Source organism: Xiphophorus couchianus, chromosome 2 (assembly GCF_001444195.1).
Source record: "Xiphophorus couchianus chromosome 2, X_couchianus-1.0, whole genome shotgun sequence".
NCBI lineage: Eukaryota > Metazoa > Chordata > Actinopteri > Cyprinodontiformes > Poeciliidae > Xiphophorus > Xiphophorus couchianus.
The window spans coordinates 171,752-285,470 of NC_040229.1; the positions used below are offsets into that span (position 1 = coordinate 171,752).

The 113,719-nt window shown below is 38.1% G+C and overlaps 12 protein-coding genes across 22 annotated transcripts in view; 6 read left to right on the top strand and 6 right to left on the bottom strand.

Annotated features, from left to right (window-relative positions):
• Positions 1-49, bottom strand: part of mylpfb (myosin light chain, phosphorylatable, fast skeletal muscle b) — a 4,942-nt gene extending 4,893 nt beyond the window's left edge. The window contains exon 1 of the mRNA XM_028001124.1: positions 1-49. This exon is cut by the window's left edge and continues 84 nt beyond it. The gene's annotated coding sequence lies outside the window, so the exon portion shown is untranslated.
• Positions 50-3,579: 3,530 nt separating this feature from the next.
• On the bottom strand, positions 3,580-10,296 carry LOC114134028 (sesquipedalian-1-like). Of its 2 annotated transcripts, none has more exons than XM_028000244.1 (4): positions 10,036-10,152; positions 9,690-9,801; positions 5,851-6,154; positions 3,580-4,109 (listed from the first exon to the last, which is right to left on the bottom strand). In XM_028000244.1, the coding sequence occupies exons 2-4, from the start codon at positions 9,768-9,770 to the stop codon at positions 3,739-3,741; spliced, it is 756 nt and encodes a 251-aa protein (XP_027856045.1). In that variant the 5' UTR covers positions 9,771-9,801; positions 10,036-10,152; the 3' UTR covers positions 3,580-3,738. The 2 variants fall into 2 exon arrangements, with proteins under 2 accessions (XP_027856045.1, XP_027856035.1); XM_028000234.1 differs by lacking the exon at positions 10,036-10,152 and adding an exon at positions 10,159-10,296 and having other exon boundaries at positions 3,581-4,109.
• Positions 10,297-12,589: 2,293 nt separating this feature from the next.
• Positions 12,590-16,628, bottom strand: LOC114134014 (zinc finger and SCAN domain-containing protein 2-like). 3 transcript variants are annotated; one of them, XM_028000221.1, is made up of 3 exons: positions 16,540-16,628; positions 15,433-15,623; positions 12,590-14,193 (listed from the first exon to the last, which is right to left on the bottom strand). In XM_028000221.1, exons 2-3 carry the CDS (start codon positions 15,620-15,622, stop codon positions 13,391-13,393), a joined length of 993 nt encoding a protein of 330 aa, XP_027856022.1. In that variant the 5' UTR covers position 15,623; positions 16,540-16,628; the 3' UTR covers positions 12,590-13,390. The 3 variants fall into 3 exon arrangements, with proteins under 3 accessions (XP_027856022.1, XP_027856004.1, XP_027856013.1); XM_028000203.1 differs by having other exon boundaries at positions 16,520-16,624; XM_028000212.1 differs by having other exon boundaries at positions 16,380-16,620.
• A 9,867-nt stretch (positions 16,629-26,495) lies between these two features.
• Positions 26,496-31,110, bottom strand: LOC114152546 (uncharacterized). Of its 2 annotated transcripts, XR_003597143.1 has the most exons (3): positions 30,440-31,110; positions 27,861-27,970; positions 26,507-26,755 (listed from the first exon to the last, which is right to left on the bottom strand). XR_003597143.1 is itself a non-coding variant. In XM_028030470.1 (2 exons), exons 1-2 carry the CDS (start codon positions 28,259-28,261, stop codon positions 26,545-26,547), a joined length of 612 nt encoding a protein of 203 aa, XP_027886271.1. In that variant the 5' UTR covers positions 28,262-28,303; the 3' UTR covers positions 26,496-26,544. The 2 variants fall into 2 exon arrangements, 1 of the variants encoding a protein (XP_027886271.1); XM_028030470.1 differs by lacking the exon at positions 30,440-31,110 and having other exon boundaries at positions 26,496-26,755; positions 27,861-28,303.
• A 1,935-nt stretch (positions 31,111-33,045) lies between these two features.
• Positions 33,046-38,082, top strand: LOC114136788 (trifunctional purine biosynthetic protein adenosine-3-like). The gene is made up of 5 exons (XM_028005070.1): positions 33,046-33,664; positions 33,848-33,934; positions 33,999-34,140; positions 37,627-37,742; positions 37,815-38,082. Exons 1-5 carry the CDS (start codon positions 33,590-33,592, stop codon positions 38,004-38,006), a joined length of 612 nt encoding a protein of 203 aa, XP_027860871.1. The 5' UTR covers positions 33,046-33,589; the 3' UTR covers positions 38,007-38,082.
• Positions 37,899-39,039, bottom strand: LOC114136795 (methyltransferase N6AMT1-like). Its single transcript, XM_028005082.1, has 5 exons — positions 38,749-39,039; positions 38,503-38,586; positions 38,293-38,434; positions 38,106-38,224; positions 37,899-37,987 (listed from the first exon to the last, which is right to left on the bottom strand). Exons 1-4 carry the CDS (start codon positions 38,857-38,859, stop codon positions 38,109-38,111), a joined length of 453 nt encoding a protein of 150 aa, XP_027860883.1. The 5' UTR covers positions 38,860-39,039; the 3' UTR covers positions 37,899-37,987; positions 38,106-38,108.
• Positions 39,040-45,004: 5,965 nt separating this feature from the next.
• pkmyt1 (protein kinase, membrane associated tyrosine/threonine 1) lies at positions 45,005-52,874 on the bottom strand. Of its 2 annotated transcripts, none has more exons than XM_028037568.1 (8): positions 52,746-52,874; positions 50,167-50,583; positions 49,296-49,533; positions 48,936-49,215; positions 47,769-47,875; positions 47,519-47,691; positions 47,218-47,435; positions 45,005-46,576 (listed from the first exon to the last, which is right to left on the bottom strand). In XM_028037568.1, the coding sequence occupies exons 2-8, from the start codon at positions 50,539-50,541 to the stop codon at positions 46,234-46,236; spliced, it is 1,734 nt and encodes a 577-aa protein (XP_027893369.1). In that variant the 5' UTR covers positions 50,542-50,583; positions 52,746-52,874; the 3' UTR covers positions 45,005-46,233. The 2 variants fall into 2 exon arrangements, with proteins under 2 accessions (XP_027893369.1, XP_027893377.1); XM_028037576.1 differs by having other exon boundaries at positions 50,167-50,576; positions 52,746-52,854.
• Positions 52,860-57,554, top strand: LOC114156971 (elongin-B). The gene is made up of 4 exons (XM_028037638.1): positions 52,860-52,986; positions 54,612-54,746; positions 54,849-54,957; positions 56,637-57,554. Exons 1-4 carry the CDS (start codon positions 52,984-52,986, stop codon positions 56,747-56,749), a joined length of 360 nt encoding a protein of 119 aa, XP_027893439.1. The 5' UTR covers positions 52,860-52,983; the 3' UTR covers positions 56,750-57,554.
• A 1,557-nt stretch (positions 57,555-59,111) lies between these two features.
• Positions 59,112-77,495, top strand: LOC114156950 (transforming growth factor beta-1-induced transcript 1 protein). Of its 5 annotated transcripts, none has more exons than XM_028037622.1 (12): positions 59,112-59,127; positions 67,064-67,114; positions 67,748-67,896; positions 67,975-68,030; positions 68,302-68,435; positions 69,249-69,327; positions 70,941-71,025; positions 71,866-72,069; positions 72,831-73,004; positions 73,094-73,175; positions 74,522-74,670; positions 76,194-77,495. In XM_028037622.1, the coding sequence occupies exons 4-12, from the start codon at positions 67,990-67,992 to the stop codon at positions 76,458-76,460; spliced, it is 1,215 nt and encodes a 404-aa protein (XP_027893423.1). In that variant the 5' UTR covers positions 59,112-59,127; positions 67,064-67,114; positions 67,748-67,896; positions 67,975-67,989; the 3' UTR covers positions 76,461-77,495. The 5 variants fall into 5 exon arrangements, with proteins under 5 accessions (XP_027893423.1, XP_027893389.1, XP_027893399.1 ...); XM_028037588.1 differs by lacking the exon at positions 59,112-59,127 and adding an exon at positions 60,172-60,445; XM_028037606.1 differs by lacking the exons at positions 59,112-59,127; positions 67,064-67,114 and adding exons at positions 60,193-60,445; positions 64,037-64,180.
• Positions 77,496-78,198: 703 nt separating this feature from the next.
• patl2 (PAT1 homolog 2) lies at positions 78,199-89,555 on the top strand. 2 transcript variants are annotated; one of them, XM_028029644.1, is made up of 19 exons: positions 78,199-78,351; positions 78,450-78,603; positions 79,035-79,279; positions 79,367-79,429; positions 81,123-81,176; positions 81,260-81,421; positions 81,919-81,993; positions 83,218-83,366; positions 83,579-83,656; positions 83,726-83,849; positions 83,922-84,039; positions 84,989-85,095; positions 85,173-85,226; positions 86,373-86,515; positions 86,589-86,745; positions 87,741-87,881; positions 88,780-88,877; positions 88,968-89,108; positions 89,194-89,555. In XM_028029644.1, the coding sequence occupies exons 1-19, from the start codon at positions 78,328-78,330 to the stop codon at positions 89,225-89,227; spliced, it is 2,121 nt and encodes a 706-aa protein (XP_027885445.1). In that variant the 5' UTR covers positions 78,199-78,327; the 3' UTR covers positions 89,228-89,555. The 2 variants fall into 2 exon arrangements, with proteins under 2 accessions (XP_027885445.1, XP_027885454.1); XM_028029653.1 differs by having other exon boundaries at positions 83,582-83,656.
• Positions 89,556-92,444: 2,889 nt separating this feature from the next.
• LOC114161560 (glycine-rich cell wall structural protein 1.8-like) lies at positions 92,445-104,492 on the top strand. Its single transcript, XM_028044897.1, has 26 exons — positions 92,445-92,618; positions 93,717-93,790; positions 96,818-96,868; positions 96,978-97,031; positions 97,296-97,334; positions 98,253-98,276; positions 98,351-98,389; positions 98,464-98,508; positions 98,610-98,660; positions 99,115-99,159; positions 99,235-99,285; positions 99,826-99,876; positions 99,970-100,020; positions 100,152-100,202; positions 100,912-100,968; positions 101,047-101,100; positions 101,174-101,212; positions 101,336-101,413; positions 101,502-101,552; positions 101,639-101,665; positions 101,746-101,790; positions 102,512-102,553; positions 102,630-102,677; positions 102,767-102,805; positions 103,352-103,405; positions 104,095-104,492. The coding sequence occupies exons 2-26, from the start codon at positions 93,724-93,726 to the stop codon at positions 104,448-104,450; spliced, it is 1,509 nt and encodes a 502-aa protein (XP_027900698.1). The 5' UTR covers positions 92,445-92,618; positions 93,717-93,723; the 3' UTR covers positions 104,451-104,492.
• A 3,257-nt stretch (positions 104,493-107,749) lies between these two features.
• On the top strand, positions 107,750-112,395 carry LOC114151854 (spidroin-1-like). The gene is made up of 14 exons (XM_028029325.1): positions 107,750-107,777; positions 107,965-108,015; positions 108,185-108,220; positions 108,307-108,354; positions 108,620-108,724; positions 108,805-108,867; positions 108,936-108,992; positions 109,709-109,771; positions 109,843-109,914; positions 110,297-110,368; positions 110,972-111,037; positions 111,116-111,163; positions 111,965-112,003; positions 112,097-112,395. The coding sequence occupies exons 1-14, from the start codon at positions 107,750-107,752 to the stop codon at positions 112,393-112,395; spliced, it is 1,047 nt and encodes a 348-aa protein (XP_027885126.1).
• The last annotated feature ends 1,324 nt before the right edge of the window (positions 112,396-113,719 follow it).

The window sequence follows — 113,719 nt, forward strand, 5'->3', positions numbered from 1 at the left end:
CCCTTGGGGTCTTATATATTAACTTGACGGGGGCTAACTTTAGCTACATCATCAGGTTTGGCAGGGAAGCAGAGCTGAGGGAAGAGTAAGAGAAACAGGGGAGGAGTGAGAAGGCGGCTGGGCGGATCGGCTTACAGGCGGCTCCAAAATAGGCCAGAGAAGTCTTGGAATGAGGTGAATTCAATGCCAACAGACGGGGCTGACTTTGGTGTCGTCAGCGGACAAATGAGGCCAAATGGATGCAGAGCAACGACCGGGTTCATCTTTGTGTTTGTTGGTGGCGATGGAAGAAGAAGACAGACGTCCACCGGCTTTATTCGAATGACCCCCAAACAGATGGGGTCAACTGAAACTCTGCTTTCTATTAATTTATCCTCCAGCGACGTGCGGTTGGTGTAAACATATTTCCAAGTCAACACCTTGATAAGTGATAGGCCTGGGCCTCAACGACCCATCAGCGAACGCAGTTAGGATGTATAAACAGTAATGAAACCTGAAAACGGTTGGCGAGAGGAAGCTGGTCGGGTTCCAACGATGACACATGACGACCAGGCCTCACATGTGAAACACAAGCACGCCTTTACGCCTGAAGGAGACGCAGAAAAACGCTTTGTAAATAGAAATAATGGGTGATAAATGGGAGGAAAAGCTGGAATTTAAGTTAATGCAAAAATCCTCCAGAGTCCAACTGTTCACTGCAAAATCTTACCAAATATTTTTGGTCTAGTTTCTAGTGAAAAAATCTTACTACACTTAAAGTAAGACAAAACTGACTCATAAGTAACTTTTCAGCAAGAGATAGGAGCTTGTATTAGGATGATCTCCCTTTTAAGAATAAATTTTTCCCTTAAGTAAAATGTCTTCCAGTGTTAAATGCACTGCAAAAACAAACTCTTCCTACCAATCACTTTTATCTAGTTTCTGGAGCAAATATCTTATTACACTTAAAATAAGACAAAACTAACTTATAAATAACTTTCCACCAAGATATAGCAGCTTGTTTTATGTCAATAATTCCTTAATAATGATGGAAAAAGTGTTAAGTTCCACTGGCAGGTTATTTCACAATGAACTGGCCCTTTGCCGTTACCTAGCAACACCAGCCCGTTACCTAGCAACACCAGCAAAGCGCAGTTCGTTACCTAACAACCCAGTACTAGTTCCATTGGCTGATTATTTCACTTAGAACAAAACATTTTTTCCATATTTTAAGGGAAACAATCAACCAGAGGAACTAGAACTTTTTCTCAATATTAAGGAATTGTTGATTTAAAACAAACTTATATCTCACTGAAAAGTTACTCATAAATTAGTTTTGTTATCTATTTGGTACACTTGATAAATTACTTGGTAAGATTTTGTGGGGGGGGTTTAAGCATTTGGAAAGCAAAACATGAAGATTATTAACTAGTTTAGTGGTTTTCTGATCAGGGATGCACTAATTTAGGTTACTGCGGGGGTTTTAAGACAGGAGGAGCGTAACCCACCCACCTAACGCCATATATGAGCTCCATGGACTCCCATCAATCAGTCCACTATACAACCAAGGCATGTATTTGAAGTTGAGATGGCGCCTCTTCTCCCCTGCAGGTTGAATGTTTTTCACATGACATATGACCCAGGTCTCATCATAAGACAGGGCTTTATTTAAAATCTTTTTTTTTCTTTTTTTATCCTCCTCCAGATATTGTCTTGAAGGTGAAAGGAGAGGCAGAGGGAGCAGTCAAACACCATAAAAACAAGACAGCTGTACAGACTGAAATAGCAGCGCTGCCCCCCCATCACCACCACCACCATTCTCTTCTGCAGCCATTTTGACCCTGTACTAACATTTTGACACTCTTCACTGATTAGCTTGCTTTTTTAAACCCCACTCGTATTTAGCATCGTTTGTAATGTTAAACATTTATTGAAATATTTGGTGAAGAGTTGCCGGATCTAATCTAAAATGGAAACATAGCTAATCTATAACTTTTTGGAACAATTTTTAGAGCGTCTAAAAGTAGAACGGGAGTTATTAAATTCAGTTTCATTGGGTTGGAATATCACGACACACGTCACTTTAACGTTTATTACTAAATCCATCCATCCATCCATCCATCCATTTTCTGTTCACCCTTGTCCCTAATGGGGTCGGGAGGGTTGCTGGTGCCTATCTCCAGCTACGTTCCAGGCGAGAGGCGGGGTACACCCTGGACAGGTCGCCAGTCTGTCGCAGTATTACTAAATCACTGGAATAAATCATGGTTATGTGGTCATGTTTAGTTTATAATAAAAGCTGGTTGAATTAATTTTGTATAAAAGAAAACCGTTGAACTTACCTAGCATGCTGTTTGTAGCAACAGTGGATACTAAACATACCGCGCCATCATCCTCCTACTACTTCCTGTCCTCGTCTTCTTCGTGGTTTGCGCCACTGGTCACTTCCGGTTGCTGATCATGTGACTCGTGTGATGCGGAAAAAAGGTGTTTCCTTGTAGTTTTGCTAAATAAACCAGTTTTGATCATCCTAACGCCAAAACTTTATAGAAAAACGATTCCCCTCCCAAACTGGCGTGTTTCCATTAATCATGTTTATTTTTGAACTGTCAAATTACACGATTATATGGAAACGCAGCTAATAACGTGCACAATTTGGCCACTCTTGTAATGAGATTAGGTAGAATTAATTTTCAGCTGATTTCTGGCTTTTAACTGTAGCCCTCAACTATATTAAAACTGTTAAAATATCTGCCATTTCATATGACAATATTGTTATATTGTTTATTTGTGATACAGTGCCAGTTTGGATGTGGTTTTGGGATCGTTCTGCTGTTGAAAAAAAAAAAATTGTTAAAGTTTCCATCTGTGATCCAAACTCACTATTAAAAGAAAAAAGTGAGTCAAGATCTATTAGACTGAAACTGATACCTTGAAACTCGGCAGGAATTTGGATCTGCCAAATGTTTTTTAGTTTGTGTATTTCTACAGGAAGTGGGCGGTTTTCCACAAGTCGTCACGGAACGTTTTAATGGCTATGAGCCTGTGTGAATCGCAGTAAATCCAAGTCAACTCAAATTTGATTTAAAAATTAATACGGCATCCATGTTCACATTTATTCCTTAACCATAATTGTAATTTATAGATTACAGTGTCAAAATGTAACAAAGGCAAAACTTCATACTAATGATCAACAAAGTAAAAAGATGATAATTTATTGAACAATGTATGGGAGGAAAACATAAAAACAGAACAAAGGAAATACAGTACAGACCAAAAGTTTGGACACACCTTTTAATTCAATGAGTTTCCTTTATTTTCATGACTATTGACATTGTAGATTCACACTGAAGGCATCAAAACTATGAATAACACATGTGGAAATATGCACTAAACAAAAAAGTGTAAAACAACTGAAAATAGCCCTTATATTCTAGTTTCTTCAAAGTAGCAACCTTTTGCTGTGATTACTGCTTTGCACACACTCTGCATTTTCTTGATGAGCTTCAAGAGGTCGTCACCTGAAATGGTTTTCACTTCATAGGTCAACCTGCCCTGTCAGGTTAATAAGTGGGATTTATTGCCTTATAAATAGTCATGAAAATAAAGAAAACCCATTGAATTAGAAAGGTGTGTCCAAACTTTTGGTCTGTACTGTACATTAAACAAAACTTTTCCCATTTCCAATGAAATAAAAGGTTTGAAATGTTGCAAACATGATTTAACACGATGATTAAAAACCGAGAACTTAAAATTTCTTTATCCAAGATCTATCAGGCTTTCGTCCGGAGTTGGTTCATCGCCGCCTCTTCTTTTGGACCAATCAGCAATCAGCTTCTTCACCTCCTTTCCAAAGTCTTCATGCATTTTACTGAAATCTTCCTCTGGATCTAAAGACAAACCCAAGTGCTCCAACATCGGCAGGGCAGGCGTGCTGACAGGCGGCAGGTTCGAGTTCTTCTTAGACTGCAGTTTGGGCGATTTCTTGGAAAACACTCTGGCCACCAAAATGTTTGAAGGCTGAAGCGTTTGGTTGGAGACTCCTGCTTCCACAAAGTTCGCTGCTGACGTGTGGAAGTTCGGCATCGTGAACGGCCGGTGGAGTTGGCTGGAATGCGACAGCAACGTATCTACGAAAGAGGAGAAGGAAAAAAAGATGGACTGAAATATGACAGAAGTACAACGGAGCTCCAAAAAGTCCGATAGTTAAAACCATGAGTCAAAAATCTGCTTGTAGACTTAGACTTCAACTTAGACTGACTTTATTGTCATTTTGCATGCACAGGGTGTATACAGAACGAAATTTCGTTGCATACGGCTCAGGACAATGTTTTGAGCTTTCAATGTTATGAGGTTACTCCAGAATAAGATGAAATACAGTATAAAATATGAATATAAATATAAATATAGAATATAAAGTGCAGGAATGACAGTAAAATATAAGTTATTTAGCTCTGTACATGTGCAAGGTATAAAGTGGAGACCAGATTTTAAGTGCAGTCCAGTTAAGAGTTCAGCAGTCTGATGGCAAGTGGGAAAAAGCTGTTTCGGAACCTGGTGGACCTGCACCGGATGCTGCAGAACCTCTTTCCGGAGGGCAACAGGGAGAACAGTCCATGGTGGGGGTGTGAGGGGTCACTGACGATGTTTCGGCCTCGGGACACGCAGCGCTGGGATGAAATGTCCTGAATGGAGGGAAGGGGGGCCCCGATGATCCTTTCTGCTGTCCGCACCACTCTCCTCACGTTCTTCCAGTCGGAGGCGCTGCAGCTTCCACACCACACAGAGAGGCAGCTGGTCAGAATGCTCTCTATGGTGCTTCTGTAGAACGTCTTGAGGATGGGCGGGGGCAGGTGTGCTCTTCTCATCTTCCGCAGGAAATACAAACGTAGCCACAAGAACAACAATGGCTAAGGCAGAGTCGGCCCAACGCACATTAGGGCCGACTGCCTAGGGTCCCCACACCACCAGGGGGTCCCCAAGAGCATCAAGGTAGCATATATAGATATAAATACATAGATCAAATTATCAATCTTCGATATTTTATTTATCGGGCCAATACCAATATGTAAAAAAAAAAAAAGACCAATATCAACCGATACCAATGTTGGTGCCGATATATTGTGATATAATCTTTGAAAATGTTTTCTTGCATTATTATGCCATTATCATTATATTACTTGAAAATGTTCTCAAAACCACAATATTATTGGTTATCGCAATAATATTTAGGACAATTTATTATCCAGCAAAATTTATTAAAGACTTCATAATTAATTTATTTGTTACTTCTTTTTTATTCATGCATTTTGGATATTTAAAATATCTTCCAGGTCCAGTGTTAAATGTTCATTTGAAAAGTTGGGCAGATATCAATATTTCTGCTATGGCTGATAACCAATATTGACTGATATTATTTGCACTTCTCTACCCTGTTGACACATTTTAAAAAAACAAACAGCAACAAGATGGAAGTAAATATTGGATATTAATATTGGCCCAGTTTTATTCATCGGGATGATACGAATATGTTAAAAGAATAAAGACTAATATTGGCAGATACATCGTGCATCCCTAATTTAAAGTTTATTGATCTTTGAGAATGTTTCTTGCATTATCACTTTAGTAGTTGAAAATTGTCTAAAAACAACAGAATTATTGTATTTTGCAATAACATTTGGGGCAATTTATCGTCCAGCAGCATTTATCAGGAGTAGTCGGAACAATCGATAACTAAATGAATCAGTACTTGATTATACACCAAGTCTGTATAATCTGTACCACAGTGAGCCTGGAGCCAGACAGACGTAGAGGCTGTAATCGGTGACTCAGAGCCAGAACAAAGGTCGCCCTCTCTCCCTCATCTCTCACCTCTGTACTTGTTCTCCATGTCCGTCACCAGCAGGGCCAGGTAGCTGTGGCTGGCCGACAGCAGAGCCTTGATCCAGCTCTCCTGGCTCGCCTGGTCCTCCGCCGAAAACTTGTAGGTCCGGAGTCCCGGCTCGCTCCACACCAGAGAGAAGGCAAACTGCTCCTCGGACTCGCACAGCTGGACGGTGCAGCCCTCCAGAACAATGACTCCTATCACGTCCCTGTCCCCCGGGCGATCCTTGTAGAAGAGGAGGTTTCCCTTCAGAACGAACCAGCGCTTCTGATACGAAGTCTTTATCTCACCCTGTGACACATGGTGGTTTTACTGAGCAAATTACGCATCTCTCAATTACACAACTGCTTTGAAGCAATCTGTAGTCTGCAAAGAGGATACGTTGCACATGTTTTCTTAATTTTTATTGCCACATATTGTGTTGGTTTGTAATTACATGAGGTGTAGAATGGGGTTAAAATCAGGTCACAAAACAATGACTTTACATCAGGGTCATAATAGTTTTGGCTGGTATTTCTGGGTCCAGCATCAACTGAATTTAATCCAATTTAAACCTTCTAACTACTCAAATGTGAAGGTTTCAGTGATCTGTGGCATTCCCCAAGGTTCCCTATTTGGTCCATTGTTATTTTGGTTTAGCTCCCATTATTCAATCCAGGGCTTAATTTCTGTTTCCAACCTAACTCTGCGTTCACTTCAAAAAATCCCAGTTTTGTCCCGTTCAAATAAGAAATATTTAAATTAATCAAACTAGGGGCGTGCTGTGGCGGCGCAGGGGGTTAGCACGCCCCACGTCTGGAGGCCTTAGTCCTCGACGCGGACGTCGCGGGTTCGACTCCTGGTCCCGACAACTTTTGCCGCATGTCTTCCCCCCTCTCCTCACCCTCCTTCCTGTCTGCCTACTGTCAAAAAAATACGAGCCGCTAGCGCCGCAAAAACTCTTCGGAGAAAAAAAAAAAAAATCAAACTTGTGTGGCCATCTGCAAATCTAAATACGCATCGTCTACCATTGTAAACAAGACTAGACAAAGCTTTACTGAAGCGTTTATTAGCCATACGGAAGAGTTGTTGGACCAAAACACACAACTTTATATATTTCCTGTTTTGTATTAATTAAACTGGCTTCTTGTGAATTTTAAAAACTGAAGTTATTATCTATAGATCAAAACAGGAACGATGTAGAGTCAGCACACAGTCATTGTAGCTACAAACTACTGAAAAGGCCTCAAATCTGGGAGCAGTGATGGACCAGGACCTTCAGAGCCACATAAAGACAGTTACAAAGTCAGTCTTCTATCAGCTGAAGAACATTTCCAGGATTAAACTACAAATGTCCCAACAAGATCCTTAAAAACTCATCCATGGATTTATCTTTATTTGAAATGAATACAGTGCCTTCATAGGTCTAGTTCAAGTCTGCTCTGCATCCCCAGAATCAAAACCAAACATGGAGAAGCAGCATTCAGTTTATAGGCTCCTCTAATCTGGAACAAACTTCCAGAAAACTGCAACTGCTCCTGTTTGTACCAATTGTTTATTGATCAATGTGGTACAACTGATCAATAAATTGTTACAATGGGTAACCATTTAACTAGTTCTGGGGCTTTTACGGATTGTCCACGCCAAATAAATTTATAAATTTCTAATTTCAAAAATGCTTTACCATGGCGTCCTTTTTTTTTACCCCTCCAGGGGGTCTCTTTGTGGGCTCTAGTGTCCCTTATATGATAGTGGGCTGACAGGAAACGGGGAAGCCGAGGGGGCAAGACATGCGGCAAATGTCGTCGGGTCCGGGAGTCGAACCCGCGACGGCCGCGTCGAGGACTCAAGGCCTCCAAATACGGGTCGCGCTAACCACTACGCCACCACGGCACGCCCCGAGCGTGGCGTCCTTTTAACTTAACGGGGAGGGAATCAAAATATTTGCTAAGAGTTGCTTTTAATTAATAATAACTGGAACATTGACTAAGTCCAGACTTCATTCCAGTATTTTATGATGATTTTTTATCAAATTAATGATGGAATTGGAGGAAATGTGTTTGTTGCTTTCTTGTGGTTTTGTATTCACATCATAGAAGCCAATTGTTATGTTAAGTACATTCATTTGTTTTGTTTGTTGAAATGTGTTGTACAAATAATCTTTACTTTGGATTTTTCTTGTTAATGCTCCCATATTTAGCCATGAAAAGTTTGACTCCTGCAGGATTGTCACATGTTCTGACTAAACTATCAGCTTCCCTCCTTTTCATTATGAGTCATTTCAAACTTATGAGTCATTTCTCACGTAAAACTGAGAACTGGAGATTGAATTCAGCTCGAGGCCCGAAGGCGATAGAACAATGTGTCTTCAGAGACGCATTTATCTCTGTTTTGAAAAACGGAGTTTAACCCATTTAGTCTAGAAAATGCAGAGTATACTGTAGCATCACTGTTTGTGTATTTTTAGGACTTTTATGTTTAAAATTACAAACTGAGAGTCAATCCAAAATACTCTTGACTTTTACAGATACTAATAATTTTACATCGTTGCTGGAGACGAGTTGTATCTAGTTACTGTTAGCTTAACTACTCTGTAAATTTCCTTGTTTCCAAAGTAAATAGAGGCTGAAAAGTTTGTCTACAAAATTTAACAAATTGGTTGCCTGCTTTGTTTATTTGGAATAAAAATGTGAAGAAAAAAAATCCAGTTGCCTGATTAAAGAATATATCAAATATTAAAATGTAAATAAGATGGAAGAGTGGAAATATTAAACATAATAATTTCATAGAAAGTTACATAAATAAGATTTCCTAATAATGTTCTGTAGTCTGCAATAGAAAACATCCTCTAAAAAATGTATTTGTGAAGTGAATACATTTACATTTTAATGTCTTTAAAAAGGTCTGGTTTAAAAAAAGACACAGAAAATGTACAATGCATAAATCTCATAATGTTTTATTTTGGGTTAATGTTTAATGGGGAATGCAACATAAAACGTTTTTTATGTTTTTGAAGTTGGTTCCTACTTCAAGCTTGACCGGTCAAATAAATCCACCTGTTAAAATTTATTAATAATTTACAGATCAAAGGGATCAAATACGAAGTTGAAACATTGGTCAAAATGGGATTTGAAGACACTCGCTGCGTTTCCATTAACCAGAGAATTGAAATTACAAAAACAAATCGTCTTAGTGGAAACATGCCAAATTAAAAAAACAAACAAACAAAAGATTTTTCGATTAAAAAAAAAGGTTTTTGCTCTAGGATAAGGTGGTTTTTCAGCGGCATAAACACGTTATTTCACGTGTTTAGTCACGTGACAAATTACTACTGCCGAAAACGACAAAGAGCAGGAAGGTGGCGCTTCTAGTTTCACAGCTCTTATAAGATAAGATAAGATAAATCTTTATTGTCATTGTCACAAGGACAATGAAATTTAAAAGGTGCCATCAGTCAGTGTATATGCTTAAAAACAAAAAATAACTGTCTCACAATTCACACATAAAGTAAGAATTAACAAATAACTGGGGAAAAAAAAGTTATGTTGAATTCATATTTGTTCTGTAAAATCGCAGATTACAGTTCCCCCCAAATATTTGAATCATAGCATCATGGCTAACTTATGAATACATCTCATTTTGACGGTCGCTGCCATTATTTTTTATGACTTATGGCACGAACAAATTTACTCATGTGTGATTTTAAATTTAACAGAAAAACCACAACTGCGAAATTGTATTTTTTGACATCAGTATTAGAAGTATTTTTGCAACGTGTCACATCTATAAACCGTGAAAACATATGCAACGGGTTTTATTTTGAAAAACTTCAAACGTTGGCCTTTACCTTTTTGGACAGGTATCCCTCTTTGTCCACAGGTGAGTTGCAAGATTCAAAGTAGTTGACAACCTTTTCATCAATCTTCATTTCAACATTGCAGGGTGTTCAGAACATAAACCTGCAGCACACAAACACAGTTTGAGCCACTTCCGCGTCTAACTGATCCGAGAACTAATTATGACCATGACTGTTACAAACTGACTCAGTTCAAAAGAACTGGATTTTTCCCCCCTTGTTTCACAAAAGAGTTAATCCCTCCTACTGTCTTTATTATTTTCAAAGGAGGACCGTTTGTTTTCTGTAACGATAAATATTTTTCATTTGTTAGCGGCGCTCATTGCGCCACTTAAACCTGCCCAGCTGTTTCATTTAAAGCGACAGCGTCGAATAAAAACAAAAACTGACTCAGACGAAACTTTTGAAGAAATTGGGAAGCGAGAAAACGTTTCCATCAGCATGGGTATCGGTTACTCACCTTTCCGTAAAGCGTGTTGCAGTTTCCTCCCTTGGGTGTGTGTGTGTGTGTGTGAGAGAGAGAGAGAGAGTGTGTGTAAAGCAGCTGCTTCCTGGTCCGGCTCCACGTCAACTCACTTCAGCAAATAAAGCTTTCAATATAAAAAAAATATGCGTGCAAATAATATAATCTTACAGGTTTAAGATAACACATTCCTTTCTATTTTAATCATTTTACTAATTTCCAATGCATGTTTTCCTGTCATTAGAAATAAATTTAATGTTTGGTTTCGTGTTGCGTAATCATGCGGTTTGTATTGCAGAGCGACGCGCTTCTGTTTCAAAATCTACTTTCGAAACCTTCAAAATAAAGTGTTGCAAACTGCCTTTCATGTGAATTTAAAATGAATTTCATCCATTAAAGTAAAATAAATCAATACATGTCAAGACATATGGAGTGCTGTTCGTAAAGTCACAAAGTAAAAAACAAAAATAAAACAAAAGCAATAATTAGTTTATTTAGCCTGTCATAAAGGGAAAAATGTGGGTGTGTTTATTTTTCTGTTATATTTTCACAGTGTTATTACTATATTCATTAATGTCAAATTAAAATAAAATATTTAACTTAAAGTATTTAACTTTCAAATTAAATATTTAGTTAAGAAGCTAAATATTTAGTTTGAAACTAAATGTTCAAGTCTGAACTAAATGGCTTTCAAACTAAATAGTATTTAACTATTTAGCTCCAAATTAAATATTAATTTAGTAAATATTTAGATTCAAGTTAAATATTTTTGCTATTTTTCTCCACATTAAATGTTTATTTTGCTAAATAAATATTTGGCTCCAAATTATTTTGCCAACTAAATATTTTCCAAACTATACATTTAATTTTTTCTAACTTTTCTTGCTTGCTAAATATTTAACTAAATATTTATTTTTCAAACAGAATATTTAGCTAGCAAGCTAAATATTCTGTTTGGAAGATAAATATTTTATTTGGAAATTAAATGTGTAGTTTGGAAAATAAATAGTTTAAAACTAAAATTTCAGTCAGCAAAATAAATATTTAATTTGGAGCCAAATATTTAGTGATTAAAAATATTTTAAAATTCAGATTCTGCTCTCTGATGGAATGACACCCTGGGTGCAGAGATAGAGAACAAAAAGTAACTCAGTAATTATTTGTAACCATCTTTATTGGTTAATTGAAATTAAATCAAGACATCTAGTTGTGTAATGTTTGCACTTAAAACTTGTATATTACTCTCAGATTACCAACCACTGATAAAACTGGTTAAACTATGTGAGAAAAAAGCATTGGCTACTTCAACAAGTTTGTAATAAATGATAAGGCGGTTAAAGATTTAACTGGCTAAAAATAATTAACTCAGACATTTTTTGTGTTCCAAAGATAAATGTTTGAACCGTTTAGGCTGCAGGACGATGGAGTCAACCAGTAACAGGCGCCGCTGCATGTCTTATAGTTACAGAGAAGAAGCTACAGAAAAATATTTTCCACCATGTAAACAATTATCAGCTTAAATATGGTGATTGGTGAAGCAGATTTACTGGATATGAATTCAGGTCACAACAGTTTAAATGTGATGATGAACTGAGAATAACTTTTCCTTTATCATGCACTAATCTGGAGTCCATCACCATTAAAACTCTTTGGGTCAAACTGTGTTCACTACAGGGCTGTTTTAGCAACAGATTAATCTACTGATTGTCACATTGTGCAGATTTTTCATTTAAAGACTAAAAATTGTTTTATGTAATATTAGAAATAGATTTTAAAAATGCAAATAAACAATCCAATAAATTTTAAAATCAGAAAATAAATATTTTATTGCTTAAAATACAATGTTTTTAGGCAAACATTGGTCATTTGCAGCAAAGGATGCATCTAAAAGAAAAATGAAAAGCCCATTTTGCTTTATTAACAATACAGTGTAAGTTTAATCTGTTGCTTGTGTTTTTCGATTAACTGATTAATAACCAGATAGCAGAAGGTTGTTAATAGATGTTTTCCCAGAATTTGAATTGGCTCAAGCTTAAACTATGCGACTTGAGAGAATCTGAGTGGAGCATGTTTCTTTTTTTCCATCTTACATGCAAAACGTATCATTTTTGTTCAGTTTTGTCTTATTTACTGCTATGAATGTTATTTCTTCAGCAAATTACCTTTTTTTTCGTTCAGTGCGTATACTCAGAAAACTTAATTAAAAAAAGACTAAATTGGGCAGGGACAGTGCGACCCATATTTGGAGGCCTTGAGTCCTCGACGCGGCCGTCGCGGGTTTGACTCCTGGACCCGACGACATTTGCCGCATGTCTTCCCTCCTCTCCTTCCTCGTTTCCTGTCAGCCCACTGTCATATAAGGGACACTAGAGCCCACAAAGAGACCCCCTGGAGGGGTTAAAAAAAAGAAAAAAAAAGACTAAATTAGTTGACGATTATTTCCATAATTGATTAATCACGATTAAACCGATTAATCATCTCAGACATGCAGCAATTCCTACACAAAGCATCATCATAGCTGTGTATATGTGAAAAGGGAAGGCATTTGATAGACTGAGTAGCAAGATGGTGGGACATTTTGTTTCAAAGAACGCTAAAGCTACGTTCACACAGCAGGTCTTGGCGTTAATTCTTTTTTTTCCTGAAATCCAATTTTTACTTTTTTGTGTGTTGTCCTTCAAACTACTGATTAAACTCGACTGTAATCAGACTTTTGTAGGATTGATTGGGTTTTTTCCCCCCAGACACAGTTCATGAAAACGTTTCGTCATTCTAATGTGTTGAACCCATAGCTCTTCTATGAAATCGCCAACCACCATTTCCCCAAAACACCGCAGACGTAGCCATTTACGCTTCTTATCACGCCAATGCCTGAAAAAGATGCCGACATCTCCTCTGATTGGCCAATCAACGATGAGTGCTAGAGCTATGGCTGAATTATAAATATATGTCATGTTTACATTTGTCGCTGCCATGATTTTTAACAAGCAGATGTCCAAATTAGTTCCACATATGGAAATGGCACAGATAGAATATTTTTTGGGTGAAAAGATCTGAATTGGCCGTTCTGACTGCAGTGAAAAAGCTGGATGTAGGTCGGATATGGATATATGGTAAAAAGAAATAAAATTTTGGTCGCATTTGCCTGCTGTGGGAACGTGGCCAAACAAATCTTGATCAAATATGTTAAAACCTATAAGATGAGATGCAGAAAGTGTGCAGAGTCCGTCTACTGCAGCTCTGTCCACGCTCGCTGCAGCTGCAGAGTTTCTCCAATGTGAATCCGTTGGTGTCTCTTCAAGTTCTCTCCTCTGCTGAAGCTCTTCCCACACTGGCTGCAGTAGTAAGGTTTCTCCCCCGTGTGGACCCTCTTGTGTTTCTTCAGGTCTCCCGCCTGGCTGAAGCGCCTCCCACACTGTACGCAGCCGTACGGTTTCTCCCCTGTGTGACACCGCTGGTGGATCCTCAGGTTGGCCACCCTGCTGAACGTTTTCCCGCACACGACACAGAGGTGGAGGCCGCTTCTGCCGACATGATCCAAACGGATTTTTCTACCGTTGACCGTGGCAGCCCTGTTGCCGTTGACGACACCCTGCCTCCCATCGGGGGCGAGATTTGAATCGACGAAGATGAGTCCGTTTTGTTCTGCGCCGGCTTGCGGACCGGGGTCTTTTGTAGAGGTGCAGCTCAAGTCCACACATCCAGCCGGCTGCTGCTGCTCCGTTTCTGTTTTGATGGCAGGAAGCTGGATCCCGCCAGTATAAGAGTCGTACACTTTGGACGACGCAGCGTCCGAATCCCCGGTTGCACAGCGCGACGCCTGGACTTCCTCACTTGTTGCTCTGCAGCGCTCAGCTCCTGACTCGTGATCGACGTGTTGCTCCTGCTTCACGCAGAGTTCAGTGGCGTTGATTAGCGTTGGCTCTGTGGAAGTTACATCTGGTTGATGATTCTGAAAGAAGCTCAAATCCTGGTTTCGCTCGTCCACATGATCCGTTTTCTCAAGAAACGGCTGAGTCGAAGAGAGAACAGCTGCAAATGTAGATAAAAATAAAAGATTCTTATCCATCATGAATGAGGAAACTTAAGATGCCTGAACAACAACCAGAACCTCCAAGAAGTTGCGATCTCAACTATTCATGCAAATTCACTCATTTGCTAATTTTGTGTGGACTTGCAATCTTCACCAGTCACTGCAACTTTACCACACTGTAAAAAAGACTCAGTCTAGTTTTATTGTTGCTTTTCTCAGTTACCAACTTTAACAGTCAAGTTCAAGACACTTAAAAACTATTGCTACAGCAATCTCTCTTTAACCATTGTATTCAATTAAAAATGATTCGAGAAATTTTAAATTTAATAACATTTACATTACATGTAATTTTTTTTTCTTTTTGCATTTTTATAACTTTTTAACTCAGTTCTAAGTTAAGTCATCTCTGTAGTGTTCGTTTTACTTTAAAATGCTTATTCTTGTGAGTTATGTTATTCAGTCTAAATTAGTTTTATGAGCATTATTTGACTCCACTCAGGAAAAGTTTCAAAATTCACATTAAAATTTTACAAATTTCCACTAAAAAACAAGCCTAATTTCTAACTTCTGAAAATTTAGGCCTTCTAATTTTTCTGAAGGAAAATAATTGGAAAATACAAGAAAATTGTATCAACTCATAACTGGAAAGAAAAAATCTGACAAACCACCTTCATATTTTCTGCATTTCCTTCTTTCCTGACCAAACTTTAAATACTAACCGTTAAAATCCTGTTTCTTTGTGGGAAGACAATTAGACTTGACACAATTAATTGTGATTAATCAATTATTGAAGTAATCGTCAACAAACTGAGTAACCAAAGCATCGCTAACTGGAGCATAGAGATTAAAAAAGACCAAACTGAACAAAAATATTAAAATTTTGCATTTAATTTAAAAAAAAAACAACCCTTAAAAGTAATGCTATGCTATTTTACTTTCGACATTAAATATGTATTAGTTTATTTGCATATTTTAATGCTTATCTAATAGTTTCAAAGAATGCTAAAGAGGTTAGAATGTGCCAGATTTTTTATCTGATTAATCAAACAATTGTCAAAATAACCGGTTACTAAATAAATCGTTAGTTGCAGCCTTAGCAGCAGTTTACCAAAAATAAAGGTTTAAAAAATGTGCAACTTTGACAGCAACTTTTTGAAATAGGTGCCGCAAAATCAGCAATTTTAGGCAGAAACTATTGCATAAAACGTGCTGGGGGGACTGAACGACATCTAACTCACCTGTGTTTTCTTTGGTTAGTCTGACCTGCAGCTCCTGCAGTTGTCTTTTCAGACTTTCGTTTTCTCTCTGTGTTCTGAAGGTTCTTTGTTGGTACTCGCACACCGTCTCTTTCACCAGCTCCAGAACCTCCTGCACAGCTTCAGTCAGCAGTTTGGCCACACGGGCATTCAGACGTTCCAGCTTAGACATCCTAAAAACATAAAACAGATTAAGATTAGAGAAAGTATGATCAAACGAATGAACTATTCAATTCTGGCTGCATTAATTCAACTTGTTGAGTAAAAAATCTTTAGCAACAGTTATGCTCAATTATGCTTGATTGACTGTTTATCATTCAGAAACTAGTTTTACAGCAGTTTAAAATCCAACACGAAATAAAGTGATAAATTATTTGTACTTCAATATAATTACATTTGACAAAAATATCAACCAGTTTCACTGCATCAACTTCACGAATGTCGTGGTGATGACGACTTGCTGAAGTTTAAACAAAGCATCAGAATGGGGAAGAAAAGGCATTTAAGTTACTTTTAAAAAGCAACTAAACCCGCAAATCGGCATCTCCAAGGAAAAACGGTATTAAAATACCCCATTTTTAATCAAATCAATGTAGAGTCTTGGCTATTACTGATCAAATCTTTATCTAAATTTCCAACATCAAACAATAATAACGTTAAATTCCAATGATCAAAATCAAACTATGTCCAAGCTTGATGTTCCCAATTTGATTTCTAAGCTTTATAGCGATCAATTTGACACTAAATATACATTAACACTTAAATATCGACGTTTAACTGATACAGTACATATTTTCTGTATTATTAATTTAAACTAAGCTAAAATTATAAATACTTCTGTACTAAAACATGGTACATTTGCGTCACTTTCCAGTCTGAATCTGTTACAAACAGCAGCTGTGCGTCTGGTCCTGCTTAACGTCACTGACCTGGGCAGCTAGCATTAGCAACATTAGCTCCGCTCCGTCATGATTTCCTTTAACAGGCCGAAGATCGAAAGATGCAGAAACATGGCGACATTTCATCTGGTTCAGGTCACACCCACGTGTACATATTAAATATTACATACCAAAACATGACCATACTAACCTAGAAACACCTCAGAGTCCAGAAAGCGCACCGGACGTTACGTCAAATCTCGGTTTCCTTTCAGAATAAAAGCTTTCCGCCCCATTCCGAAACTTGAATTTTCAAAATACAGCGTGGCCAACGGTTTTTAGCAGACTTTTTTTTTTTAGCAACAAATACACGAATATAAAATAAACATGTCAGTAAAATCACCAAAACCCACTAAAAAAGGAGAAGGCAGATTAGGGTAAATGCTTCTAAAATTAGTAAAGTAAAAGTGAAGAAAAGTTACTGTAGCCTACTTAATTTTTCCAAGTCTCTGTACTTTATTCATAGTATTTATCTTTGACGTTTTACTTTTACTACTTGTATTTTAAGATAAAAATCTGCATTTCCTACTCCTTACTTTGATGATGACAAAAAATAATGACGTGGAGAGTCAGGACAAATCAGGGGGTGAAAAAATTGTTAATAGTGATAGAAAGTCATCATTCAGTTTGATGCAACCAAAGCAGAAAAACAACATGGATAAACATTTTAGCCCAGTGTCCAACGTGTGGCGCGTGGGCCATTTGTGGCCCTTGAACTGATTCTGTGCGGCCCCAACTGCAATCATAAAAATGACACAAACTTGACTTGTTGATGCAGATGAACACTTTTAATTTGAAATTTTCTCACAATGGAATATGTAAAGTACAACACAAAGTGTTTTTATATCCTAGCTTTAACAAAACCATGTTTATTCAGAGACTTTTACTGAAATGTTGCAACCAAATCAGCTTTTTTCAGCTTCTAAGAACCACAAATCTGGAACAAACTTCCAGAAAAAGCCGAAACAATGACTTCAATCTAGGCTAAAAACTCACCCATTCATAGTTGGCTTTGAACTATTAAAAATTAAACTAATAATGGCAGTACAGTGAACCCTCGTTTTTCACGGGGGTTGCGTTCCAAAAAGAACCTGTGATGGGCGAAATCCGTGAAGTAGTTACCTTTATTTTTTACAATTATTATAAAGCATGATTAAATACACTACATTGAAACCAAACAAAACCTGTTTTCAGGACCAAGCTTTTTTTTAACAAATAGAACGCTTTCTTACAAATAACTACAGTAAAATTATCATTTTAATCATCAATACGAAGTACAGTAGGACAAATTGTGATCCGCGCATTTCACTGTGTTAAGGTTAGGCGCTGTAATGCTTGGGTTGTGTTTAAGGGAGGAGAGGAGGCGGCAGATTCGTCAGGACGGTCAAAAACTCACAACCACTCTGGTACTGGGAATTCCCCAGTGTCGTCCTTTAATAAATACTCTCTTCACCAACCTTACAAAGCCCAGATGAACAGCTGCTTTATTATCAGACATGAAAATTGAGCAGCGTCCAAACAACCCGTAACATTACTAAAAAGTTAGCATGGCAGATAACAGTTTTTCCTGAAACTGTAAGTTGTTCCTCCTCCATTAATACACTAAGCAGTGTACAGGAGCTTGATTGACAGCACTTTGACCCTCCTTCTGGTTCTGATTGGCTGTTTTTGACCAGCTCATGCACACTTTGTGACCATTCCTTCAGATGGCAATAGCAGCACTGGAAGGAGCTGAAGCAGATCGATTTTTTCACTCTTTATCTGTTTCACTCTAAACTATCCTCTTCATGAGATTGCTTTGGGAAAATAGAGTGTCTTCAGTCAGAGGCTTCTTGTTGTGCCTATTACCATATTTGGCCGTAGTCAGGCGCTGTAACAGCCGTAATTGTGTAGTGTCTCTTTAAGATACTCTAGCATTGCCAATGATGTCAGAAGTATGCGCCACGGCTTCTCTGTAGAGAGCGTGGGAGAAACGTGCTAGACGGACATGTTAGCTGCCTAACTAGCTTTAGCATTCCTGGCAGACTCTATCTATCAGGAATAAGCCGTGGTATATACAAGAGTGTATTAGAACTAAAAAGGAGTAAATTTCCATTAAAAAGCTAAAAAGAAAAATTAACTTAATCTCAAAAATTTTGTAGAAAAAACTTTAACATTTCTGAGTTTCAAAAGTCTAGAACAAATTAGAAAAACTCTGAAATTTTCAGATTAACCTAAAGAAAATTCTTTAAAAAACCCCAAAAACAACAGCAAAAAAAACTTTGACAATTTCTGGGTTTGAAATGTCTAAAACGGGTCACCGACCTTTTTCAGACTGGGAGCTACTTCACGGGTCCAGAGTAACACGAAGGGCTACTTATTGATACAGACATAAATGTTCTTGGCTCAGCCTTTATAACAATAATATATGTACTGTATGTATATATGATTACATGCTGCCTGATCATATTAATGTTAGGGACTACTCACAGTAGTTATCAGTAATAATTTACCATGGCAGATATGGTTAATTGCTATATTGTGATCAGAAGTTCTTGGTTCAGAGTTTTAAGTTTGATTCTCATTTGGAGATTTTCTGTGTGATGATAAATTTCCCACCAGTGACTGAGAGTTTGGATTGGTGCTGCAGCTGCACGGCTGGACGAACTGAGTACCTTGAGATTTTCCTTTGAATAAAAAAAAGAAAAGAATAGTTCTTGTTTTATTATCTAACCCTCTTTACTATTAACAAAATTGTGGAGGAAAAAAGATATTGTACACACAGCTGAGTAGAGTCTGTGGGGGTGAGGTGGGGCACAAAGCCTAAATCTGATTGGTCAGTTTGCTTTTGTTTATTTCACGGGTTGGCGTTTTTCTGTAAGCTAAACATGAGAGTTTGAACCTCCCGTAGTTCTAAGATCCCGCCTGAGCTTCTTACAGTGTGCGGTTCTGGCAGGTTGCCGGTTTATTTGCTTTTTTGAGGTTTCGCCAACTGAATAACTGACGGGTCACCCGCTGGCCGACACCAGCAGATGCGCTGGGGGAAACCCTGGATATGTGTATAAACATCAAGGACTCCTGGATTTCTGGGCTTCTCACCCCGCCTCTAAGGGAGCCCAGAGACCCTGCGGAGAAAACCCCTCCAGGATAACAAGGCAGTTCCCAGGAAGGGCACTCTCCAGTACCCCCTCCAAGGACTGGGTAAACAGTCAGAACCCGACCCAAACCCGTAGGTAGAGGGAGAGGCTGTCCTCTTGTTCACCCCAGCGTACAGGCACCAAGGCGGGAGGCAACAAGTCAGCCCACTCCTGCCCAGCGCCTCTCACAAGGGGCAACTCCAGGGTGGGAGAACATCCAACCCGAAGAGTTTTTGCGGCGCTAGTGGCTCGTATTTTTCTGACAGCAGGCAGACAGGAAGGAGGGCGAGAAGAGGGGGCAAAGGTCGTCGAACCCGCGACGTCCGTTTCGAGGACTAAGGCCTCCAAACGTGGTGCGTGCTAACCCCCTGCGCCACCACAGCACGCCCCGAGTCCGACTACTTCTAGCCGGAACCCATCGGCTCTTTTCGGGCTGAGTCCGGCCGGGCTCTGTGGGTTAAAGCCCGGCCACCAGGGGCTCCCCAACGTGCCCCACCCCCAGGCCTGGCTCCAGGGTGGGACCTCATGTACAGGCGAGCAGAACCACTGTTTCCAATGGTCGTTTTCATCATAAGGGATCTTTGGGCTGCACTTGGTCTAGTTCCTCACCTTGGACCTGTCTGCATTGGGCGGCCCAACCAGAGGCATGAAGCCCCGACAGCATGACTCCTAGGATCACTGGGACACTCAAACCCCCCCACCACGATAAGGTGGCAGCCCATGGAGGGGACGTGTAAATGTGTGTGTGTGTGTGCGTGTGCGTGTGCATGTGTGTGTGTGTGTGTGTGTGTGTGTGTGTGGGTGTGCGTGTGTGTGTGTGTAAATATGAAGTAACCTGTTACTTATGTAAGACAGAGAGAAAATGAGAGAGAGGAAGAAAGTTGTTTTTTAAGATGAGGAAACAAACTCAATGTTGTGGGAAGCAAATTCTGACCTTTGGTCCAGTTGTGAGGTGAAATGTATCTTTGTAGTTTTAAAAAAAAAGATTTTCAGGCTCTAATAAAGTTTTTTAGGCCGTTATTTAACAGGCTGAACAGGAAACTGGGAGGAGAGAGAAGGAAATGACATGCAGCAGATTCTGCAGGACTGGGAATTAAACCAAGGTTGACAAACAAAACCTAGAAGTAACGTCCTAAACAAAACATAATTTACAGTTTTACTGTAAATCTGGTTAAAAAAATAACTGAATTATTCATTTTTTAGCCCCTTTTCCTTCTCTTTTATACAAGCAGACAGAACATAAGCTCAACAACACAAAAGCTTCATATTTATTACAAAATATTTATCTAAGAATCGATTTCTTCCTGTAGTGGAAATTATTTCTGATTAAGTTCTCTGTTTTCATGCTTTCATGGATTGTTCTTCTTTTTACCTTTTCTACAGTTTTTCATGTTAAATTGCACTTTTTGTTAAGTTTCTAATATTATCTTGAATCTGTATTTCTAAATAAAGACTAACTGAAAGATCACACAGCAACTTTTATTTTTGATAAAACCTGTTTTTTTCTCATAACAAACAAACCAGATAAAACAAGTTTGGGCTTCTTCAGGGTCCGGAGTATTAAATTATGATTACAATTATCATCTATTACTATGTACAGATTAAACTCTAATCTTAATTTAACATCCTGGAACCTGAAGAATCCAAACCTGTTAAATCAGCTTTTTTATGTTTGGTATAAAAAGAAAAACAGGATTTATCAAAGAAAAACAGGTGAATGGACTGAACTTGTGTCGTGCCTTGCTGGTCATGTTGACCACTCAAAGCGCTTCACACTACAGTCACACCGACATGCAGGTCGGAGAGCAACTTGCCTCTAAGTGCCCCGCCCCGGGGCAGCTCAACATGTGGCTGAGGAAGCTGGAATCGAACTTACAACCTTCTGGTCACAAGACGACCACTCTACCCGCTGAGCCACAGTCGCCCTAAAAAAGCCACTGCATGATCCTTTTGCTAATCTTCTTTAAAATACAGATTTAAACAGTTTAAAAGCTACAATTCAGTGCAATTTAATATAAAAAGTGTGTAGAAAATGTAAACTAAAGGACAAACCATAAAAGCACAAATACAGTGAAAATAAACAGAAATCATTACTATTAAAAGAAGATATTTTAATTCTTAAATCAATTCGTTGCTATGAAAATTGAGCCCAGTGTTGCTGCGACGCTAAAACAGCGAAGGGAAAAGGGCTAACCTACGGCTAATTCAATTAGTTTTAAAGTTTAACAATAAAGCTGCACATGTGTTTGGGGTTTCTTCAAATCTTTGGGGGCAATTTGCAGTGACCAACTGACCTGACCGACATGTTTTAGGAGATGTGGGGGGAACCGGAGCACCCGGAGAAAACCCACGCAAACACGGGGAGACCATGCAAACTCCACACAGATGGTCTCTGTGAAGACGCAGCGCTAACCGCTGCACCACCGTGCTGCCCACGTTTTTTCCAATTGGGTTGGGAAGGGATCTATTTTCTAGTTTGCCAATGGGGGGAAAACCTTTATAAATTTGGTCTTGACGGAGCGTGGCATGGCGCCCCGTTCACAGAGGCTACAACCTCCATGCGTTTGATTCCAGTCCTCGGTTCGTCTCCTGCACGTCTTTCTCCTTCTCTAAATATCAAAATCAAAAACTTTAGACACGTTCTTGTTGGTCTTCACTCGTTTGTTTCTGTTTTGGCTTCTTCCATCCCAGAGTGTTTCGTACTTTCTTCCAAAATGAATTTTTAGACTTTTTCTTTTTACCATCTGGATTGTCCAAATCCTGCAGGATGGTTTCTCCAGCGACCTCGGTGTCTTCTGAGGATTCTGGATCTGTGGAAGAACCTGGTAGAGGTTCTCCTGAGAGATCCTCCTCTGAAGAAACCTCTTGATTTAATACTTTAACTTGGTTCTGTGAGTGTTCTTCCTTCTCTTGGGAAACTGTGATGGGTTGTTGTTGGAAACCTTCTTCCTCGGCTCTCAGAGTTTCGGCCAGCAGCAGATCGTCTCTCGCTCTTTGTAAATCATTTTTCACACAAATGAGCTCCTCCTGGTGTTTTTCTACTTGGTGTTTAAATGCAGTTACTTCGGTTTCAAACCGACTGTTTAGCTCCATGTACAAACCGCTAACATTCTCCAGCTCAGCCTTGGCACTCCTTTCCTTGTCTTGCAGGATTTTCTTCTCCGTTGTTGTGGTTTTTTGGAGGATGGCATATTCAGCTCTCAGCTTCTCTAGAAGCTTCTTATCCTCCTCTGTTTGCTCCAGGTGAGCTTTTCTCTCCTGCTCTACCTGATGCCGGTATGTCTCGATTTCTCCTGCCATTTTGTGGAGGAGCTCCTCCTTCTCAGCTCTCATATGGTCTAGAAGCTTCTTGTTCTCCTCTGTTTGCTCCAGGTGAGCTTTTCTCTCCTGCTCTACCTGCTGCTTGTATGTCTCAACCTCCTGCTGTAAATCCATAATGTCTCTTTCAAACCTACGTTTCAGCTCCTCATGCGAAATGTGAACCTGATCCAGTTCGTTCAGCATCTGCTTCTCTCTCTTTTGAAGAATAGTGATTTCTCCTGACATTTTTAGGAGGAGCTCCTCCTTCTCAGCTCTCATATGGTCTAGAAGCTTCTTGTCCTCCTCTGTTTTCTCCAGGTGAGCTTTTCTCTCCTGCTCTACCTGCTGCTGGTATGTCTCGATTTCTCCTGACATTTTCTGGAGGAGCTCCTCCTTTTCAGCTCTCAGCTTGTTGATGAGCTGCAGATTCTCGTTGTCTCTTTCTATGTTGGCCTCTTTCTCATGTCTCACTTCCTCCTGATATCTATGCACGTCTTGCTGTAATCCATAAACATCCCTTTCGTATCTACAATTGAGCTCATTGTATGAACATTTGAGCTGAGTTAATTCCTCCTGCAAAAGTTTCTCACTGCCTTGCAGGAACGTGATTGTTTGGGACATTTCTTGAAACATTTTATCCTTTTCAGCTCTCAAGTTCTCCAGCAGCCGTTGTTCCTCACTGAGCCTCGCTTCATCATACGTTTGTGTCTCGGCCTCCTGCCTCAGCAGAGCATCATCTGCTTCATCCTGGGAACGCAGCTCCTCGTATGAAGTCTGCAGTTGTTTCAGTTCTTCTTGGAGGGCCAGACGTTTCTTTCTCTCAGCCTGTATGTCAGCTACAAATGCCTCCCGGCTGAGGAGGTGGGCCACCTTTAACTCCTCACAGTCTTGTTGCAAGTTCTTCTTCTTCATGTACTTCACATCGTTGTGAGCCTTGGAAGCAATGACCGCAGCGTTAAGGACTGCTGGATCGCTGAACTTCTCTAGTCTCTCAAGTTCCCTTTTTGCCTCCTTGGCCTGGTTGATAAACGTTTCTTTGAGAGCTTTCTGCTTTTTTAACTGGAGTTTCGTCTCTTCCAGCTCAGGCTCCAGGTGGGCCAGTTTCTGGTTGTCTTCAACCCTCCCGGCTCTCTCCATTTCCAGGGCGTAGCTGAGTTCTTGGATTTCCCCATGAAAGATTCTCGGGTGTGCAGGAGCGAAGCTGCCTTGGGGGTTTTGCTGGCCTCCCGTTCTCGCCTGGGGCATTTTGTTCATTTTGTTGCAGTATTGCTGAAATAAGTGAAACATTTCTCCTCAATACAATCACTAAAGTTGTCGATTGGTAAACTACCTAAAAGAGCTTTGCGCACGTCTGAACTGGTCAGTGATATTGCAAGCAATGAAAAATATGCAGAATTGTGTTGCATACAATTCTGCAGTTGATGACATCACAGACTGCATCGCCAGTGACATCACAGTCTTCCTTTGCTGGCGGTGTGACATCATTCCACCACCAAATATCTCACTATTTATTGTTGTTTACATTCAAAATAGTCCAGGATTCACTCGTTTTTATCCCAAATATCAGGGCATCAAACTCATTTCCATTTTGGGCCAAAACCTGAATGTTCATACAGGGCCTGTTGCACCAGATCGTACTGATAAAAACCAATTCAGTTGTTAAAATATCAATAAATAGGTATTTCAGCATCAATAATTCTTAAAATAACAAAATATTGAACATCTTTTCACACTAATCAGTCCGTCCAGGATTGCTTTTGTGGTTTTCTGCAATCATCACAGATTTTGTGGCGCTAATTTAGAAATATCTGTAAGGAATTTTTACGATATTTGAGCTAATGGTCACTCACCCAAGCTAGGCAGAGAGAGGGGAGCCCCTCACGCAACCCCAAGTAGAGGGAGAGACCCCAGGGTCTCTCTCTCTCTCTCTCTCCAGGCACGAGGCTTGAACCCGGGGCAACTGGGCCACATGCACAGTCTCAAACCACTGTGCCACCAGAGCACCCAACAAATGAGTCGCTCAAACGTATACAAATACTACAGCATTTTTCACATAAGATCTAAAAGGCATGACCTGGTCTCGAACCCATGGTGCATGTGTCCAAGGCACAGACGCTATCCGTTGTGCCGACCGAGCGACTGAAAACTGATCGGTTCAAATTTGTACAACTACCGCTAAGCAGACTTTGCTTACAAAATTATTATAACGGGTCACAAGCTGGACTCGAACACAGGATTCATGTGTCCAAAGCGCAAACGCTATCCGTTGTGCCGACCGAGCGACTGAAAACTGATCGATTCGAACTTGTACAAGTACCGCTAAGCCCATTTTGCTTACAATATAATGATAACGGGTAACGAGCCGGACTCGAACAAAGGACTCATGTGTCCAAAGCGCAAACGCTATCCGTTGTGCCGACCGAGCGACTGAAAACTGATCGATTCGAACTTGTACAAGTACCGCTAAGCCCATTTTGCTTACAATATAATGATAACGGGTAACGAGCCGGACTCGAACAAAGGATTCATGTGTCCAAAGCGCAAACGCTATCCGTTGTGCCGACCGAGCGACTGAAAACTGATCGATTCGAACTTGTACAAGTACCGCTAAGCCCATTTTGCTTACAATATAATGATAACGGGTAACGAGCCGGACTCGAACAAAGGATTCATGTGTCCAAAGCGCAAACGCTATCCGTTGTGCCGACCGAGCGACTGAAAACTGATCGATTCGAACTTGTACAAGTACCGCTAAGCCCATTTTGCTTACAATATAATGATAACGGGTAACGAGCCGGACTCGAACAAAGGACTCATGTGTCCAAAGCGCAAACGCTATCCGTTGTGCCGACCGAGCGACTGAAAACTGATCGATTCGAACTTGTACAAGTACCGCTAAGCCCATTTTGCTTACAAAATAATGATAACGGGTAACGAGCCGGACTCGAACAAAGGACTCATGTGTCCAAAGCGCAAACGCTATCCGTTGTGCCGACCGAGCGACTGAAAACTGATCGATTCGAACTTGTACAAGTACCGCTAAGCCCATTTTGCTTACAATATAATGATAACGGGTAACGAGCCGGACTCGAACAAAGGACTCATGTGTCCAAAGCGCAAACGCTATCCGTTGTGCCGACCGAGCGACTGAAAACTGATCGATTCGAACTTGTACAAGTACCGCTAAGCCCATTTTGCTTACAAAATAATGATAGCGGGTAACGAGCCGGACTCGAACAAAGGACTCATGTGTCCAAAGCGCAAACGCTATCCGTTGTGCCGACCGAGCGACTGAAAACTGATCGATTCGAACTTGTACAAGTACCGCTGAGCGGATTTTGCTTACAAAATTATGATAACGGGTCACGAGCTATCCGTTGTGCCGACCAAGCGACTGACAACTAATGCCTTCAAACTTCTACAAATACCACTACATAGGTTTGGCTTTTCATCTTTTAAATTGTGTTAGTGATATCAAAATTACTTGTGTAAAGTAATGTTAGAGAATTGTTAATGTAGAGTGCTTCCTTTTCTAGCAGACTGTTGTGTGTCCCCTGCACAGGAACTACCAGGTGTGAATGAGAAGCTGTACATTGTTGTCCTTGTCAAATAAACAAACATATGAAATATGACTGAAATGTGTCTTTGTTGACCTGTCATTTTCAATTTGGATCTGTAGTTAGGTGTAAAGCACATGTTTTTATGCTAAAGTTACACAAGACTTTATCTCAAAATACTTACTATTTTGGGCCCGTGCAGCGACCGGTCTTCTGGCCCGAATGGGCTTCGGCACAGGCTGCAAGTCTCCTTCGGTGATATACTGGAAATCGTCTGCGGTTGCGGTGCCGAGTTTCTCCGAAACGTCCTCTAAAGCGGCCAAAACTTCCTGTGAAAGACCAGGAAGCGCTGCTCGAATGGCATCGTGGATGTCCTTTTGTGTATCCGTCGTATCTGTTGAAATACAGAAAACTAAAAAAAGGTTGATCTCTGAACCGTTAATATCAAGCCTTTACGCTGCCAAAACACTGTGCTTTAATGGTACAAACCGATTCCCATCTTTTATGTAAGATGATAATGGCCACGTGTCAATCGGTTTACTAATGCGCCTGCATTCTAATCTTCTTCTTTCATCCTTTACAAAGTACATGTGGTAGCGTGGAAGAAATTCTCCACGATACACTCTCATCAGAACATGAAGTGCAGATTCATCCTTCACCAATGTAAGGATGAGTTCAACAAACTCCAGCGACTCATCATTCCTACTGACTACTAATTGGCCCTTCTTGTACGTTATTCCATTATACTGCACGTCTGTGGGAGTCATTGTATCCTCACTGTAAAGTTCTAAATAAAATGGTGAGCCATCTTTTATTTGCAAGGTTGGGAGAGTCACTGTTCCAGCAGAAAGAAAGGCCTGTAACATTTGATGTCTCTCTGAAAGAGTCAAACACAGATGTTTGAAGTTTTTCAGTTGTCTGGCACATCTTTTGAAGTAACTATGTTTGCTCTCGAACCGCATGGTCCGGAGCCCGATGAGTGGACCGCATTTCGGAATTGGCCCTGGATAGTGCTGTAAATAATGATGTTTAGGTCTCGCTGCGTTATCTGGAAACAATACCTTCCTGGTTTCCAAATATTCCCGGATGAGAACATTCAAATATGCAACCTGAGGATTGGAAATTTGCTGAGCACAAATCAGGTCAACAATATCCTTAAGCTGCAATGTTAATATCATCTTGTGAATCCTGCACCTTATCACCAATTAACAGAGGCAACAGTCTCAAGAAATTCCAGTTTTGTACTGCTTGTCCACTGAGTTTCAGTGCTTTTGGAGTGACGGCACAAGGTTTGGAACAAGCATCTGTTGCTTTGTATTTGAATTGTCTGATGCGCCTGTTCAAAATTGTGTATGTCAGCCATTTCTTTTTGGACAATCGTGTATTTGAGATAAAGGGCGACATCGTATGAGAGGACACCCTCGAAGATGTCACGGCCAAGACAAGGGGGCGTGCCTGGTGAACAAACATTAAAGTTCTCTAAAGTATTAAACACTGACCTGAACTTAGTCCCCTGTACTTCTGTCACATCCTCTCTTTCCAGCTGTTTAGTGGCAGATCGATACGTTTCCGGAGTCCGCTCTGGTCCGATGATAGCTGGATTTTCACTCTGAAATTCAGACCGAGTAATCAGACAATATCTGCAGAAGTACTGAGATGTACTGACATTTTCCGTAAAACCCCCGATGCGGCGAGAGCCCGGGTTGTCTCCGGCAATGCGATACGGTGCTCCTTTCGCGACTGATTCATCTGCCATAGTTATCCCATTCTCCTCTAGTATTTTCAAGTCAGTCAACAGTTCTGAAAAAACTCTGGAATGGCCAAATTCCTTGAAATCCTTCTCTCTACACAACAAGACCGACTGCATATGATCGGTATTTGATCGGACATGGGGTGGCATATGGAGTAGAGAAAAGTAAACGGCAAAGATCTTGTGCTTTTTTTTTGCAGATCCCAATGGGTTCACAACTTCAAATGCATCTTGATAGAGAACCAGCTTGAGAGATTTTTGGTTTTCTTGAAACAATACGTTGGACGTAAAGACCTTACCGTCGTCACGGTCGGAGAGAACGTCGGCTTTTGAAACGCCGTGAGCCATCGTTAGGCCCTGCCGATATTTGGAATCTAACATGCCTTTTAACTAGGCCTGTCCCGATAAACGATAAATCAATTAATCGTACGATAAATTAAAACTATCCACGTCATTTCAATTATCGGCATTATCCTTTTTCTCTTTCTGTTGATGACACCGAATGAAAAAAGGCTCAACTCCGGTGCTCTCCACTGACCCTCCTTTCTCATTTCCTCAGTGTAAAGCCCAGCGCACACGACACGATCTTAGAGCTGTCTGCCGATTGTCGGCCCATTTTCAAAACCTGACAGACCACACATTAGCCGACAGAAATCCTAGGTATAACGGTTCGATCGGGTTCGTTCCTGCCGTGTGGTGTCCAACAATGGGCACAAAATAATGGCTACAAGTCCAATGAACTAATTTTAAAACCAGGCATTAATCAATGCTTTACTGCAATCTACCTGCAATGCATGTGGCTAGTGTCAGCGTAAAGTCCTGACTGAATGAAAATCATTAGGAATTAGAAAGAGAGACATACAGAGACTGAACCGCCTCATCTGCAGAGCTGGCTCCGTGGTCGGTGTGAGCCTGGAGTCTGTGGAGACGGTGGTGGAACAGAGGACACTGTCTAAACTCAGTCTAATTTTGGAGAACACCAGTCATCCTCTGTACACTGTTTTCTCCAACCAGAGGAGCTCCTTCAGTGACAGGTTCCTCTCACTGGGTTGTTCAACCGAGAGGATTAAAAACTCCTTTGTCCCACGGGCCATTAGGCTTTACAATGCTGCTATTTGTGGGGGAGGAGGGAGACGGGGTAGCTTTTAACATATTTAAGCACTTTTACTAGACTTCTTTTAGTGGGAATGTATTTATTTATTATATTCTTCTATCTTGTATGGTTGTCTCCAGATGTACGATTTTAATGTTGTGTGGATGTGAATTAATGTGTGAGCAACAGATAACCTTAATTTCCCTATGGGATTAATAAAGTTTAACCTAACCTAACCTGTTTACGTCACGTTAACGAAGAACAGCTGAAAAGTTACCGGGTTTATCAACTGCGGTAGCAATTTCGCTCCAACTCCTCCTCTTGTCAGTTCGATATCCTTTGCACGTTGAATAAACATTAATGTTGTTTCCACATATCATCTCCGATGTCCGCTGGACTTCGGGTTGCGCCGTGTCAGCTGTTTGGGATTCCCAGACGTAATTTCCCCTCAGAAAGCACGAGGAGAATCCGCGCTTTCTGATTGGCTGCCTGTCACATTCAACAGGCTGCGTTAAGATCCCAGTCGGGAAAAACCCCTGATTTGGATCGGAGCGGCAACGACGATCTACCGTAACACACCACACAATCTTAGAAAGACCAACGTTTCAAGATTGTTGTATGGGGAAAAATAGGAGCAAAAAATAGCACTTGCAGCACTCTGAGTATCTTCATTACTTGTTTCACAAATCACATTTTCCAAATAATTTGTATGTTTCCTGGAGATGTGAGAGGTAAAGGAAGATTTCACACGAAACACAGAGGCGCACCCTTTCACAGGGCAAGTTACTTGGCGCCCCTCCACTATTATGCTCCTTCAAGTGAACAACCAAAGCTTTTATCCCTTCACACTGCCATTTACAAAGTGGAACTGTGCATTTTAATTTCGTTAAACTTGTGTCCAGAGCAACTCTTGGCATGCTATTATGATGACGATAGAAGTGAACACACTTGAACATACGCCTCGGTTCGTTGCGATGCAGTTTGCGATGGAGAACAAAGGCTTTAACAGATTTAACTGTTTCTGCACACAGGTTGCATGAATACATCTTAAATATATTACTTCGATGGATAGCTTACAGCGATGGCGATACAAAACGGATGTAAGCAATAGCTTTGTGGAGAGGCTAACTTTCCACAACTTCTTTTTCTCCTCGTTTCCCCTGAAATGTCTTTTCAACCAACCGAATGCAACTCAAACTATTTGTTTTCTGAAATGTTCCGCAATATTTCCTTACCTGAGAACGAGAGCCGATCAGACGGAGAAGGTTGGATGATGAAGTCTCTGCACAATCTGAGCGGAATAGCTGGACAAAAACGCCAACCACCGAGTGCGACGGGTCCTCAAATGCAGCGCGCTGATCGGTCCGCTCAAATCCACCGCTTCCAAAGTTCCGCCAGAACTCAAGTTCGCCTGTCCGCGCGGACCAGGTGCAGTGGCCCCATTAATTAAGACTGACTACAGGCTGCCTGCCAGGTCTACAGGCAGGAAACTTGACTTACATGACTTTTGCTAAACCGAATAAATTATATTACAATATAGACTACAAATATCTCTAAAACATTTTCTGTGACTGAGTACAGATTATTTTAATTTATTTGTTAATGAAAAAAATCCAATATTGGCAACAAGATAATTTACAGTACAGAACATTTCGTGGAAAGATATTTAATTTCCATAATTCCATTCAAAAAGTCAAACTTTAATAGATTCCAGATTCAGGACCCACAACTTAAGACGATTGCAAGTATTTGTTTATTTTTACATAATTTAGGCTATCAGGAGAATTAAATGCAAAGGTTACAGCGCTACTACAATTTTTGTTTTCATTTCCACAACAGTATGCATATTGAACAGTTTTGAACTGTATACTTTAGATTAATTATAAATGTAAAAATTACGATATACACTGCTAGAAAAATTATAGTTTATTTTTGTAATTGCCACAGCAGTATGCATATTGAACAGTTTTGAACTGTATACTTTATAATTATTGAATACAAAAACTACGGTATACATTGCTAGAAAAATTACGGTATGTTTCTGTAATTGTCACAACAATTTGCATTTTTAACAGCTACTAACTATATTAAAGATGAGTGCAAAAACTACAGTATGTATTACTAGAAAAATTACAGCATATTACTGTTAAAAGTATTACAAGACTTTTTTTAACAGCAGGGCAATGTAAATTTTCTGATAACCCCCCCCCCCCCCCCCCCCAGTAAAAATGACATTTTTTCCTAATTATCTTATTTACGGTAATTACTTGTTAAAGAAACAGTCTAAAACTGATTTCCAATTTATGGTTTTAAATTTTTATGGTTTACTTTATTTAACTGTAAAATTTACGGATATTTTTGACAGTGTAGGAAGAAAGCAATGTTCATAGTATGGTTTTATTTTCGTCTGAAATAACACTTTGTCTTTTCTAGCTGTCATGGTAACTCAAAGCGGAAAAAAAGAGCCGCATTTGCGCATGCGGTTGTGACGTCAGCGCGGCAGGTGCAAAGAGCCCACTGTAATAAACAAAGATGATTTTCTTTTTGTTCCTCTACCGCCCTCTTGTGGTCGCAGCTGATAATGATCCATCTAGCACGCAAATGCTAAGATGACGTTCGGCGTCCAAACAACAATGAGAAGACTCATGGATGAAAAAGCCAAATTTCAGCACAAATTTTAAACATTATTCAATACACAACTTGTTGTTTCTATATTCTGTTTCACATCTTTCAGAAAGTAACCGATAATAATAACTAAATGTCTATAATACTTGTGGTTTTCTTTACATAAGTTCTAAACAAATCAAATCATAAAAACGCTGATGACCGCTGACCGCTTCTGTACTCAGAAGCTGAGTTGATGCTTCCGAGTACGATTCGCATATTTAAAAGCGAATCGTGTCCAATTTCCAGCACCGGGCTCACTTATAGAAGTGAGGATTTTTCTGTTCTAATTTGAAAATGAAATGAGAAAAGAACTGGGAACAAAAACAAGATAAGAAAAAAAAACACAGAAGGTGCAACAAACCTTCAGCAGCCTCATCTTGTTTATGTCAGCTAATGACGTCATCATTTACAATAACAAATAGCCCATAAAAGCATCACTTGGACCCAGAGTCTACCTGACTTTTGTCAATTGAGTTGTTCTACATTAAATCCACAGTCCATTTCTTATTCTGTATACCATCTGAGGCCCGATTGTTATCCTGACCGTATGGGTCCGATTTGAAGTGATGTTATTTATTATTTAGCGTTTGGTGAAATATGCATTTTCATATCAGTCAGGTAATTATAAACCCTGTATTGTTAACTATTACATCATAAATATACCATATATGATGCAGTTTTTTCCTATTTCTCTCTTTAATGACACACTTCCACCCCTCCTAGATGAATTAGATGAATCGGTTCATTTCTACAGCAGGTAGAGATAAGAGAGAACCAGCAGGACACTGACCAGCCAATCGGATGTTCTCCTGACTGAGAAAGTGGGATAATATCTCATCTCTGCGGTAAGTTGGGTTTTTAAAGCTCTTCGTAGCCTCTTAAAACATCCTGATGAAAAATGAATCAAACCTACTTTAGACAACTGAGAATCAACAACCAGACAGTCAAGACATAATATGTTAGATATCACTGTTTTAAATTTGTTTTAAATTTAGGTGGGTTTCCTTTTTTTTAAAAGAAAAAAAGGAAAACTAGAAAGAAAATGTATTTATAATAAAGCAGATGTTGAGTTTTTCTAATAAATGAAACCTGGACTCTGAAAACACTGATATAAAGGTCTAATAAAAACACAAGATATTTATTAAGTTTTGTTGTTACAGGAGCAATGAAGAAATATTTTAGTAAACAATTATATGGTTTCATTTCAAAGGTTAAGTTTTAATGTTTTAAAACTTTCCTCTGACAACTCCTGATAGTTTTTTATGTTTTCTAAACTCTAAGTGTTTAGAAACGCTAACATGTTGTACATATGTGTAACTACTGTATGTAGTTGTAAATAATTGTCTCAGAGCTGAATCCTCTTTGGTTCTGATTGGTCCATTCAGAGAGAAACCAGCCGCTGAGCTGCAGTAGCGTCGAGGTCCAGTTCTCCCAGTGCAGTAGTTCAATCAGCCACTAGAGGGCGCCGGACGACTCCAGCTCCTCGTGGTTCTTCTTCAGCTGATTTTCTGCAGGTTTTCTGCTTTCTTGGGTTGATAAACAGGAAGTCTGAGGATGGCAGCTTCACCTTCATCGTCCTCCTTTTCCTCAGCTGCAGCATCAGTGATCCTAGAGGTCCAGTTCATCTCCTGCTGATGCTTCCAGTTCTTCTGGGTTTCTGCTGCTCAGCTTCTGATCTGCTTCACTGACAGCTTCAACTTTTCTGTCTGGACCAACAGATGATTGATTTGCTGCTGGAAACGGTGATGGTGCAGCAGATCCTGCAGGGGGCGCTCTGGGGCCTCAGTGTTCAGGTCGATTACAGTCACATCTCCCAGACTCCTGAAACTATTGGTTCCTTCCTGAAATGATTTCCTGCAATAAAATGTTGGCTGGCAATGACCTGAACACTGAGCAAAACCTGAAAAAGTTCAAATCTGACCTACAGTTTTACAGCTCAACTCATGACAATAAAGGTGTTTGTTGTCACCTGAAAGGGGGAGGAGCCTAAGGTGTTGGTGGTTTCAAACAGACCTGGAGCTCAGGGTCTGAAGAGAGCAGCGCTGGCCGGCATCCAGACCAGGGTAGGTTAGGATTCATCCTAATTAATGTGAAGTTTTACTCATCTCTGTTTTTGTCTTCCAACAGGTTGTGGATCACAAGCTGTATGGCAGCAGAGCTGAGTTTGATGCCACCATTGACCTTCTCCTTAAAGAGTTTGGAGTGGAACTGGTCTGCCTTGCTGGTTTCATGAGGATCCTGACTGGGATCTTTGTGAAAAAATGGCATGGTAAAAGTCTGTTCATGTGTAAAGTTTTATTGTGTTTAAAAATAAAATGTCTCCTCCATGGGCTGCCACCTTATCGTGGTGGAGGGGTTTGAGTGCCCCAATGAACCTAGGAGCTATGCTGTCTGGGGCTTCATGCCCCTGGTAGGGTCACCCAAGGCAGACAGGTCCTAGGTGAGGGACCAGACAAAGTGCAGCCTGAAGACCCCAATGATGAGTAAAAACATTGGACTTGGCGTTCCCTCGCCCGGACGCGGGTCACCGGGGCCCCACTCTGGAGCCAGGCCTGGAGGGGGGGCACGATGGCGAGCGTCTGGTGGCCGGGCTTTTACCCATGGAGCCCGGCCGGGCTCAGCCCGAAGAGGAAACATGGGCCCCCCCTCCCATGGGCCCACCACCCGTGGGAGGGGCCATAGGGGTCGGGTGCACTGTGTGATGGGTGGCGGCCAAGGGAGGGGACCCTGGCGGTCCGATCCTCGGTTGCAGAAACTGGCTCTTGGGACGTGGAATGTCACCTCTCTGGTGGGGAAGGAGCCGGAGCTAGTGCGTGAGGTCGAGAGGTTCCGGCTAGAAATAGTCGGTCTCACCTCGACGCATGGCTCTGGTTCTGGAACCAGTCTCCTTGACAGGGGCTGGACATACTTCCACTCTGGAGTTGCCCAGGGAGAGAGACGTCGGGCAGGAGTGGGCATACTTGTTGCTCCCCATCTCGGCGCCTGTACGTTGGGGTTCACCCCGGTGAACGAGAGGGTAGCATCCCTCCGCCTATGGGTGGGGGGACGGGTTCTGACTGTCGTTTGTGCTTACGGGCCGAACGACAGTTCAGATTACCCACCCTTTTTGGAGTCCTTAGAGGGGGTACTGGAGAGTGCTCCTCCTGGGGACTCCCTTGTTCTGCTGGGGGACTTCAACGCTCACGTGGGCAACGACAGTGAGACCTGGAGGGGCGTGGTTGGGAGGAACGGCCCGCCCGACCTGAACTCGAGCGGTGTTCTGTTGCTGGACTTCTGTGCTCGACATGGATTGTCCATAACGAACACCATGTTCAAGCATAAGGGTGTCCATATGTGCACTTGGCACCAGGACACCCTAGGCCGCAGTTCGATGATCGACTTTGTCATCGTTTCATCGGATCTGCGGCCGTATGTCTTGGACACTCGGGTGAAGAGAGGTGCGGAGCTGTCCACTGACCACTACCTGGTGGTGAGTTGGCTCCGGTGGTGGGGGCGAAAGCCGGTCAGACCTGGCAGGCCCAAACGTGTTGTGAGGGTCTGCTGGGAACGTCTGGCGGAATCCCCTGTGAGACGGAGCTTTAACTCCCATCTCCGGCAAAACTTCGAACACGTCCCGGGGGAGGTGGGGGACATGGAGTCTGAGTGGACCGTGTTCCGTGCCTCCATTGTCGAGGCGGCCGAATCGGAGCTGTGGCCGCAAGGTTGTCGGTGCCTGTCGCGGCGGCAACCCTCGAACCCGTTGGTGGACACCTTCGGTGAGGGATGCCGTCAGGCTGAAGAAGGAGTCCTATCGGGCCTTTTTGGCCTGTGGGACTCCGGAAGCAGCTGATGGGTACCGGCGGGCGAAGCGGCATGCGGCTCGGGCGGTTGCTGAGGCAAAAACTCGGGCGTGGGAGGAGTTTGGAGAGGCCATGGAGAAAGACTTCCGCACGGCTTCGAGGCGATTCTGGTCCGCCATCCGGCGTCTCAGGGGGGGGAAGCGGTGCAGCACCAACACTGTTTATAGTGGGGATGGTGTGCTGCTGACCTCTACTCGGGACGTTGTGGGTCCGGTGGGCAGAGTACTTCGAAGACCTCCTCAATCCCACCAACATGCCTTCCACTGAGGAAGCGGAGCCTGGGGACTCTGGGTTGGGCTCTCCAATCTCTGGGGGCGAGGTTCGCCGAGGTGGTTAAAAAGCTCCTCGGTGGCAAGGCCCCGGGGGTGGATGAGATCCGCCCGGAGTTCCTTAAGGCTCTGGATGTTGTAGGGTTGTGTTGGTTGACGCGACTCTGCAATATCGCATGGACATCGGGGGCAGTTCCCCTGGATTGGCAGACTGGGGTGGTGGTCCCCCTGTTCAAAAAGGGGGACCGGAGGGTGTGCTCCAATTATAGAGGGGTCACACTCTTAAGCCTCCCTGGCAAGGTCTATTCAGGGGTCCTGGAGAGGAGGGTCCGTCGGATAGTCGAACCTCGGATTCAGGAAGAGCAGTGTGGTTTTCGTCCTGGTCGTGGAACACCGGACCAGCTCTACACCCTCGGCAGGGTCCTGGAGGGTGCATGGGAGTTCGCCCAACCAGTCTACATGTGTTTTGTGGACTTGGAGAAGGCGTTCGACCGTGTCCCTCGGGGAGCCCTGTGGGGGGTTCTCCGGGAGTATGGGGTACCGGGCCCTTTGATACGGGCTGTCAGGTCCCTGTATGACCGGTGTCAGAGTCTGGTCCGCATTGCCGGCAGTAAGTCGGGCTCGTTTCCGGTGGGAGTTGGACTCCGCCAGGGCTGCCCTTTGTCACCGATTCTGTTCATCACTTTTATGGACAGAATTTCTAGGCGCAGCCAAGGTGTTGAGGGGATCCGATTTGGTGGCCTTAGGATCTCATCTCTGCTTTTCGCAGACGATGTGGTCCTTTTGGCTTCATCGGATCGTGATCTGCAGCTCTCGCTGGAGCGGTTCGCAGCCGAGTGTGAAGCGGCCGGGATGGGGATAAGTGCCTCCAAATCCGAGGCCATGGTCTTGAGCCGGAAAAGGGTAGAGTGCCTTCTCCGGGTCAGGGGGGGTGTCCTGCCCCAAGTGGAGGAGTTTAAGTATCTCGGGATCTTGTTCACGAATGGGGGAGGAAGGGAGCGGGAGATCGACAGGCGGATTGGCGCAGCGTCTGCTGTCAAGCGGGCGCTGTACCGGTCCGTCGTGGTGAAGAGAGAGCTGAGCCAAAAAACGAAGCTCTCGATTTACCGGTCGATCTACGTTCCCACCCTCATCTATGGTCATGAGCTTTGGGTCATGACCGAAAGAACGAGATCGCGGATACAAGCGGCCGAAATGGGTTTTCTCCGTAGGGTGGCTGGGCTCTCCCTTAGAGATAGGGTGAGAAGCTCAGTCATCCGGGAGGGACTCAGAGTAGAGCCGCTGCTCCTTCACATCGAGAGGAGCCAGTTGAGGTGGCTTGGGCATCTGGTCAGGATGCCTCCTGGACGCCTCCCTGGTGAGGTGTTCCGGGCACGTCCCACCGGGAGGAGGCCCCGGGGAAGACCCAGGACACGCTGGAGAGACTATGTCTCTCGGCTGGCCTGGGAACGCCTCGGGATTCCCCCGGAAGAGCTGGAAGAAGTGGCCGGGGAGAGGGAAGTCTGGGCCTCCCTTCTGAAGCTGCTACCCCCGCGACCCGACCTCGGATAAGCGGAGGAAGATGGATGGATGGATGGATGAAAAATAAAATGTATTTTTGTGCTGGTTTTTTCTTTTGTACCCAAGTAACTGTAACTTTAACTTTAGGGAGGCTCCTCAACATTCATCCCTCCCTGCTGCCTTCATTCAAAGGGGTCAATGCCCAGCAACAGGCTCTCCAGGCCAGAGTGCTGATAACTGGGTGCACCGTCCACTTTGTAGCTGTAAGTGTTGCGCTAACACATATAAAGCTCATCAAATAAATCCACACAATAAAAGTTCTTCTGTTCTTCTAGGAAGAGGTTGATGCAGGCGCCGTCGTGGTCCAGGAAGCCGTTCCGGTGTTGGTTGGAGACACAGAGGAAAGTCTGTCAGCCAGAATCAGGGAGGCTGAGCACAAAGCGTTCCCTAAAGCTCTGGAGCTGGTGGCCAGTGGAGCGGTGCAACTGGGACCAGATGGAAACATAGTCTGGAAGCAAAAGCGTTGAAATGTCTCTACTAATGCATGTCTGACTAATGATCAGAAACCATAGTTTACAATAAAGTACATCACTGTCAATTGTACTCCTTACATTTAGGACTCTTACCCGTCACCTCTGCTGGTTTCTATGGAAACGCAGGACCGACAACCTCTCCTTCCCAGCTCTGGTTGACAGGCGGGTCTCTCCTTCCAGCCCAAACTGGCTCATTAAACTGATAATCTCCTCTGTGGGGAAACAAAGCCTTTAGTTTCTCATTAGGATTAGTTTTTGCATCATAAGCTATTCTACTGACCTGGCTTGTTCTCGGCGATGGTGACGAGGTAAAACAGGCCTTTACTGGAGAGCAGCTGAGGAACCAGAGGGAGGAACCTGTCGGTGACCCGTCTGCCTCGCTCTCCTCCGGCCCACGCCGCCTCTACACCTCTGCTGCCCACCTGAACGGTTCGACAGGTCATTAGATACTCATCTAAGAATTTATCTATCTAGCTACATACATACATACCTCTTCTGATGGAGTGACCACATATGGAGGATTGAAGAGGACGACGTCCACCTTCCCACTAAGCCTTGGCAAAAGACTCTGCACCTGCAAAACAGAGATCATGTTACTATTTCAAACATTACTAATTGCTTCCTTGGACTTACAATGACACTGTGTAACTCTTTCCTTCATAATGCTTTGCTAAAGTCACACTTTCATTAAAAAACATATGCATAAACTTCTGGAACTTTTCTCCGTGATCTGTACCAGGTCTGTGATGACGGGCTGCAGGGCGACCCGGTTACAGCAGGCGGTTCTGGCTGTGCACTGAGCTGCAGCTGGATTCACGTCGGTGCAGCTGCAAGTCACAAATAACATTAGAAGAGAGCTGGTTTGACTTTACTGTCATCATGCAGCACTGCTTACTTTTTTAGTGAGTTTCTACATTGCACATCTTCAGTTTTTGTAATGACGTTCTTTTCTGAAGCAAACCATCATACTATGTCATTCTTTATCTGCATTAAGAACATGGCACTGTCTCTTCAATGATTCCTATCAAAGTAGGCTTCATTTCACAAAATAATCTCCATATTCTTAAAGAGCAGATTATGCTCTAACATACTTTAGTGTTACAAGATTAATACGTAGCTCTTCCTGAAACCTTTTCTGGTTATTCTTACTCTATTTGAGGAATTTCTTTTTATTTACTACATGTATTGATAACAGAGTGAAGTGAGGTGAAGGAAGCAGTAACTTTAACTCCATCTCTTTTACTCATTTGGAGTATAGAGGCCCACAGAAAGAGCTGAGACCACATTTGACTTTGAAACATACTTTAAGGTAGATCAATGACAAAATAATATATTTACACCATGGCCTAAACAACTCTATATACAGAATCCTGATGACTCTCAAGAGGGAGGAGTTTGTCTGCTATCCCCAGGCTTTGTGTTAATTGTTGCCTGCCACCATAGAGCTACTACTGACAGTGAGAGGGAAGCTGTGAGGTGACATGAAACATCTCTGGACCAAGTCTATTGAGTCTTAATGTGTGGTAAATTCACTACATATTTATGTATGTAAAAGACACACTCTACTGTGATGACACTACACTTTTATATAATAATAGATAAAAACACACATACATAGACTGCTCTAATCCTAAATACACAGAGAATCAGTTGTGTCATTCATAGTGAAAGTAGCGCTGTAGCTACATATATTAACATTAACTACCTACATTCATATTATTATGTTCTTCAGTATTTGCCAATAAACACCACTCATTATTTCACAAGCTGGACTCGAACACAGGATTCATGTGTCCAAAGCACAGACACTATCCATTGGGCCAACCAAGCAACTGAAGACTGATCGATTCAAACTTGTACAAGTACCACTAAGCACTCTTTGCTTACAAAATTATGATAACAGGTCACAAGGTGGACTCGAACACAGGATTCATGTGTGCAAAGCACAGACACTATCCATTGGGCCAAACAAGCAACTGAAAACTGATCGATTCAAACTTGTACAAGTACCACTAAGCAGATTTTGCTTACAAAATTATGATAACAGGTAACAAGCTGGACTCGAACACAGGATTCATGTGTCGATTCAAACTTGTACAAGTACCACTAAGCAGATTTTGCTTACAAAATTATGATAACAGGTAACAAGCTGGACTCAAACACAGGATTCATGTGTCGATTCAGACTTGTACAAGTGCCACTAAGCAGATTTTGCTTACAAAATTATGATAACAGGTCACAAGGTGGACTCGAATACAGGATTCATGTGTCCAAAGCACAGACAGTATCCATTAGGCCAACCAAGGAACTGAAAACTGATCGATTCGAACTTGTACAAGTACCACTAAGCAGCCTTTGCTTACAAAATTATTATAACAGGTCACGAGCTGGACTCGAACACAGGATTCATGTGTCCAAAGCACAGACACTATCCATTGTGCCAACCAAGCAACTGAAAACTGATCGATTCAAATTTGTACAACTACCACTAAGCAGACTTTGTTAACAAAATTATTATAACAGGTCACAAGCTGGACTCGAACACAGGATTCATGTGTCGATTCAAACTTGTACAAGTACCACTAAGCAGATTTTGCTTACAAAATTATGATAACAGGTCACGAGCTGGACTCGAACACAGGATTCATGTGTCCAAAGCACAGACACTATCCATTGTGCCAACCAAGAAACTGAAAATTGATCCATTCAAACTTGTACAAGTATACAGTAAGCAGATTTTGCTTACAAAAGGATGATAACAGGTCACAAGCTGGACTCGAATACAGGATTCATGTGTCCAAAGCACAGACAGTATCCATTAGGCCAACCAAGGAACTGAAAACTGATCGATTCGAACTTGTACAAGTACCACTAAGCAGACTTTGCTTACAAAATTATTATAACAGGTCACGAGCTGGACTCGAACACAGGATTCATGTGTCCAAAGCACAGACACTATCCATTGTGCCAACCAAGAAACTGAAAATTGATCCATTCAAACTTGTACAAGTATACAGTAAGCAGATTTTGCTTACAAAAGGATGATAACAGGTCACAAGCTGGACTCGAACACAGGATTCATGTGTCCAAAGCGCAGAAACTATCCATTGTGCCAACCAAGCAACTGAAAACTGATCGATTCAAACTTGTACAAGTACCACTAAGTAGATTTTGCTTACAAAATTATTATAACAGGTCACAAGCTGGAATCGAACACAGGATTCATGTGTCCAAAGCACAGTCACTATCCATTGTGCCAACCAAGCAACTGAAAACTGATCGATTCAAACTTGTACAAGTACCACTAAGCAGATTTTGCTTACAAAATTATGATAAAATGTCACAAGCTGGACTCGAACACAGGATTCATGTGTCCAAAGCACAGACACCATCCATTGTGCCAACCAAGCGACTGAAAACTGATCGATTCGAACTTGTACAAGTGCCACTAAGCGGATTTTGCTTACAAAATTATGATAGCAGGTAACAAGCTGGACTCGAACACAGGATTCATGGGTCGATTCAAACTTGTACAAGTACCACTAAGTAGATTTTGCTTACAAAATTATTATAACAGGTCACAAGCTGGAATCGAACACAGGATTCATGTGTCCAAAGCACAGTCACTGTCCATTGTGCCAACCAAGCAACTGAAAACTGATAGATTCAAACTTGTACAAGTACCACTAAGCAGACTTTGCTTACAAAATTATTGTAACAGGTCACGAGCTGGACTCGAACACAGGATTCATGTGTCCAAAGCACAGTCACTATCCATTGTGCCAACCAATCAACTGAAAACTGATAGATTCAAACTTGTACAAGTACCACTAAGCAGACTTTGCTTACAAAATTATTGTAACAGGTCACGAGCTGGACTCGAACACAGGATTCATGTGTCCAAAGCACAGACACTATCCATTGTGCCAACCAAGAAACTGAAAATTGATCCATTCAAACTTGTACAAGTACCACTAAGTAGATTTTGCTTACAAAATTATTATAACAGGTCACAAGCTGGAATCGAACACAGGATTCATGTGTCCAAAGCACAGTCACTATCCATTGTGCCAACCAAGCAACTGAAAACTGATCGATTCAAACTTGTACAAGTACCACTAAGCAGATTTTGCTTACAAAATTATGATAAAATGTCACAAGCTGGACTCGAACACAGGATTCATGTGTCCAAAGCACAGACACCATCCATTGTGCCAACCAAGCGACTGAAAAGTGATCGATTCGAACTTGTACAAGTGCCACTAAGCGGATTTTGCTTACAAAATTATGATAGCAGGTAACAAGCTGGACTCGAACACAGGATTCATGGGTCGATTCAAACTTGTACAAGTACCACTAAGTAGATTTTGCTTACAAAATTATTATAACAGGTCACGAGCTGGAATCGAACACAGGATTCATGTGTCCAAAGCACAGTCACTGTCCATTGTGCCAACCAAGCAACTGAAAACTGATCGATTCACACTTGTACAAGTACCACTAAGTAGATTTTGCTTACAAAATTATGATAAAATGTCACAAGCTGGACTCGAACACAGGATTCATGTGTCCAAAGCACAGAAACTATCCATTGTGCCAACCAATCAACTGAAAACTGATAGATTCAAACTTGTACAAGTACCACTAAGCAGACTTTGCTTACAAAATTATTATAACAGGTCACGAGCTGGACTCGAACACAGGATTCATGTGTCCAAAGCACAGACACTATCCATTGTGCCAACCAAGAAACTGAAAATTGATCCATTCAAACTTGTACAAGTATACAGTAAGCAGATTTTGCTTACAAAAGGATGATAACAGGTCACATGCTGGATTCGAACACAGGATTCATGTGTCCAAAGCACAGACACTATCCATTGTGCCAACCAAGCAACTGAAAACTGATCGATTCAAACTTGTACAAGTACCACTAAGTAGATTTTGCTTACAAAATTATTATAACAGGTCACAAGCTGGAATCGAACACAGGATTCATGTGTCCAAAGCACAGTCACTATCCATTGTGCCAACCAAGCAACTGAAAACTGATCGATTCAAACTTGTACAAGTACCACTAAGCAGATTTTGCTTACAAAATTATGATAAAATGTAACAAGCTGGACTCGAACACAGGATTCATGTGTCCAAAGCACAGACACCATCCATTGTGCCAACCAAGCGACTGAAAACTGATCGATTCGAACTTGTACAAGTGCCACTAAGCGGATTTTGCTTACAAAATTATGATAACAGGTAACAAGCTGGACTCGAACACAGGATTCATGGGTCGATTCAAACTTGTACAAGTACCACTAAGTAGATTTTGCTTACAAAATTATGATAACAGGTCACAAGCTGGAATCGAACACAGGATTCATGTGTCCAAAGCACAGTCACTGTCCATTGTGCCAACCAAGCAACTGAAAACTGATCGATTCACACTTGTACAAGTACCACTAAGTAGGTTTTGCTTACAAAATTATGATAAAATGTCACAAGCTGGACTCGAACACAGGATTCATGTGTCCAAAGCACAGACACCATCCATTGTGCCAACCAATCAACTGAAAACTGATAGATTCAAACTTGTACAAGTACCACTAAGTAGATTTTGCTTACAAAATTATGATAACAGGTCACAAGCTGGAATTGAACACAGGATTCATGTGTCCAAAGCACAGTCACTATCCATTGTGCCAACCAAGCAACTGAAAACTGATCGATTCAAATTGTACAAGTACCACTAAGCAGAATTTGCTTACAGAATTATGATAATATGTCACAAGCTGGACTCGAACACAGGATTCATGTGTCCAAAGCACAGACACTATCCATTGTGCCAACCAAGCAACTGAAAACTGATCGATTCAAATTTGTACAACTACCACTAAGCAGACTTTGTTAACAAAATTATGATAACAGGTAACAAGCTGGACTCGAACACAGGATTCATGTGTCGATTCAAACTTGTACAAGTACCACTAAGTAGATTTTGCTTACAAAATTATGATAACAGGTCACAAGCTGGAATCGAACACAGGATTCATGTGTCCAAAGCACAGACACTATCCATTTTGCCAACCAAGCAACTGAAAACTGATTGATACAAATTTGTACAACTACCACTAAGCAGACTTTGTTAACAAAATTATTATAAAATGTAACAAGCTGGGCTCGAACACAGGATTCATGTGTCCAAAGCACAGACACTATCCATTGTGCCAACCAAGCGACTGAAAACTGATCGATTCGAACTTGTACAAGTGCCACTAAGCGGATTTTGCTTACAAAATTATGATAACAGGTAACGAGCTGGACTCGAACAGGGTCACTCACTCAAGCTAGGCGGAGAGAGGGGAGCCCAGGGCCCCTCACTCAACTCTAAGTAGAGGGAGAGACCCCAGGGTCACTCACTCAAGCTAGGCGGAGAGAGGGGAGCCCAGGGCTCCCCTCTCTCCGCCTCTCCGATGTTAAATGTTTTCTTTTATTAATCACTCTATAGGTCATGGACTATAACTTGACATCAGGTGAGGCTGAGACAGAGGTCACCAAATGTTTATGGTCAATTTTGAGAAAAAGTTTTGATAAACTCAGAAAAAATGTGGGGATCTGTTGATTTTTGTGGTTATTTATTTATAACAACATGAAGAAAGTAAAAGATAAAAACTATAACTATTGATTTCTAAATCTTGTTGAAAGTTGGGTCGGACTGATTAAGCCTTGTTTTTATTATCAGGCTTAAGACTCAAAAATTGTAAATGAGCGATAGTTGTACTAGTATTGTTGTGTCTTGTTTGACACACATAGTTTAAGGTGAATGTTTAAGGAAGAAAACTTCATCCAGCAGTTAATATAATCATAATTTCCAGGCATCTAGCATTCAGTATATGGCTGCCATCTAGTGGTAATGATGTAAAACAGACTCATTCATTTAATTCTGTTGATTTCAGATTTAAACCACAAACAAAAACAAACCAGACAAGTCAAAGTTGATGTTTTCCGAAGCTTTATAGCCACAGCATGCACCACAAATTAAGTGTACTTTCTTGCAGACCATAAGCAAATTTACTCTGTAGCCCATCATGCAACCTGTAACTTATTTCAGTGTAAATCAAGCCATTTGGGGAAACTATCCGCACAAACACAAACGTTAAAAAAAAGTGCTGTAAGGTCTGATTACGCGTTCAAACCCTTTACTTGAAATCAAATACGCTCTAAAAGAACCCGCAAAAATGGCAGGAAAAAAGAAAAGTTCACAAAAACCCAACACTAAATAATGCGGCGCCCCCTAGTGGACACATTTCTAGTAAATTCTCTTTTTACTGGTTGTTTCATGTGGCAATATTGAAAACTGAAAGTATTTCTGCTGCAACATAAGGTTTTTCCATGTATGTTAATATGTTGTTAGTGAAATATCTTAAGTTGTCTATTTTCTTCTATACAAATGCATCACTAACTTCAGAGAAAAATGCAAAACAGATAAAACGTTCCCATCACGTCTGAGATAAAATCAGAACCTTTACATGAGAAGGAAAAAAAGTTCAAACTATTTGAAATATTTTTGAGTTATTTTCACAGCAATAAAGTAATCTGACTGCATCTTTTTTGTGTTGGCCGTCTGAATTGCTAAAGAAAAAAAAAGGCATTTTTTTCACGTCCAGCTCAACCTTACATAAACAAACATGAACATTAATACAGGGGTGTCCAAAGTGTGGCCCAGGGGCCAATTGTGGCCCTTGAAATGATTTTGTTCGGCCCCTAACCAATAAGTCAAGGATGGGAGAAACAATTGATAACCCCAAAAATTAGAAAATTCACTGTTTTTCTGGCAATAAGGCCTCAGTCTGAAGCTCTTTTTATGCTTCGTTCTCTAATGATAAACAGATTTGATAAAAATAAATGAGAAAAAAAGAAATTAATGTTTGAATTTTAATTTAATGAATTTTGTGGCTCGCCGTTAGTTCAAATTTGCAGGCGGTTTGGACTCGCCTGAACTAATAGATCAATTTCCAATCAGTTAAGAATGCATAAACAGCTTTTCATTGAGGAACTTTACAAGTATTTGCATTTTTAAATTGACATTTGTTTTCACAGTGACTGTGTACAAAAGAGAAATTGCTAATACATTGCAAGGGAACGAATAAAAACCCACTCTGTCCATTAGGGGGCGCCGTAAAATAAACTCTTTAGTTCCAAAGAGGCAAAAGAAAAAATGTCCTTAAGGCTGTCCCTCCAGAGTCGTTTCCTCAAACAGGCTGAGGAGGTTCTTTGGTTCAAAGTTGGGTCGAGGCGGCGGCGCCTCGTCCGCCTGGACCCGGCCGTGTCGGCGGCGCTCGGAGGACGAGGTGGACGGGGAGCCCGGGTGGCGCTCTGCGCGTATGGGGCTGACGTTGGGGGTGAGTTTGTGGCAGAAGGCGTTCAGGTGGGAGCTGGTTGGAGTCAGAGGCAGATTACTGGACGACCAGCCGCCCAGAACCGACTGAGTGGACCGGACCGGGCTGCGGACTGGAGAACCCGGTAGAGGAGTGGATGTGCTTTCCACTGACAGTCGGGATTTAATTCTGAGGGGAAAAGTGAAAACAAAAAAAAGAAGAGAGTAAGATAATTTATATTAGTTAAAAAAACTACTGTAAATATCTTCATGAACTTTAATAAAAAACAAAATGATGAAAAGATTATTCAACAGACAACTTCAGTGATTTCTGCATATTACTGTACTGCCATATGAATATATTCTGGTATTAATACAAAAATAAAATAATACGCATCATTCTGGTAATTTTACAACTTTACTCTCTTATTATTACGACTTTATTCTTGTATAATTTCAACTTCACGATAGCAAAGTTCCGATTTTATTTTCATTTTATTGCGACTGTGTTCCGACTTTATTCTTGTATGATTATGACTTTATTCTGGTAGCTTTACAATTTTTTTCTGGTATCTCTACAACTTTCTCGTATAATTACGATGTTTTTCCTCATACAATTCCGACATTAGTCTCATATCATTATGACTTTATTCTGGCATTATTACAACTTCATTATCATATTATTATGATTATTATTATTATATAAAAAGCACAAGGATACTAAAATTAAAGCAAATATTTCAAAACATCCTCGACCTGAAACCTACTAAAAACCATTAATTATGCTTAAAAGTAATTTTTGTGTACAAACATGTCAACATGATCCTGTACCTGCTGGAAAAGGTGGGGGAAAGTTCTGGGTCTGAGTGATGCAGAAAGACTCCGTCATCCTCTGGACTTCCCGGGTCGTTATGCAGGGAACTGAGGGACAGCGTCACGTCTCTGTCCCAGCTGTCCTTCGGCGGCGTACACGGCTCCGGCTTCGACCAACAAGGCAGAAACGGCAAGCGAACCGAGGAGAGAAGCTTGCAACCGAAGCTCACCACAAACTGTAGAGAAAACAACCAAACATTAAAAACCTTTGCGTTGATTAAATGTATTTATGATGCAGAATGCAGACTGGAACCAGTACTTGGCAGAAGGAGACCAGTGTCAGCATGGTCTCAGCCACCATCAGGTAAATCCGCCTTTTCCATCTGCGCTTCCTGACGCACGGCAGAGCGAGAAGCTGAGAGACGGTTGGTCTTTCACTCGGTTGTGGGGCCAGCATCATCCTCAGGACTGACTGAAGCTCAACAGACAGGCCTGGAAACACAGGCAGAAAAAAACTCCTTATTTTATCTGGATAGATTAATCGCTGGCAGACGGAGGGCGGATGTTACCGTTGGTGAACTCCGAGGGAAGGTGGCCCTGTCGGAGCTGCTGCCATCCTTCGCCGCCGTTTGGAACTTCAAGGTTACAGGCGAGCTCCAGAATAGAAACACCCAAACTAAGAGCATAAAAAAGAGTTTTTATTCAACTTAAACTATGAGTGTTTAAGGGCGACCCATTGTGAACAGGTTAGGATAGGTTTATGATCTATACAAAACATGTATATTACATTTTTTTCACAAAATCATTAAGTAATGAGAATTTAGTCTGATCCGTTTTGCCTATTTTGAGTTCCTTCAGAATTCGGGTTCTGTCACGTTAAATCCTAGTAAGCTGCTGTTGGCCACGCCCCCCAGCTCAAGGTTTACACTCAATTGTAGATAGAAAAAAAGGGGAGTAAATTTCTGCTGAGAAATCTCAAATTTTTTCTAAAAAAAAAAAGAAGAAAACTTTTGTGTTTGAAAAGTCAAAAATTTACTGGAAATTTTGAAATTAATGTTTTTTCTAGAAAAAAAATCAGAAATTTCCTAGAATGTTTTTTTTATCTTCTGAATTTCAAAAGTCACGTTTTTCTGAATTTCTAGCAAATTTTTGACTTTTCAAACACAGAAATCTGCAAATATTTTCTAGAAAAATTCTGAGATTAATCTTACAATTTCTGAGTGCCATGGCGAGAATTTACTTCTCTTCTTTCCTCCCATTTGCAATGGCCCTAATACGGCGTCAAACAAATGTGAAATATATAACTACACATCTTTGAAAAGCATTAGTAGATCCTCCTGCACAGCTAACGAGAATGCAGCAAGTAATAACTGGATGGTAAGTCAACAACTATAATAAAGAAGTGTGATTTCTATCACTAAACTGGACAGAGTAAATGTATTTTCAAATTATTGGCATCTATTGATGCTTTCATCAAACAAACGATGGAGAAAATATTAAAAGTATCTATCCTGACAACAAGAACAGTTTTGAGGGGCTTTAACATCGTTAATTGGAATTTATCACGACAACAAATCAAAACTTAGAAATCTATCACAATAAATGATAAACAATACAATAATTGTTTGTTTTTTTGAGTTGTTATTTAGAACCAAATAGAAGCATAAAAAAATTGCTAAATATGAGATTTGCATAATAGGTTCCCTTTAATGTTCCCCATTTCTGCCCTGCTGTACCTAAAAACATCTGCTGCAGGTCCGTACTCCCCGCGCAGCAGCTCCGGCGCCATGTATCGCGGGTCTCCCTCCTGGACGTCCTCCTTCGTCTTCCTGTTTTTGGACTCGGCGCCGGTCTGGTTGACCTCCAACAGAAGCCCGAAGTCTCCCAGTTTGAGCCGCCCAGAATCTGTGATCAGGACGTTGGCGGGTTTGAGGTCCAAATGCACAAAACCATGAGAATGCAGGTGCTGCAGGGCAGAAAGGAGGTCGCACAGGTAGCCCCACGCCGCCGGCTCATCTGGATCAACCAGAAACAAAATGGCGGTCAGCAGGTGAAGAAACAATTCAGTTTCTGAATGAAGATGTTTTCAGGCTGACCTGGGCCAGGAGGCTTGTTCTCGGCGTGCAGCAGCAGGCTGGTGCTGCACAGCTCCGTCTGAATGTACAGACGGCCGCTCTCTTCCCACGCTGCCAAAAAATCCAGAACGTGAGGGTGAGGACAAATTCGCTCGTGATTCCTGGCTTCCTTAACGCTTCGCTGCCTCTCGCCGTTACCCCTGAAGCGCTGGGCGGAGCGCTTCACGGCGTACAGTCGCCCGTCTTTGTTGTTTTGCACCTGCAAAAATACAGAAAATGCTTAAAGGGGAAGTATTATGTGTTTTCCAGGCATGCAGTATCATTTTATAGCACAATGTTACCTTCAGTTGTTATAAAAATGCTGTAAATTTAAAAAATGACTTAGAAATTTTAACATCTTGAAATTGGGGCTCTGTCTCTTTAAGAAGCTCCTGCTCTTTCTGAAACTCCACCTTCAGCTCTGCCTTTTATTGTTGAGGATTTATACTCCAGTTAATTAGTCTATAATTAACTTAGTTGACAATTATTTCATTAATCAGATTAATCACAACTAATCGTTTCAGTCCTAATTTTTGGATTGACAGATTAACAACTGAATAATAAAGATGCTTAATATGTAATTATTCCACAGAATTTGAACTAGGTGAAGCTAAAATTGCCACTTGAGGGGATCTGGGTAGAAAATATTTTCTCTTAAATGCAAAATGTAAATATTTTTGTAGAGTTTTGGCTTAATTACTGCTCTAAGTGTGTTGTTCTATCAACCGATGACCCTTTTTTGGAGTCTGTTTACTCCAGTTAACAATTAATCAACTACTAACTTAGTCAATTCTTTCATTAATCACAATTAATCGTTTCGGTCTTAATGTTTACCAATTCTAATATTGCTCACCTTGTAGACCTCTCCAAAGGATCCTCTTCCAAGAAGACCCAAATTAGTGAAGCACTGACCAAAATAGGACGTATGCTTACTGGGATCATACACAGAGCTGGGAGGGGGAGATTTACTGAGTGAATCGGACAGCGGCGTCCACGGCGACTGATGCTGAGGGAACATCCTGCTCAGAGGCGGGCATCCTTTGGAGGGCGGCAGCGGAGGGAGAGAGTAGGAACCTCGAGGAGGGGAGGAGCAGGAGGCGTTGGATGTGGACGACGAGGAAAACGGGAATCTGCGCTTTTTGAGGGAGAAGGACTGCTCTGCGTGGGAGAGGTGCGCCGGGATGGGGAGGGGAGCCCTGGACGTCGTAGTTTCCACGGCAACTGACATGGCGGGAGGATTTCTTCAGTTCTGTTCAATCAAGGTGGCGGGCTGGAAAACAGAGTAACCAGAAGTTGTGCTGGAGTAAGAGTAGCACTACTTCAATATATTTTTACTCAAGCAAAAGTAAAAAGTATTCATCCAAGAAATTACTTGAGTAAAAAGGTATTTGGTGAAAAGTCTACTCAAGTACTGAGTAACTGATCAAAATATCAATCATTTCATATTTAAAAATTACATAATCAGACCGAACAAAATAGAAAGTTCAGTGAAGGTGTTGGTATTTTAGCATCAAAATGACAATACTTCATATAAGCAAGAAAAAATAACAAAATCAGGCAAAAGAACATTTTTCCAAATCAGTTTCCTTCAATAAAAAAAAAATTAAATTAAACTTTAACAAAAACTGCTGGTGTGTGTCTGTGTCTGGTGAATTTTTGGTTAAAACTTGTTTGTTTTTCATTAAGTGGGTAGAGAATCCAAAAATTTTACTCAAGTAAGAGTAGAAATACTTCATAATAAAATTATTCAAGTACAAGTAAAAAGTACAGCTCAGTAAAAATACCCTTAAAAGTACATTTGCTCCAGCAAATTTAACTAATTTCTACCCAACTCTGCTGGAAGATATAAAAACAAAACATTGAAAGGCTGGAAACAAATTTGAATCTGAGCCAATTAACTGAGAAGAAAAAGAGTCCAAACCCGAAGAATTTGTTACAAAGAGAAAAAGATTTGATGTTTTAAGACGTTTTGTTGCTTTAATTTGTCATTTCGACTCACGATGTTGCAATGACCTCATTTGTTGATTATAAAGTCTAACTTGCCTGAAGATCAGCAGCTAACAGGTTTAGCAGCCCAAAGGCCTCCTGTTTAATAGGGCAGCTAATTACGAAGAGGTGACCAAAGTGTGGCCCGTGGGCCATTTTCGGCCCCTGGACTGATTTTCTGTGGCCCGTGACTTTACTTCAAGAATAATGTGAGTTTGTAGACGGAAAAAATGTGTCGTAAGTTAAATGATATATGTCATACTTCTAAACCCTACACTAAGTAAAATTATTAAAGTAAACATTCAAGATCTAGAGATGCAGTGGTTAGTTAATTTATTACAGCTCACTAAATACAGCTGACGTTTTCAAACAAAGAGCGAATTAAATCCTTTTTTTTATTGCTCAGAATTGACTAAATTTTGTTAAATTTTTTCCCAGTTGATACAAAGAAATGTTGCTAAATTAAATTTATTAAGCAAACCTCCAAATTTATTTTAAGTTTTGGATCTGTAACAATTTACACATTCCTTTCCAACAAAATACATATTTAATTTCAAAATTCAAAGTTGATTATTCAATATTTGAGAGATCTTTAAAATCATCCAAATATTGATTTAATTTCATCTTTTTAACTCGGTTTATTAATTACAAAAAAGGCAACAAAACAAAGACTTAGAGCATTTTTTTTCTGATGATCTTAAATTAAGAACAAAAACATTAAAAAACACTTACAAAATTTCTAAATGTTGCAAACTGTCTTGTTTTGTTGAGTAAAACTCTTAAATTATTATGTTATGGAGAGTACTGGCTTTGTAATCAGATGTAATCAACTTGAGTTATCCAACTTATCTTGTTATTACTTAACTTTTTGCTAAATTTGTTGCTCAAAATTGAAAATAAAAGGTCAGACATCAAAGAAAACCAGAAAAACTAAGCAATGCATCTCTAGATCTGGAATGTCTACTTTATTAATTTGATTTAGCACAGAGTTTAAAAGTATGACATACATCAATTCATTTGCGAATTGATGTATTCGCAAATGCATCATGGTTTAGCATCGTGGTTTATGCTTCACCAACCATGGCCATCTTCGGCTTCTATAGTCTGGGAAATAGTTTATCTAAAAACGAGACAAGTCCATAAATAAAGCTAAAACTGAACTAAATCAACAAGTTTCAAATATACAAACACTGTAAAACTGTAGCAATTGCAATGAACTCACTGACTTCACTGAGAGTTAACAATGTTCTCGATTAAAATTTGCTCAATTGCCATAAACGTGGACAACTGTCAAAGCTGTAAAACGTGTAGCTAACAATAACAACGCAGGCGGAGCAGCTGCAGACTTAACGTCGCTAGCTAACTACCGCCCCGTCAAACCCCCTTTCCGCCCTCTGACACCTCTGGGTTTAGTAAACAACATTAAATTAGTCACATGACACCAACCATAATCCAGTTTTCCTGATTTCTTCCAGTAGAAAATAATTTGTTTGTTGGTATCTGCTTCCAGAGCTGAGCGTACAGTCCTCTTTCAGCTCATAATCACCTGCTCGCGCCAAATTCTGAACAGTTTACGCAGCGTTGCGTAGTGCGACGTAACTGCACGTACGTTGCGCAATATCCGCAAGCGTTGGTGCAGTACAGTCGGGGCTGGCGTAACTGGCTAGCTAGCTGATCCCTTGAAATGGTAACTTTGTTTAACGGTTATTTTTACGTGATTAGTCTTGAACTACCTTAACGGAATTAACACCACTTGTCTCACATGAAAGTGTTAATGTAATATAATGCTGTATTATCTTTGGTTTTGTTAGCCTGTTCAAGCTAAACTGGCTGTGTTAGCTTGGTTATCTTATCGCTAATGTGTGTAATGCTAACACGTTTGCTACAACATTAGGCTAACTACGGGCAGCCGAAAACTATTCTACTTTATCTGTCAAGTTTCCAACGTTGCTTTTTACGACCTGGCTTTATTTTAACGGCATACTCAAACTGGATACGTGCTAGCTTACAGCTAGGTGTGCGTTGAAAGAGCTAGGTATTATTCTTTGTCAATCAATGTTTTGTCCGCAGCCTTAACTGTATCCTTATGCCGATTTGTTGGGAAGACTTCTGTGTTAATTTCTTTGTACTATGAGTACATAACAAAACTAAATGTTAAATTGAAAACACCTGAAGTGAAAATCGAAAATAAAAATGCTATGCTATCCTGTGATGCAAAAACTATAGTTGGAATGTTATCTAAGTAATTTAGAATTGCTTGTTTTAACGAAGACACAGCTATCATTTACCGTTTGGTTTATTTTTGTGTCTGCTTTTACATTGTTTTTGATTACTAAGATGATCACCACTTTAAATTTGTATCTAATACAAAAGAATGTCCCAATATTTGACTTATTGATCAGTGATCTACTTTCCAATTACTGAAAAATCTGTTTTATTTCCTTCCCTATTTATGAATTGAGTCTAAAACAAGAAGTCAGTACATCAAGTAACGATTGTATTTGAGTTTATTAAATATCAGATTAAGTTAATGGATTTGTACCTATTATAAACATTTAAAAATGACAATCTAGTCACTCCAACCTCCACTAAGTGTCTTCTCTTTTGTGAGTTATAAAATTGGAAATGGCAGCTTTTAACATTTTGCTTCTTTATTTGAAATCCCTAGACATAATCAAAACTTTCTGTTTATTCACATATGTGAAAAATCTGTTAATCAGGTCATTTATAAGAAAATATTTTCATATAATGTTGAGAAAAGTATTAAATCAAGATTTTTTTCACTTTTTAATAGCAATAACAATATTGATTAGTATTAATCATAATTTTTCTGACATTTTTCTATCTTAAACATGAGATTTGCCAACTCAGAAGTGGACATTAAGTGAAGTGAGAGTTCCTTCTTCTGACTAAATGTGTTCAGCATATGGAAAGTGTGAACACAAGTTTCTTAAAATGTAGTTTTCTACCAAATTCGGTATCTAATACAGCACACAATAATATTGTGATGATAATTTGTGATTCAATACACTTTTATAGTGCTACTTTCCAAGTTTGAAGAGGTTTAATATGGAAACATGTTAGTTTCTAGTCTTGTTTTCCCTTCTTTCAGTATCTAAAACATAAAAATCACACTTTGAAAAACTAGCTACTTCTTATATATTAAAAAAAAGAAGTACATTTTAATAACCCTCAAGAAACTAAACATGTTTAAACCAAAGTCTGAATCAAACTGATAATGCCATTATTTTTCAAAGATCAACAACAAACTGTAACAAACAACAACATATGATTGTGCTGATTATCTTCAAGGACGTGTTCCTAATGATCAGGCGTCACAAGACGACAATCTTCACAGACGCCAAGGAATGCACCACCGTGTATGAGCTGAAGCGTATTGTTGAAGGAATACTTAAAAGAACTCCTGAGGACCAGCGGCTCTACAAAGTGAGTTTAAACCTCAGAAGCACGCAGTCCTGAAATCATGTTTATTGGAGCGGTTTCCTGCGCTGCTTCCTGTTTGTAATGGGTTTCATTTTCTTTCTGCAGGATGATCAGTTACTAGAGGACAGTAAAACTCTGGGAGACTGTGGATTCACCAACCAGACTGCCAGACCTCAAGCACCAGCTACAGTTGGTCTGGCCTTCCGTGTAAATGGTAAATATTGTTTTATCTATGCGTTTGTCTCTAAAGCTCAGGAATATGTTTATGTGCTTTAGTTAGTATTTTTAAGGCTTTGTTTTTCTGAGCTAGGAAATCTAACATCTCATCTTGCTTGGTTAACTAAATCACAAATCCTTAGAATAACAAGAAGTGGAATCCAAACATACTTGTTTGCTAGTTAATGTGTATTTTCTGTACAGAAACCATCTAAAAATATTTAAACATCTTTTTGTCCAATTTCCACAGATAAGTTAGCAAAATAAATGGATCTCTTGAAAGTGTAAAACTAGAGCAAAATATGACTTAAGAAAAAAAACATAAAAATAAAATCTAGTAATAAAAAAAAGCATTTAAAAAGCAAGTTAAATTTATTGCCTCTAAGTAGTAGATCAGATTTTTCAAAGAAAAAAGTTTTTTACTTAAATATTAAAGCCAAAAGCATTAAAAGAGAAAAAAAAATCAAGCTCCTCTGCTTTCTGTCAGTGCTAACTAGAAACTACCAATCAGAGCCAGGAGGCGGGTCTTAGCGCTGTCAATCATCTCTGTGCGACGCTCAGCAGGGTCTGTCATGAATCCTGAGGCTAGTTTGCATGGCCACAGATGATGGTTGATAAATGGTTTTCCTGTAACGTTAAGTGGCTTCTCCACCATTACCAGACTTACCAGCACGTCCATTAGATTGATTGACAGTTAGAAGCCCCTCCTCCTGGCTCTGATTGGTTGTCTAAAAACAACCAATCAGAGCAACCAATAGATAAGAGGTGGAGAAGATCGATCTTTTCACAGATTATCTGTCTAAGCAAACATGGTGACAGTTATAACAGATAAAAACATTCTTTATAAAAGTTAACTACTGCAGCTTTAAGGCCCTGAAGGGTTTTCAGTCTGATGGATGAATACTCCCAGAGCTCTTTATTTACTCCCTCTGCAGTTCAAAGGTGTTTACATCCAATCAGTCATCTTGTCATTAAAGCTGCAATTTGTAACTTGTACAAAAAATATGTTTTCTGCATTTTTGTGAAAATTGTCACCATGTTGTGACAGTTCAATATGAGACAAATAATTTTTGAAAAGATCAATCTCCTCCTCACTGAGCTACTATCTTAAGAAATGCACTGGTGCTGACCAAGAACAACCAATCAAAGCCAGGAGGTGGGACTTAGCGCTGTCAGTCAACCTCATGAATATGCTAATGGTGGAGAAACAACTTATAGTTACAGGAAAACCACTTATCCACCAGCATCAGTGGCTATGCTAACTAGCCTGAGCATTCAGGCTCTGCTAGGCGGCACACACGGCATGATTGACAGGGCTAAGACCCACCCCTGGCTCTGATTGGTTGCTTTTAGTTAGCACTAGTAGAACTCACACATTAGTTTTCAGATTATGTGTCTCATAAATTATTGACATGATATGGTGACGGCTTCAACAAATGTATAAAAACCTATTTTTTGGTAAGTTACAAACTGCAGATTTACAGAGTAAATACTGCCAGAGCTCTTTATTCACTCCCTCTGCAGTTGAAAGTTGTCGACATCCAATCAGTCACCTTGTTGTTAAGCAGCCCAGCTAATTCCTCTTGTTCTGAGACCGATGTGTTTTCCTCCAGCTCTCTGACATGTTTTATGCTCCGCTGTCACTGCGAGGCTCATGTTTCTCTGCTTCCCCTGCAGATGAGATGTTTGAACAGCTGCACATCGAGGCCTTCTCCAGCCCCCCCGAACTCCCCGACGTGATGAAGCCTCAGGACTCCGGTAGCACTGCCAACGAGCAAGCGGTGCAGTGATGGCGGCGCCGGCAAGGACGGAATCGGCTGTGTGTGGATTAACTGGAGTGAAGAAGTAATTTAATTTAATGAATGCGGACATTATAGGGGTAACCGAGCCTGCCCACGTTACCTTCACGCCATCACATCAGCGTCCCGCCTCCCTCTACTCCTCCTCACTTTCGCCAAATTACTTCTCAATGTCTTTCTTTTTATCTCCGGTATCCACGCCATGTGCAGCCCTGCTCCTTGAATTTACCCGAAAGCACCAACCGTCACGAAATTTGGAGCGAGAATGTTGTTGGTTTGGAAAGTGTGAGTGTATGTAAGCGTGCGTCTTTGAGTTGACTATAATTATTATCATTAGCATTTTTGGAAAGGCGTAGTTGTGTGTCGCAGTGCGCTAGATGTAAAAACCACTCGGGTAAGAATCCAGTATTTGAATCTGCATGAACAACTTTGAAGCTAAGGTTGCAGACCGACCGCTGAGACGTTTACTTGGTCGGACACTCACTGCTATTTACTCCACATCACCAATTTGACACATCTAGAAACAACGGTTTGTTTAATCAGTATGTGTGAATCGTCAGTCAGTTGTGTTTCATGCACTGAGACCAAAGGCGATGATGCGTTTGGTCAAAGCACATTTGGTCTGTGACATTCGCAAACACCGAATGAGAACTTTGTTCTTTAATTTTTATTTTTTATATATGCTTTCATCATGTCACCAACGTTATTATGGCATCACCTAACCCCCAGCACACAAACACAGCTTGTAACTGTAAGCTCGATTAATTAAAAAGTTTTTCCTGTTTTGTTTTTTTCATTCCTCTGCCTAACAGATTTTTATTTATGTCACATGATGGTTGTGTTGTTTACAAGAAGACAAGTCGTTTGTGGAAAAAAAGTTCTTTTTTTTCCTGGCAATTAAAACATTTCTCAAGTCAGTGGAATAAAAGGAAATTAGTGGATGCTCAAAGTGTGGCCCGGGGGCCATTGGGGGTCCTTGGAAGATTTTGCTTGGCCCTCTTTCACAATTAAAGAAAAATTAATTCTCACTGATGGAAAAAGATAAACTAATCTAAATGTTAGCTGCAATACAAAGCATTCATCTTTATCAGCCTTTATTTTGCTTTTATCCTAATGGTAATAGGAGTTCCCAGTAGCTTTTGAGCTACTGGAAAGCAGACACCTGAACTTGGCTAAATCCTGTTTGTGTTGCTGGAAACTAAAGAAAATCTAGAAAATGTGGATCACTTGTTTTTTTTTTTTGTTTGTTTATTATCATTCAAACCTAGAAAACTCCTTTTTGTTTCAAATATAATCATTTTACCCTTTTTTGACAGAAATCAAACTACTTTGTTTCATTAAATGTTATGTGTTTAGTTTATTTTGTACAACAACATTAGGGCTAAACTAAGGGGAGAAAATTAAATTCTAGGTATCATAAAATTACGAGAATAAAGTCGAAATTATACAAGAATAGTCTAAATATTTTAAATAAAGTCATAGTATTATGAGAAGTTCTGTTACTAGAAAGTTGTACAAGAATAAAGTAAAAATGTTACTTTATTCTCGTCTTTTTAAAACCTTTTATTTTCCTAGCATCGCCCTAATGCCCCGTTGTAATTATGGAGCAGGTGAAAATAATTTTTAAATGTTTTGCCTCCTTGGCAAAAGGTTTGGACGCCTCTGCTCTCCCCATCTGTTCTCCAAACGGTCCAGAATGAAGTTTGTGCTGCTCAATGTTTCTCTGAAGTCATCAACATATTTTAGACAAAAACGACAAATTGTGATGAAATTCATGAGATGCTCCTGTAAGCCATTAAAAATACGTAACGTATCCAAACCAAAGTGTAATGCAGCTGTGTTTAATACAGGTACGGCACAAACAGAAAGTATTCACAGCTCTTCACTGAATTTATGCTAAAGTCTCATAAATTCATACTCTTTCCTCATAGCAAATTATGACGATATGGAAAGAATAGAAAACCAAGAAATCACATTTCTGTAACTATTCACAGTTATGAAGCTCAAAATTGAGATGTTTCTCCAACATAAATGGAGTCCATCTGTTGTAAATTTATTTGATTTAGACTTAAATTAAAAGGTAGCTGATGCCTTGCAGCGAGAAGGCGTACAAAGGTAATACAAGACATGTTTATTACTTTCTCTGCACAAAATCATTTTATATAATGAGATTTCAGGCTGGTCAGTTCTGCCTATTTTGAGTTGTTTTAGGGCCTCTGTCACTTTAAATCCAAATAAGATGCTGACCACGCCCCCCTAATGTTTACACTCGCACGTGAAAAATGGCTTTAAAACAGATGCTCAAATTATACAACCGCTCATCTCTGGAAAGCAGAAGCAACACGAATGTAACAAGTGGCTTCTGGATGGTTAGTAAACAAAAACACTCGTGTTTTCCAGCAGCACGGAACACAGCAGTAAAACCAAACGTGGTGTTACTCAGCTTAGGTTGCTAGGTAACGGGCTGGGCTTCGCTGGGGTTGCTAAGCAACGACCCAGAACCTAAATTGTGACGTTACATTCCGAGGGTTTCTGAAATTGGTAATTTTCCAGGCACCAAAAAACATTAAGTTATTGAGAAATGTTTTTTTTTTTTTTGATGAAATAACACAACAGATCAAATTAAAAGTTCAAGTCTTGGTGTGCGACTGTTTCACAACACCTGTTGATGTGGATGTACATGGAAAATTCTTATTTTCTGCTTTCACATCTGCCTTAAAAACGTGGAGACGGGGCGTGCTGTGGTGGCGCAGGGGGTTAGCACGCCCCACGCTTGGAGGCCCTAGTCCTCGACGCGGACGTCGCGGGTTCGACTCCCGGTCCGGACGACCTTTACCGCATGTCTTCCTGTCTGCCTACTGTACAAAAAACATACGAGCCACTAGCGCCGCAAAAACTCTTCGGAGAAATGAAACTTTGAGATATTTATACTACTTTTCAAGCTTAGAAATTTTCACTTTTTTTCTAGAAAATTTCTGAGATTAATATCAAAACTTCTCAGTTGTTTTTTTTAAATTACCACCTCCTTTTATTTATTTATTTTTTATCTACAATGGCAGAACAATAGTTTTCAGCCGGTTGCCATGGAAACCACTCCCTGCGCTCCCACAGAAGGCAGTAAAACGTCACTAATTAAATTTTCAGAACCGTAAATAAATACAATTTGATATCATTTTGATATAATTTATTTATTTTCACAGAACAGAAGGTTTTTTTACTCTAACGTGGATTTTTATTTTTTTTAAAGGATGCTGCTTGTGAAGGACGCAGTAGCTTCAGTAATAACGCTTGGTCGCAGCAGTGGTCCATCCCGCCGCTGTCTAGCTCCCTCTCAATCCGTAGTTTTCTATCCCAAATATGGACCGGGAATGTCCAGGATTACGTCTTTCTTGCGTGCGCCGGAGGGGGAATGCGGGTTTGTAACCACATTTATTTAACTACGCCTCCTCCGGTCTGAAAGTCTGCTGGTAGGCATTGGACAGGAAGAGAGTTGGAAAAAGAAACGGGACGCCCTCCCTCTTCCTCCTCTTCCTCCTCCTCCTCCTCTTCTTGCTGCTTCTCTTAGCGGATAACGGTGTCCAAGAAGTTATTCAGGACCGAGGGAGACAAAAGCGCGACCATCAGCCATAAATGTTCTGGTTTTAGAGCGAAAAGCAGCTGGCTGTGATCAGATCATGGAGGATTTGGGTGAGTACTGTAGTAGCAGATCTTCGTTTGGTTGTAACTGGGATATCTTGAAGGGAATCTGTGGGAAGGGGCGGTCTGCCCAAACAGAGGAAATTTGGCCTCTGTTGATCCTGGCAGTCAGAGTGCAGACATGCAGCAGGCTTAAAAATAACCCATTTCAGTAGAAAGGCGTGCAAAATGTTCTCCATCAGAATTTATTCCCCTCCAACTTCTTCACTGTTTGTTTAACTGTGACACTGGAGGAAAATTGTGCGTTTAGCCCGATGAGTTAAACATCTGTAGACTGACTTTTTCATTAAGTCTCAAGTTTTCGTAGATGAGACTGAATGCAAATGCATGCCACACTTTTCAGACACCTTCCCGTTTATTTAAATTTTTATTTGGAAATTAAGCCGTTTTATTTTTTCAGTTATTACGCTGTAGTCACTTAGATCCATTTTACCCACCACATAACGAAGCCGCCACCACCATGTTTTATGGTTTGGGTGGATTTTAACTGTTTCCTCCACAAACAGCTTTTTGTTTGTAGGTCAAAACATTTTATTTTAGTGCATCTCACATTTTCACAGCAAATATGACTTGTTATGACTTTCCTCCTCCATAAAGTCAAGATTTATCATGTAGGACTGAAACGATTAATTGATTAATTGTGATTAATTATTGAAATAATCATCTACTAATTTAATAATCGATTAATCGTTAAAGTTGCTGGTGTTTTTTTTTTAGAACTTACACTTTTATTATATTTACAGAGCAATTATACAGCCATACATCAGTGGTACATCACACAAGTGTTGACGATATGAAGTTTTCCGTAAAATAAACATCTTAGCACGATATCTTACGACCTCATATTTGTAAACTCATTACCATACAACCCTAAAATAAGGATACACTTTTGGCAGGATCGCTAAACACCATAAGCCAAAAGACAAACTTGTTGTTTTAAGAGTAAAAATACAATAAAATAAACAAATTATGAACACTTCAGTTGCATTTTGCTCTTTAGAGTTGCCTTATGGTAATTTTAATAAACTAAAATAACTAAGGCTGAAGCCCCAGTGTGATTAATCACAATTAATTGTGAATATATTAGATTTAATTGGAGTATACAGTAAAAATGGCCTTTTTCGGAAAGAACAACGTATTCAGAGCAGTAATTGAGACAAACCTGTACAAAAAATTTATACATTTTACATTTAAGATTAAAATAAAACCTTATTTGTCAGTAAATATTTTCCTGAACTCCTCAAGTGGCAGGTTTAGCTTCATCTGGTTCAAATTCTGTATAAGTATGACAAAAAATGTCCTATTAAGCACTTTTTTCTATTTAATAATTTGTCAGTTAATCAAAAAATTAATCAACAGATTAGCCCTATATTGTATGGATGTCAAATCAAGCAGAAAGGGTTGAACGTGTCGTCCTTGATTAATCAAGCGGACACCAAAGAATGTTTTCATAATGTTTTAGGCAAGAAAATTTTTTTCTTACTTAAAAAAAATTAACTTAATTAATTGGTTTAATTTCTTATTTGATTGTATTCCTATTGCAAAAGAAATACAGCTAAGTGGTTAACTGAATTTTTAAAATCAGATTAATTGTCAGAATAATAGATTAATCATCAAAATATTTGATTAATCATCAGAATTAATTAGTTTTAATTAATTTCTATTGTATTAATGTGGTTAACTGAATTTTTCATCCAATCAATCAGCAGAATAATTGATTGATTGTCAAAAATATTTGATTAATCATCAGAATACTTGATTAATCGGTTACTAAAATTATCATTACATGCATCTGTGGAGTAGTGCACGATTAAAAGTTGATCTGTTGGCTTCCTGTACCCAAGCTGAGCATCTCTGCAGCTCCTCCAGAGTTACCACTGGTGGCTGCTTCTCTGATTAATCCTCTTTTCATGATCAGATAATGAAATCTTGTTTTTGGAACCGAAACCTGTTTTAAACTTCTGCACAACTTTCCCTCTGACCTGTCTGCTGTGTTCCGGTTTGTTATCTAACAAACATTTTTGCATTTTTACCTGTAAGATGCGAGAATCCTGCTGAAATACATCTCAGTTCATGGTTGCAACGTGACAACCTGTGGAAGAGTCAAAGCTCTGAAAGCCACACACAACGTGAGCCCAATAAATTACTCCACATCTGTCTGACCGCTACTGAGTTTTTCATGCACGGCCTGCTAATTCAATCAAGTCTTTGTAAATTAGATTTTAAATGATCCGCAACCGTCCTCTCCATGCATTACCCCTGATAAGCTGTGGATGGAGAGGAAAAACACAGAGTTGCTCTGTTTAAAATCATAAAGGGATCTTTTATTTCTAGTTATTGATGTTTTTTCTTGAAAACGTGTTTAGGGAGACATCTTTCTGTGTTAGAAATAGCCCAGAGCAACTCTTCCATTTCAACAAGCCACACAGTTCGAGGAAAAAGGAGAAGGTTTTTCTCTCTGCCGCCCATTCGCCATTTGCTTTTTGCTTTTTTTATGTGAAGTCATCGGGCACTTTTGCTTCGCAAGCAGCAGGAGGGGGTGAATGGCAAGATGTAGCACATCTGGGCACATCTGGATCGGATTGCACTCCCAGAGGCAGGATTACTCGGGCGACCGGGTTGGTGTTTGTCTCAGTTTACGCTGCTTTTGTAAAACTTTCAGGGAGTGAGACCACTTGTTAGAGGGTCTCTTTGGCCAAGACAAACAAGTCAGCAGGCAGAACTAAATATGGTCATAATTCCCATTAAGAGAAGCCCAACTCCTTATATGTGCAGTCCGTATACGCATGTGTGTGTGTGTGTGTGTGTGTGTTTGAGAAATGGCAAGGACCCAGCAGGCATGTAGACTGTGCACTAGCCTCCCAACACATGGCCATACCACAAGTGTGAATCATCCGGGTGAGAAGGTGACCGCAGGGCTGAACCGAGGCGGGATACGTTCACGTCATTCGTGTCTCATATCTGATTCACGCAGAAAATGTCACAAGAGGTCAAGCGTGGTTCAAAACCAGTGGCGCAAAAGGTTGGTAAGCAAGACGCAGCTGCGTTTCCATTACAAATGTGCGCAAAACTTCTTCTTCTTTTTATTTTTATGGCGGTTGGCAAACATCTTATAGGTGCATTACCGCCACCTTCCAGATTGGAGTATGCATCAGACGTTTACCTATTATAATCTCCCCATAATGCCCGTTCTTCTTAGAAAACAAAAAATACTGCTAAAACCAGATGATCTCTGAAACAATTCCCTAATATCTCATTTATTTTTATTCCTACTTAAATCTCCAAGTAACACTTCTCTTTCCTGAACATTTTTATTACATTCTAAAAAAATATGTGCGCAAAACTTTGAGACAAATGAAGCTCAAGTCGCGGTGGTGGCAGCGACTAGTGGCTTTTCCGATGTCCACCGGAAGTGCCACTGCTAGCTGAAAACTTTGTAAATATTTCGCAAATGTAAAAGAAAAAAGACATAATTCCGCAATTGCGGTGTTTCTATTAAATAAGAAACAAAATTAAAATCACACGTGAATAAGCTTGTTCGCTGGATAAGTAATTAAAAACATGCTGCCCCATCACCCGTAGACATAAGAAAAAGGAAGAGAAACACCGCCGCCATCTTGGAGCGGTCCAAAACAGCAGCGGTCCAAAACAGCAGCACTGCGGGGATATTTTTTGTTCAAATCGACGGACTATTGACTTGAGGGCTTGGGTGAAAACTTTTCACAAGTAAGTTCAACACATTATTATTTGTATGTTATGAATGGGATATTAGTGTATTTAAATTCGCCAGCGAAATGGCAGCTAACATGATTTATGGTGTAAAACTGGATTTCAGCTCTGGCTATGAAGGCTAACTGAGATTAAATCTTTAAAAAAAGTTTGTCATTTATTATTTACATCTAATTCTTTAAAAAAAGAAGGATACCGTTAATGTCTTATATCCACCACAAAATATAGATAACAACATTTCACTGGAATAATTTTCAAACAAGCTCGTAATTTCAGCTGCTTTGGTTCATTATGAATAAATATGCATTAAAATAGGAGTTTAGTTGAAGTAAAGTTCTAAGAAATTTGAAGACCTCTTTATTATTGCAATGTCATGATCTTCCAACTACTTCTTGTTGTTGTGTTTTTGTTGTTTTTGCCAGTAGTAATATCCGGCTGGTGATCACGTTACTTGTGTGATCCAAAAAAGTGTCTCCATTGCAGTTCTACAAAATACATCTATTTAGCACAGAAGCCTTGTATTGAAAGACTTATTTTAAAAAAAATTGTGTTTTTCCTTTTAGCAAATTTATTTCCGTAATATTAAGTTGCACAATTACATGGGAAATGGAAACGCAGATATTGTCAAGAGTTCATGCGAGGTTCAAAACCAGTAGCGCAAAAAGTGGGTAAGAAAAACTTCAAATATTCCGCTAATGTCAAAGTAAATACAATTTTACAGTGTGGCGTTGACTTTCTGATTTCCTGCATTTATATTATTCCCATTTAATTTTAGAAGTCTGGAAAAGTGAAGATGTACGGACTAAAGTGATGGTTATTATTTAATGTTTAAGTACGAGAGTTTCTGCCTCATAAAGAGGTGACATGATAGATATCTGATTCCATTTGCACTGTAACTCATTTTCAATTAACATAAAACATAAACTAAATCAAATTCATTGAAGCTTGTCATCTGTGCTTTTGGACGACGTTCCCTTGTTTTTGATCGATATGATCAGTGACAACTTGCTGACTTGAAATGAGGGCAGACATCTGTTTCCATGCTGCGATTCAGGCAGGGATTTATAATCCTTGGCACCTCACAGTGCAGTAATGCAGGAAAAATCACATCCGCCAAAACTGCTGTTTGGTGAAATTAAACCCAATTTTAATGGGTGCTTTGTTGTCTGTGCACAGATGTAAATACAGCTCAGAAGATTAGAATATTGAAAGTGAAAAGTTTAATCCTTTAACTAGTGGCAAAAAAGGCAGAGTATTCAAACAAACTAGATTTGTTCCAATGGGAAACCGCCAGTTAAGGGTTAACAGTATTTTGTCAAAACTAATAAACAGAGTTGAATTATTGATGCTCACAGACTATAGAGCCCCTTGTTTAAGCTCAGTTTTACAGCAGATGGTCTGCATTACTAATTAAAAACCTGAATTATGTATAAATTGTTTCTTGGAAACAGATATGTCTAGGTTTTAGGATTGCAAGTCTTATATTATAACCAAAATTTGATATTTCTTCTTTTATTTTTTAAGTTGTTTTAAATCCAGTAATCTAATTTCTTTCAATATTTGAGACCATATTTAGTGTGTGACCTAAATTATAGTCCAATTAATAAGCAAAGTAGAAATAAAATATTTAACATATTATATAAAATTTTATATAATATTGGCATTAGCGTCATAAATTACATTTTCAGGGTTTTGTAGCTTAAAGCCAAATCAAGTTAAGAGTGAAAATACAGTAAAATAAACAGAATATGAACACTTCTGTTGCATTTTGCTCTTTGTAGCTACTTCATTGTAATTTTAGTAGACTAAAATAACTCAAATCAAAGACTACTAAAGAATTGTGATAAAAGTCAGATCAAATCAGGTTAGACCTATTATGCTAAATTCACATTCTGCTTCTAAAAACAGAGCAAGCTCTATATATTTATTTATTTAATTTTGGCTGAAATGGCTCTCCATACAAGCGCTGAAAAAAAGATTTACTGAGTCGTTTTCCTGTCCATGTTTTCTGTGTCTGTTTCAAAAAGTAACATTCGACAGACACTGCTCCGTTACCTAGCAACCCCAGCGAAGCCCAGCTTGTTACCTAGCAGCCCAAGACGAGTTCCAGAAAATTTGTGCAGCTGGTTTTTACTGCTGTATGCGCTGTACAATGACTGCAATGACAAGTGTTTTGTTGTTGATCTAAAAATTTCAGATATTTTTTTAGCAATTTTTTAATTTTCAAACTCAGAAATTCCATTGTTGTTTTTTTTTTTATAGAAAATGTTTTCATTTTTTAGCATAAATTCAATCCGCCGTTTTTCTATCTACAGTTGCCTTCGTAGTTTGCAGCCATTTTCACGTCTAAGTGTAAACGTTGAGTTGGGGGGCATGGTCAGCAGCAGCTTATTTGGATTTAAAGTGACAGGACCCCCTAAAATAGCTCATCATGAACGTAGCTCAAACTAGACTGAGCTGAGCAGACTGAGATCTCATTACTGAAGGATGACTTTGTGAAAAAAAATGTAATGAACAAGTTTTGTTTTGTCTATCCCAATCTCTTGTAAGAAGCATATTAGGTCACCTTTAAGCTACAAAGGTGCTGTGCAGCTGCTAGCTAGCTAACTAGTTTTGTTTCTGGCAGTCAGCATGTGAGTGAGAGTGTGGGGGCGGCTGGCTGGTGTTTGGATATCAGCAGCCAGGCACTCTTCCTCCCCTGCTTCCTCTGCACCCTGGCATGCCTCAGATATGAATGTCTGTCCCAGTAATGTCAGCATGAAGACGGATTCCCGCCCTGAGCTACAGCAGATTATCCTGTCCTGCGGCTGAGCTGTGTGTTGTGTTTGCTCTGACTTTCTGCTGCTGTTTTGGTCACGCTGGCTGTCTGTCTCTCCTCAGGACTGTCTGAGCCGCCTTGCTACCCTCTCAGTCCTCGTATTGTTGTTTTTGGTACGTAGCTGTCTGTGCATGTTTGTGTTGCACCAGGCTTTTGCATATTTGTATTCACATTTATGTTGCATGTTTTTTCTTAACTTTTTTCCACTCTGAGCACCATAAAAAATTATCCAAAAGGTAGACTTATGATGTTAGACAGTAAGTAAGAGCAATAAATTATGATGGCGTATTAGGGACTTTGGAGATTGAAAAAAAGGAAATTTCTGCCAAAAGTTTTAGAATTAACTTCAGAACCTTTTGAGAAAAAAAACATAGAAATGTTAAAGTTTGGAAAGTCAAAAGTTTGCTAGAAACTTTTAGCATCTCAGAATTTATTTATTTTTTAGAAAAAATAAGATGTTTTATTTTATTTTCTAAAAACAAAAATATACTAGAAAAAAATCAGAAAATTTGAGATTAATTTCAGAATTTCTAGGGAAAACTGTAAATTTCTGAGTTTGAAAAGTTGAAAATTTCCTAGAAGAAAATGAGAAATTTTGAGATTAAACCAGAAATTTTTGTGAACAAATATTTTTGACTTTTTGAAACTCAGAAATTTCAAAATTTTGTCGGGGGGGGGGATTAATCTCAAAATTAGATTTCTTCTCCTAGAAGTTAACATTTGGATGCCCGCCTCCTTCCTTCCAGATGCCCTTCTTGCAGATTTGGAGAACACCAGCTCTCCTCTTCCTCGGTGTCCCGTCTTGCTGACCTCTGACCCTCCACAGAATTCCAATGCCAACTCCCACGACTCGGCGCAGGCTCGACCGCCGCCGCCCGCCTACACGCCGCAGCAGGTTGGCACTGAGAGATTTATTTTCATGTCATATTGTGTAATTTCCTTACCTTTGCTAATCATCTGTTTTGTCTCTCAGACTGTTTCTGCAGCAATGAAGTCTTCAACCAACTCCAACCCGGACAAATTATACAGGTCGGTCCGGTCTGCAGTGGAGAAGAATCTCACCTCTGATCATAATTCAACACAGCACACGGCAATAACACTGGGGATCCAGGACGGATGCATTTTGACCAAGAAAAAATTTGGGCTGAATCGCATTAATCGTGATTCAGTTATCGATTATTGAAATAATTAATTTAGTAATTGATTAACTGCTAACTGGAGCATACAGATAAAAAAAAGTCAATTTACTGAAAGAATAATTCACTGACAGCAGTAATGTCATACCTCCTCTGCCCTGCAGCACCGTGTGCAAACCGCGCTCTCCGCGCTCAGCAGACCCTGCGCCTGCCTTCTCCTCCTCGCTGCTGGGCGGCGGTCTGAATGAGCTGGATCATCTGCTGCAGGAGCTCAACGCCACCCAGTTTAACATCACAGGTCTGTGAGTGCATTTCCATGGGTTTACCTCAAGTTTCAGCTGTTCAGATATAGACCCCTTGCAAGTTATTGTTTAAGTCTGGAAATTTATGCATGCGCACAACGCCGGAGGGCAAAAAGGCGATTCTTTTACTTGCCATCCAACTCTACGCTGCTGCAGCAGAACAATCCCATTAACAAAATTAAACCTAGAGAATCATTCATTTAGTGCAGTGCGCTACAGCAAATACAAGAATAACGCAGAAAAACCATTAGAGAATAACTCAAAACCGCTTTTTTTCTCACTTTCTGTGTCGGCTTTGCTACACACAAACTTGTTGTCATAGCAACTGACAACAACGCCACTTTATGTTTCAGGATTCAACACCAAAAAACACTCAAACATTTTCCACACAAAGAACAGAACATTCAGTTTGCGATAGTTTTATATTTTTAGATGTTTAAGTCGCCTTTTTCTTTATTTTGTAACTGAACCAAAGCACATCGAATTCCACATCACATCTACATGTTAAGATTGTCATAGTCAAGCTAGCATAACTAAGCTATTTCCTTCTTTTTTCTTAATTAAACTTTTTCCTGACCGTGTTATCTAGTTGTAGTGTTGACAGTTAGTAACAAAGCACTGCATTCATTTTTCTTTTATATATCAGGCATACATTTAAGATTTAGCACCTTATACTGACAATTTAGCAGCTAAAACCAAAGGTAGTCATCGTCAGCCTGCAGCAGAGAGATGGCGGTGGGATCTAGAGCACGTGACATTACTGTGCAACGGGTCTATACTTTAACTTGAGGGTGTAATTTTGTGTGCAGATGAGATCTTGGCCCAGTTTCCTGCTTCTAAGAAAGATGAGAGGGACAAGATCAAGGATAAGACCTCAACCTCCTCCAGGTCTCATTTAATGAGTATATATTAATTGTTTTGAAATTTGTGCCATGAGCATCAAACCAGGGTACCTACAAGTTTCAGTAAGTCAGATTTACAACTTTTTAAAACCTTTTCAAATAGAAATGCATCTATCCACTTTTTTCCAGTATCAGTCTATTCGATCCAATATAGAAAGACAGTAACAAAATTACTTAGAAGGTTCCTTTTTTAAAACACACAAACAAAAATGTGCTGAATTACAAATTAATTTGATAAATCTGCATAAGCACAACACATTTAATACGCAAATAACTTCACAAACTTTAACTTTAGTGTCACATTAAAATGTTGTTTATATGTGATAAAATATATGCCTGCATAAACATTTTAGAAGCCTGTAGTATAAATGTGTCTTTATGAAACTAAAATTTGAAATACTAAATTTAACTCAAATTTAAACTTTTTATAATTTGAGATTTAAACTAAGTTTTGAGTCCATTATGATAGAAAAACATTTAAATTTGTTCCCAACCTGTATTTTTTTTCTCCAGCCAGATAAATTTCTGCTTCATAATTTGGAAGTTTTGATTTGGAGAAAAACATTCCAACAGTTTTGTTTACGTTGAGTTTTAACCAATCCGATTCATTAGCCACAGACTGTGTAAGCTCATTGGCTTGAATCATTTGTCTTAGGGTATAAATGACAGTATCATCTGCGTACATTTGAATAAATACATTAGGATGAACTGAATGGAGGCCATTTATGTATAGAGAAAATACCATCAGTCCCTGAATGGAGCCTGGGAGAACACCGGGTGATAATGGAAGAGAAGGTGAAAGGTAATCTGGTAATAATATGTATAATATTTAATGATTTAAAGTGTCAAAAGCTTTTTTCAAATCAAGAAACACAGACGCAACACCACCATCCTCATCCAATAAATCTTTTACGTTTTCTAAGCTCTATTTTCAAAATTGGAAAGATAAGAATACATGTAATCCATGTAAAACAAATGTAAATTTTTTTTTAAACGCACATAGACCCAGTCAGAACTTTAATAAGATGTTTTATATTCCTGTAAAAATAATGTAATGCAGGCAGTTTTTAATACTTATTTCCTTCTGAAGTACTATAATTTAAAAAAAATATTCAAGGTGCTACCAACTGGCCACCATGCGGCCCGGTGCTGGGGAACAAAAATGATTTTAGATCACAGTCCTTGTTACAAATCAGAAGCATCCAAACAGTTTCCATTAGGCCTGTTGCAGATTTTTTTAAGAGTAGGAATATGTTTCTGCCAAAAAAACTCAAATTTCAAGATTAATTTAAGCAATTTTCAAGTAAAAACAAGGAAATTTCTGAGCTACAAAAATCAAACATTTGCTAGAAAAAAAACACATTTTGAGATTAATCTATAAAATTTTCTAGAAAAACAAGAAAATTTGAGTCAAACCTTTTGTATTGTAAATATCTCGAGTTCCAAAAGTCAAAAATTTGCTAGACAAACATCCACTTCACTTCTAAATTCTGTTTGATGTTTGAATTTCACCTGCAGAAGCTGCATATAGAGAATCCGTAATCCTCAGGCTCTTCTTCTAGATCCGACCTAACTTGACGATTTGTCTTTTTGTTCCAGCTCTTCTAAGCCTTCAGCGACTTCAGCCACCATGGAGTTGGACAAACTGATGGCTTCACTGTCTGACTTCAGAGTCCAGACGACGGTAAGTTACAGACTTCAGGGAACATAAAGGAAATTAGAAAACTAAAACAGTTTTTAGCTGAAACAGTCGATCGATAGCTGGTAGATATTCCTTTTTAGATGAGGTAGGAACTTATTTGCATCATTTTAAAACTGTTTTGGATCCAGCTGTGGGATATAAACAAAGCCCAGATGTTTACAGGAAGATTCCTGCACTTTTCCAAACATCCGTGGTTTTCAGAGGATGAAGGTTAAGGATCTGTTTTAGAGTGTCTCCTTCAATCTGAGGTCAGAGTTCAGCTTCACAGACCAGACTTAAGGGTGAATTCACACCAGCTTTATTTCATTTGCTTTAATCAAACTGTAGTTTGTTTGTCTAGAAGTCTGGTTTGTTTGGGGATATCTGAATGCATAATCAAAGAAAAAATTAACTCTAGTGCGGTTTGAATACGCATGTGAACGCCATGCGGACCGGAGACCGCTCCAAAAGCAGGAAATGGACTACAGCGCAGGGCATTCTTGGTAAATATAACTAAAACAAACGTGTGAGTCTAGCGCTAGCAAAAAAAAAGACTCGTTATCTTTAGCCAAAGAGAAGAAGGAAATCCTACAATCGCTAAAATCTGACGCTACTCCATTTTTGTTTACATTTTGGGAAGAAGGAAGTTACGTTCAGTGTCTTGTACTGAGGTTTTTGTGTCATTCCCTTCAGTCTTTTTTGGCACAGTGCCACCACAGGTGAGGAGGGGAATAGGTTTTTTCAAAGAGTTTGGATTGTTAGACACAGCGTGAAAGCGAACCGCAGCAGCTGAAAATGTAAGACTGTCACCCTTAAAGACGACTGTTCTTTGCCTTCTACCAGCCAACTCCGCCTGTCAGCCAAGTGGTCACCGCACCGCAGCGGCCCGCCACCCCGCCGCAGCAGTCCGCCGCTCCAGCCCAGCCCACACCTGGAGGCTCACTGGACAGCATGCTGGGACTCCTCCAATCAGACCTGAGCCGACAAGGAGTTCAGACGTCCTCCAAGGGAAACTGCTCAGCCTGCCAAAAACCAGTCGTAGGACAGGTGAGCGACTTTACTGACCTTTCACGTTGCCATGTGAACCACCAGTAGGGATGCAAACAATTAATCAGCTTATGATTAAATGTCAATAAATGGTTTATTAGATTAAAATGAGTTCCAATCAATAAATGACATCTGTTAAAGTTTCTGTTAGTGTTGTAGCTTGGCTGCCATCCAGCAGAGGGCACCGCTGGTCGTGTTTAATCGCAGCCAGTTGATACAAGATGGCGGCTAAACCAGAACAGGAAAGAGAAACGGTCCAAACAGTGTCTAGTGTAGGGTGAAAAATTCACTCTGTGGTTCTGCTTTCAAATAAAAACTCAACAAGGCCCTTAAGTTTCTCCTTAATAGTGATTTTTTTTCAGCCGCACTGCATGACGGAGCAACAACTTCAAAAATTACTGACATGCTTTGAAGCGAGGATGGGATGACAGATGATCAGGGCCATTTTAGATATAAAAAAAGGGGTAATTTTTCACAAAAAAAATCAGAAATTTCCTAGATTTTTTTATTTATTTCTGTGTTTCAAAAGGGTTTTTGTAGAAAATTTCTGAGATTAATCTCTATATTTCTGAGGGGTTTTTTGGCAAAAAATTACTATTCCTTTACATCTACAATGGCTCACAAAACTCCGGTTTTTAAGAAAATGTTAATCAGCTAATCAATTAATCAGTTAATCAATTAATCAGCTTTACTTTAAACTCGTTAATAGATGACCTTCACTCTTACCAGCAGCAGTAAAGCCGACTGTCCGTGTGCAACAGGTGGTGACGGCGCTCGGGAAGGTGTGGCACCCGGAGCACTTCGTGTGCACACAGTGCGAGATGGAGCTGGGCAGTCGCAACTTCTTCGAGAAGGACGGGCGGCCATATTGCGAGTCGGACTACTTCACGCTCTTCTCCCCGCACTGCGCTAACTGCAGCAAACCCATACTGAACGTGAGACATAGAACCACATTTTTTAAAATACAGATCTATAACGGTTAGCTACAGCTGTTTCCCTCACCTTTGTTTCTCTGTGTGTTTAGAAAATGGTCACTGCTCTGGACAAGAACTGGCATCCAGAGTGTTTCTGCTGCGTCAAGTGCAGCCGCACGTTTGGAGATGAAGGTAATCGGAGAATGAAGCGACATGAAGCAAGAAAAAAACTTATTAGAAAGAGTTTAAAAGAAAATCTAAAACATTTCTGAGGTTTTTTAGCTAAATTTCAGACTCTGTGGACTAAAAGAATCAAAAATAGACCGCCTGTTAATGTGGATTTTGCATTACACACCAGACTCTGTCTGGACCGTTTGTCTTTCCTATTTTGGAATGGCCGCCATCTTTAATTCTGAAACGACTTTCGTTAAGGAAGACCGGTGGCGCCTTCTGCTGGATGGCGGCCAAAGTGCAACACTGAAAGAAGGTGTAAGCGGATATTATTAATCTATTTGAATCAGTATTACTATAGTCAAGGTTTCCCCCAGAAAGCTAGCTAAACCCGGTGGTTGGGCACTAGGGCAGTCATTCATCCAGCAGCCCGTCATGTTTTTGAGTTACAAAATGGTTAAATTGACAGGAAATTTGAAAATATCACCTGACAATTATGTGTTATTGAAATATCGGAAGATTAATGCCTGAACACCAACTATAAAGTCTTTAAAAATGCAAATATTTTAAAAAGTCTTAAATAAATAAGCAATGCTTAGCCTGGTGGGAGCACAAGTAAAGCCTGGTGGCCCGCCAGGCTTATAATACACAGGAGGAAACCTTTGATAGTTAATTAAGACTAACCATGCAGCAAAATCTGAAAGTTAGAAAACAGTTTTAACTGAAATAAATAAAAATTGTAATTTATGGGGAAAAACTGTAACCAACTGGAACTTTATAAAACTAACTAAAATATACTGAAATTATAACATAACATCCTTTGTTTTTGTGTTTATGAAGCTATTTGTTAAATAAAACCTGGACTGGTTTTAAATCCATGTAGGGGTTATAATATTTCTGAAGACTACAGGAGGTTACTTTTGCAAACAGGCAAACACAAAACATGTAAATAAACATTTAGAATGATTATCTCACTTTTATTCCCCATTCTTTTAGCATAAATGCTACCTCATACCTTCTGATTTTGTTAGCTGCGCTATGCTAGCTTGAGGAGCAAAGTAGCTTGATCAATTTGACTGACATCCAAATATTTCAGTAAATTTTAAACTTATATATTATTATTATTATTGAAATATAGTTTAGATTTTCTGATAAAAATAATCATGCGCCCCCTGATGGCCTTCTTTTGAAAACAGTGGACTACAGCATACTTTTAGCTTTAATAAGAAATAAATAAGTAAATTGTGTTAACATTTTTGTTACAATGCAAGGTGATTTAAAAAGGGTGCACTGTTTTTCTCAGGTGTACTTAACCTTTTTTTCTTTTTCGGGTGGCGTTGTTGTAATTCTGTGGTTTCCTCCTGCAGGTTTCCATGACCGTGACGGCCAGCAGTACTGTCAGCAGTGCTTCCTGACTCTGTTTGCCTCCCGCTGTCAGGGCTGCAGCGAGCCGATTCTGGAAAACTACATCTCAGCTCTGAACTCTCTGTGGCATCCGCAGTGCTTCGTGTGTCGGGTGAGTTTTTGTCATTTAATCAGCAGTGGACCACCAATAAAAACCCTAAATATGACCTGAAATAATGAATGAAACAATCTAAAACAACAACAAGCTTTTAGTTTGGACCAATCCAATTTATTTTCTTATTTAAACTCTTTTAATTGTCAATAACAATTAAGTTATTGATTTGTCTTTTTGTGTTTTTTTGCTCTTTTCACCAAATCAGTTGATTGATTTTCAAAGAATGTATTTAAAATTTGCACTAAAAATCTGCAAAATGTCCTGAAAATTGTTCAATAATTCCCTTCAAGCCAGTGTGTTATCTTTAAACTGCATAACTTTATTAACACTTCAACCAGTTAAAGTTAAGATGCACTAATTTTATTTTTTGGAGATTATTATGATTTTAATTAGTTATTGAGTTGTGAGGTGATTTTTGTAGAATTATTCATAAACAGACCGATAAACACGGAGCAGCCATGAATACACATGAAAAATCAGAAATATTTGTGTTTAAATCTAATCCAAAATACTAAAATTCTAACTCTAAGAAATATTTTTTTATTTCACTTATAACATAGTAATAATATCTTGCTATGCGTAAAATAATGCTAGTAGAACATTTTCATCAATATTAAGGAATTTTTATTTTTAAACCCTCCTGATTACTAAGTTACATTCCGTGTTAACTTTGCCGTTACCTAGCAACCCCAGTGAGGCCCAGCGGGTTACCTAGCAACCAAACCAACTGTAATCTATTTATATATTGTTTGTACAGCTTTTGCTTGAATGCTACTCTTTTTTTGAGTGTGTATACATGGGGTTTTCATTATAAGTTAGTTTTATTTTTTTGTGACTTTTTATTTGTCTAATTCAGTTAGTTTTAATTAGTTTTTAAGAGTGTGTTTTTATTTGTTTAAAATTTAGTTTTTATTAGTTGTAGTAGTACTTTTAGTTCTTTCAGACTTTGGTTAATTTTTAGGCGCAGAATTCAAAAACATGGAAAGTATTGTGATTATGTTTACATCGATTGGTTAATCAATACTCAACAGAAGATTACATTTTCAAAACATTTTTTCAATTGTTGTTGAACCCTGATGTTCCCAATTTTTGCCGTCGCCATTTTGCGCACGAGCAAAAGGAGGAAGATAGAGTGCTGTAATTTCCCGACATCTGACGTAAACTGCTTGTTTGGGGAAAAACAATCAACTTCACATCAGTTCGAAAGGCTGATAAATACATTCATAACACAAAAACAAAGGATATTGCATCTGTAATTTTAGTATGTTTTAGTTAATTTTATAAATAGACAATATACTGTAGCTACAGTTAGTTACTGTATATGTTTCAGTTCCAGTTAGTTAGAGTTTTCCCCCATAATAATTATTTCAGTTAACGAAAATGTTTTCTCAATTTCAGTTTTTGTTATTTCTGTAGTTTTAGTTATTTATAATAACTTTGCTGTATTTTCCGGTTATCGATTATTTGATTGCTAAATTAGATTAATCACGATTAATCGTCTCCGCTCTGCCTGCCTCCAGGAGTGCTACAGCCCCTTCGTCAATGGCAGCTTCTTCGAGCACGAGGGCAAGCCGCTGTGCGAGGCCCACTACCACCAGTCCCGCGGCAGCATGTGCCAGGCCTGCCAGCAGCCCATCCTGGGCCGCTGCGTCACTGCCATGGGCGCCAAGTTCCACCCGCACCACCTGGTGTGCCAGTTCTGCATGAAGCCGCTGAGCAAGGGCTGCTTCAAGGAGCAGGAAAACAAGCCCTACTGCCACCCCTGCTTCATCAAGCTCTTCGGTTAGACGCCCACCGCTCCACGGACCGACTCTACGGGAGACAGTTAGGGCCACCAATTAAAAAAAAGTACAAAATTATGACTTAAAACTGACTTTTTTTCTTCTCGGAATTCTGACTTAAATCTCAGAATTCTCCCTTTAATAGAATTTTGACTTTGAAATAAGAATTCTGATGTTAATTTAAGAATTCTGACTAATTTCAGAATTTAGATATTAATTTCAAAATTCTGACTTTATTTTCAGAATTCTGATGTCAATTTCAGACTTTTGATATTAATTTCAGAATTTTGACATTAATTTCAGAATTTTGATATTGATAGAATTTTGTTGTTAGTTTCAGAATTTTGACTAATTTCAGAATTTTGATATTAATCCAATTTTAATGTTAATTTCAGGATTCTGACTTTGATTTCAAAATTCTGATGTCTTCTCAGAATTCTGACTTTAATCTCAGTTTCCTATCTTTTTCTCTCAAAATTCTTATTTTGTCAACCTGTGTATGGAAAAAAGAGAAAAAAACAACTGAATAAAAAGTCAGAGTTAAATTTTTTTTTCTGGTGGCCCTAATCCTCTTCCGAGCTTCGCTCATCCTCTGAATCCCTGAATAAAAGCAGATGCTTTTTCTACATCATGTCTCGGTTATTTAGTGCAGCAGTGAGGATGGAGTAGAATCAAACAACACAGCACATAATTAGTTTTTTAGAAAATGAGATTGAGACGAAGCATGTAGTAAATCGACGCTAAAAGTTTCTCTCAGCCATAAAATTTTATCTTTTTTTTTGCCAAAGGAAGGAAAGAAGCAGATTAAATGTATTGCTTCAGTTCACGAGGTTAAATGTTATGAAAGAAAATTCCTTATAATATATTTGCTTTTGTATTGCCTCAAGTACACACTTCACTGCATTTGCATTTATGTATTGTTTGTTGATTGCTAAATATGTTTACGTAAACTACCTTATTTTTAAAGTCAGGTATCTTTCACTTATTGCTCTATGCAAAATGTCAGACGCGTTTCTAGAAATAAAAGAAGTTTTTATGATGTTTTGTGTTTCTACTTTATTATTGTTTTATATTGACTGAATTGTCAATTCACTCCATGTGTGTCCATTTATAAATAAAAATAAGTCTCATTATGGTTCTCCGCAGTCGCTAGAGTCAACAAATAAATTCATATTTTGTTTATTTTGAATATAAAACCAGAATGAAAGTAATTTCTTTGCATTTTGATAGGCAGTTATGCTATTAAGCTAACAATTTGTCACTATTAAATAAAATATAAATAGAGCTGCAGACACTTATGAGCCTTGGATAAATGCAAGATTTATGAAGGTATTTTAAAAAACACACACAGCATAAAATACATAAAATGACCTAACAGAATAGCAGAAGAAAAAAGTGTGCAGTTGTTGCAGTAAAACACAAAATAATTAATTTGCAACCCTTTTGTTGCAAGTTAAAATAAATACACACAAAGTATCAGTATAAATATATGCAGCAAAGTTGCTACGAAATATATCTGCAGCAGCTACGTAGTGAACAGAGTTCGGAAAATGCTGGTTTTGACCACCAGAGGTCACTGTTTCCTCACTTTGTAAATGTAGCACCTAATTACTCAATTTTATTTATAAAAGTTTAAGAAGAAAGACATAAAAATCCTGGATATTATTTAAAGTTTCAGAGCTGGATAAAACACTTTGCCAACAGTACAGGTGAGGCGACAGCTGCGTGATGACGTGTCCACGCCTCTGCGCCTCACAGGTGTGTTCATTTAGAGGTTAATCAGCGTCTCCTGGTGTCCGAGCAGAAAAGAGCAGGTGATGTTGGACGGAAAAGCGCGTTGAACTTTTCGGATTCAACAATTTCTACAAACACAATGAGTGATTCAGAACAACAACAGGTAAGTCGACGTCATTTGACTGTTTAAAATGTGTAAACAACGCTGTGCGGATCAGAACCACCTCAGACTTCCGCGGTTTGGTTGTTGTTTTCTTTAAGGAGTCTGATAAAGCGGCTGAAGCTCAGTGGCCTGAGAATGGAGATGCGTGGAGTGAAGCAGAGGATGATGCGGGGATGGACTGCGAGCTGCTGCAGGCCATGGCCGAGGAGGACGAGGACATAAATGTCTTCAATGAGGAGACATTTGGGATGGGTGAGTCCATCAGAAACTCTTGCATAATCAATGTTTTAAATAAAACTTTGTGATCACAGACACACATCTGTGCTTCATACGTTTTAAAGTGAAAGAAAATTGAATTTGAAAATTTTTTCTTTGGCCTGAATTTTTTATTTTTGAACCATTTATGAATTTCCATTTGGGTTTTTTAATGCCAACATTTCCACATAACTTTTCATATTTTGCTCCACCCGACATATTAAATTACATTTTGATCAGTTACTCAGTACATAAGTAACTTTTCTGTTTTTTACTCGAGTTAAAAATGTCATTACTCTTACTTGGGTCTATAGACACCTCTGCATATTTGAGATATTAACTTTTTAACTAACTTGCATATTTGTGCAGCCTAATGTCCAAAAAAGAATTCAGGATCTGCAGGATAAATGTAAATTGTTTTAATTTAGATCTCGACCCACGTGGGACGACGGAATCGTTGGCTGATGGCGTCGTTTCCTTTGAGGAGCCGTCGCCTCCGCTGCGGCTGAACCCCAAACCTCCGTCGCCTCCCAGGCAGAAGCCGCTGTACCCGGCCCGGGTCGCCCCGTGGCGGCGGGGTCAGGGGTCGAGGTGGAGGGGGGGCCTGGGCAGGGGCCAGATGTTTGAAGACCCGGCTGTGATTAGGATAGTGGAGGGACGACCGAGCCTCATGGTGACCAAGATGGCTGCTCTGAGATCAGATTGGTTTGTTTTCTAACAATGTATTGATCTGATTATCGGCTCGTTTTTAACGTTTCAGAGTCTGGACAGCGCCATAGTGGACTGTGGACACGCCGTGTTCAGGAACACTGCTGTGGACGATGTAAGGAAGCGCTGGGATTTTAATTTCCTTTATCTGCATACTGAAAAAACATAATTTTGCCAAGTATTTTTGGTCTTGTTTCTACTGAAAATGTCTTTGTAATAATATCTTGGTAAAGTATTTTCAAAGAGGAGCCACCAGATGGCGCTAGGTGGGCTTCAGAAAACTTGAGGAAAAAAAGCAAAAACCTATTTTAAATCAGAAAATCTAGTCCATCTCAATCATTATAAAATGTTATAATTACTTTTTGAAATGTTATTTGACATGCACATCAGCCATCGTAAACAGGAAAGAGTAAATTTCTGCCATAAATTTATGGCATCTTGAGATCAATCTCAGAAGTTTCTAGAAAAAAACGTACATTTCCAGAAGACAAATTTTTTTCACTTTGGAAATTTCTGAGATCTCAAAATTTCAGGTTTTTTTCTAGTTTTGAGGGTTTTTTGCTTAAGAACATTTTTACTTTCAAAACTCAAATTATCACTTTTTGTGTTTATTATTTTGCGAAAAAATTCTGCGACTAATCTGAAAAGTTTCAAAGGTGACAAATTTGCTAACAAAATCTAAAATTTTTGGATTAATCTCGGAAATTTTAAAGAAAATTTGGAAGTTTGATATTTGAAAGTAGAAAATTTAGTTAAATTTTTGACTTCAAGCTAAAAGAATTTTCCCACAAATTTCTGAGATTAATTACAAACATGACTTTTTTTTTTTTCTAGCAAATTTTTTACTTTTTTCCCCCTATCTACCGTGGCCCTAATACCTCGTTGTAGATTTTATCATTCTTATGATTTGCTGCCAGTTCAATTTAGCAAGCTGCTTTACTCCTCAGTTTAGCACAGCATGAATTACTAAAATTAAAAGCTATGAGGCAGCATTTGTGCTAAACCAACGCAGTAATTGAATGGAGAATGAAAGTGAGAAACTTTCTAAAATTTGATGTTTCTTTACATAATTTGAAGCATTGTCTTTGTTTGTAAAGAAGGGCTCTAACCAGAAGCTAATGCTGTTTGGGGCGCCCAGCAGTTTGGGAACCACTGTCTTGGTACACTTGAAATAAGATGAAAGTAACTTACAAGTAAGAAACAGAAGCTTGTTTTATGCCAGTAAGTCCTTAATATTAGGCGATGTAAGTATTTCATATTAGTCTATCAATAATTTAGTTTTAAATCTGAAATGCTACCAAACTGGTGGCGTGACCTTTCCTCTTTTATCCGCAGTTTTCACTCCTTTTCTTTTTAAAGCCGTTATGAGGTAAAATGGCGGAACTTTAAACTGCTGCTTCAGGTTGCTAGGTAACCAAAGAATGCGAGAGTTGCTAGGTAACCAAAGAGAGAGTTAGTTTATTCTATCAACTTTGCTTAGCTAGCTGTGAAAGGTTGAGCAGCCTTTCCTCTGCCTACATCACCCAGAATGCTGTGCAGTATATGCAATGTGTATTACTGATTTATTGTCCAGCTATACTTAACATTGATTAAAAAATTACTAGTTCACTTGTAATATGGAAAAATGTCTTGTTAAAAGGGAAATGATCCTAAATCAAGCCCCTATATTTTGCTGAAAAGTTAATTATAAGTCAGTTTTGTCTTATTCCAAGTGTACTAAGATATTTGAGCTAGAAACCAGACCAAAAAATGCTTTAGATTTTGTTTTTCCCAGTGCAGCTGATGCTAACTAAATGTCTCTTTTCTAGAGGACAACGCCTCCTTACTGGAAAAACCGTAGAGTTTCTGGATCAATACTCCAGGTTTGGAGGAAAAACAATCCCTCAACATAACAGATAACTGTAGACGGCTTAAATCCTTCTGTTTTTTTGGTTTAAATCTGTAGGACAGCGCCATAGTGTGTGTGATCAGTCACAGAGGGCGGGGTCAGCATGTGAACTCTGACTTCCTGGATTTACCATATCCCGTCTCTTCCTACGGAGTCCAGAGAGGAGGACCCAGAAGATCGTACTCCAGGAGGGTGTTTGGCCAAAGAGGGTCCTCTCAGGTAGATTATTCTGATTTAACTGGAATATTTTCATGGCTGAGACTTGGAGGTAGTTTTAAAATGGGTGAATATGACTCTGAAATAAGTTAAACTTGCAGTATGGAACCTTTATAAATGTTTTTTTTATATTTAACTATCACTATGTTGACAGTATAATATGAGATGATCTGTGAAAAGATCGCCCTCCTCCCTTACCACATACAACCAATCAGAGCCAGGGGGTGGGGCTTAGTGCTGTCAATCAACTCATGTACTCACTGCTAAATGTGTTTATAGTGGAGAAACGACTTAGTTACTGGAGAAAAGTCAGGAAGAAGCTCTGTTAATAATTTTTATGTCATAATCAAAATTTATAATTAAAAATAAGCTACAGAGCAGCCCAGTGTAGCTTAATGTGAAATCCATGTAAAAAGTGTTAAGTTGTAATATATTCAGATTTAAAGTCATGTTTTTTTTCTTTCCCTGTCCATCCATCTATATTTAACTTTATTTTGCAGATTAATGCACCAGTGATGCCAAGATCACCCATCTTCTCACGGCAACCCTTGACCCCACGGCAACACTTGAATCAGGTTTTATTAAACCCTTGTCACTTTAGAGCCGAGGTCTGCAACACTGCAAAACACAATCTTACCAAGTGTTTTCTGGTGCAAATAAATTAGTACATCTTAAATAAGACAAAACTAAAAAGTAACTTTATACCAAGATATAGGAGCTTATTTTAGGTAAATTCCTTAATATTGGTGAAATAATCAGCGGACTTGGTACCTTTCATAAATATTAAGGAATTGATGTAAAACAAGCTCCCATTTCTTGCTGAGAAGTTGCATGTTTTTTGCTTTAAATGTACTGACCTCTGATCTAGACTTCTCTGCATTTAAAATTATATACAGTTGGGCTCAAAATTATTCATACTCCTGTCAGATTTTGATTTGAAATTTTTATTTTTTCTGATGGGAAGAAATAATGGAAACTCTTCAATGAGTAAATAATACAGCACCACTTCTTATAACTGCTTTCCAGAATTTCCATTAATACTTTGAGTTGTTGGTGAACTCCAAGTCTTTGAGGTTGGAAGGCCTCCTAGCCATCACCCTAATCTTTAAATAAAGTCAGATTTAAGAGTTTTTATACCTGATAAAACGATGGACTTGGTTTGATTAGGGATCAAAAATGACTTGCTACATTTTCAGATCGTACGGTTCTTTCACGCTGCACTGTCAAACAAACCAAACCATTTGGGGCAAACATTTTCCCCTCCTCGCCTGTGCGGGCGCTGCAACAGAAACCACTGAAGGAAACGATATAAAAACCTCTCAAGACTCTGAGCTCAACTTTCTTCATGAAATGTAAAAAATGGAGTAGTTTCAGATTTGAGCAGTTGTAGGATTTCTCTTTTTAGAAGATAATGAACCATTTCTCCCGCTAGCGCTAGACTAGCACGATTGTTTTGGTTGTATTTACCTAGAAGTGGAAGCACTGCAGTCCACTTCCTGCTTTAGGAGCAGTCTCTGGTCCACTAGGTGTTCACACATGCATCAGAAGCGCACCAGAGTTCACTTCAACCAAGCAGAGACCGAGGTTTTGGTTGATCAAACAAACTTTGTAGACAGACTGGAGTTCTATTAAATAGGGCTGAATGGTCAAACTTCATGACTTCCTGTTAACAGGGAACTTGTTGCTAAAATTAAAAGATTACTTTAAGTCCAGCTCTTCCATGGACTATGAATAATTTCAGACTTGGCTGCATTTATTTGACTTTGTAAGTTTTTTTTTTATTTGTAATTTCGACCCAGACGGGAGGATTCATGTTCCCTCCAAACCGCTCTTGCCCCTCCACTCCTCGGCCTCTGATTCCAAAGACCATGCAGCTTCGCTTCGGTGCCAACTCTCCCAGACCGTCCCCGTTTTACAGCCCGTCCACCAACCCGGTGCAGCCGTTCAGGTAACCTTCATAGTATGTAAATATGTACTAATATGGCTGTTTTTTTGTTGTTTTTTTTTACTGGAAAAATACTTGTCATAAATTATCTGTGCCACCTGCTGGTGCAACATCTGGAGTCCACCAACCAGCAGGTGGCAGCACAGTGCCCAGATGTTTCATAGCGATGTAAGAGATGACCTGACCTGTCTAAGTTTATCCTGTTTCTGTCTCAACAGTTTCCCCGGTCCAGTCACGCAGCTCCATCCTCAACATAAACAGCTTCTCAGTCAAAAGCAGCTTCTGTTTCACAGGTTGGTGCTACACTAACTAAAGGATTATAATAAAATGTTTAGAATTAACTTTGAGTGTTTTTCCTGAAGAAAATGTGAAGGCTGGGACCCTTACTCTAACCTCATGACGGACAAAGAAAAGGAGTGGATCATTCGCCTGCAGATGATTCAGCTGCAAAGCGAGAATCCGTACCTCGAGGACTATTATTACCAGGTAGGAAAGTAAAATTTTAGAAAACTTCATCACATCTTATAATGAGTTTTCAACTTTTTTGCTCTTTAATAGGAGTATTATCGTCGATTAGAAGCCAAGATGGCTGAGGAAGAGCTGGGCATCAGGAGCAAGAAGGAGCCACCCAAACTCACCACACCGTACATCACCAAGACAGACGCCTACACACCAGGTTCTCCTCGCCTTTAAATGTCAGCAAAAATGCAAACATTAGCTAATATTTTTGGTCCAGTTATCTAGGGACACTTACTATAAGACAAAACTAAGTCACAAGTAACTTTTCTGCAAGAAAAGGGAGTTTATTTTACATCTGTTAATACCAGATCTAGATCCACTGGCAGATTATTTCAATAACAAGACATTTTTACCGTTCTCTAAGTGAAATTACCTACCAGTAGAAGTAGTACTACTTCATTAATATTAAGGAATTATAGACTAAAAACAAATGTTTGTATCTTGCTGAAAAGTTACCTGTGAGTTAGTTTATTTCAAGTGTACTGAGATATTTGCACTAGAAAGTAAATAATATTACTTGGTAAAGTGTTTTGGTTTTTTTTTTGCAGTGCGGGTGGAAGTCAGCAGTCACTTAAACAAAATGTTTTGACCATTTCTGCAATAAACTCTCAATTATACATTAGTGCTAAAAAAAAATAGGTTTTGTCTTGAATTAAAATATTTGCAATAGAAACTACAAGATATTGGAGCTTGTTTTAAAGTATTAGTTCCACTGGCAGATTATTTCTCTGAACATTTTTCCTGTTCAGTGAAATAATCTGCCAGTGGAACTTAGTATCAAAGAACCAGAATTTGGTTGCTAGGTGACAGGCTGGGCTTGGCAGGGGTTGCTAGGTAACGGCACAGTGCCAGTTAATTATCCTCATGACAAACAAAAAAACTACTAGTTTTTTTTTGTTTTGTTTTGTTTTTTTCATCAATATTAAGGAGTTATTGACTAAAATAAGCTCATATCTTGCTGATGAGGTTTTTGTGAGTTAGTTTTGTCTCATTTCACGTGTACGAGTTGATTTTTGCACTTGAAACTCGACCAAAAGTCCTTGATAAGGTTTTAGCTTTCCAGTGTTCAGGTTGTCCTGTGTCTATAAAACTGTGTGGTCTCTCAGTGGTCCACATCGAAGGCTCTTTGGGTCAAGTCGCTGTCTCCACGTGTTATTCTCCGCGCCGTGCCATCGGTGCAGTCCATGCAGTCCAAACTCACAACCCTCTCGAGGTTTGTTGTTCAACTCCTGTAAATAAAGCTATTATAGTGCCTTCCTTGACATTCAGCTTTTTTTTTTCTTTTTAAAGGAACAAAAAGACACCAGACAACAGCGACTAGAGATTCTCAGCAAAATAGAAAAGGTAACTTTGAGTTTTCACTTCTTTTATAAACTTATTGGATCATTTTGACCTTGAAAAATACTATAATTTGTGTAGAAATGTTTCTGAAGAGCAACAAATACCTGAGCCTGGAAAACATTTCATACTTTACAAAAGCTGAAGTGCAGAAACCGTGTAAAAGTTTTGATTGGTCACAAGAAAAACGATCCGTAGAGGCTCTTGTCACTTTAAATCCAAATAAACTGCTGATGGCCACGTCCCCCAAACTCAACATTTTCACTCCCAAGTGAAAGTGGCTGCAAATAGATGCACAATTATACAACTGTTTACCTTTAAAAAGCATAAGTAGTGCCTCCTGTACAGCCAACAACAATGCAGCAAGTGGTTCCTAGATGGCAAGTCAAAAACAAAATACTTGTCTTTTCTAGCAGCCATTGTACAGCGCATACATTGGTAAAACCAGCTGACCAAAGGTCCTGGAATTCTGCTGGGGTTGCTAGGTAACAGGCGGAACTCTGCTGGGGTTTCTAGGTAACAGGCTAATCTAAACTTGTGTCACAAGGTGAGGGGCAGTGCCTGCTGACTTGCCATGTTACATTTGCATGGTTTTGGAAAATGTAATTTTTTCCAGACACCAAAAAACATTAACTTATTACCAGAAACTGGCCTTGTGGGTTTTTTTTCAGCTTTTTCTGTTTTTAGAAACATTTCAGACCCAAATAAAAATGCAAAAAATGTTAAAGTAATTTATTTTATTTTAATTTTTTTGCAGAATGGGTCCCCTTTAAATGATTCTCTAACTTATTAGGAAAAACTTGAATTTGCTAGTATTTTAGGTAAATGATTTATTGAACTGCACTTTATAGTAAACATTGAAAATCAACTTAAAGGTTTTTATGATTTATTTAAAGTAGAAGGGAAACATTTGCAGGGTGTATATTTGCACTACTGCGTATTAGGGCCATTGTAGATGGAGAGTAAATTACTGCTGAGGAAATGGGGAAAATTTCCTGAGTTTCAAGGGTAGAAGGAAAGAAAACCAACTTTTGAAACTTGGAAATCTCTAAATTGTAATTTTTTGTAGAAAATTTGAGAATAATTGCAAAATTTCTGGGGGTTTTTGGTAGTTTTTGTATTCCTCATTTAAAAATTTTTTTTAAAATGCAGTTGTTAATAGTTTTGCTGGAGGTGGAGGAAACTGAGAGGATGAAGACCGCAGATTTGTCTGAAGCAGAAGAAATAAGATTAATGGAAAAAACTCAGAGGAAAGTGGAGCACATCTACTCTCAGCTGCAGCAACACAACGCTCCGTAAGTCTTTTAACAATGCAACACCAGAAAAAAGTATTTTTTTGTTGATTAAACTTATAAATTTGTGTTTCAGAGATTCAGGAGACGAGTTTCTTCCTTTCTTGAGTGTCTCGAAGGGCAAAAAGCTTCTCGCTCGTCTGCTGCCCTTCTTGAAGAACGATTCAGCGCTGAAGATCTTGCACATCGTCGCCTCCAACCTTCCTACGCTGATAAGCAGAGACACCGAGGAGGTGAGTCGGGGTTAAAGGTTACAGGGATCTGAGGGTTTTTTTTCCCTAAAATTTTTGGTTTTCGAAGATTTAATTTTAAAAAAATCTGGATTTTCTTTTTTCTTTTGCCATTAAACTCTTTGGGTTTGCATAGTTTAGTGATGTCAGCACACTCAAGGTGGCCATCTTGTTTTTGCAGCTACCTATTTGGACTTTGAATTCAAGTAAACAAAGAAATATTAGGGCTAAGATTTTTTTTATTTTACTATAGTTTAAATTGTTCTAAAATTAAGAATAATCATCTGAAAATGGTTGCAATATAAGAATAGTGTTAATATTACCAGAATAGTGGTAATTTCAATCATCTTGTGAAGTTCTGATAAGTTTTACTTAATCTAAATATTGATCAGATTTTTAATAGCAGGACTTTGAAACAATATTTCCAAAGATCCACACAAACCGAGGTGCTGATTTCCTTTAAAGACTCACATTTTTTTAGATTAATCAGAAATTTTCTTGAGGAAACTTGGAAATTTCTGCATTTCAAAAGTAAAAAATTGTCAGCTTTTGAAACAGAAATGTCAAATTTTCTTCTAGAAAATGTCCCAAATATTTTACGTTTGGAGCTCAAATGTCTTTTTTTTTTTTTCCCTAAAAATTTTTAGATCTCAATCTTTTTTTTTTTAACTGCCCTGATGTTCTGTTGTAGGTCATGTAATATCCTGAGTACCAAGCTTTTTTTAATAGCATTTTTTAATCTGCTAATGTTCACGTAGTTAAAAAATGTTGTAGCTTTTCCCTAATTCTCCATTTCACAAGTCAGAGAAGGGATGATTGAACTTTTTGCCACTTTTTGAAGACCTTTCAGACAAGAAAACGGGCAAAAAAAATCTGAAGTTTTATTTTTAAGGCGCATCGCCCGGCACTAGCTGAAGGTCTAATTTTGGTCTTTAAACTCAATGAAGATATCAAAAGTTTTGTTCATGTTTTGAAAATTTTAGTTCTTGTGGTTTCAGGACCTTCCAGTTCTTTACCCGTCACTCCGAAATGTGATCGGCGTTCTGACGTTCAGTCAGCTCATCAACGTTCTCAAAGACCTGACGTCTTCAGAGTCTCTGTCGACCTTCGAGTGCCTCTCCCTGACCTGTCAGAACAAGGTTGGTAGCATCAATGATGAGTAATGGACGCTGACGTTTCATTACGCTTTGAGTGTCTTCAGAGCAATTTCTGTGCTGAACACACTATAAGTGTTATTTTAAAAAAAAGAATCTGTTTGCTATGACTGCGTATTAGGATCACTGTACATAGAAATGACAGACATTGAGAGGAATCTACAAACTTGGAAATTTTTGTAGGAAAGAAATGTGGAAATTTCTTCAACAGTTGAAAATTTGACTTTTGGAGCTTAGAAAATCCAGTTCTAGAAGTTTTCTATCTCAATTTGTTTTGTTTTTTTTCTTCTAGCAAATTTTAAACTTTTGAAACTAAGAAACTTGAGATTGCAAAAAAAATCCCACTTTTTTGTTTTCCCCCAATTTTCTTTTTTTTTGGCAAGAACTTATTTGTATTTTTATTTGAAAAATGTTTAATTATTGAAGCTCAGAAACTTTCTATGTTTTTGGAAAACTTTAATCTCCATCTTAGTCATTTCTTCCACTTTTAAAAATAAAATGTTCAGTTTTTTAAAATTTTGTTTTCCTAGAAAGTTTCTGAGATTAATCTCAACATTTAAGGCTTTTTTTTTCTAGCAAATTTGACTTCTCAAGCTCACATTTGGAGATTCATCACAAATGTTTCAGAAAAAAATATGAATTTTTTTTAAAAACTATTTATAGTGGCTCCAATACTCAGTCACAGAATTTATTTCTTCTAAAGGTAATACTACCAAAATAAGAGCCCAGATGTTGAAATAAAACACAAGGTACTACAAATATTAAATAAGCAACCATAAAAACAACTATTTAAATGCTTTTGGTTGTATTATTGGTCCTTTACAGTTTGTTGTTGCTCTTCAGCTGGAACTGATTTGTTTCGGATTAATTTTCGTTCGTTCAGTTTGGACTCAGCTTGCTGTACGCTCTTCTTTCCCACGGAGAGAAACTTCTTTCTTCAGGCGTTCCTCTTGAGCCCAGCATTGGCGACTTCGAGACCTGGTGAGGAAAACAAAGTTTAATTCCTCTAAGTCAGAGTTGTTTAACATGTTCTGACATTTTTTCATCCCCGTTTTCATTAATTTGTTTTAGGACTGACATGATTTTCCAGGTAGCGGGACAGTTGTCCCAGTGTTCGCTGGTGGAGCCGCTCCTCCTCCCATCAAACCTGCTGACGCTCTTTTGCAGATACCTCGACAAGCGTACTGTGCATCAACTAAAAAGCAATTTGGAGTAAGTCCTGTTAAATATACCAACAGATTTTAGCTTTAAATGCATGCAAATAAATACTTTTTAATTTCCAAACTTCTCTGTTTAGGTCTGCAACCAGCTGCCTGGCTCTACCATCTTAAGAAAACTGGCTGAAGAGATGCCAAGTTAAACTCCAGGTTTGTTGGACCCAAAATGGAGGAAGCAGAGTCTTCAGTACCAAGTATAACAGAAGTTGTGTAATAGATTTGTTTTTTGTTTATAATCCTCACCCTCACTTAATCACATTTTGCATCTTAAACTGTTTCCCTTTTTTATTTATTTTTTGTTTGCTTTTCCTCCCTTTAGCCTCCACAAAGCAGCTTAAACCCATTTCTTTTAACGTTTCTAACATTATCAGAACGATCAATTTAAGATGAGTTTCATAATTTATAATACTGGAACTATGTTAATTATACTGGCCATATATATATATATATATATATATATATATATATATATATATGGTCAACATTAGGTAATGCAGTTTTGGAAAATTGTAAAAATGTGTTGTGTATGCATGTGTAATGCTAAATGGGATTTGTTTGACACAATTTTCAATCTTAAGTTTCATCTGTAAAAAATGTATTTTATTTATTGTATTAATTTGGAAACTGAAACGATTTAAATTTCACACCTGTAGAGCACTTGCAATATGAATAAAAAAATTCTCAAATTTGATTAAGAGAACATGAAATATATTTTATTTGGTCACTGCACGTGTTGCTGCATCAAGTGAAATGGAAACAGGCCTGTTGGCCCAAAATGTTTTTGTTTTTTAGTTCTGTCAGTTTAAGGGTTGACTCTGAGACTGGGTCAAGATTTACCTTTTTTTGTCTTTATTTTAGTGCCATTTTGGTTCTGTTGACTCCATTACAACCGTATATTTTTTGGGCTGTAATCCTGTCACTTTTAATTTTACAATGAGCACCAAAATAATGAAAGCCTCCATCTTTAAAAATGCAATAAAACTAGTTTTAAATGGAATAATTGGCCATAAGTTACAACAGGCCCAATCATTTCAATTCTATCATCTCTCAAATGCATAGAAATGAAGATATTAACCACCATCTCAACTATTCAGTAAAACTGATATGATGGCTGAGCTTGGTGCCAATTCAAGATAATTTAGAGTTTCTGGCCATTGATTGCTTAAATGGATGAAAACAGAGACGTAGAGGCAAAAAATATTTCATGGTTTTTTGTTTTTCTGAAACTAAAGAAAGGACTTCACTGCATATTCACAAAATTTTAAGTATTTTTGGGTGGTTTCTAGTGCAAGTATCTTGGTACACGTGAAATAAAACTTAAAAGCTTGTTTTAAGTCAACGATTCCTTAATATTGATAAATGACCAGTTCCACTAGAAGATTCTTTTCTTTTTTTGTAACCTAATGTGGAAAAATGTTCAAATCTGCCAGTGGAACTAGTACTTTTATTGATCATTAAGAAATTATTGATCTAAAACAAGCTCCTACAGTATATCTTGCTGAAAAGTTTAGTTTTATTTCAAGTGTACCAAGATATTTGCACTAGAAATGAGAAAACTTGCTTCTCATGTGTAAAATTGAGTCTGGGCACAAAGTGCATCTGTGGAGGTGGAGATGGAGGTACTATTTTATAAATAAGCAAAAATCTCAAACTACTAATGGAGTATTTGTGTGTAGAATATTGAGGACAGATTAATACAACTTGAGATAAGAATGAAACGCAGCACAAAATTGGGGAAAAAGTGAAACCTTGTTCAACTGAAAAAGTTTGAAATCACATCTTAAAGTTTAAAAGTTTGTATTACAGAGACTGAAGTATGTCCATGTTTACTATCGAATCAAAATGAAATGTAATATTTGTACCACTCCATGTCCATACAAGTTAATTAGCTCAAAAGTGCCTTACATTCAACCAACTGCTTTCTTACAAACTGACCAGATGGTCGGGTCTGTTTAGATGCCAAGTAAGTGAGAGGTCCAGTTGGACAGGGAAGTGAGACATTGACCCCTGCTTGACCTCATAAGAACAGGATTTGGACTTCAGGTGAGGAATGTATGTGAAAGGTGAGACATCTTTCTCTTTTTACCCACTTTTAGCTTTAAATGCACCAAAGGAAAACTCAGTCTGTGTATTAGCACCACAGAAAACCTACAGTCTGAAATAAATTGCTCTTTCCATCTGGTTTCATACATCACTGCCATGATTTGGTGACAAAAATACATATATTTAGGCTTTATTGGGTTCCAATAGGATGCATGTTCAACTCGACATATTTGCTACATAATTGGTTTTCATGCATCTATTAAATTACCAATACTGGATCTAAACATATCAATATCAATGGTATTTAACTCAACTTCAAGTCCAATATAGCAAATATTTCTCAAATGTGTATAAATGTATCACAAGCATATGAGATTTTAATTTGTAAGCGAATATTAGCCTTATAGCACAGCTACCTGCTCCAGGAAACTAGAAAAGCACAGTTGAGAAGTTTACATAAGCTACAATTAAGTTTTTATTGAGGGCAATATGACAAATGACAATTAGCTGCAAGCATTGTAGCATATTGTGGGTTTTCTCTGACCCATATTTAGCCTTTATGGGTCAAAATTATACATAAAGGCTAAAATATGCTTAATATTTGGCTAAATGTCCCTCAGCAATTTGCAGTGAAAGATGCTTTTTGTGCTCATAGGTGAGGTCTTGTAATTCTGACGGGATTTTTGACAGCTCCTCTTATTAGAAATGGTAACATCCATTTAAACTAATTAGTTTAATGGCAAATATTAAACTTTTAAAACATAAGCAATATTTAATATGTAGTCAACATCAGGGTGTTGTAGACAATGTTTGGGTTTTATTCTTTCCTCAATATTGTCTTGGTCACCATCAAGTATCAGTCATGCAGTTGCTATTGATGTTACATTAAACACTGCAAAAACACAATCCTATCAAGAATTTCTGGTCTAGTTTCATGCACAAAAATAAAAATACACTAGAAGTAATACACAACTTAATGACTTTTTGGGAACATATAAGCTTTATAAATGAAGAAATAAGGTTAGAATTATGCCATAGGTTTGGATGACTAAAAGTTTGGATGCCATAAGTTTGCAAAAGATCCTTGTTCTGAGATACACTGGAGGCCAGAGAGCCAGAGAGCCTCTCCCTACAGCAGAACTACAGAATTAGTGAAAATGCATATTTACATAGTACATGTAAGAGTTTGTCTAAAATCAACGTCACATTTAGCGCTTGTGATTACAAATAAATTAAAAGTGGCGTTTGCTCACTGAAACTAAAACTTGATGTTTATAAGAACTAATGCAAACAAGATCTATCGAAGTAGCCATCGGCTGCAGGAAATACGGCTGCCATCTTGGAGCGGTCATCCTACCCACTTGGCTAAGCTAACAGCTGAAGATGCCTCAGCACTGCCTGATATTTTTTGTTCAAATCGACGGACTAGTGACGTGAGGGCTCGGCGGATAACTTTTCACAAGTAAGATGAATATATTATTGTATTTTATGAATAAAATATTACTGATAGCTGGTGTTTTGTCCGCTAGCAAAATAGCAGCTAATATTTGCTACAGAGCTAATATTAGCTGGTATCTAACTTTATATAATGTTTGGTGTAATTCCGATGTGCGGCCCCGGTTATAAAAGCTAACCGAAATTCTGTAAATCTTAAAAGAAATGCTGTTCCCCAACATCAGAGGTGAGTAGAGTACCTAAACATTGTACTCAAGTAGGAAGTCTTTGCACTCAAAAATAAAAAATAGTCGTCCAAGAAATTACTGTAGTAAAAAATGTATTTGGTAAAAAGTCTACTTAATACTGAGTAACTGATCAAATTATCAATAATTTAATATTTAAAAATGACATAATCAGATGGACCAAAATCTAAAGTTAAGTGGAAATTTTGGTATTTTAAGAACGAAAATTAAAATGTAACAAAATCAGGCAAAAGAAATTTTTTCAGTTTCTTATAATTTGAAACTTGCTGACCTTTAACAAAAATTGCAGATCTGTGTCTGGTGAATTAGTTTTTCATTCAGTGGGGAGAGAATCCAGAAATTTTACTCAAGTAAGACGAGCGAATACTTCATAACTAAATTACTCAAGTAAAAGTGAAAAGTACAGCGTAGTAAAAATACTCCTAAAAGTGCATTTTTTCCAAAATGTTAACTGGGATTATGAGAGTTGGGCAGCAACTCTGACAGTACCCAACACAAAATGCAAACATTATGAAAATTTACAGAACACAATTACACTACTGTAAAAATAAAGCAAATATGATTCATAACATTCACCAGCAAGTTTTACACAAGTTCTCAAATACTTTATTATTGACATGTAATTCTTTCAAACTAATACAATCAGTCCTCAGTTTTTCAGTGAAGTGGTGACGGATTTGAAGTAGAGTAATCACTCAATGTCTGTTCTCCTTGGATGCATCTCACAACAAGCAGGGGAGGATCTGGAGAGGACGGACTCCCCAGACTGAATACTAGCCCCTACCGACCCGGGAACCTCTCCCACTTTTCCTCCACCTTTAATCTCCCGCTGGGGTCTAAACCCGGGTTTTCTTTTCCAGGTCCAACATGGTGGGACAGCTTGTCCTTCAGGGAGTTCTGGTTCTTTGTTTGGTGCAGGCGGCACACACAGGCGGTGAGTTTCTAAAGATTGCACATATGAAATCTGTTTTTATCAACTAACCAGACAATAGAAATAACATTTGTTTCTCAATGGGGAAATTTAGGTTATCAGCTTCAAAGTGTTAAAATCTACAACGGTTCAGAAGGGCACATTGTAGGTAGAAAAAACGGGAGTAAAGTTCCACTAAAACACTCAAAAAGTTTCAGATCGATTTCAGAAATTTTCTATAAAAAACAAGGACATTTCTGAGGTCCAAAAGTAAAAAATTGGCGAGGAAAAAAACTCATAAATTTTGAGATTAATTTCATAATTTTTCTAGAAAAAACAACTGAGCTCAAAGATGAACATTTTTGACTACTGGAACTTTTCAGTTTCCAAAGCAGAAAATTTGCAACTTTTGAAGTTCAGAAATCTTTGGGTTTTTTCAAGAAAATTTTAGATCAATTAGCATTGTTTTGTTGAAATTTACTTTTCCTTGTTTTTATTTGTAGATTCACATGTTTTGCCTGACTTAGTTTTTGAGAAATGCAATAAAATTCTAATTTATATATAAATATACAATAATTACATTGACTTTCATTGCACTTTCCTAAAAAAAATAAGTCTTCTGAAGATTATTTCCAAATGTTTTGACTAAAAAACCTTGTAATTCAGTCACATATATTTTTCAGTTTCTTCAGTCATTCTGACAATTTGTTTGTCTCGTGATATTTTACAGGTAGTTGTCTAAGAATGTCTTTTTGCTTTTTAAGTCTTCAAACCTCTTGCTACCTTCTAATTTTAACACGTTTTTAAACATATTGATTTAAAACTATGCCTTGTTGCATTTCTGTGTTTTTCTTGTGAATTAAAACGGAGATTTAATGTTTTTGGATGGTTTTTTAACCATTCAATTCAGTCTTCTGTTGGTTCACAATCAAATTGTACAACAAAACTATTGTCTAAATTGCTTAAACTGTAGTAAAAGTAGCATTTAATGTCCAACTTTATGCATTCAGTGACATTTTTGTATATAAATTCACAGGTTTTATGAGTTTACTAACAATGCTGTTAGTTTATTAAAATAAATCCAAGATGACAAATGAAAACCACGAAACCTGAAGCTGTTTGCTCAGATGTTCAGCAGAGGAACTGGGTCAGATTTTCACCAGCCTGTCAAAGTAACTGGGAAATTTCCAGCTGAATGGATTATAGTCTGAGGGTGAAATATGTTCGCAGATGTTTTTACACGTCTGCTCCGCTGTAGCGGGAAGCTGAAATCCTCAGAGCGAGTTAAGAGGTCGGAGCTGATGGGGTCGATGGTTCTGTTGGACCTTGTGTTGGTTTTGTCAAATAAAATCCCAGTAAAACAAATCAGAATATGAAAGATGATTTACAAAAAGTAAAAAATCTGACATTTAAGTCAGAATTCAGACTTTTTTTTGTTAGAATTCAGACTTTTATTTGTAAAATTCAGATTTTTTGATAAAATTTTGACTTTTTCTTAGAATTTTGTTGTAGAATTCTGACTTTTCCTCAGAACTCTAATTTTTTTGGTAAAATTCTGACTCTTTCGTAAAATTCTGACTTTTTTGGGGGGAATTCTGACTTATCACATGCTTTCACGTATAACATGGGAAAAATGTCTTAGTGAAATAATCTGCCAGTGGAACTAGTATTTTTTTTTATCAGTCTTAAGGACTTATTTACTTAAAACAAGTTCTTATTTCTTGCTGAAAAGTTACTTTTAGTTTTGCCTTAATTCAAGTGTTCTAAGTTATTTGCACTAGAAACTAGACAAAAATACTTGGTAAAATTTTGTCTTTTTGCAGTGAGCTGGTCGAGTTTGTCTGTCAAATTTCAAACAGTCGTGTGAAATTGAAATCTCAGAACGACGATGTGCAAATGACCAACCTCTGTACGGTTCCTGCGTTAGTCGTGACAGTGGGGAGCGGCCGTAAATCTTCCCTCTGATCCGGGTTTAGTTTGTGCAATCAAAGCCAGTTTTCAGTGGCAGCAGCCGTCTAAATGTAGCATCTGTTTGTGAGAGGAGGACGGTTTTACTGCACTTAGACAGTCACTCCAATACTTTCAAGGATTCCTAAAAATCTTAGACAAAGTAATGACTCTAGACGTAAATTAAACTTAATTTTTCACTAATCAGCAAATTCCTTAAAAGGGAAACTGCAAGCTTTGGTTTTTAATCACAAACTGGATATGCAAATGTATGCCTTTAACTGTAAATCCTGTTGTTTTAAAAGCACAAGCAGATAAGAAAACATGTAATTTTTACAGAGAAAGATCCTCGCCAGCATTATTGCAGTTAATATTTGGGTTCCCGCAAATATTTGGTGCTTTTCCAGAATAAAATTTCCAGGTTGTTTTGTCAGTTTTGGATACTTTAGTACAAAACATTTTAAATTGGAGAAATTGTTGTGCATAATTCCTCCAATTATATACTCTCTAAGGAATATATAAAATGACTTAAAGAGATAATGAATGTTTGCTAGAATAAAGTGTTAAAATAATAGATTTTTAAAAGAATTATTCATAAATATTGGTGAGAAAGACCTTTTTGTATTATAATGAAAGTTTATTGAAACTTTACACTAAAAAGACTAAATTTGTTTGACAATCCAAAATATTGGTATTTTTATTTCTATATGTATTAATTTTATGTCACTCAGTCTATAATATTTGGCTTGGGGACAAACAATGGAAATCAACTTTGGCTGGAATTTTTATTGATGATTTTCAAAACTGTTCTTAATGCACAATGTCCCAAATCAAATAAATGAAATTAAATAAAATGTGAGAGAAAAATGTAGCTTTTTCGTCGACAGTAAAAACACATCAATGCACGTCGACATTCTAAATGACTGAAAAGTGAATAAAATAGAAGAGGTTAAAATGTTTGTTCATCTCTAGAAATCATAAATTTTTAGGTACATTCTCAAACATTTATATCCATCCATCTTCATCCATCTTCTCTACTTCAGGCTGAACTTGTAAATTTTATTAAATATCAGATTTTAACAGATTTATTTTGTGATATTGAAGGTTATAGTTCTTCTTATGGACCTTCTACGGGACAAGGACCTCGACCTAATGGTGATCCCTTCAGATTCTTTGATGTTAAAATAGATCATCTCTTCTTTTGATTTGTTTTGGAACAGATCGCAGCTTCTTTTCAGTTAATTATGATTCCTAACTCTTCCAGGAAATGTACTTCAGAACGGCGGCAGGGCTGCATCATTCCTGATCCCATCGAAAGGTAAAGCAAAACCACTTGATTCAGCTTCAAACTCATATTTTTCACTTATTTAAGACATATTGTTTTGAATAAGGCGTTGGCCGGTCATTAGGAATGGGTCAGTGTGAAAACTAAATAACACTGCAGGTTGAAATGCTCATATTTTATTTGAAGTTTAAACCTGAAAAATCAAAGTATAGACAAAAAAATAATAATTGTAATTTATTTCCCTTGCTAATTTTAGCATCAATTGTCTCACCACATATATATTTTTTCAATTAAAAGGTTATGGAGCTGGGATGAACAAAGGAGTAGGAATAAATGGTAAGTTTATTTCTGTTCATTTTGTAAGCAAATTTGGAGAAATCGACTCGCTCGCTCGCTCTTTGGTTGCCTAGCGACTCACTCATTCTTCGGTTACCTAGCAACACCCTGTTGCGTAACTGGTAGCAGTAGCAGTTTAAGATTCTGCTACTGAGCGAAGTGAAAACTGGATAACATGGGAAAGGCCACACCTGTAGTTTGGCAGTATTTCAGATGTTTAAAACAAAAATCTAATTAATTATTGATATCCACCAATATGAAACGATTTGAAAGTTCGATCCAAGACTTGGACTGATTAGTTATGACAACTTTATCCATTACATTTAACAAATAAGGCTGTTTTGTCTCTTAAAATGGAAAAATACGACCTTAGTGAAACAAACCTGCTGTGCTAACTTCTTTAAATCAAATTCAAATGTATTTTTATACACATTTCAGCAGTTGAAAGTTCTTTACATCATAAAAACATTATACAATGTTTTTAAAAGGGGCGTGCAGCGGGTTGGCACGCCCCACGTTTGGAGACCCGCGGACGTCGCGGGTTTGACTCCCGGTCCCGACGACCTCTGCCTTCAAAAAATGGCGCCGGCTCAGCTGGCTGCCTGCAGACACAGCTCCTGTCGTGTGCTGTAACTGCGAAATAATTTCCCTGCTGGGATGAATAAAGTAAAAATTATTATTATTACAATCACAAGTTATGAAACAAGAAATAAACATTACATCTGTTGATCAATGTTTTACTTACTAACAGGTGGGTTTTCAGCCTTGATTTAATGAAATTCAGTGTTTCGGCAGTTTTGTGGTTTGCTAAAGAAACTTGAATCTTTCATGGAAATGACTAAACTAGATTAAATGATGTTTTATAATTCAAATGAGAAGCACTGCTTTTTTTTTTTTTTTGGATTTGTTTCCATCCAGGAGGAAGAACCGGAGCCGCTAATGGTAAATTCAGATTGTGTTTCTTTCTTGTGGAAATAGTTAGTTTAGTTTTCAATATTCTCTTGTTGTTTTTGCAGGATATGGAGCTGGACCAGCAAATCTACAAAAAATGAAAGGTGGTGCGACTCGCTTTAACAAAGTCGCATTTTAACAGAAAAACATTGATTTAAATGTTTTGTTTCCATCTCAGGTTTTGGTGCTCAAGCTGGTGGATATGGCAGACAAGCATCTAAAGGTAAGGGTATTTTTGGAAATACAGTTGGTTAGATGTTGGGTCTTAAAAGTGAATACTAGTGTTTATAACATTCATGAGTGATGAGTAGTTGTCTGTTTTAGGCAATGGTGCTGCAGCTGCTTCACAAAGTGGATTTGGAAGTATAGGCAACGGTACAGCAAACACTTTAATTATAAATAACTAAATATGAGTTAGAAAATTGTTAAAGTATATTTGGGCTTTAACAATTTTGAATGCAAGAGGTTGAAAGTATCAGCAGAGACAAATATTTCAAGCAAAAATACTTTTGGAAAAGTACTTCCTAAGATTTCTGTGGGATTTTTTCTTTTTAATCGGGTCAGTTGAGATAACTCAAGACTTGTTTTAGGACAACTTTACCAAAATTAGTTTTACTTCTGCAAATGCTGCAGATTAAACTTGCCATTCCAAACAGTAAAGCCATTTGTCTTGTGGTAGTTTATTTCCTTACCAAGGAACAAATATTTTGTGTTATTCTCTGTTTCATTTGTTTCTACTATAAGAGGAAATGTTATTGAATACATATTTCAGCTTTTTTATTGTTTTGACTGTATTCAGACATTAAAATCATTGTGTTTTTTGTTGCAGGGTATGGAGTTATATCTGGACCAACCACTCTACAACAAATCAAAGGTTGTATAACGTATTAAATTCACACACAGAGGCATTAAGGAACCTCTATTTAATTAGTTGTTACTCCTGTTGCAGGCTTCCAGGCTCCAGCTGGTCGATATTTAGGACAAGCAACCAAAGGCAACGGTATTTCAACTTGTGTTGATGCATAATCCAAGATTTATTAAGAGTCGACATCATTTTGGCACAATTTCTTTTGCCTCTTTTTCTGAGAATAGAAAACACATTTCTTTCTTCCACTCATATTTACTTGCGTTTGCTCTTTTTAAATCATGATACAAACAGAAACGTTCAATGACATGGAGGTCAGGAGACAGAGAAACTCCATGGAAACATTTTCCTAATTTATTTGATGTATTTTGGATTGTTGTTTTCCTGAAACGCACGTCCCACCCCTTAGCTCAGCTTCCAGGTTAATGAGCAAAAGCATAAACCATCCATGTCAATGTTTAGGTTGGGTTGGTAAACGGTAAATCTACCTTTTATGATTGAGGTTACATTTGATTTAATTATTCTGAATAAATTTACCATTTTTAAACCTGGTATTTTTTTTCTTTTCTTTTTTATATTTATTTATATTTATATTATATAGTTTTCTCTTCTTGGTTAGAGTTTGGATGTGGTTGGTTGGCATTTTTATAGAGTTGGAAATATTTGTTTTAACAGGTTATGATGCTCATGCTGCAGCGTATGGTGAGCAAGGAGATAAAGGCAATGGTATAAAATATGTATTTGATTGTTTTTAAATGTTTTTGTAATAATAAAAAGCACCAAAATGTCCTCTTACATTGAAGAACGCGACTGTTTCAGGTTACGGAGCTCAAGCCGGTGGATATGGAGGGCAAGGCTCTAAAGGCAATGGTATTTTAGTTAGCACTGAGTATAAATATAACCTTTACAGTATTGAGTGTGTTTGTATTACAAAAGTTTAAAATAGTTTGGAAGTTAAATATAAATACTGTTAAATGTTAAATACACCAATCATTCCTCAGGTCAAAGACTTAATGGTGGAGCGTCGAGTAGCAATGAAGGAAGGCCAAATGGTAAGAAAAATACATAAAATGTAGTCATAAACATGTTTTTATGGAGCTGAAATGATTAATCGTGATTAATTGATTCTTGAAATAATCGTTAATTAATGTAACAATCAATTAACTATTAACTGATTCAAATTCAGACTCAAAAAAAGTAATTTTCTGAAAGAACAATGCATTCAGTGGAGTAATTGAGCCATAGCTATAAAAAAAAAACCCAAAACATTCAATTTGCATTTAAGATTAAAAAAAGAACACCTTTGTGCCAGTTTTAGCTTTACCAGGTCCAAACTGTAAAAAATAGGTTAAAAAAAGCACCTATTGTTATCCAGTCATTAATTAGTTAATCTAAAAGTATTCACCAGATTAGCCCTACACTTCACTTTTCACATGTTGATATTAGGATTAGCTTTTTAGACAATTTGTATTTTTTGCTACAAATGATGAAGCCTACACTAAAGGAGTTCTGAGTTTTTGCCTTTTAGGAAGTCAAATGTTTTTTTCTTATTTATGAAAGGAATTCTTTGATGTATTTCCAATGTTTAAAAAAAGGCTTACATGAAAAATCTGAAGAATGTGCCAGTTTGTTTATCCGATTAATCATCAGAATAATTGATTAATCATCAGAATAATTGATTAATCTATAGCTCAGTTGCAGCCCTTGTTCATTTTTTTGTCTGCTATGTGTTTACCTTCATCTTTGACCCTCGTTTCACAGGTCAGGGACATGGAGGGAACCACCTGAAGGGATATGGCCGCCCTCATTATATTCCAGGTAATGTTGTCGAATTCTTTGTCCAAGAACTCAAAACTCTTTGACTAAACCTTTACATATGTTTGTTCCTCTGCCCAGCTGTGGAAAAGGGGCAATTCAGAGGCCCCCATCCTGCCAGAGACCAAGGGAATGGTGAATAGTTAATTACTAAGTGCTGAGTCAACCAAAATAACACACTTATTGAAATGTTTGTTTCTTTTTGCAGTGTATGGTGGTAATGGTTACAGAACTCATCCAACTAAAGGTGCGTATTGATCCATCACCTAGAATCCCAATGAAATCCCAATAAAATCCATAACAATATGTGAAAAACAAGGAGTATAAATCATTCACTAAGGTACTTTTTGTGTCTAAAACATGTTTAAAGGTTTCAATGGAGGTTATGGTGGAGCTGGTTTGAGTCTGGGATCTCTGTATGGAAATGGCGTAAAGGGACCAATGAAAGGTTGTTGATTCTGTTGAGCAAAAACTGTTTTTTTCAACTGTTTACATGTTTTTCTAAACAGCACAGTTTAAAAATGTTAATATTTTAGGTCACAGTGCTTCAGCTGGTGTATCCAATGGACAAGGTTCACAATCCAATGGTAAATATCATTTATACTTAAGTATATAGCAAAACAATTACAAACAGTGACACATTTTCAACACTTTAATTGTTATCTTGCAAAAGGTCATGCTGGAGTCAGATCACCAAATGGTCAGTTATTTTATGTGCTAGTATTATTAGATATATGCGGTGAATTTAATAACACTTATTGTTGGTTTGTAACTATTTAGGGTTTGGAAAGTCAAGAACTGGAGCTGCCAAGGCTGCGAAAGCAGGTGATTATTCAGCCACAGTGAAATATATGCAGTTTTATTTAAACAAAGAAGCAGTACAGCTGTAAATTAAGAATTTCTTTCATAATTTTTATTTGACTAATTTTTAATGTGTTTCATTCATGATTATTCATATTTTTCTTTTTTAAAGGATTTTGTTACCCAATAGTAACAACATTCCTTATATATCACAATAATATCAACTTGAATTAAGATATTTTCACAAACTATAAATTTAATTCCTCAGTGCCTGATGTTAGAACATAATAGACTTTTCCTGTTTTAGATTATATTACCAAATCTTACCAAAATAAGATTTATGTGCAAATAGATTGTTTGTTACCACTTTACAACACTTATAGATGGCTAATAAACAGTTTAGAGATACTGTATGTTAATAATTCATTTATAAACGCTTTATAAATCACAATCTGTTTATTATGCATTAAATAAGGATGAGAAGGAGACTATGTGCTAAAAAATTACATTTACAAATGCCTATTGTGCTTACAAAATAGCCTGAAATGCTACTATAGAGTTGTTAAATATAACAACTCTAAATACAATATATAGGCCTTCTCACTCTTAATTAACGTATAATAGACAGTTATTAATGATTTATAAAGTGCTTAGAGATTAATTGATAACGTATCTATTAACTATTGAGCAAAGTTGTTTTTTTAAATCAATCATACTGTAATTTTATTTCATTTGATAATTGAAGGATATGGAAGTACCAGAGGAGCTGCTTTAGGACCCCAAATAGGTAACTCAAGTTTCAAACATTTAATAAAAGTTACAACTATTTTGGGTGTTGCTTTATTTATGCGTTTGATCTTTAGGGTATGCAAATGGAGCAACTCCCAATGGGTTTAGATCCAACCGTGAAGGTACCAGATTTTGTTTTAATCCAATTGAGACCTAAACATTCATGTTTTACAGTGTCGTACATTTACTAACTGTGTGTATTTAACCCAAGGTTATGCAGCTTTGAAAGGATTTGGTCCTCAAATGAATGGTAATTACCACCAAAAATAAATCTTTTGAACATTTTTACACTTCCATTTGGGTCTTAATTGGTTCTAAAAACATTCTAGGTGCTTAAAAAAATAACACCCAGCAAAAATTATTAGCTTTCTTTTTGTGCAAATAATTGCAAAAAAAAAAAAAAGTAAATAAATTGCAATTATTTTTGCTATTTTTTTAAATAGCAAAAATAAAAATTTATTTATAAATTAATGTTTTTTGTTGTCTGGAAAATGAGCTGTTTCAAAAACCCCCCCAAATGGTAAGTCATTGTGGACGGGCACTGCACCGTTGCCTAGCAACCTCAGCCAAGCCCAGCCATCACCTAGCAACCCCAGTGGAACTCTAGAAGATTTAGTCACCAGGTTTTACTGCTACTGGATTTAAAGTGACAGAGTCCTAAAATTATCTCATTCTAAAAGGGTAGCAATGCCCCCTTAGGATCCTCACACTTTACCTCTTTTTTTTGTTTTTGTAAAATAATTTTTGATAATAATACATTTTTTTAACCTTACTGCGTGTTAATTTCTTCCATCAGGCCGTGGAGTTGGACGTGTTGCTGCGCTGGGGGGTTACCAACACCAACCTGAGGGTACGTCTTCTTTATCCAATAGCAAATGAGGTAATTCAGGTAAATCCCGCTGAGATAAGTATGCAGAAACTACAGCCATCTGTAAAAATATTTTTCTGACTGAAATTGTTGTTTTCTGGTTTAAATTTTGTACATAATCCATGACAAGCAAAAAAAAATAAATGGAGTCATTAGACGGCTAAAATTATTCTACTGCATTCGCACCACTGTCTTTGTATAGAACAAAATTGGTGTCAATCGTTTATGCAGCAAGATGTTTTGTTTGTGCCACTATTGTTTTAAAGATATTAATAAATGCTTAAATGTTTTCCAGAACAAAAGCAGCACAAATGAAAATTGTTGCTGCACAAACACAGCAAACATTTGATGCCAATCTGTTTTGATTTGGGTAATGCGGGAGGGACCTTGTTGACCTTTAAACTTTTATTAATATATTCAAAACAAAAGCAGCACAAACATAGAGTGGATTGAAATAAATTTAGTTTGATTTGAAGAGCGTGTGGCGGCTGATTGACCTTTCATCACCTCTTGAAACATTTTGTAATTTTTTAAAATTATTGCTGCACAAACACAACAAACGTTTGACACCAATTTAATTAGATTTGACGGCGGGAAGGCCAACATCTCACCTCTTATTCTCATCAAATATCATCAGTAAAGTGGCTCTATCGCTTATTTCTGGTTTCCAGGTTTCAGGTCGGTGACTGGAAAAGGTCAAGCTGCAAGAGGAGCAGCTTCATCGGGTGGAAACGGCCTGAAAGGCGGAGTCCTGCCGACTCAGCAACAGGCTGCTGCTTCCAGTCCCACCGCTGGCTTTCACTACCTGGGGCCAAACAAGAAGCACCAGAACCTGGCTTCACCTGCGTCACAAGATAAAACGTACAAACAGACCCGGCTGCACCTGGGCTCCGGTCCAGAATCGGCTCCAGCTTTACACAGATACCCAGAGCCTCAGCACGGACTCGAACTGGCAACTTTGGGTCAAAAAAGAACCAAATATGAAACAGAACCAGGAGCGGTTCTTTCTCCAGGCAAGCACCTTTAATTTAATTTATTTCATCATTAATGTCTTCTTTAATACTGGAGTATTTGGGTGGATAATTTTTATTTTGCAGTTTTTTGGCAATAAAGTGATTATTTTTCCCCTCTCAATAATCCTTTTCTCCTGGATTTTTAATTTATATAAAATATACATATATTGTTTTGTAATACATATATAAATGTATATAATATAGATTTTTTTTTACATCTTTCAAATAAAAATAATCCCTTTAAAGGATATCTAAACCTTGATATGGAAATGTAACAATTTCTACATGTTCAGTTTCAGATATTAATAGTTTTAAATATATTTTTAAAGAAAAACTATGTATATTAAGAATAGCAAAAATATAAGATTATAAATGTTAAAATTTTCTGATTTTAATATTTTAAATTTTTTTCTTAAAAAAACAATTTACATTCAAAATATCTTAGTCTGATTTTTAAAAATTCAAGATATAAAATTTATGAAAAGAATTCCCATTTTTATTCCTAAATATTTTTTGCATTCTTTTTTATTTTAAAAAATATATTGAAGTTTAAGATTAAAAATTTTAAAACATTATTGATAGTATATAAAAAAAGATAATACCTTTTGAAGTAATTTACATGAAAAATATAGAAAATTCTTAAAATGTTTAAAATATGATTAAAGATTTTCACACATTGAATTGCAAATGTTATTCTAAATAAATATTTGTATTCCCTTAATTAATATTTTAAAAATCAAATTTTTGTTAAAATGGAAAAAATGTTGAAAATAATAGTTTTCTTTTATAAACTGAAAACATTGATTTTATTGTTACTTTTCAAAGATTGAAAGCACTAATGTGACTAGATTCTGAAGCTGCATATTGAACATTTTAACTTGTATAAATCACTTTTTTTAATTCAAACTTTTTATTAACAGCTAAGCAAATTATACTTTTTAACTTCCCATAAAAATGTAAATTGTTAAATGATATGCTGATGACTATGTGGTGACGTTTACATGTTTGCAGTGCATGATAAGACATAATGTCTCGTTTTCTTCTTAAATTTGGAATAATGAAAGTTAAAAAATACTTTTGTTTTAAGCTCCATCTACCCACGGACTGTTAACTCACTGAGTTTGAGGCTTTTACAGTAATTTATGCTTTTTTAAAGAAGCTTTTTGTGGTGAACGTGTAAATCTAAAAGGTAATGTTTTACGACTGGAGTTCCTGATTAAAACTCTGCAGAATCAGATGTTGTTTTTGGTGAAGACGGAACCGCTGACCCTGAAAGAACCAGATCCATAAAAACCAAAGCCGCTGCTGCTGGTTCAGAGGCAGAAAACATCCGTCCTGATGCAACACCGAGCGCGTCTGCAGCAAAGGAAACGGGCTGCAAGAGCGCCCCTAGTGGGGAAACTGGTAAACGGAGTCCGGAATCGGACTGCATGCGTCAGAAACGGAAACGGACAACAAATGAAGGATTGGCTGAGCTGCACGACGTCGGTCTAACCCGCCTGTTATAATCTAGAAAAATCCTGCTCAAATCGACTTTATGTGTCGCAACAAACCAAGTGGTTTTTCTCTTTTATTTATTTAGTTCACAGATAATCATAACATCTTTTTGTTCTTCTGCATTTGGTGAATGAGTTGAATTGCCAGTTTAACTCACTGAATGAATATAATCCTTGTAAACAATGACAGAGAGGCTCTGAATGGATTGTTTTGGAAAATATTCTGAATTTTCTGTCCTTTTGTTTTCAGAAAATGGGAGAATTCAAGGAGCCAAAGCAGCCAAACCCGGTGAACATTTGTCCATTTCCCCCTTAATCTCAGCTTAACACCATCTATTTATGTTGTATGAATAAACTGGATGCAGGTAGCATGTTATTATAGTTTAGGTTGGCTAAAACCACAGATTAGTGTCTTTATTTGAAAAAAAAAAAAAAAACTTTTTTGTGTTTTAGTCAAAATTTTTCAAATATTTTTATTTGAAAAACTTAACTTTATTTTTCGTGTTTTAAAATATTTTTTATTTTTTTAGGTTAGTTAAAACAAAGAATTAACTTGTTTATTTGAAAAAAAAATACTTTCTTAGTGTTTTGGTTCTAATTTTTAACATATTTTTCATTTTTCTAGTTTGATTAAAACCCAGAATGTGTTTCTTTAATTGGAAAAAAAAAAACTTTGTCAGTGTTTTGGTTGTAATTTTTTTAATATTTGTATTGTTTTAGGTTTGTTAAACCAAGAATTAGTTTATTTACCTGAAAAACGTTTTTAATGTTTTGGTCCTAATTTTTAAAATGTGTGTATGATAAACATTAGTTTTGGTTTGCAGACTGTGGACCAACCGGACAATGGATGAAGAGGCTTAAATCTGGTAAATTTACTGTGTTAGTGAGCATTTTAGTGTATTTGTATCACTGTGAGATGCTGATTTACTGAGGAATTCAGTAAAATATTAAAGGGAAATTCATACAGAGATCCAACACTCAGGATTCCTTGACTTACACCATTCTAGGGTTATAAAAGTTTATTTTTATTTGAAAATGAACACTAATTTGCGTTTCTATTTGAAAGTTTTTTATCTTATAACACGTCTGTTACATATTTTTACATAAGCTGTTAGGACATAAAATGTTGTTAAAAATCTTTTTTTAAAGAGGGATGTTCTTTTAATTCAAATTGAAAGTAGGATTTCTTTAAACTTCTTGTCGACTTGTTTAGAAGACGCTAAATAAAATTTTATATAAATATTTTCTCTCTTTAGGGAGTGGAGGCGGTGCTAAAGCAAACAAACCTGGTATGGAGGCCAGCAAATGTTTCCTTATTTCTGTTTTTTTATGCTTTAACTTTTCTTATTTTTTGTTCTGATCTTTATTTTTGTTTTCCTTTTATGTTTTTTTTATTCTGTCTTTTCCTTTTGTTTTCCATGTAATTTTACCTAATTTCTTTATCCTTTTAATTTTTTTATTGTTTTCTTTTTTGTCTTGTCTTTATTATTTTTATTTTTATGTAATTTTACTTGATTCTTTTTATATTATTATTTTTTTATAATCCATTTTAAATGTTCTTCTTTCTCTACAGATATCTCTCTTGCTGTAAAATAATTAATCTTGTTTTTCATTTGGTTTATTTACCTGTATTTTTATAACAAATCATAACATTTTAATTATTATGTGATTTGAGCTGTAGTAAAATAAACCCTGATGGAAAAAGGAACCAGTTATTCTCCATGCGTGCAGCAGGTTGATCCGTTACCAGTTTCTCAACTGAATCTGAATAAAATTATATACATTTTTAGGAGGATTCAACTTTCTAGGACTCAGTAATGGACATGGAGCAGGTAAATTTCCTTAGTTAGACTTGTCCATGTAATTTATTTTTGATTGCTATAAATGGATTTGTATCATCAGTTCTTGCATATCCCTACAGAGGAAGCATTGCTCAGCCTGGAAAATGCTTTTATTTTGTAGGAGTTTGGGGGAAAATTATGATTTTAAAAATGCGCGCCGCACTTTTGTAAACTGATCTGTTTGGGTGCAGGTTTCGGACAAGGCGTCTACCCTGCAGCTGGATACGGAAACCTATATGGAGGTTTGACGCTAAATACGACTCCTTACATGTTCAGAACCATATTCTCTGTCTTCATGTTCAGTTTTTTTAAGATGGGTGTCTTTAAATGAAAATGTAAGTAGGAGAATATTTAAACATTTTGTGCAGAAAATCAATTTTGGTTTATTTTGACGTTTTCTTCTTTTTGCAGCTCTTGGTCAGATTTTGCCTGCTGCTGAACAGTCGGGTATGAACAACATGACAACAGAGAAGATATTTAGCTAAAAATGTCACTAAATGTATAAAAATAATCCATCAATGCCTGTTTTACAGGTGGAACCACTCAGGTTTCATTTGGTGAAGCTCCTGCTGGATTTGACGGTGAGATATTTTATTTTTTTATTGAAATTAGGACAATGCATATTAATAACAGAAATTAGCATCGATGTAAATGTGCTTCATCCAGCAGATGAAATAAATGCTGGATGTTACAGTGAAATTTTAACTAATTTTAAGTTAGTTTAGCAAGAAGAAGATTGCGATCGATTGCTGTAAAAGCACATTTCAGGTACAAAACAACATGACTGCTCTTCTTCTGTGCATGGTGCAGCAGTTCCTCACATTCATTTTGCATTAACTCATAAAGGAATAAGTCAGTTGGAGGCTCAGCCTGCAGGCCTTCTTCCAAACGGAGCGCCTCCTGGTGGTCAGACGCTCGGACTGACTGCGGAGAAATCGAACTCCAAATACGGTGAGCTTCATGCAGCAGCAGAGCATCTCTAACATGTGATGTGTCCAGTCAGACGTGTTGGTCTGTCCGTGCTGCTCCAGGTGTTGGCGGGCTGCAGTTTGGGGAACCTGTCCATCTGGGAACCAACGGGGCGGGAAACTACGGTATGTGTGCGACAGCTGCAAGGTTTCACCTCCGTTACTGCATCGTGATTTGTCTCATGTCTGTTCAGGTTACGGAGTTAACCTGCATCTGCCTGCAGGCGACGGTAGAGCAACTGGAAAATACGGTGAGAACTCGATTATTAAGAACGATTACTCATTTAAGGAAACAAACAAACAAATGTTTTATCTGTCGTCAGTATGGAAGCCCGTTACTGCCATGAAAGAAAAAATAAAAGCCCAACAGGAAGTCATACTTGAGTTTGAACGTCCAAATTTTGACTTTGATAGTCATAATTGAAATAAAGGGATAACGTTGACTTTTAAACTCATGATTGATGTAAAAGGCTATATTTATGACATAGAAAGTCTTAATTTTGACTTTCAAAGTTATAATTATTACAGAAAGTCAGAATTTTGACTTTCAAAGTCAATTTTGAGATAGAAAGTCTCATAATTTTGAAATCTTCTCATAATTATGAGAAGTTCTGTCATAATTTTGACAGAAATTCAAAATTATGAGGTAGGAAGTCAAAATTTCAACTTCTATAAGGAGGCTTGTTTGTTTGGAAGCCGGTGTCTAATAATTGTGACTTTGAATCTTGAAATTATGAATTTCCATGTACTTCTTACCTTTCAGATGAAAGTTCAAACAAACCTGACAATTGAAATAGCAAACAAAGTGCAAATCATATTTTTGATATTTGTCTGCAAAATACTGTTATTGTTAGAATAAAACTCTCTGTTTCCATTTTTACATTTAAATTAAACATAACAAAAAAAAACTGATTCCTTTTAGCAGAAAATGATTTCTATTAATTGTATTTTTCTTCTTTTTGTTCAGGATATGGAGGCGTCCTAAACGGTGGGCAGCTTTTAGGCCTGGGTAATCATGGAAATATTCCAGGTAAAAATGGTGGAAACTTGGGTCTGTTGTGATTTTAACAATTAAAACTCAAATGTTAATAATCTTTTCAGGTTATGGGACTCTTCCTTATGAAGCTCAACCAGCTGGATTTACTCCGGAAGCCATTTCTTCCAGCCAATATGGTAAAAAGGAGAATGTTAAAACTATGACATACTAATGGGATAACCCTCAGACATAAAGTTGAGAAAATACTACAAATATCACGATAATTTGGAGGAGAAACATAAGCAAATTAAGGCCAATATACCAAGTAAAAGTTACCCAATTAAGCAAATTGGACCAATTAAGCAAATTAAGGCCAACAAAAATATAAACTCAAAACAATATATTTCTTTTTTTTATTTATGACTTACTCCATTAACTTTTTTTTTCTATTAATTTTAAAATGAATGACCATCTGAAACCGTCATTAAATGTGTAGTATGAATCTGAGAAATTTATTTTTAAACTACATCATGTTTGTGCATGGATATAATCAGATTCTATTAATTTTCTGTCATTCAGGCCTCATTGGATCGCCGTATCATCCTGCACCTTCTGGATCTGGATATAACGGAAAATCAGCTGCAAAATATGGTGAGATCAATCAAACACAACAAAAAGATGCATGAAAAGCCTTAAAATTGATTTAGTCAATTCAAAGTTTACAAATTGTAAGGTTTACAGGTTCCTGGGCTAAGCTAACATTAGCATGTTAGCTCTGTTTTCATATGACTTGTTGATAATTCAGCTACTTGCATATTTTGACACTGCAAAAACACCAGATTTTACCAAGTAGGTTTCATTTAGTTTCTAGTGCAAATATCTTAACACACTTGAAATAAGACAAAACTAACTTAGAAGTAACTTTTCAGCCAGATATAGGAGCTTCTTTTAACTAAAAAATCCTTAATATTGATGAAAGATTACTAGTTTCTTCTGGAGATTATTTCACTTATAACATAGGAAAAATGTTTTATGAGTGAATTAATCTGCTAAGGACTTCTTTGTCAATATTAAGGTCTTACTGACTTAAAACAAGCTCCAATATCCTATACTTACTTGAGTACATACTCAGTAAATGTACTTAAAGTAAATGTTGGATTTTTCTGACATGTCCAGTGTAAGATTTTGCAGGTTTAGTTAATTTTGAGGTGTTTTGTTTGTTTTCCGATCTGCTTTATGGGGAACTCGCTGCAGGTGGTGGAGAGACTCCCTACGCGCCACAAATTCTTGGTTTGGGAGAAGCAAAATCAGGAAAATACGGTGTGTTTTATAAAGTGTTGTGGGTATTTTCATATTATCTGTTGCTCTGCAGCTTTTAATTTAATTCAATCCCAGCAGGTAAACAGGAAGCTCACCAGTCTCAGCCTCTTGAATCTGCAGCTGAAGGTAGAAAACATGAAGAATGCATTATTAAAACTCCTACAATAGATTAAAAATGTGGTGCATGATTGGCTTTTGCAGAAACGACTGGTTTGATTTATGACCGTCAGCCTCCTCAGACAGAATTACCTTACGGTGTGGGAAGCAGTTTTTACTAAAATGAATGAATAAATGGATAAATAAAACCAACTTTTGATTTATTTCATGTGTTTCTTGTAATCATCATCAGTATTTGCAGTCCAAGGTAAGACTAGGTCTGCAATATATGCTGAATTAACTAATGCAGCTCAGCTAATGCTGCAGGATGGAACTTTTAATTTATTTATTTTTGATGTATTTGTTGTTTTGACATCAAGGTAAGAGATAATCTGGGGGGAAAAAACTTGAGCTTCTCTTTCATTTTTCCAACGCTCGCAGTGCTATCTAGAAACAACCAATCAGAGCCAGGAGGCGGGTCTTAGCCAATCATCCTCCATACACTTCAGCTAGCTTAGCCTGTTGTAAATACTGAAGCTAGTTAGCATAGTGACTGCGGATAAACGGTTTTCCTGTAACTGTAAGTTGTTTTTCTGCCCATAGCACATTTAGTAGTACATGAGGTTGATTGACAGCGCTAAGGCCCTCCTCCTGCCTCTGATTGGTTGAAGCAGTGGATTTATTTTCTCCAATACTAGCTCAGTGAGATCAGTATTTGTGCAGATTTTACATTACATGTTGACAGTTGAAACCATTTTTTTTTTAAATATAAAAGTTACGTACTGCAGCTTTAATTGAACTCCTTTTCATTTGTTGTTTTGTGATGATTAGAGAACGTGGGCTACTTAAAAGGACAAGTGAAGCCAGAAGGTAAATCAAACAACATAATTGAAACAAAGAGCTGTTAAAGCATAAATAAGTATGTAAAAGTTTAAATCTGAATACAAACCTTGTCGTCTGTAGCGGTTGCATTTCCCACTCCCAGTCCGTCCCTGGAGGACTCGCCAGTCCTTGTAGGCTCCTTCACACTGGATGAAGGTGTGCAGGATTTATCTGATGGCACGGCGGGTTTACTGGACTCTTCACCTGCTACAGAGACGCAGGGCGAATCTCACCTGTCTGAGAATCCGGATGACCTGCAGCTGCCGCGGCAGATACAAATTCAGCAGCAACTCAAGCTGCATTTCCACCCTCAAGGCAAGTCCTGGAGCTGCTACAATCTCCACTGCAGAGCTTTGCAAAATTATTCATACAAGGAATGATTAATAGTTTGTTTTATTCAAATTAGTTCAGATAGATTGTTCAGCCGTTCTTGAGCAAACAGTATTAATGTGCTACGAAAGCGAGGATGTGCTGGCAGAAAATGCACGGTTGATTTTGAGGGCTGTCTAAGCTAAAGAGTGTCGGATAACCTCAATTTTATGTGTTTTAAAAATATATTTATATGTTTGACTTTATTTTTTTTAAGTCAGCATATACAGTATTTAGTCCTTTGTGTTGTGGAAAGATCGACTCTCTCTAAAAACACTTTTTTAAAGAAAATGTAGAAAATGTAGACGATAATTAATAGTTATTCGACTGACAAGAGCAACCAACTTTAGAGTTACTTATTAATCGATAACTTGCAACATAATTCTCATTTAATAGCTGTTTCTTACAAAAGTAATCTTCAATATATTTTATTGGATTTTTTTATTTTTATTTTTGCTTCGGCAGATTTAAGTTTTACAGAATCGTCACATTAAAGATGGATGTCTGGCATTTTTTAAAAACCCATTTTATGACGCTGCGTATTAAAATGCGCAGCGTTGCAGGAGCACAAATACTCCTGCAACGTCACCTTAAACTCGCATTCACAAAACATACTGCGCTGCGTAAAGAAACAAGGGGTTTTGGAGTAACTCTAAATGTTTTATTTCTCCTGCTAAAACAAAAATATATATGAAGATAGGCAAAAATATTTTTAAAAAACCATTTTAAAATTGTTTTAGCAATTTACATCTTTCCTATTTTTGTGCCATTGAAACAAATTAATTAAATATTCAAAAAACATTTTACAAAAACTTGCACTTTTCAAATGCCGAAATATTTTCAAATCAGAAATGTTTTTATGAAAATAATGCAAAGCCATACAGTATCTTATTGTTTCTGCGTATTTTCACGTTTAGGAGGAAAGAAATATGACTTGAATGGATTCTTTGGGAACAGTGACCACCAAGGTAAGCATCATTTTACTCCAAATAGCTTTTTGAGTTTATTTAGTCTTTTTCCTTACTATTTTATTTCTTTTCTCGTAGATTGACTCAGCTGAGAAAACAACATGTTCCCTATTTTGTTGTTTTCAGTTTTGTGTCATATTTGTACATTATTTGTATGGATGTCGGCCATTTTTATGCAAAATCATCGTATGGTCCAGTTGACTTATGAAATTGCCAAACTGCAATATTCATTAGCCTCACAATAATGAATTTAGAAATCAATTAATCTTGAATAATTAGTGTCTCTGCTACAATGTAAGGTTTTTGTCAGGCTTTTACATTTATGTTAATATCTTGTTTGTGAGATATTAAGATTTACATTGTTTTA

What these genes read in the sequence shown, in the direction of transcription:
- LOC114134028 (XM_028000244.1), bottom strand. Translation starts at nt 9,770, where the DNA reads ATGAAGATTGATGAAAAGGTTGTCAACTACTTTGAATCTTGCAACTCA. An exon ending in AGGGATACCTGTCCAAAAAG is followed by an intron (nt 6,155 to 9,689) that starts GTAAAGGCCAAC and finishes CATGTGTCACAG; the next exon opens with GGTGAGATAAAGACTTCGTA. An exon ending in CATGGAGAACAAGTACAGAG is followed by an intron (nt 4,110 to 5,850) that starts GTGAGAGATGAG and finishes CCTCTTTCGTAG; the next exon opens with ATACGTTGCTGTCGCATTCC.
- LOC114134014 (XM_028000203.1), bottom strand. An exon ending in ACTAACCAAAGAAAACACAG is followed by an intron (nt 14,194 to 15,432) that starts GTGAGTTAGATG and finishes CTACATTTGCAG; the next exon opens with CTGTTCTCTCTTCGACTCAG.
- LOC114152546 (XM_028030470.1), bottom strand. Translation starts at nt 28,261, where the DNA reads ATGCCACCCCATGTCCGATCAAATACCGATCATATGCAGTCGGTCTTG. An exon ending in GTACAGGGGACTAAGTTCAG is followed by an intron (nt 26,756 to 27,860) that starts GTCAGTGTTTAA and finishes GTATTTCAACAG; the next exon opens with ATACGACGGATACACAAAAG.
- LOC114136788 (XM_028005070.1), top strand. Translation starts at nt 33,590, where the DNA reads ATGATTGATTTGCTGCTGGAAACGGTGATGGTGCAGCAGATCCTGCAG. An exon ending in TGGCCGGCATCCAGACCAGG is followed by an intron (nt 33,935 to 33,998) that starts GTAGGTTAGGAT and finishes GTCTTCCAACAG; the next exon opens with GTTGTGGATCACAAGCTGTA. An exon ending in CTTTGTGAAAAAATGGCATG is followed by an intron (nt 34,141 to 37,626) that starts GTAAAAGTCTGT and finishes CTTTAACTTTAG; the next exon opens with GGAGGCTCCTCAACATTCAT.
- LOC114136795 (XM_028005082.1), bottom strand. Translation starts at nt 38,859, where the DNA reads ATGTTATTTGTGACTTGCAGCTGCACCGACGTGAATCCAGCTGCAGCT. An exon ending in TGGTCACTCCATCAGAAGAG is followed by an intron (nt 38,435 to 38,502) that starts GTATGTATGTAT and finishes CGAACCGTTCAG; the next exon opens with GTGGGCAGCAGAGGTGTAGA. An exon ending in CATCGCCGAGAACAAGCCAG is followed by an intron (nt 38,225 to 38,292) that starts GTCAGTAGAATA and finishes GTTTCCCCACAG; the next exon opens with AGGAGATTATCAGTTTAATG.
- pkmyt1 (XM_028037568.1), bottom strand. Translation starts at nt 50,541, where the DNA reads ATGTCAGTTGCCGTGGAAACTACGACGTCCAGGGCTCCCCTCCCCATC. An exon ending in CCTGCAGCAGATGTTTTTAG is followed by an intron (nt 47,876 to 48,935) that starts GTACAGCAGGGC and finishes TTATGCTCTTAG; the next exon opens with TTTGGGTGTTTCTATTCTGG. An exon ending in CACTGGTCTCCTTCTGCCAA is followed by an intron (nt 47,436 to 47,518) that starts GTACTGGTTCCA and finishes TTTTCTCTACAG; the next exon opens with TTTGTGGTGAGCTTCGGTTG.
- LOC114156971 (XM_028037638.1), top strand. An exon ending in AGGACCAGCGGCTCTACAAA is followed by an intron (nt 54,747 to 54,848) that starts GTGAGTTTAAAC and finishes TTCTTTCTGCAG; the next exon opens with GATGATCAGTTACTAGAGGA. An exon ending in TCTGGCCTTCCGTGTAAATG is followed by an intron (nt 54,958 to 56,636) that starts GTAAATATTGTT and finishes CTTCCCCTGCAG; the next exon opens with ATGAGATGTTTGAACAGCTG.
- LOC114156950 (XM_028037588.1), top strand. An exon ending in AAAAACCAGTCGTAGGACAG is followed by an intron (nt 72,070 to 72,830) that starts GTGAGCGACTTT and finishes CGTGTGCAACAG; the next exon opens with GTGGTGACGGCGCTCGGGAA. An exon ending in GCAGCAAACCCATACTGAAC is followed by an intron (nt 73,005 to 73,093) that starts GTGAGACATAGA and finishes CTGTGTGTTTAG; the next exon opens with AAAATGGTCACTGCTCTGGA.
- patl2 (XM_028029644.1), top strand. Translation starts at nt 78,328, where the DNA reads ATGAGTGATTCAGAACAACAACAG. An exon ending in AGGGACGACCGAGCCTCATG is followed by an intron (nt 79,280 to 79,366) that starts GTGACCAAGATG and finishes TTAACGTTTCAG; the next exon opens with AGTCTGGACAGCGCCATAGT. An exon ending in AAACTCACAACCCTCTCGAG is followed by an intron (nt 85,096 to 85,172) that starts GTTTGTTGTTCA and finishes TTCTTTTTAAAG; the next exon opens with GAACAAAAAGACACCAGACA.
- LOC114161560 (XM_028044897.1), top strand. Translation starts at nt 93,724, where the DNA reads ATGGTGGGACAGCTTGTCCTTCAGGGAGTTCTGGTTCTTTGTTTGGTG. An exon ending in ACAAGCAACCAAAGGCAACG is followed by an intron (nt 99,286 to 99,825) that starts GTATTTCAACTT and finishes TTGTTTTAACAG; the next exon opens with GTTATGATGCTCATGCTGCA. An exon ending in TGCTTTAGGACCCCAAATAG is followed by an intron (nt 102,554 to 102,629) that starts GTAACTCAAGTT and finishes TTTGATCTTTAG; the next exon opens with GGTATGCAAATGGAGCAACT.
- LOC114151854 (XM_028029325.1), top strand. Translation starts at nt 107,750, where the DNA reads ATGGACATGGAGCAGGTAAATTTCCTTA. An exon ending in GCCTGCTGCTGAACAGTCGG is followed by an intron (nt 108,221 to 108,306) that starts GTATGAACAACA and finishes CCTGTTTTACAG; the next exon opens with GTGGAACCACTCAGGTTTCA. An exon ending in TAGAGCAACTGGAAAATACG is followed by an intron (nt 108,993 to 109,708) that starts GTGAGAACTCGA and finishes CTTTTTGTTCAG; the next exon opens with GATATGGAGGCGTCCTAAAC.